We start from the raw sequence: 144,179 nt of genomic DNA on the forward strand, positions 1-144,179 counted from the left end.
GTAGCCGGTTCCATACTGGTTACTACACGATCCAACAAGTATCATGCGAAAAATGGAGATGTGTCCAAGGTTCAAACGACCTCTTGCAAAGTGTACCCAAGCTGACAGCTGCAATCGTAAAATTCAATACTTCCTGTCAAAAATAGGCGTATTTTTGAAGACAATGCGAAACCCTTCACGGAAGCCGAGAGCGCTAAAGCGCTGCTTCCTGGACTCGGGTAGGCGAGCCGGCCCCGGATCGAATCCGCCCGGCGGATTAACGACTAGGGCCGATGTGCCGGCCGGCCTGGATGTGGTTTTTAGGCGGGTTTCCACATCCCGCTAGCTGAATACCGGGCTGGTCCCCATGTTGCGCCTCAGTTACACGGCTCGCAGACATCTGAACACGTTCGCACTATTCCATGGATTACACTGGACGCAGACACTTGGGGTACACTACTTCCGTACCAGGGGTACAGGTTGGCGGCAGGAAGGGCATCCGGCCACCCCTTAAATATTAACATGCCAGATCCGATTAACGATGGCTGACCCTGCGTAACTGAGGGACAAGGCTCAAGCGATAGATAGATAGTATTTGAGGACAATTCGAACTACGCCCTGTTTCAGTCCAGTCATTTCAACAATATACTTGACGTGCATAGCGCGTGGCACTAACCTCAACAGAAATGAAGAAATGTTGTTTAGTGTAAATCTTATGAAACTAGCAGACTACTCAACCCGGTACTTTAAAGCGCCGCACTGTAGGGTCACCACTGCCGTTTCGCATCTGACACTTCCACGTTAATGATAATGCCGCGGTTGACCCAGCGGCCAGTCTCGTGGTCAGTGTGGAGCCTGACGCCGAGGTCGGCACGTGTCGGGGGCCGGAGCTGCGGGGGCGCGGTGGCGACAGCTGCGACACGGGAGCCGCAAAATAAGACACGAACCGCAGATAACTCGTGGGAAGAAGCGGCCCTCGAAATGGAAAAAGCCAGTAGCGTGACGCGTTTAATATTGGAGCCAAGTCTTAATACTGCAAACACACGGATCACTCTAAAAATTTCAGCTGTAGGATTTTTTTCCCAATTCTTCAGACAGAGACAACTACTTAGTTCCTTAGAAATTTAGTTAAATTTAAGCATGTTGTATAATTTATTAGTACGACAGATTTCGGCAGCATATTGTTTTCATCAGGTGCACTCTACACTATATTAACCCGAAGAGTGATAAGATCATTTGCTGTGTGTGCCAATGAGATTATGTACCGAAATAGAGTCCAGTACAAGAAAATACACATTTAACGACTAAATTTCCTAGGAAAATGTAAGTAAATGCAGTAATGAAATAATATAAAAGTGCAAATCACTTAATGTACACCGTAAAATATATGTATCTTTCTGTACAAGTTTGAATTTCGATATTATAACTTCAGTTGTACACGCAGCACATGAACCTAATCACACTTAGGATTAATGGAACTCATACGTAAGTGCAATGCACATGATGATGGCAGCATGCTGACGAAACGCAGAGTGTTAATTAAGTATTAGTAAAAAAGTGACCAAAGCAGCAGAAAGTATTTGACATATGCTAAGAAATTGCTTGGACAGTGTAAATATTTGCCTGATAATGGTGTTCTGAAAAGTGACACTAACTTGAAAAAGACTGCGTTACAAAAGTATTTCAAAACACCCTTCACTAAGAAATTTATGTGGACGTTGCATGTTCTTAAGCGTTTGTTGTAACAATTGTTGAGGAACTGGAGTAATTTTATTCTGCTATACCGAAAGAAGGAGTGGGTGGGGTTCTCTGAGCTACTTCCTATGGTATAGCAAAAACAAAGTGTAAGCAGCAGAGAAATCAGGAAACATGGAATGATATAGCTCAACATGAAATCAATTGTCCACAAAAGCACTGAATGAAGATAGTCATACACTACTGGCCATTAAAATTGCTACACCACGAAGATGACGTGCTACAGACGCGAAAATTAACCGACGGGAATAAGATGCTGTGTTATGCAAAAGATTAGCTTTTCAGAGCATTCACACAAGGTTGGCACCGGTGGCGACACCTACAACATGCTGACATGAGGAAATTTTCCAACCGATTTCTCTTACACAAACAGCAGCTGACCGGCGTTGCCTGGTGAAACGTTGTTGAGATCCCTCGTGTAAAGAGGAGAAATGCGTACCATCACGTTTCCGACTTTGATAAAGGCCGGTTTGTAGTCTATCGCGATTGCGGTTTATCGTATCGCGACATTGCTGCTCGCGTTGGTCGAGATCCAATGACTGTTAGCAGAATATGGATTCGGTGCGTTCAGGAGGGTAATACGGAACGCCGTGCTGGATCCCAACGGCCTCGTACCACTAGCAGTCGAGATGACAGGCATCTTATCGGCATGGCTGTATCGGATCGTGCAGCCACGTCTCGATCCCTGAGTCAACAGATGGGCAAGATAACTTCCATCTGCACGAACAGTTCGACGACGTTTGCAGCAGCATGGACTATCAGCTCGGAGACCACGGCTGCGGTTACCCTTGACAATGCATCACAGACAGTGTTGGTGTACTCAACGACGAACCTGGGTTCACGAATGGCAAAATGTCAATTTTTCGGATAAATCCAGGTTCTGTTTTTCAGCATCATGATGGTGGCATCCTTGTTTGGCGACATCGCGGTGAACGCACTTTGGAAGCGTGTATTCGTCATCGCCATACTATCGTATCACCCGCGTGATGATATGTGGTGGCACTGGTTACACTTCCCGGTCACCTCTTGTTCGCATTGACTGCACTTTGAACAGTGGACGTTACATTTCAGATGTGTTGCGACCCGTGGCTCTACCTTCATTCGATCCCTGCGAAACCCTACATTTCAACAGTATAGTGCACGGCCGCATGTTGCAGGTCCTGTACGGGCCTTTCTGGATACAGAAAATGTTCGGCTGCTGCCCTGGCCACCACATTCTCCAGATCTCTCACTAATTGAAAACGTCCGGACAATGGTGACCGAGCAACGGGCTCGTCACAATACGCCAGTCACTACTCTTGGTGAACTGTGGTATCTTGTTGAAGCTGCGTGGGCAGCTGTACCTGTACACGCCATCCAAGCTCTGTTTGACTCAATGCCCCGGCGTATCAAGGCCGTTATTACGGCCAGAAGTGGTTGTTCTGGGTACTGATCTCTCCGTATCCATGCACCCAAATTTCTTGAAAAGGTAATCACTTGTCAGTTCTAGTATAACATATTTGTCCAATGAATACCCGTTTATTATCTGCATTTTTCCTTGGTGTAGCAATTTTAATGACCGGTAGTGTATCTGTGAACAAAAGATGCAGGTCATCAGATATACTTAATCTTCCTAATTTCCGAAAGGTGGCTGCCACTGTACAACATCACAGACTACTGACCAAGAGCCGATCATATGGAATATGAAGCTATGAACAATAGTAGACTAATAAAATCCAGTACATTTTACCTGAACGCAAATGTGCCACTAAAACGGAAGTAATATCGGAGTGAGAGCGAAAGGCACTTACTGGTATCACAATTTTTTTTTTTTTAATTTATCGAACAGGAACATCAGCACTGTAAGATGGTTCAGTGGCGATGCTATCGTGTGCAGGAATGTAAAATCGTTGAACGATCGCAAAGAACTGCTGAAACACTTTGAGCTGTCCTTGCTCTGCTTGCGTCGAATAAAGTCTGTCTGCGACGAATTAATTAATGATTAAGGACTGTCATTTCTTATATAGTTACTCGTCTGACAACCTGGCTTCACACCTCAGATGAAAATGTTACTATAACAAGGATTCAGAAGACCCCGAACAGTCTTCATAAAACTTAAATCTTGTTCTATTTAAATGCAGGTTTGTAACAGCAGACCCTTTTAGCTAACAAGGAGTAGAACAAAGCGCAATTTGGACGTATAACGTTAAATTACGTACGTGGGAAGAGACAAAAGACGTTTCCATACACCAATGTTTCAACAACACGATGATCTCTAGTGTTAATGTTCCCTTTCATGTGCTTTTGGAATTAACGTATATACCTAGAAATCATTTGTTGAATTCGCAAGCGTTTAAAATAATTCAGTATGGTGTATGAAAAGGTCACTCCAGTAATAATTCTAAATGGCTTGTAAGGCGCCAGAATCCTGATGAAGTCCTAATTAGATATTATAAATTCTTCAATGACCCTAAATGTTGTTAATAATTCAATTTGGTTTACCAGGCGTTAACTCATATGGACAAAATACCATTCATTCATTCCCATCTAACAATCGAATCACTACTAAACTCGTTAAACAAACATTATTAGTTCGTAAAGCTTCATTAACATTCTGTACACATTCAGTACACACTGTAGTGCAAATTATCAGTATAAATAATTCGCGATATTAACTCTCAGAGATTTTGTTATACGGCCTTTCCTATTCTCTGCGTAAAAACGCTTTCTGTCATTTAATTGTCCATCTAAGCTTCTAATAATTTCCAATGAGCTGACAGAACAGTCATTTCAAAGTTAGCTGGCCGATCTTCACGCCACTAGGAATCATCTTACATCTCTTCTCAGCGCTAATAACGCACAAATCAATCAGCAACACGTACAATTCTAATATCGTCAACGTTTTAACGTTAACCGTCAGACATCAGCTACAGAATACAATATTACTTCCTGCCCATTTATTAGCAAGATATTTTTAATAATTAAAAATTGGTCTTGAATTGCCTTCCAAGTCGCTTGCCGGTCGCTGGCCGTCGGCTGGACGCCAATAGCTTCCGGTAAACCGCTGTCGCGTCGTCGGAACAGCACTGAAACGCCTTCCCGAGCTCGATCATGGCTCATGAAACAACCAAAACAAACATTTTCAGTACGTTAACTCATATAAAATCTATAATACGAAATTATGACATATGTTCCTACTGGCCTGAGGAGCTCAGCGTCATCTACCAGTGTTTTTAATGGTATGTTGTAAACACTACGGCTTGGGCAAAATCTCCACTTGTTGTAATGAATGGTAGCTCTCTTCAAATGGGGGTAAATGTGATGTAATACCTACAACAAAGAGATGGAACCCAACAGCGTTTATTACACGGCAACTGGCGGACAGATGGAGTTCGTCACACCTAAGTAAAGATATGAAATGGGACTATTACGCAAAATCAGTTTCATGGAAGACAAATGGTGGGTTTCTGGAAAAATGCAATGGGTCTGCAAAGGTTATTGCTTCCCAGTGGATTATTCCTGTGTTTCTAGTACGTGTGGAATAGGCATTGCATCGGACATGGAATGAATGGGCGCTCTGCTACAATTACTACAGATCGGTTTAGGCTATAAGAAAGTCTCAGAGAAATAGTCGGGGAACTTGAGACTTTTCCCACTAAACATCAATAGTACCTGAAATAAATAAAAAGATCCTTCCACAAAATAGCTACTCTTTTTGAACACCCTACACTTTTCAACTTCAAAATTATATGTTTGAAGAGACTGAAAACTTCAGGTTTTTCCTTGTGTGCAGCAACAACATAAAAGTTGATCGGTCAGCTACATGCGAGGACTTGGAATTCACATAAATCAGAAAAAACTTTGACTGTCTACTTATTCTTGTTAAATATGTTTTATAGTCTTTTTTGTTGGCTAAGATCTAATTGGCAAATAACTGTCACTCTACCTCATTTACAAATATAAAGCTCGCAGGAAACAGTTAATTTAACTGATCAAAAACGTTTTCTCTCTCAAATGGCAGTGCTTTGTGATACAAGCGAGACATTCCGACCCAATCGACTGAAATACAGCACAAGCACGTTTCCTTGCAGGACATCGTGTGAAGTTTGGTCCACGGCAAAGCAAGGGATATTGTGCCGTACTAGTTTCGCAAAGAACTGACAGAAGTCGATAAGGCCCTCAAGATGTAATTCAGACGAGTCTCAACACTGCATATGTTGTAAAATACGTATCATCAGATTCTTGAAAAGGTTTGCGACATTTCAGTCGAATTACAGCACTTTCTTTTCTCAAGGACAGGAAGAGAGCAGGGTGTTTATCCCCTCTCGACATACCTGAAATTCCTCCTTATGAAATGCATCTTGTTCACTGTTACATTATACGTGTTGTAAAGTTTCAATGTTTTCCCGTATGCGCCACGCTCCATTTTTGATAAAAAAAGCTGTCTTTCATTTTTTGTGCTAATAACTGCTCCTGCTCCATCTCAAATTTTAAAATTTTTAGTTTGTGCGGCTCGGTCGCTCAGTAATAAAATGCCAGACTACAATTACAGAGATCTCACGTTCGATCCACATTCACTCTTAGGACATTTATCTGTCACCTATCACTTCTTTCACTTCTGGCAATGTTTGCTGATGTGAAAATGCCAAACTTCACCGCTGTACGGATTCCACTTTAAACTGTAGGTCCCTCTCTTAGTAGCTGGGTGAGTCAGTCCAAAGGTTGGAGGAAGACAACGGCGTGTAATCTCCAATAGGATCATGCCTAGTAAAGCACTTTGTAGTTCAAAACAGTCTTCAGATTGATGACAGATTTACTTGTTTTTAGGTTAGATGTGGTTGTATAGAATTGCATTATATGTTTTCCAGAATATAGTTCAGTTGAAAAGTAACGAATTAGTTCGGCAAATTGTGTTGTAGTGATAGTTTGGACACTGCAAACACTCTCAGCTGCTGGTCTCTATATGGGAGACGTTCTTCGTAGTTCCAATAATATCTCTGTCCCCCTATTACGACCAAAAGTTCTTGATACTTTTTGTAACTTCATGTATCGTATATTAGTTGTTTTTATATAATATTACAGATCCATTAGTAATTTTTGTGCAATTGAAGCTATTAATAAGTGAATTTGCTATAAGTGTTGACGTGTCACAGGCACGCTTGTTGTCATAGGCAATTTGATTGTGTCACTAACGCCGCCTGGGGTATGATTGTTTTCCTTATAACATGTGGTGTTGTTAACTGAATCTTCCGTCGGTTCTTGGTAGATCAACATTATAATAAATGAAAAGCACCAGTTTGCTTTTGTTCTACGGTATTACTTTCATTGTGTTAACCGGTTTTCGGTTTACAAGGCCCTCTTCAGATAATTACTAAGTATTGTCACCAAAGAAGTTACAATGTTTGTAAACAACATTGGAATAGACTTTCTACGTCTAGATTGAAGCAGGGTCATACAGTAAGTAACATCTTTGATAGTGTGTTGGAAATGCATTGAAAAAGTAAAAAATTAAACAGTAGGTAAAAATGGAGTAAACAGAAAAAACTTTAACACAAAATAGGACCAGCCTGCCTACATAAAATTTTCTACTAATAAAAAATAATAAAATGAAATAAAATTAGTGCTTGACAAGGCTACTTCAGGAGGTATAAAACATAGAGAGTGATACACAAACCAATTAAAAGAGGAAACAATTATCAATGTAACTACAGAATACATACGGAAGTTAAGCAATATCAGTAAGACAAACAGATATAAATAAATAAATGTAGCAAAATGGAGGAGTTTGAAGGAACTTACAGTCAAACAGGAAACACATTAACATTATATTCAAAACTTTACTATAAAAAGTTTGCATTAAATAAATGAACCAAGTAAAATATAAACAATATTTGATGACAAACTACAAGAGGTATTAAACATGGGCAGTGACAAGTACCAATTAAAGGGAAGCCTTAACAATTGAAACTACATTGTATATGAAATACATAGGAAACTTCACTAAAAATAACAGAACTTAATGAATACAAGGAACATGTAGGAACAGACAGTGTGGGAAGTAATGAACAATATAGATGATTATATGAAGTTTGGGAGAGGGGATGTGTTGAGCTCTGTCTGATCATTTAGGGTCAGATCTGGACTGTGGGATAGATGTTTGTTAATTTCCAGGGCTTCCAGCAGGTTGAGTTTATGGTGTTTTGTGTTAAAGTTTTTCATGTCTACTCCATTTTTACCTGCTGTTCAGTTTTTTCATACTTTTTCAATGCATTACCACATATAATTTCTCTACTTCGTCTTAAATTGTACTCTTACGCCTCAAATCGGATGATCGGATAGCCAATCACGAGAAATTAAAAATAAAGAAAACCTTTGGTCACCAAGACAATTGTGCAACCGTTATTGCCAACATGGATGCAGATTCACCCAAAGACTTGATCTGCACTGTTTAGAAACCACCATTAAATTTAACGACATGAAATTAAGCAGTTCAATCACGGTATTATACTTGTCTCAAAATTAAATAATCACAAAATGTAAAGCATACGACACTCCGTGGTCCCGGGTACGAACACCGACAACGCTTAATTTTGAATAAAAATCAATAGCAGTGGCACCCGAATACTTCCGTCATAAGAAGTTACCCTCCTTCAGCCAACGGCCTTGTAAAAGAGGACAAACGAGTGGACAAAGGTTCAGGGGGCACTCTTCCCCTTTGGGTGGGACGCTGTCCCTAAAAGGCGGAAGAATCAGCAATGATCAAAGGCTTGAGTTTGCAGAAGGCAATGGAAACCACTGAATCAAGGAGACGTAGTGTATATCCACATGACGTGAGCCCTGCAATTGGAAAAGTGTCGTGATCGTCTCTCCCTTGGAAAACGTTTCCAGATTAGTACCCTATTCGGATCTCTTCAAGGGAACTTCCAAGGGGGAAATGAACATGAAAAAAAGATTGAATAACCAATGAATGGACAGCGTTCTGCTAGTCGGGGCGGGGAATGTCAGAATTTTGAACGTGAGAGGAAAGCAAGGATATCTGAAAAGAGAAATGCTAAGGTTCAATATAAATATAGGAGGGGGGAGGTGCGTAACTGAGCTGTATTTGAAAAAAGACTACGATTTCTGGTCATACGAGTAAAGAACAATGTCAACAGCAGAATAAAATGATATTACGGAACTAGGATTCGTTATGAACAGGTGGGTAGGACAGAGAGTAAGATATTGTGAACATTTAAAAGAAACTTTTTCTCATCAGAAACGACAGCACACCAACTCCGACAACGATACTTCAGGCATATATGTCAAAGTCACAAGCCGAAGATGAAGTGTATGAGGATACTGAATGCGGAATTCAGAACATAAAAGCAGATGAAAATCTAATAGTCATGCGAGATGTGAATGTTGTCGTAAAGGAAGGAGTAGGGGGAAGGGTTACGGAATAAAATATTGGTATTAAGAATGAGAGAGGAGAAAGACTAATTGATTTCTGTAATAAATTTCTGCTAGTAATAGCGCCTACTATGTGCCAGAATCAAAGGAGGAAGTATACTTGTAAAAGGCTGAGAGATACGGGAAGATTTCGTCAGATTACATCATGGTCTGGCAGACATTCCGACATCAGATACTGGATTTTAAGGCTCACTCAAGCGCAGACATAGACTCAGATCACAATATAGTGGTTAAGAGACGAGCCAGGAAGAGTCAGTGCACAAAAAAGAAGGCTAAGGAAGTACCAAAGAACGAAGAGATACGTTTGAAGTTCCTTAAGGCCATAGATATTGCTGTAAGGAATAGATCAGTAGGCAGTTCAGTTGAATGCAAGTCTTTAAAGAGGGACATCTAAGAAATAGAAAAGAAAAACATAGGTAAAAAGAAGGAAACTGCGAAGAAACGATTGGTAACAGAAGATATATTTCAGTTGATCGATGAAAGAATTAAGTACAAAAGTGTTCAAGGAAATCAGGAATACAGAAATGGGGAGAACTTAGAAATGAAATAAACAGAAATTGCAGGAAAACTAAGGTGAAATGGCTGCTTGGAAAATGTGAAGAAATCGAACAAGGAATGATGATCGGAAGGACTTCGGTGAAGCTAAAGGGAAGGCAGATAACGTTAAGATTTCAGTGGAGGTTTCACTGTCAAATCTAGAGAGAAGAGAGGATATATGAAAAGAGTACACACTAGGCCCCTATGAGGGGACGATTTGTCCAATGATGTGGTAGAATAATGAACAGGAGCCGGTATAGAATAGATAGGGGATCTAGTATTAGAATGAGAAGTTGTAATATCTATGGGTGACCTAAAGTCGAATAAGGCAGAAGAGACAGATAACATTCCATCATAATTTCTAAAATCATTGGGCAAGTGGCAACAGAACCTATATGTGTATAATATGTGAGTCGGTCGATACACCATCTGACTTTCGGACACAATTCCGAAGATTGCAAGAGCTGACAAATGTGAGAATTATCGCACAATCAGCTAAACAGCTCATGCATCCAAGTTACTGAGAGGAATAATATACAGAAGAATGGAAAAGAGAATTGTGGATCTTTTATAGGACGTTCAGTTTGGCTTTAGAAAAGTTAAAGGAACAAGAGAACCAGTTCTGACGTGCGACCTGCAATGGAAGCAAGACGCCAGAAAGGTCAACACACGTTTATGGGATTGTCGACCTGGAAAAAGCGTTCGAGGATGAAAAATGCAGCAAGATGTTCGAAATTCTGACAAAAATAGGGGCAAGCTCTAGGGAAAGACGGGGAATATACAAAATGTGCAAGAGCAAAAAGGGAACAATCAGAGTGGAAGACTAAGAACGAAGTGCTCGATCAGAAAAGGTTGTAAGACAGGGATGTAATCTTTTGCCACTGCTGTTCAATTTATAGGTTGAAGAGGTAATGACGGAAATAAAACGTAGGTTCATGAGTGGAATAAGAGCTCAAGGTGAAAGGATGTAAGTGATAAGATTAATTGATGAGTGGTTTCCTCATTGAAAGAAAAGACGAAATAGATGATCTGCTGAATGGAATGGTCTAATGAGTACAGAATATGGACTGAGAGTAAATCGAAGGAAGACAATAGTATTGAGAAATAGCAGAAATGAGGACAGCGAGAAACTTGACATGAGGATTGATGGTCGTGAAGTAAACGAGGTAAAAGAATTTTGCTAGCTGGGCAGCAAAATAACCCTAGACGGAACGAGCAAGGAGGAAATAAAAAGAAGACTATCAAAGGCATTCGTGGCAAAGAGAGATCTACTAGTATCAAACATAATCCTTAAACTGAGGAACAAATTTCTGAGAATGTACGTTGGGAGGACAGCATTGTGTGGTAGTGAAACATGGACACTGGGAAAACCAGACAAGAAAAGAATCGAAATGGTTGAGATGTGGTGCTACAGAAGAATATTGAAGTTTATGTGAAATGATACTGTAACAAGGAGGAGGTTCTCCAAAGCACTGGCGAAGAATGAGGCACTGACAGGAAGAAGGGACAGGATAGTGAGACATCTGTTACGACATCACGAAATAACTACCATGATACTACAGGGAAGTGTAGAGGGCACAAACTGTAGAGGAAGACACAGACTGGAATGCATCCAGCAAATAACTGATGACGTAGTTTGCAAATGCTACACTGAAATGGCACAGGACAGGAATTCGTGTCGGGTTCCAAATAAAATATTATATCAGAAAATACAATAATTGTTAAAATGATTTTAGCATACCTTCAATAATTCGGAGACACTGCAATTAAAATAGAAAAAAATGACCTGTACTCTTTTAGAGTTGGAAATTCAATAATTTAATTGAAGATTTCAAAGTACTATGATTCATTAATACAAAGAAGTGAACGATACAGTTTTACAGTTAGAAATTAAACAGCTTGCTTCAGATAGTTCTAAGAAAAGAAGGGAAAGGAGAAAGGTGGAAGGTGTATATGGAGGTTCTATACAAGGGCGATGTGCTTCAGGCAATCTTATGGAAATGGAAGAGGACGTAGATGAAGATGAAATGGGAGATATGATACTGCGTGAAGAATTTGGCAGAACACTGAAAAATCTCAGTCTAAACAAGGTCCCGGGAGTAGACACCATTCCATTAGAACTACTGATAGCCTTGGGAGAGCCAGCCATGACAAAACTCTACCATCTGGTGAGCAAAGTGTGTGAGACACGCGAAATAACCTCAGACTTCAAGAAGAATATAATAATTCCAATCCCTAAGAAAGCAGGTGTTGACAGGTGTGAAAATTATCGAACTATCAGTTTAATACGTAACGGGTGCAAAATACTAACACGAATTCTTAACACACGAGTGGCAAAACAAGTAGATGCTGACCTCGGGGATCATGAATTTGGATTCCGTAGAAATGTTGGCACACGTGAGGCAATACTGACCCTTATAAGACAGATTAAGGAAAGGCAAATCTACGTTTCTAGCATTTGTAGACATAGAGAAAACTTTTGACAGTGTTGACTGGAATAATCTCAAATTCTGAAGGTGGCAGGGGTAAAATATAAGGAGCTAAAGGATAATTACAATTTGTACAGAAACCAGATGGCAGTTCCAAGAGTCGAAGGGCATGAATAAGAAAGGTATATAAACATAATTTGAAGCAGAACGCCCGCACAGTTTTACTTAAGAATGGAAAATTGAAATTACCTTTATGCTGCATTCACACTACAGGCACAACTGAAAATACTTACGAATTATTTATAGTGCACAAAGGCAACAAACCGATGCAAACAAGAAGCAAAATAAAATTCACGAATTCAGCTACTGCTAAAGGACTCTTAGCAACAGTGGGGTCAACTGAAGAACTTAACACGCAGTTTAAGAATCCTCGCGGCACAGCTGATAAGTCGAAATAGCTTCTCCAGTCTGCACATTACGACGGTCACAAAGCAAGTCCATATTCCTCAACCATTCAAGTTTGCTGCAACTTCTGTAGATACCAAATTTCAGGGGTAATAAATACCAACGCCGTCTGCCACCAGATTCGAGCGTCGTGTTTCTCAGACATGTAACCTGACCGACAGGGTGTGCAGACACTCAGTTCCGGCAGTTGATTGCAGCGGTCATGTTCCACTTAGCTGCCAACAAATTCCGTTGGACGGACATCTTTGCGTTATACGGGGCCACAATTGAGGCTGAGCTGATCGGGAGTGGCGTCAAGTGTACGCAACAGATCGCGTGTGAGCATCAGGGTAATACTTATATGTAACCTATGTCGCTCATAACACTCATTGCAGTATTGTGTAAAAATGTGAAGCAAACAGGGCAAAAATGCTTCTATATTTTTGGTAATAACGCTTCCCCGTTATATATTTCATATGTACTCAATAATAATACGTAGTAAAACATATATAGCCTATGTCTGTTAGATCGTTCATTAAAGTATCATGTAAATAACTGAAGTCAGTAGAGAACTTTTCAAGGTTTTTATTAACGAAGCTTCTACTTTATATAATACACATATAATTATATACTGTATGCAGTATTAAGATATACAGTCTGTGAACGTCCGAATGTTCATTAGAGTACGGTGAAAAAAATCTGAATATGTTGATGAAAACGTTGGAGAACGACTTGTCTTTTTGCAGCAGTAAATTGATGAACAAAAAATTTTGTTGCTAACCGCTTCCTCCTTCTCCCCAAACCATCTGAGGGCAAATTAATTTTATTAACATGTTTGAATATATTATTTACTCCAACAGTCGTTACTGACGTGCCTTTGATTCAAAAGGTTATCTCAAAGTGGACAGTGGAAAGGGGTGTAAAATATACCAGAAATCAATCGAACATCGACCTAACAGATATTCATAAAATGGAAGGCCAGTAAATCTCACTCATATGTGTCTTCATAGATGCGCTAGGTCCCCATAATGCAGGTTTATAAGTTGATGCGCACATAAATCTAATTCTTTGAAGTGCTTTGTAACTGTAGTATGCAGAAACTAAGCTCATTTAGTTAACTGCGGATGATAAAGCACATGTCCTACCAAATTATTGCTAAACATTTACACCAAAATTATTACAGAAATCCTCTGTCAGTGTTGTCTGAGAACAGCTTAATGTGGATTATCATACCTGAAGCTGTGAATAATAATACCAATCGTAAAGTAAACGCCATTCAGAGTGTAGTTCTTAGTTGCTAGTAACGCACGCCCGCTTCCTCGTGTGTGTCTGTCTGTGTGTGTGTATGTGTGTGTGTGTGTGTGTGTGTGTGTGTGTGTGTAGTAGTAGTAGTAGTAGTAGACTAGTGTATTATTTATAGTGAATTAATTCTCATCTGTGATTAAAACGTTTATGTGTGTACAGTGGGCAATTGTATTAGTAGTTTGCAAAATGAACCTGTGATCGTACGATAGGTTGCTGCCATTCTGAATGTCGAATATATTATAATAAAATTTGCAAGTAATTTGTTAATTAAAAATATAATTGAATTTCAGTGAATGGCTAGATGTGCTACATAGAGGAATCCAAACAGATTATGTTGCTGTCATTTATCTTTACAAACGATTTTGTTAGAGCCACAGTTGTTTAACTTCTGTTATCCTTCACGAAACGCTTTGATAAAACAATTATTACATTTCTGTACCTACCACTATCGAGTCGAGCGCTCTTTCGATATTTAATTGAAATCATGGTGCAGCCACTTTGGCTGTAACCAAGCAAACACCTGCTCCAAATTTTTTAGATACTGCAATGAACTCTTGGATGGACATAGACTAAGTACGTTTTAATGTGTAATATATAAATACACGTATAATATGTAATGATGAATAGTTACTGTCAAAAATCTCGAAAAGCTCTTCCCTGATTTACTTAAAATTTTTGCATGAAACTCTAATGACCTTTCGTAGTACATGGGCTATATATTTTCAACATTTTAATATATGTTTAACATAAAAAGGGGAAAAGTTGCTACCAAAAATCTCCATAGGTTCTACACTTACTTAATTCAGATATTTATCTGATAATTATGAACATTGGCTACATATTTTAGTATACTTATGTAATGTATTTATATGTAATATATAAAGGGATGAAATTATGACCAGAAACAGCGAAAAGTTCTCAGTTAATTTACTTACAAATTTTGCACGACAATGTAATGAATATTTTGAAGGACAGAAGCTACATATATTTGCACATAGTATAGTGTATAAATATATATGTATTAAGAAATGTAACAATGTTATCAAAAATTTCTAAAACTTCGTGACCGAATTACATCAAATTTTTAGAAGGTAATAAATAATAAAGGTAATAAATATTCAGAGGCACATAGGCTACATATTTTTTTAAACAACAATATACAGATTTTTGCTTAACTCTTCTAGTACCAAATATCGGCATTAATTCGACGATGAAGTTTCTGAAAATCCACGTTTTTAGCACACTATTCTGTGGCATTTGCACTGAATCACATTACTTTTTTCGTTATTTTCTTTTCTTATATGTAATCTGAATGAGTTACAGATACCGCCAAAGGTAAATTATCGATTTGGTTTGTAGCAAGGATAATGTTTCGACACACCGTTTAACTTCTGTATGAAGCAAAGTAACAAATACGCTCTTCAATTTATTAATTCATGTATCTTTTCCTTCTGTTTTGGGAAGTGGTAGTGTACAGACGTATGCTTGGATCCGTCGTACGAGCAATGTCAAAAACGTGTATTTTAACCGATCATTAAAAGTTTATAAAAAGGTATTAGAAAAGGCACATTTATTCGCACGGCTATAAGGTCAACTACGATCAGTTCCTCATTTCTCTCACCACCGAGATGCTGCATCAAGAGTTCCGGTGCATAAAGGAATAATTTACGCGGTATCCGGAGTACCGTTCCTGCATCTATATTGTCGTAATCAAGACTAAACACAGTGGAATTAATGTGAAGGTAACGGTGCAGGCTTGATAATCACCTAACGAACTTAGTTTAGCATAATTGTACTAAAATTGTTGAGTCCGTGTGACGGATCGACAATTTCGATGCTTGCGGTGATTATTTGGTACTGCACACTACTGGAAGCAAATTATGTTTATTGACCTTGAATGTAATGTTATTAATGTTGATATTGGTATCAACTAAAATTCACCCAAGATTGTGCTCAGATTCATAAATTACCTTCAAAATTTCTTTTCAGCTATTCTTTCCAGTCACCGAATTATTAATCCATTTTGATTTTCACATACCTCTTCGCACCGAATCGAGAACCTTGGGAAAACCGGAACAGAGGAGAATTGAAGCCGCTGAGATGTGGTATTACAGAAGGCTGTTGATAATTAAGAGGACTTGTGTGCTAAGGAATGAGTAGGTTTTCCACAGAATCACTGAGTAAAGGTACGTATGGAAAGAAAGTAACAAGAGACAAGATGACAGTATATGTATTAAGACATCAGAGAATTATCACCACAGTACTAGAGGGGGCAATGGAGGATAAAAAGCGGAAGGAAAAAGGAAGATTGGAATGCATCCAGCAACCTATTGAGGACATTGGATTCAATTGTAACTCTGAGATGAAGAGATTGGCACAGGAGAGAAATTCGTGGTGAGCTGTATCACACCAGTCATAACACTGATTTTTCAAAAAAATTGCTTTTTAATTTCTTTAGACAATTTGTGTTTACAAGAGCAAGGCGCGTGGGCAATTTTATTCAATAGAGTATTTAACCATAGCCATATGTGATTCTGTCAACTGAAACAGTGGCAACTGTCTCAGGAGAACAGAAGCCAATGTCACATGATGAGCCACCAGCTCTATACACAACAGGCGAACACTAACATTTGTGTATTGTGGTGAACTTATATACTTATATATAACAGCTCCAACTACTTTCTGATTTTCTTCTCATACAATATTTGCCACACTGCGTTGATATTGTAGGGACTGTGCTGGCCAGGAAGGAAGCTTTAAAATGTCATTCAGTCATTTCTCCATGCTCAACACCTAAATGATATTGTATACAAAACAGCTAATATTGGTGAGAAATAGTTGCCTCATTCATGGTAGATGGCGTTTGAAGCATATATGTAGATGAAGGTGACTTGATATCTGTGCACACTATAATGGTTTTTTTTTTCAGCGTGGAATGCAGACCATATTGTAACTGCCTTTGGTAGCAAAATATTTTTAGACTTGGACAGGTACTGCATAAAAAAAAATAAAAATAAAAAAAACGGTACTACCAGACGACAAATTTTAAGATGTCTTGAAGAAGATTTAACGACTAGCGGATAAAGGTATGCATCAAACACAAGGCATCACAGAGTTATCTATAGCTTGGAAATCTGATGTAATTTAAGAAGATCAATCCTGTACAGTTATTTCATCGTCTATAATACACAGTAAATTTCATACTATTTTCATGTGGTTCCTGTAACGTTTACCACCCATCTACAGGGAGAATGTAAAGGAACAATTTGCTTTATCTTCTCAGGGAATTCTATTTACGGATGACCTCTCTTGTTTCGGTATCTCACCCAAATTATGTCACCGATAAACAGTTGTTCAGTTACTAATCTATTTCTATCTTCGTATCTCCAATTGTTTTCATATAGTGAGGATTTTCCATAGATTAACACTTCCTGTAATTAATAAAGTAGGTTTCCTAATCGTTTATTAGAACATCACCATTTTTCAACAGTGTGACATGCTCTAGTGGATTATCTTCTGTATGTATCAAGATAAACTTTGCTACAGTGTCTGAGTCTGTTTCAATAACTATGATATTTATCATCATCATCATCATCATCATCATCATCGTTTCAGGGTTCAGTCTGGAGCATAGTCCCCATTATAAAATTCCTCCATGATCCCCTATTCAGTGCTAACATTGGTGCCTCTTCTGATGTTAAGCCTATTACTTCAAAATCATTCTTAACAGAATCCAGGTACCTCTTCCTTGGTCTACCCCGACTCCTCCTACCCTCTACTGCTGAACCCATGAGTCTCTTGGGTAACCTTGCTTCTCCCATGCGTGTAACATGACCCCACCATGTAAGCCTGTTCGCCCTGACTGCTACATCTATAGAGTTCATTCCCAGTTTTTCTCTGATTTCCTCATTGTGGAACATCCTCCTGCCATTGTTCCCATCTACTAGTACCCGCAATCATCCTAGCTACTTTAATATCCGTAAACTCAACCTGAATCCACCCAGATTTCGCTCCCATACAACAAAGTTGGTTGAAAGATTGAACGGTGCACAGATAACTTAGTCTTCTTACTGACTTCCTTCTTGCAGAAGAGAGTAGATCGTAGCTGGGCGCTCGCTACATTAACTTTGCTACATCTCGCTTCCAGTTCTTTAACTATGTTGCCATCCTGTGAGAAAATGCATCCTAAGTACTTGAAACCATCCACCTAACTTTGTTCCTCCTATTTGGCACTCAATTCCACTGACATTAAATTCGTTTTGGAGATGCTAATCTTCATACCATAGTCCTTACATTTCTGATCTAGCTCTGAAATATTACTTTGTAAACTTTCAGTCGAATCTGCCATCACAACTAAGTCATCCACATATGCGAGACTGCTTATTTTGTGTTCACATATCTTAATCTCACCCAGCCAGTCTATTGTTTTCAACATATGATCCATAAATAATATGAACAACAGTGGAGACAGGTTGCAGCCTTGTCTTACCCCTGAAACTACTCTGAATCATGAACTCAATTTAACGTCAACTCTGACTGCGTCTTGACTATCTTTGTAAAGACCTTTAATTGCTTGCAAAAGTTTGTCTCCTATTCAATAATTTCGTAGAACAGACAATAACTTCCTCCTGGGAACCCGGTCATATGCATTTTCTAGATCTATAAAGCATAGTTACAATTCCCTGTTCCACTTGTAACACTTCTCCATTATTTGCCGTAAGCTAAAGATCTGGTTCTGACAACCTCTAACAGGCCTAAACCCACACATTTTCCTCCAATTTGTTCTCAACTAATACTCGCACTTTCCCTTCAACAATACCTGAGAAAATTTTACCCACAACGCTGATTAAAGAGATACCTCTGTAGTTGTTACAATCTTTTCTGTTTCCATGTTCAATTTTTGTGTGATTACTGCTTTCGTCCAGTATGATGGAACCTGTCCCGACTCCCACGCCATTTCAATTATCTTGTGTAACCATTTATGACCTGACATTCCACTGTATTTGATGAGTTCCGACTTAATTTCATCCACCCCTGCCGCTGGATTGCACTAGAATCTATTGACGATTTTCTCCACTTGCTGAGGGAATTAGGTTAGGAAATGAGACACTTAAAGTAGTAGATGAGTTTTGCTATTTGGGAGCAAAATAAACGACGATCGTCAAAGTAGAGAAAATATAAAATCTAGACTGGCCATGGCAAGGAAAGCGTTTCAGAAGAAGAGAAATTTGGTATGATCGAGTACAGATTTAAGTGTCAGGAAGGCGTTTCTGAAAGTATTTGTATGGAGTGTCGCCAGGTATGAAAGTGAAACATGGACGATAAATAGTTTGGACAAGATGAGAATAGAAGCTTTCGAAATGTGGTACTACAGAAGAATGCTGAAGATTACACGGGTAGATCACGTAACTAATGAGGAGGTATTGAATAGAAATGGGGAGAAGAAAAATTTGTTTCACAACTTGACCAGAAGAAGGGATCGGTTGGTTGCCGTGTTCTGAGGCATCAAGGGATCACCGGTGTAGTATTGGAGGGCAGCATGGAGGGTAATATTCCTAGAGGGAGACCAAGAGATGAATAAACTAGGGAGATTCAGAAGGATGTAGGTTGCAGTAGATATTGGGAGATGAAGAAGCTTGCTCAGGATAGAGTAGCGTGGAGAGCTGCATCAAATCAGTGTCTGGACTGAAGACCACAACAACAACACTGGAGAAGTTTGCCTTCAGCCGGCAAATAATTTCTGGTCAATAAGTCTTTGAGCTTCGAGTGGAGCTTGTTTAAGAATTTGTTTGCTAGACATTGTGTCTTAATAGTCAAATTTGATAAATGTTCCTTATTGTCAAACTCATTTGCAATTGGTTTCAAATAAAAGGAATGTGATTTAAAAAAAATAATAATAATAAACTGACCAACCAACGGTAACTGTGTAAGGTCCCGTCCACACCAAATCCGCCCTCCCCAAGTCCCATGTTTCACACTGTTTTCCATATATTCGTTTACTCATGGATTTTCCGGAGAACCTTCTTATGTCTAATATTAAAAGTCCATCAAAATTTCAATATTTTTCTGTAACACCACATAGCTTTGTCACAGTCCATATTTCACTGCCATACAATGCTGTATGCCAAACACACAGCATTGTCCGAAATTTATTCCTCAGGTTGAGGCCTCTGTTGGATACCAGTGGACTTCACTTGGCCAGGAATGCTCTTTCCGCCAGTGCTAGTTTGCTTTTATTGTCGTCCTTGCTCTGATCATCATAGGTTATTTTGCTGCGTACGTAGTAGAATTCCTTAAGTGCATCCACCCCGTGATCACCAATCCTGATGTTATGCTCTCCGCTGCTCACGTTTCTGCTACTTACCATCGAATTCGTAATTCTTCGATTTACTCCAAAACATATTCTACACCCATTAAACTGTTCATTTCATTCAGTACGCCCTGTAATCCTTCTTCACGATTACTGAGGATACAAACGCCATCAGCGAATCATGTCACTGAATTTTAATTCCACTCTTGAACCTTTCTTCTATTTTCGTCATTGCTTCTTCGATCTATAGCCTGGACAATAAAGGAGAAAGAGTACATCTCTGTCTTACACCGTTTTTGATCCGATCACTTCATTCTTCGTCTTCCACTCTTATTGTTCGCTCTTGGCTCTTGTAGAATGAGTCCTGAATATTTCTATTATTTTAGTTATCGCTTCTTCGATGTATAAACTAAACAATAAGGCCGAAAGATTTCATTCCTGTATTACGTACTTCTTAATTCTAGCACATCGTTCTTGCTTCTCCAGTCTTATTATTAACTATTGCTTCTTGTTCACATTATATTTTATCCATCTTTCCCCTACATCTTACCTCCTTCTTTGATCAAAATTTCGACCATCTTGTACCATTTTATATTGTCGAACGGTTTTCCATGTCGACAACTGTTTGAAAATATCTTCATTTTTCTTCCGTCTTATCACCATTGTCAACCGCAACGTCAGAAATGCCTCTCTAGTGCTTTTACCTTTCCTAAAGCCAAACTTATTGTCATCTGTCACATCGGAAAATTTCTTTACACTGCTTCTGTATATTGTTCTTGTCAGGAACTTGGATGTATGAGCTGTTATGCTAATTGACCGATAAGCCTCGCACTTATCAGGTTTTGCAATCTTCAGTACTTTGTGGTCGATGGTTTTTCGGAAGTCAGATGGTACATCACGAGACTCATAGCCTACACACAAACGTGAAATTTCGGAAGTCAGATGGTACATCACGAGACTCATAGCCTACACACAAACGTGAACAGACGTTTTGACGCCACTTCCCTCAACGATTTCAGAAATTCTGATGGAATATTATGTATTATTTATACCTTATTCGATCGTAAGTTTCCATAGATCAGTTAAGTTCTCAGATTAATACTGGATTCGTAGCCATAATATTGGATTCCCTATCTCTTCTATATTTAGCCCTATTTCTTCTTCTATCACTTCAGCAGGCAAGTCTTCACCCTCATAGAGACCTCAAATTATTTCTCTGCCTATTCCCTCTCTCCTATGAATTTAAAAGTGGAATTCCCATTGCACTCTTAATTTTACCCCTCTTGCTTTTAATTTCATCGAAGGTTGTTTTGACTTTTATATATGCTGAGTCAGTCCTTCCGACAGTCATTTTATTCGATTTCTACACATTTCTTATGCAGCCATTTCATTTTAGCTTCCCTCTATTTCCTGTTCGTTTCGTTCCTAAGGCACTTGCAGTTATCTATTCCTGAATTTCCACTAACGTTTTTCGTAAATCAGCTGAAGTATTTCTTGTGTAACCCACTATTTCTTCGCCGTTACCTTCGTTTCTCCTATGTTTTTATTTCTAACATCTGTGATTGCCGTTGTTAGAGAAGTGCATTCCGCTTCAACTGAATGTCCTACTGAGCTATTCCTTATCTCAGCATCTGTTGCCTCGGAGAACTTCAAAGAACTTCAAACGTATTTCTTTTTTAATGAGTACTTCTGTGCGGACTGGTTTTTCCTGACTTTCTTACACTTCAGTTTACTCTTCATCACCACTAAATTTTGATATGAGTCTATATGTACTCCTGGGTACGCTTTGCATTCCAATATTTGATTTCGGAATGTCTGCCTGATAATGATGTAATGTAACTGAAATGTTCCCGTATCTTTTAGCATTCAAATCTGTCTTGATTGTTAGATTTTCATCTCACTTTAAGTACTGGAATAAGGATTCGGTATACTCATAAACTTTACTTGTTTCTTCATCTTCGGCTTGCGACGCCGGAGTGTATACTTGAACTATCGTTGTTGTTGGTTTCCTGCCGATTCTGATGAAAACAACCTTATCGCTATACTTTTCCCAGTAACTCACTCTTTACTCTTCCTTACTATTCATAACGAATCCTTCCCCAGTTATACTGTTTTTCGCTGCTGTTGGTATTACTCTATACTCATCTGACCAGGAATCTATGTCTTTCCATGTCACTTACTGACATCCACTTAATCTAGACTGAGCCTCTGTATTTCCCTTTCCAGATTTCCTTGCGTCCCTACCGCGTTCCAAATTCGGACATTCCACACCCCCATGGTCCACGATGTGGTCATTTGAAGCTACTTAGTAATTGGCCTCCAGCAGCCAGTCTTGATGAATGAACTTCCACAGAGGTTCCAAAATGAGATTTCCGTAAGGAATTATTTAAATACACTAATTTATCAATGACAAAGATGTTTCAAAATTTTTGTAATATATCGGAAAAGTTAGCACAGTAAGAAGCCAATAGCCTTGCGGCAATGGTGACACCAGATCCCTTCAGATCACCGAAGTTAAGCACTGTCGGGCTTGGCTAAAACCTGGAGTGGTGACTGGCCTGTCATCCGAGCGCTATCAGCAAGAGAACTGAGGCTAATTGTGGAAGTAACAGCTCCGGTCACGAAACCTGACACCGGCCGGGAGAGCGGTATGCCGATCAAATGCTCTTCCATATCCGCGTCCAGTGACGCATACTGGCTGAGGTGACACGACGGTCGGTCGGTACTGTCGGGTCTTAAGGCGTGTTCCGACGGAGTTTGGTTTCCGTATAGTAGTAAATCCATCGTATGTTTGCAGTCTCTAGCTGGGAGACGTTATTGATATCAATTTCGTTATCTTTGTTTCACTGAATTAGTAAACGTTTCTTGCATATTTCTGTCTCTAGAGAAATGAAGAAAAGAAAAAGTGTTTCGTGACAGCTTTAAGAGCAATCATAGCGCACTGTATCAATATTTCGTTTTGTTGTGCCTCCGGCTGTAGTGGAACGAGCTCGTGCTAGGCTTACAATGTACACGAATGTAGCTAGAACGTCAGCAACAACGCCAACCGACGTTAGAGCCTTAAGCCATGAAAATTTTATTTGCAGTCAGAAATAGTGTTACTAGCAAATGGAAGCTGAGCGGAAGGTGGCGGTCTCGGGGGCAGGCGGGGCTTGTATATCAGGCCGGACGTTTACGCGCCACCAGGGCACGGCGGGGTCTGGCAGGCGGAGGCGAGCATCCGCCGTCGTAAAGCGCCTGCACGTCACCGTGACGCAACCCGCGCTACAGTCAGCTGGTTCCCAGCGTCTCTCGTGCGCTTTGCGATATACACGACAATCTTTGCAAACTACTTCGGCAAAATTCGGAATTGGGGTTAAAATTAAAGATGAAATGGGATCATTTGTTGATGACATTGCTATCCTCCTTGAACGTGGACAAGAATAACTGCATTATTCAAGAAAAACACGTTTGAAGGTAATTTTTTTTTAAGTTTTCCTGAATATTTCAAAATTACTGCCTCTAGTAAAACCGTATCCTGCTACAAAAATTAGTTACATTAAATTTCCTACAAAAAGGTCGTATTCATTTTTCCTGTAGGACTAATAGTTCGCATGAATTGAACAAGAGAATCCGAAACTCTTGTGTATGGTATCTGGAGGCGTATAAAGCGCAGCGGAGGGGCAGTTGGACCACTCTATATAAGGTTGTCAATTATAAAGTTTGTTTGTATCGCTGTTGATTACTGAATTATCAATTACATATTTTTATAATATGAGGAAACTTTTGAAAATTATTACACATATATGAAAAATATTATAGTTCTCACATGCAGGAGTAACATCTGAAAAAGTTAACTCATTCAATACCTAATTTGTCATTGAGAATTATTTCTCCTTGCTTTTTGTGGTGTGCATAAATTTCTAGCTCCTCCATTTTTCGTGTTTTTTTTTTTTTTTTTTTTTGATGCGATGGAATATCTTTAGATCATCTCAGTTTTAGCAGGGGTTCCCAGTGGTTTTATGTTCGTTGGTAATTCTGATTTGTAAATTAGTTGTTGTTGTTGTTGTTGTGGTCTTCAGTCCTGAGACTGGTTTGATGCAGCTCTCCATGCTACTCTATCCCGTGCAAGCTTCTTCATCTCCCAGTATCTACCGCAACCTACATCCTTCTGAATCTGCTTAGTTTATTCATCTCTTGGTCTCCCTCTACGATTTTTACCCTCCACGCTGCCCTCCAATACTAAATTGGTGATCCCTCGATGTCTCAGAACTTGTCCTACCAACCGATCCCTTCTTCTCGTCAAGTTGTGCCACAAACTTCTCTTCTCCCCAATCCTATTCAATACTTCCTCATTAGTTATATGATCTACCCATCTAATCTTCAGCATTCTTCTGTAGCACCACATTTCAAAAGCTTCTATTCTCTTCTTGTCCAAACTATTTATCGTCCATGTTTCACTTCCATACATGGCTACACTCTATACAAATACTTTCAAAAATGACTTCCTGACACTTAAACCAATACTCGATGTCAACAAACTTCTCTTCTTCAGAAACGCTTTCCTTGCCATTGCCAGTCTAGATTTTATATCTTCTCTACTTCGACCATCCTCAGTTACTTTGCTCCCCAAATAGCAAAACTCCTTTACTACTTTAAGTGTCTCATTTCCTAATCTAATTCCCTCGGCATCACCCGACTTAATTCGACTTCATTCCATTATCCTCGTTTTGATTTTGTTGATGTTCATCTTATATCCTCCTTTCAAGACACTGTCTATTCCGTTCAACTGCTCTTCCAAGTCCTTTGCTGTCTCTGACAGAATTACAATGTCATCGGCGAACCTCAACGTTTTTATTTCTTCTCCATGGATTTTAATACCCACTCCGAATTTTTCTTTTGTTTCCTTCACTGCTTGCTCAATATACAGATTGAATAACATCGGGGAGAGGCTACAACCCTGTCTCACTCCCTTCCCAACCACTGCTTCCCTTTCATGTCCCTCGACTCTTATAACTGCCATCTGGTTTCTGTACAAATTGTAAATAGCCTTTCGCTCCCTGTATTTTACCCCTGCTACCTTCAGAATTTGAAAGAGAGTACTGCAGTCAACACTGTCAAAAGCTTTCTCTAAGTCTACAAATGCTAGAAACGTAGGTTTGCCCTTCCTTAATCTAGCTTCTAAGATAAGTCGTAGGGTCAGTACTGCCTCACGTGTTCCAACTTTTCTACGGAATCCAAACTGATCTTCCCGGAAGTCGGCCTCAACTGGTTTTTCCATTCGTCTGTAAGGAATTCGCGTTAGTATTTTGCAGCTGTGACTTGCTAAACTGAGAGTTCGGTAGTTTTCACATCTGTCAACACCTGCTTTCTTTAGGATTGGAATTATTATATTCTTCTTGAAGTCTGAGGGTATTTTGCCTGTTTGATACATCTTGCTCACCAGATGGTAGAGTTTTGTCAGGACTGGCTCCCCCAAGGCCGTCAGTTCATCTAATGGAATGTTGTCTACTCCGGGGGCCTTGTTTCGACTCAGGTCTTTCAGTGCTCTGTCAAACTCTTCACGCAGTATCGTATCTCCCATTTCATCTTCATCTACATCCTCTTCCATTTCCATAATATTGTCCTGAAGTACATCACCCTTGTATAGACCCTCTATATACTCCTTCCACCTTTCTGGTTTCCCTTCTTTGCTTGGAATTGGGTCCCCATCTGAGCTCTTGATGTTCATGCAAGTGATTCTCTTATCTCCGAAGGTCTCTCTAATCTTTCTATAGACAGCATCTATCTTACCCCTTGTGATACTCGCTTCTACATCCTTACATTTGTCCTCTAGCCATCCCTGCTTAGCAATTTTGCACTTCCTGTCGATCTCATTTTTGAGACGTTTGTATTCCTTTTTGCCTGCTAAATTAGTTGTCTGTGTAACATTTGTGTTCAGTATATCTAATTTGAAAATTGCTGCCAGTTTGTTCCGTGTAGTAGTGTGAGCAAGTTTTACATGTGATTCCTGAATCTGGCAATTCACAGTGGACAAACTGGCAGAAATATAAAAATATAAAACAAAGAATTTATAAAAATCGGATGGAAAAACCCATCTACGTAGGATATCTACTGCTGTACGTCACCAAAGCAAGGAAAGGCAAAATGCCATAAAAGTAAACAACAAACTTACAATTTTGTACAAAACTGAAAAAGGTTAGCTAATGGGCGTGTAAGAAGAAGTTGTGTATCTGAAAACAACAACGTATCCTTTTAACAGAGAAACTTCTTAATCCTTTCACAACAGCTTTTAAGTGTTTCGATTTCAATGAATCTCGCTCCTTCAGTGTCATTTTTTGTGACATGTATGACTGACTATACACAGTATTTTGTATCCGACTGGGTTTTAAACAGTGTCCTATGGTCTATCGTTCGGTATACATGGTGTGTGTGTGTGTGTGTGTGTGTGTGTGTGTGTGTGTGTGTGTGTGTGTGTGTGTGTAGAGATGCATCCATAGCCATCTAGCCACTTCTTATCTTTGACTTGCAGTGCTAGTTACATCTTAACTTATGTATTCTGAATGTCGTTTGTTGGACATTACATATAATACAGATGAAGGACTAAGTTAACGCGTAAGCCGACTACTTTTATGCCAGTGTTGTTTCCAAACATTTTATTTACTTATCTATATTATATTATCATCATGAAGTTTTGAAGCTAATCAATTGCTGTTTCACTTATACGCCCTCCGCTGGTTCCCTAATATCAACTGCCTCTTCTATTCGAACACCGATTCTGAGAACTCCAACCGACTGAGGGCTCCTGTTACGGTTTACAACATAAATTTTAATTATCACGAGGTGTTATGGGAAAATTTTAGTAATTACCGTATGGATGCCAGCTGGTGCCTTACTTAAACGTAAGTTTTGCTAAGGCGTTGAATGCGTTCGTGTTAAACTATTTAATGCTTCTGGAGCTGCATTCAGTAAAACAACGAATACATAAGAAGTAAACAGCCTCTGAAGTCTTAATTTGAGGAAAAATTCTGAAGTTGTACGTCGCGAGCACAATACTGTTCGACATTGAATAATGGATCTTGTGAAAACAGGAAAGAAAATCGTGCTGTCACACGGCTGCTGAAAATAAAGTGGTCTGATAAGCAGATAATCAGGATGAGCTTCTCTCGCTAGGAAATTGAATATATGGAAAGAACTTACTACAAGGAGCGATATGGTTTAAGTACGTGTGTTAATAAACCAACGACAAGTTTCAGTGGAAGTAAGGGGAAGAAAGAATAAGCATAACATGATAAATCATTGTAGACGATGAATAGAGTCACATGAGACGATAACCTGATGGGCCACCTGAAAGTGGTGTAAATACTAACGACCAAAAAATGAGACAGAAGAAAAATAATTGGACTCGTATTTTGAAGGTAAGAATTCCAGTCCCCATGTGGCTGTCTTCATTTTGGTAATGTATGACTTCCGTAATTCGTTTCAGGCAACTACCAGGAAAGCGCACGATCTGTTTCCTTCCCCAGTCCGATCTTGTGATAATTGTTGTCGACGGAACATAAAAATTTGCCTTGTTTCGTTTTTGTTCCAATTATCTATATATTCTAGCGTAAGTTATGGATTTTTCTTACACTAACTTCTGTTTCTCACTTCCAGAATTCCGCAGAAGTGACTAAACTTTACTATTGTTGACTATGTGTTACATTGCAGATGTATGGAGTTAGGTGGCAAAAGTGATACTCACATATACAGATGGCGATAGAATCAGGCAGACAATGGAAAATACGGCAGTGCATAGCAGAGCAGTCATTTGTTCATGTGCTTCACATGTGCTTCACACGGAAATTAGTAGATATTGAAAGCGGAATGGTAGTTTCGAAAACGATAGGGAAGTCAGTATTTTGAGATAAACAGTGTAAAGAGAATACCAAATGTCAGGCATTACCTTTCACCATGGACAACGTCTTCTCCTACCGACAGAGAGCAGCAGCGTGTGGGTAGAACTGTCAATGCTTAAAAAAAAAAAAAAAAAAAAAAAAAAAAAAAAAAAAAAGCAACCCTGCGTAAGATAACCTTAGAAATCAATGTGGGACTTACGACCAACATACCCATTCGGACAAGGGTCTCCAAACGTTTTAGTCCGCGGGCCACATTGACTCCTTCACGAAGTCATAAGGACTAGTGGGATTAAGGACTAGTGGGATTAAAGCACCCTAGCACTCCATGATCACCGTAATGTAAGGCTAAAGGAAAGATGAAATCGCAAAAATTAAGGTTGTGGGGATAGCTAGCACTGAAACGAACTACGATTTTTATTTAATTACATAATTTTGATTGGTGAACATACCTGACCGAAATTCTGGCGTATTTTATTCTGGCGAATTTCACCGACAAAAAGTATGTCACTGCACATTCTTCACGAAAGCGTCCCGCAAAGTTAACGAAATCTCAAAATCATTGTTAGCAACTCTATTACTGCAAGACGGAACAGAGGTAGAGTATGTCAACGCATTGTCATTTCAAGCGGCGCAACAATAAGTTTAGTTATGTAGCCTTGTAGCGAGTAGCAGAGCCAGAGCAATATATTTGATAGTTGTGTTGCGTCATTGTGTCTATGTTGCGAGTGTCTTACGAGTTTTCTAGTGTTTTATGCGCTGTACTAATAGGTGAGACGACGAAGTGTGGGACAATTCAAAGTCTGAATTCGAAGAGACAAGGAAAATCTGAAAATCGAAATACGTATAGCACGACTTGAGTATTTTTTCACTGTACTTTTAGTGGAACTACAGTGTAATTGTGAGTATTTAATTTAGTAATTAAAGTACTTTAAAAATAAATTCATTGCATTTTGTTTAGGCAGACTACTCCCTGGTTTTATTAGTATTAAATAGCACAATTTTATTTTCAGGTTACGATATTTTGTGAAGTTCTGTACAAATATGGAAAAGAAACGAAAGGTTGTCAGAGAATGTAGAATTTTTGAAGAGCATTGGTGATGTCAGTATTTCGTCGTGGAGTCAAGCAACAAACCAATATGTATTATTTGCAATGAAGCAATATCAGTCTTCAAAGAATACAATATCAAACGTCATTATGAGACTATGCACTCTCAGAATTACTCCAAGTTTACAGCATGCGAACGATTAGAAATGTATGAGTCTCTGAAACGCCAGCTAAAAACCCAGCTGCCGCTGTATAAGAAAGTAAATGCTGAACAACATGCAGCAACGTGTGCTAGATTCGTGTGGCTCATTTAGTAGTGAAACAGTGTAAGCCATTTACCGACGGTGAATTAATTCAGAACTGCATTATTGCAACAGCAGAAGAAATGTGTCCAGAAAAAGTTAATTTATTTAAAAACATAAGTTTGTCGGCAAACACTGTGGCTCGAAGAATAGATGACATTGCACAAAATATATCAGCGCAACTGCGTGACAAAAATCAAGACTTAGACTGTTTCTCTTTGGCCGTGGATGAGTCAACAGATGTATCAGATACTGCTCAAGTACTACTTTTTATTCGAGGGATTGACAAAAATTATGAAGTGTATGAAGAGCTCCTTGATATTCACATTATTAATGGGACGACCGCTGGCGAAGATATTTTTAAAGGAGTTGAAAGGACAGTTTATAAAAACAATCTTCCGTGGAAGGTATTAAAATGTATTACAACTGATGGTGGCGAAAACATGTGTGGGTAAAATAAAGGTGTTGTTGCTCTCCTTTCTAAGGCCGTAGAAAATTACGGTGGTTCAAAACCATTAGTAGTGCGTTGTATTATTCACCAACAGTCTTTGTGTAGAAAACATGTGGATATGTCATAAATTTTAAAGCCAGTTATTTGAGTTGTTAATTATATCAGATCCCATGCACTCAGACATCGCCAGTTCTGCGAGTTTCTTGAAGATATTGAGGAAATCGACTTGCCATATAATACTGCAGTGCGCTGGCTTAGCCGCGCTAAAGTTCTGACCCTTTTATTTGAACTCCAAACAGTAACTGTAATTTTTTTGAACGAAAGTAATCGCCCTCTGGCTGAGTTACGGATCGGTGAGTGGTTATGGAAGCTAACATTTTATACAGGCTTAACTAAAGATATGAATGACCTGAATTTAAAATTGCAAGATGAAAACCAGCTTCTGCCTGATTTATACACGCATGTTAAGTCCTTTTGACAAAAGATTGCTTTGTTTCAATCTCAGTTGAACAAAGTATGCTTCACGCATTTTATTACATGCCAAACATTCAGTCAGCAAACTGAGATTCCGTTTCCTGTAACTTTCGCAATTTAAGCTGTGGGTGCTTCAAAAATTAATTTTGAATCACGTTGTTCAGATATCGATGCAAATTCAAATATTATCAAGATATTTCAAATTCCCTTAGACGTCGATATAGAAGCGTTACCCGCAGAACTCCAGTTTCAAATTATTGGTTTGCAATGTAGTGACTTTTTTTAAAGAAAAACATTCAAAGTCAACATTACTGGAATTTTATAAGTGTCTTCCATCCACACAGTTTCCAAATTTACATAAATTTGCCAGTGGCTTTTTTTTCGCTTTTGGCACTACCGATTTGTGTGAAAAAACTTTCTCCAAAATGAAACATGCGAAAAGTATTTACAGATCAAACTTAAGTGATGAGCATTTGAAGTCGCTGATGATTATCTCTACCAGTAAACTTGATCCACAACTGGAGGTAATTATGACAGGAAAGTTACAGCTACATAAAAGTCACTAATTATTACTAAGATGTCAAATTTCTTTACGTGAATACTCTAACACTGTGAGTTTTCAAGATATAAATTAATTGCAGTTATTTTTATACATCAGTTACAACTAAAATATCCAATATCACTATGTACACCAGGTATTGTATTTTCTTTAAATTGCCTTTAGATAAAAATATTTTATACGATTTACTTGCTATGTGTATTTTACAACGTAATCAAAAGAAAGTGAAACCTCACTTAAGAAGCATCTTCCATAATGATTGATTACTAAGGCTAGTCGCCGAAGTGGCGTCCATTTGAAAGACTTGCACCAGACTCGTGAGTAGAATAAAATGCAAAGAATTTTTTCACTTAAAATGTTTTCACCAAACTACTGTGTTAACCGTTCTTTTTTTTTCGGTATCGCAAGGAGAATGGTCTGTCTGTTTATTGTGGATAGCTACAAGTTTATACATGACCTTCTGCTTTGTAAAGATTGGTTGCGATAGGCCTCGAAACTCAATTGTTGGCAGTGTAGGTACCACTTCAAATATTTGGCGGGCCGGATACCGGGGACGTCCGGCCAGCTAACGCGGGCCGGTTCGCCGGTCCTCGCGGGCCGGTTTCAGCAGGAGAGTGCACGAAATTTGGCGTTAATGGGTTATGGCAGCAAATGACTGGCGCGCGTGCCTTTGCTAACAACACGAAGTCGCCTACAGCGCCTCTCTTCTGCTCGCGACCATATCGGGTGGTCCCTAGACGACCAGCAAACCGTGACCTTGTCAGATGAATGCCGATTTCAATTGGTAGGAGCTGATGGTAGCGATCGAGTGTGGTGCAAATACGACGAAGCTATGGGCCTAGATTGTCAACAAGGCACTGTGGAAGATGGTAGTGGCTCCATAATGGTATGAACTGTGTGTACGTGGAGTGGACGGGGTCCTCTGGTTGAAATTTACCGATCATTGACAGGAAATAGAGACCGTTTGCAGCCAAACAGCGATGGACATTTTATGGACGACAACGTGCCATGTCATCAGGCCATGATTGTTCGCGACTGCTTGAAGAACATTTTGGAAAAATCAAGAGCATGATTTTGCCATCTAGATCGCATGTCGGCTATAGAGGAAGCATGGCTCAACATTTCTGCTGGGGACTTTAAACGACTTGTTGAGTTCATGCCATGTCCAGCAGACGGACTACGCAGGGCGAAAGGAGGTCTGACGCGATGTTAGAAAGTATCTCATGACTTTTGTCACCTCAGCATATATTCAATAGATGACGCATTTGTATGAACTGAAAGTCGCACTAAATTTGTAATCCATAAGCACTATACAGCTCACAGTGGAGAGTATTATTGCTATTTACTGCTGCTTTGCCACGCGCCAGAGAACATATACTCCGTATGGTCTTGCTACATATCATTCTTGCGCTGTGACGTAGCAACTGCTAACTACTAAAACTGAAGGATTTAACATCGGAAACTGTTATTGATGGCTGTGTTAGACACGTGTGGATTTTAGAATGAGGACAACACAACCCACAGTCTGTAAAACACCAGGATAGTCTCTGTAGTTTGTATTTGCACTGAGAACGCGGTAAACTCATTTACGGGCAGGCACCAATGAACAATAGGAACGACTTTGTTATTGCCGATATGTTGCAATAATGATAGGAAATGAGTAACAAGATTACATAATTGTTATTTATCAAGAATAGCTGAGGAGATCGCCATGCATGGGTTGGCCAAGTCTCTAGCCGCGGTACAGCAGAAAAAGAACCAGAAAGTGCATTTTAAGTTGCACGAACAAAATTCAAGATTATCCTACACTTAGGGAATCAATCGGGGTATTGCCACAGCGATAGCTATAACTGCTTTGGGGCCGGCAACAACGAATAGGAGTGCATGACACGACAAGCGTCCGCTGTGTCTGGTGGAGGTATCTTTAGGGCGGGCTGCCTCTGATAAAGGGATGGAGATAGTGCCAGGCAAGGGAGCGCCGCCGTCACCGTGGCGGATACGGAGTGCCGGGCGTCTTTCACAGGGGTACACGTTATATCCTGCCAGGCCACGACGCTATTCTAACCACATTTCTATTCTAAACTGCATTGCACAGCTTCAAATCGAATTCCCTGGACAAGCAAGGCGACCATAATTAATTCGAAGACGAGTCATACGGTACGTCATGTTAATAATGTGATGATCTTGGTGGCCCTCAGCCTTAACAGCTGTTAACTCTCGCCCAACTGTTTCACATTAATCCAGCTGGGTTGGTTGACCTGAAACGCAAAATTGTTTTGAGGGGTCGATGATTTAAAGCGTCTGTATATTTTTGAAAAATCGTGGGCATCATATTTGCTCTAGTAATTGTTTCGGGTGCACAATTTTGTGCTGCCTCGGTAGTGATAATATCTCAGTAACGGTCTTCTGGTTGTCTTGGCTCTCTCTGCTTTGGTATCATGCACAAGTATACTTCTCTGTAATATATCACTTTATAAGATCCCACCGAACTCAGGTTCATTTTACATGGTTGTCATGCCCTTATGTGGCTGTCGAAACACATCCCTTGTTCCCGTAAACAGCTTGAGAAACGGAACCGGAAGAACATGTTCCACACACATCAAACAAGGATGAGGATAAATGATTACATTTTTGCCATTTGACTGTTCTTTTGCATGATTTTGGTCACTATTATACTTTGTGCTATATGCTATCCGCATCCCTCTGAAAACTTCTCGGAATGTGTGTACTTTGTATATTATGTGAAGTTTTACTACGCTGTCGATCGCTGCCATTCGTTGTACGGAAGTGACTGCAGTGAGTTAGCGCAGTATTCTTGGAACGAGCGGCGCTTACTACACCGGATATCAGTATGAACTTGAGAGTCTTTCTTCGGAGGACTTTTACTTGAGGCTATGTACAGATTGGAACGGATTGTATCATCTTAATTATTTAAGCTACATTATTGGACGCCATTAAAGGAAAAGTTGTAATTGACCGATGTGGGCCAGCCAGAGTGGCCGAGCGGTTCTAGGCGCTTCAGTCTGGAACGGCGCGACCACTACGGTCGCAGGTTCGAATCGTGCCTCGGGTATGGATGTGTGTGATGTCCTTAGGTTAGTTAGGTTTAAGTGGTTCTATGGGACGGATGACCTCAGAAGTTAAGTCCCATAGTGTTCAGAGCCATTTGAACCATTTTTGACCGATGTGGGATGAATTTCTACTAATAGTGTTAGTGCGTAATACAGTTGTGAACTCTGGAAGTTCAGGAAATATGTAACTCTCCATATGAATCAAGGTACGTTCAGTGACTTCTCGATAATTATTGAATTCTGTTTCGTGTGCCAGAAACTTTCTCGACGTAAGATACAGGGAAGATTGAAAGCCGACATGTTCGTCGAATCCTCCAACGCGGCTCTTGCGATTTACACAAACGTTTAAGAAACGGAGTTACGTGTTAACGTGTAGCATAGCCAGAATGTCCGATCGTCCTCTATGCTGAGCTTCGTCACTACAAATTAGAAAAACTCCCTGATTCTTATGACAGACGCAGCATTTCGCGGCAATCATTCATCGATAAATTATTTCAGCAAAGCTTTCACTTTTCTTCGGTAGATCTATTATGCAGCATTAGTGTTTGCTGGGTTCAACAGCTAGAAACATTCACATTAGTTTGACCTTTAAGAGAAAGTTTGAACACCATGTGCGCAATGAAAACATCAAAATTATTTTGTGCGAAAGGAGATATCTAGTTACAGTTAGCAAACATTATTTATTCAACTTACTCTTTTTCGGGTCTGATAGACTATAAAAATAAGTGCCATCTAGTCCAGAAAGCTTGATAGACATTCAATAAGTAGTTTAACTTGTCAGCGAGCATTCAGTTACGTATTGTTAGACATAGTATAGCTACTTAAATATTTTCAATTCATTCGTTATTATTTTATGGTAATCAGCCGCACTGCATGTTGCAGCACTAACGGAAACAGTCGTATACAACATTTGATCATCAAGCGAGTGTAATGAAAAGGTCTCTTCTATGGTACATCAAGTAAAGTAATAACAACATCAAGTAAAGTAACAACAAACATAGATAGACATATTTCATCAGTGACAGAGTATAAAATCATACTGTGTTCTTAGTATATATGTCCACAATGCTGGTTTTATTTTACGTGAGTTTATAACGTTATCTTCATAAATGTTACAATTGTGTGAACGGTGCAGACTTCAATTGCGCTGAAATTGAACTCCTGTGGGGGTCTCAAACGGATCTTAATGCGTCGGAAAATATTACACATTTCTACAAATTGTACTGACTTTTTGTCTTAATGTCAGCTAGTCTTTCCCAGCATAGCAATTGGTGAATTATCACACTTTCATCAGGTACTGTTGACTGAAATGGATTGATGCTATACGTGACTCGGCTGTTAATCCTTACACAAATTGTTAAGTGATTTAATCGATATTTCAAAAAGTACACCAGTTACTTCATTCACAAAGTTACTTTGGATAAAATAATAAAACAAGAGTAAAGCACTCATATCAATAGGCGATCTGCAAATCCACATGCAGATAACCCTTACAAGCACTAAATATGCGTTCCGTACACTAACGAAGAATGGATGAAAACTTCCTGGTGTGTATCTGGTCTGCATCGTTCGCAGGCTAATGGAACGAAATACATTCCTAAAGACTGCTAACCAAATCTTACTTTTTGCCTCGTTTCTGAAGAACTTGTTTATTGTTCGACTTACGTTTCCTGATTTTGCTACTTTCTTGGTCATATCTTTTCATACTCATATATGATACCACATTCCAGATACTTAAAATGAGTGACTTGTTCAAGTACTGCATTGTTGACCGCTATTGCTGCTCTTCTGTAATCTCTTCCTATAGCAGTCTATGTCTAGTTTTATTTGTGGATATAGTCATACTGTAATCTTCGGCTTGTTAGCTTAAATGCCTTTTTAAAGATCATTATCTTTCTTTGCTAAAACTGTTACACCGTCTGTATTTATTTCACAGTCCTCGGTAGTCTGTTTTAATATATGCATGAAACTTGGCTTTATATATTTATGTAGTCCGTTAAAAATAATTATGTTAATGTTTCGATCGATCAATTTATGCTTGTTTCTACACTGAAGAGCCGAAAAAACTGCTATACCTGCCTGATATAGTGCATAGGCCAAACGAGCACGCAGAAGTGCCGCAACACGACGTGCCATAGACTCGAATAATATGTGAAGTAATGCTGGAGGAAACTGACACCATGAAACGTGCAGGGCTGTCCATTAAGCCGGAGGAGAACGAGAGGGTGAAGACCTCATCTGAACAGCACGTGTAAGGCATCCCAAATACGCTCGTCGAATTTGAAACGAGACTCGTCCGACCATGCAACATGTTTCCAGTCACCAAAGTCCAGTATCTGTGTTGAAGGGAGCAGGCGAGGTCTAAAGCTTTGTGTCGTGCAGTCATCTAGGGTACACGAGTGGGCGTTCGGCTCCGAAAGCCCATGGCGATGATGTTTCGTTGAATGGATGGCACGCTGACACTTGCTGATGGCCCAGCATTGAAATCTGCAGCAATTTGCGGAAGGGTTGTACTTCTGTCACGTTGAACGATTCTCTTCAGTCTTCGTGGGTATCATTCTCGCAAGATCTTTTTCCAGCAGTAGCGACGTCGGATATTTAATATTTTACCTGGTTCCTGATATTGACAGTACACACAAGAAATGGTCGTTCGGGAAAATCCTCACTTCATCGCAACATCGAAGGTGCTATGTCCCATTGCTCGTGCGCCGATTATGACAGCACTTTCAAACTCACTTAAATCTTAATAACCTGCCACTGTATCAGCAGTAGCCGATCTACAGCTGCATCGGACACTTGTTGTCTTATACAAGCGTTGCCGACCTCAGCGCCAGCTTCTGCCAGTTTAGGTATCTCTGTATTTGAATACGCATGCCTATACCAGTTTCTTTGGCGCTTCAGTGTAAAACGGTAATGATGTCATTTATTGTAATTGTAAGGCTCGATCTATCTTTTCCTATCTATTAGCCATCTCTACTCTGATAATATACTCACTTATGTCCGTTACGAACTGTGACTGGTAAAATTCGGAGACGGCAGTCCCATCACCAGTCTTACCTCCAGTGGGCCAGTACCCCATTCAAGGACTCAATTAACCTACTCAAGCTACTCTCGGAAACAGGACACATTACTGGGAAACGCCATGGGCAAGAAATACGAACAACAGAAATTTGTTTGATGGAACTTCGAAAGTTGCCACGTGGAACGTTACGGGAACTTCTCTTAAGAAAGTCGAATAAGGTAAACATTTGAAAGAAATGGAAATAGATTTTTCGTTTTCCGCAGTTACAGGAACAAAGAAGAAAACATCTGGAACTGAATATGTAGACGACTTCTTATGGTCTACAGCGGAGTAAAGCAAGAACGAACAGCAAGTTGCCTTCTACATTCGTAGAATATCGGAATGGACTATGAACATATAAATGAACGCGTTGTACTAGTAGTAATTGGAAGTCCAAGAGGAGTCTTAAGAATAATAGCAATTTAAGCCCCGAAGAAGTAAAAATTAAGGAAACCACGGCCTTTTACAAACAGTGATCTCAGACGGATACAATAAGAATCAGATTCTGTTTATGGGAGGCCTCAATGCTGGAACTGTAAATATAAGAATTCCAAAAACAGTAGGCACATTTGAAGAAAGCTGTGCAATGAAAATGGAAATACATTAATAGATTTTGCTACCTTTAATTATTACCAATAGTTTCCTTAGGAAGAAAGACATACATACAAATTTACCTGGTCAACAAGGTAAACATAGATATATAATAGTTTATATAATAATAAATAAGGGATTTCCTGGATATGGTAGAGGTACCAGAGTTTATGAAGGAGTGGATATTGGATCAGATCACCTCTTGTTGTTGTCAATAACTGACATCTATGCAAAATGGAGAAAACTGAAGAGAAAGAATTAAGGATCAAAAGGAAGACCAAGGTCTTAAATTTCAGTTCTCATGAGACAACAGCGTAAGAGATCTCTGTCAAACGTGGATGACAAAAACATTAGTACATTTAGAAATGGTAGTACATTCGGAAGAAGAATGGAATAAATTAAAAACAACCTATCGAACATAGCTAATGAGGTTCTGGGGATGAAAAAGAAACACAGGAAACGCTGAAGATTAAGGATCTGGTCGCCAGAGATCGAGAAAAGCAATTACAGAAGAAGAAGAAGCCTTCAGGATGCCCTGAACCGCCGATCCTGTCGCAGCAACTCAGCAACGATGTCTGCAGCAGAGGAAAGAAAGGCAATCTGCAAACCAACAGGCTTCACAACAGCCTAACCGTGTACCCAATATCGACGGTCCGCTGCAGATCAAATTATAAGTTCTTTTCCCAGTTACTTGAAAAATCCATCAAGAAAAACATTCAGCTGTAGCAGATTCGACCTAGAAGATAAGGATAGACGCAGCAAAATTCACCAGTCCCTGTTGTAGAAAAGTTTTATCTTATAAATTTTTTGACAGTTCAACAAAGTCACAGAGTTTCTATATGTTGGTTGTGCGGTCTGACACTCCTTGATATTTTTGCCAGAATAAATAGAAACTCTCCTAATTTTCCCTTCAATAATTAATTAATGTCACTAAAGAATCAATCTTGTTCTCATTTAATGAAATATTTCACTTTAAAACGGATCTTCTTGACCACAATCGCCGACAAAGTCTTAAAACAGAATTTTGATACACTTCACAGTATCGATTATTTTCAGAATGTTAATATGTGTAGACTTCTCATTAATAAAACTTTAAACTAGTTACTTATTGAAAGTCGTCCACACTCCTGATAAAATTCTGCCAGGATCTCTTCAGGCAGTCTGAATTTTAATAAAATTTGCAAATTTCACACATAAGTAATATTTACGATGTGTGTCGTAACAACTGTTTAAACTTCCAATTCGAAGTTTATTTAACAGTTGATAACCAATTGACATCCAATACAAACTTTATCATTCCACATTCAACATTGAACTCCTTTTCCTTTTATATATAAAAAAACATAGAACATATTATAATAATGGTCAGAATGTTGTTTCAACGGTTCTTCCAGCCGCCGGCCGTCGACTACGATGCAATAGTGGTTAGCTCTCGTCGTCCGCCTCGTGTGGAGTCCCCACTGTATCATCCTGCTGCCACACTCGACTTGAAAGAAGGAAACAAATTCTTTTTAAATAACAAGTCTCCACTTAACATACTACAAATAAATATATATATTAACATTTCTTACCTGGCGTCGCTCAAGCGGTAAAGAAACGCGATGTTCCCTGATTAGACTTTTGAAACACCACAAGGACATACATGAATAATACCACTAATAAAAATTATAATAAACATAAAGGGAAGAGAAATAGGAATGCCTTATTAGCAATATAGAGTATTATTGACACAGCAGACATAGTTTCGCTCATAAAGCGATGAATTCACTTTGCAGACAATAAAATGATCATATCCATGTTAAAAATATAGGACAAAACAAATCGACGATCCATTATAAAAAATGTCATGCGATAATACTTTAACTCACACATTACCTGAACTAAATATCACAAATGGCCAGGACGATACTGCTATGAAAGACCTGACTGATGATTTAAAGGCACCAAAAAATAGAAATGCAATTTGTTTAGATGGTATTAATATGGAAATAGAAATAGGGAGGGTTATTCCTACGTTTAAGGCTTCTTCGCACATTTAAATAATGTTGGAGGAATACGAAGGTCCAAAGGCCTGGCTGAGAATCAAAACAGTACATCTCTTTAAAAAGGGTGATAGAAATAAATGTAGTAACTAACGAGGTATAAGCCATCTGAATTCAGCTTGGAAATTACATGCCAAAATCCTGAATAAAAGACATAAAAATATCATGGAAAAGTTAATATCTGAAGAACTTTCGGGATTTAGAAGAGGACGATAAACAATTGACAATTTTTTTTACACTGCAACAAGTTACAGAAGAGACACGAGATTTCGGAAGGGAAACATATCTCGCTTTTGTGTATATTGAGAAAGCTTCTGATAACGTGAATAGAGAAATGCTGTGGAATAACATGGTTGAATGAGGTCATCAACCTCACATCATAAATACTATGAAGAGTCTACACCCAAACACCGAAATTGTTACACACATGGGACAAATCCTATGTCAACAAACAAAAAAATATTTCAAGGTTGCTGTATTTCTCCAACACTGTTTAATATATATGTAGATGAAGTTATCAGCAAATGGAGATTTTTGAACATAAATATTCTTTTAGATTCTGACACTAGACTAAATGTAATTTGAAAGGCAGATGACCTGATGCAGAGATTGAAGATGATTTTCAGATGGGAGTAAATAAGTTGTAGCAGATAGCCGTTCAGGGCAGACAACCAATACGTTCTAAAATGGTCTTGAATAATAAAATCTTGGAGTAAGTAAAACATTTCAAACATCTAGCATGCGACATCACTTATAAATATAACCATGGCGTGGATTAAAATTTAAAAAAATTTAGTCCCGTTTATGGAGCTATCGTAAAACGTTTACTGAATAAAGCTACGAAAGAAAGCTAGCTGAAGTTTATTAGAACACAGCAGTACCAGCACTTACTCACGGTAGTGAAGCATGGAGAACAAGACATCAAGAAAGCAGAGCACAAGCTCAAGAAATGAGATTTCTAAGATGAGTGGAATGATGTACAAGGGAAGATCGGAAAAGAAATGAAGATATAAGGAAAGCTTTAAGAGTATATAACCTAAACGAGGAAATTATAGGTAATTAGGTCAAAATGGAAGGAACATGTAGGCCGTATGGATGGAGAAATTTTTCCAGTAAACAATCTAAATTATAAATGCACTGGAAGTAGAAATGTAGGAAGACTACGCAAGAGATAGGTACCGCAACAGATGTTTTGCCTGATGGCGTGAAGAAGAAGAAGACTGGGAGTTTTGCATGTGGAATAGTTAACTTCTCTTGTGAGTTCTGATCGGGGGAACCAGGAAATGCCATAGCAGGAGTTGTGGGGAGAGATCCCTGCTGAGATACTTGTTAAACGACCCTACCGACTGGTGTAGGGGTAGTGCTTCCGATGAATAGGGACGCAGGAACTCCGTGAAGCAGCGTTCTACATCTACATCCATACTCCGCAAGCCACCTGACGGTGTGTGGCGGAGGGTACCTTGAGTACCTCTATCGGTTCTCCCTTCTATTCCAGTCTTGTGTTGTTCGTGGAAAGAAGGATTGTCGGTATGCCTCTGTGTGGGCTCTAAGCTCTCTGATTTTATCCTCATGGTCTCTTCGCGAGATATACGTAGGAGGGAGTAATATACTGCTGGACTCTTCGGTGAAGGTATGTTCTCGAAACTTTAACAAAAGCCCGTACCGAGCTACTGAGCGTCTCTCCTGTAGAGTCTTCCAATGGAGTTTATCTATCATCCTCGTAACGCTTTCGCGATTACTAAATGATCCTGTAACGAAGCGCGCTGCTCTCCGTTGGATCTTCTGTATCTCTTCTATCAACCCTATCTGGTACGGATCCCACACCAGTGAGCAGTATTCAAGCAGTGGCCGAACAAGTGTACTGTAAACTACTTCCTTTGTTTTCGGACTGCATTTCCTTAGGATTCTTCCAATGAATCTCAGTGTGGCATCCGCTCTACCGACGATTAATTTTATATAGTCATTCCATTTTAAATCACTGCTAATGCCTATTCCCAAATAATTTACGGAATTAACTGCTTCCAGTTGCTGACTTGCTATATTGTAGCTAAATGATAAAGGATCTTTCTTTCTATGTATTCGCAGCACATTACGCTTGTCTACATTGAGACTCTATTGCCATTCCCTGCACTATGCGTCAATTCGGTGCAGATTCTCCTGCATTTCAGTACAATTTTCCTTTGTTACAACCTCTCGGTATACTATAACATCATCCGCAAAAAGCCTCAGTGAACTTCCGATGTTATCCACAAGGTCATATATATATATATATATATATATATATATATATATATATATATATATATATATATATATATATATATATATACACACATATAGTGAATAGCAACGGTCCTACGACACTCCCCTGCGGCACACCTGAAATCACTCTTATTGCGGAAGACTTCTCTCCATTGAGAATGACGTGCTGCGTTCTGTTATCTAGGAACGCTTCAATCCACTCACACAATTTGTCTAATGGTCCATATGCTCTTACATTGTTCTGAGAGGCGGCAGTTCCGAGCTGGCCCCGCAGTTTTTCACGGGTCGTAGCTGAAGAGGACGTGAAGCCAGAGTCAGCCTGAAATGCTAGGGGTAATAAGACATGGCCACACGCACTTGAAGCAAATAATTGTCTATCACTGCCAGCCGCTGTGGTCGAGCGGTTCTAGGCGCTTCAGGCCGGCGCCGCGCGTATGCTACCGTCGCAGGCTAGAAATCCTGCTTCGGGCATGGATGTGTGTGATGTCCTTAGGGTAGTTACGTTTAAGTAGTTCTAAGTCTAGGAGACTGATGACCTCAGATGTTTAGTCCCATAGTGATTAGGCCCAGTTGGATCAAAACACACATAGCAGAGGTATCTGTAGTGAACCCAGTCACTTCTGAGAAGGATAGTGGAGCAGGAAACGGCTGGAACTTATCACTTTATCCCGCTCTCCCGAAGGTATCGGCGCTATTCAGCTTTTCTACTGAATTTTCTGAATCCTGGTGCAAGTGACTTGCACCAACAAGATGCCAGCCCCAGTGACTTGAGGACTTATACCACCAAAAGGTGGCGGATGTTCTCATTGGGATTCTTAAAACAAAACTAGAGAGAGAGAGAGAGAGAGAGAGAGAGAGTGAGAGGGAGGGGGGAGGCAGGGAGGGAGGCTAGGAGTTTAAGTTCTGAGTGTTTAGTGCGTGGCAGAAGACGGATTGACGTACTAAAAAAGAAAGCAATAACACTGGCTAGTGATATAAAATGTTGTAGAAACGGTGTCAGTGTGAGATCAACTGGCTGGAGAACTTTATACAATGATACAATGATTCTTCGTTGGGACAAACGACAGCACCTTACGAATTTCCTCATTGGTCCGAGGCTTGTGCACCTTACTTCATTTGAGGTTTGTGGCACACAATCTGCTCAGAGTATGAACGGGAGAGGCGGAGGAAAGAGAAACTCTGGGAAGAGCCTTGATGCAGTGCACACTTCAAGGTTAAGATTAAAGGCGTCAGATAAGAGGTGGACTGCGAATTGTCTGACGAGCAGAAGTGGCAGCCACCTCAGCGTACACGACTTGTATTCCTTCAAAAAGATTACAGTGAGATTTTCTTGTAGCAACAGCTGCTTAGGACGGAGCAAAGTTAGGCATTTTGCAACAATCAAATTCATGTGCAGTTATCAATGATCAGGGGAGTAGTTCTTCGATTGGTATGATTCTACAATCATCGTCTATTCACGTCAAGTAGAACCGGTACCCATGGCTTTTTCCTCTCTTACTTAGAGTCAATGACACCGAGATTCGATTTTGCTAACAGAGCCTATAGTCTTGTCTCGAGGTTGAAACCTTATCAAGCTGATCCTCTGTTGTACTTCTATGACAAATACTTCATATAAAAGAAGGAAGCCTGCTCAACACAAGGACATGTTAACGTTCATGAACTGAAACGACACTCGCAACTACCAACAGTTGACAATGATCGTCAAGCTTCCCCACCTGGAATGTCGTACTATTTTCGTATGGTCGTTGTGTGTGTACATTTACCGCGCACAGTTTTAAGTCGTGACACAGTTTTGGAGTGATATTTGATTTTTACAAGCATAGGTAAAAAGTGTGAGATATGATGTCATTGTGTATCGTTTCTTTTAGTATTTCATTGGATCCATCGACATTTATGTAATTCACCATGTTACATTTTCATCCGTTTATGTAAATTGTATTGATCCTTTTGTGTTGCACATTATTTGCTCTTTTGCAGAAACACTACCTGTATTTATTTTACACTGTACAGTATACTGTATACTGTACCTACGTACGTTTAAGTTCATGAACTATTGTCTTGCGTCGCCTGACATACTTCGGTATAAGTTACGTAGTCATATCTTGATATAAATGTGCTACACTACATTTTTTCCCTTGTTAAATGAATAAAACTTTATATTTTGTGTTATTGAATGTACTAACAATATATTTAGTGCGAGAATTAACATCAGATTTTATTTTTCGTAAGTTGCATCACCATACATTCATTACCGTGCCATATTGCAATTATTATTGTTAGTTATTTAGGATATAAATACGTTAACGCTTGTGTATTTATCACTAGACTAAGGATAACGTAAAATTGTATATTGTTTAGTGCTAAGAATGAATAAGCGTGGATAGCCTTAAGTGCCTAAAAAAAATATTTCTTTGCGAGCAAAAAATACTCAGATAATGTGTTTACTATGAATGAATGTCTTTACTGATTAATTATTAATGTGTGAAGTGAGTGAGTAAATCTAGGAAATCATTGTTAGGCTGAATGAGTGAGTGAGTGAATGAACGTGTAACATTTATAGAACAGTTGTTCATACATTAGAGAAAGGGGCAGTATTAAATCTAATGGTAAATATAAAAACAAAAAAAAAAGTTTCGAATGAGTGGTGTCTGCAAGATGGATATCTATCTTGAAAGGGCTTTTATCAGTGGGATTTACGTATGTCAGTTACGTATGAAACATTATATCAAAACTTAAAGTGGCTTTACTAGCAACGAGGATGAATGAGATTAGTGTTTTCCATAAGTATCTTTCAATGACAATCATGTTTAGTGTTGAGTACGTAACTCTTTTTCCAATGTCCTTAGCAGTACTACTGCCACTTGTGATATAGTGACATTAAGTACCGTAAAAACAATTAATGAGTGACAGAATGGGAGAGAAGTAGATTGATGGTGTCAGACAATAATCCATTAGTGGAACATCACGCGCACAAATTTTTACTACGGGTTTGTTGCGGTTCCTGGACTGACGCATTTCATTTCATTTTGTGAATTCCGTTAATCGCAATTACAGTCGTATTTCTACCAATCAGTTTACTTTTAAGGCTATTTATGTAAATGACGTCAGGGTGAAGCCACCTTTTCCTACCTTCTCTACTCTGTTTAGGAAGTGTTGCACTTGGAATAATAGGTAACATCGCCTGTGAGCCATGCTCTTTGGAGCTAGCAGCAGCCACAACAGAAGGTTTCGGCCGAGATCCCTGCAGAGATACTTTATAGAGGACAGGGGCCAATTTCTGAGGGCCCTTACGACAGCAGAAGGGGTAGCGCCTCCGGTGAGGCTGGCACCGGTACTCAGTGGACCACATGGCTCCGATCGGCTCTCCACCGGCAGACTAGCAAACTTTCTCCATGAACCGTAGGCGGCCAATGCACGCAGTACGCATCCGGCTGCAACACTAAGAATAATGAGATGTAGCGACAATCGCCTGAAGGAAATAAATAACCATATAGCTACCAGAAGTTGGGGAGGAAAACATAGGTACAAAGAAGGTAGCTGCGAAGAAACCATGGGTAACAGAAGAAATACTTCAGTTGATTGATGAAAGGAGGAAGTACAAACATGTTCCGGGAAAATCAGGACTACAGAAATACAAGTCGCTGAGGAATGAAATAAATAGGAAGTGCAGGGAAGCTAAGACGAAATGGCTGCAGGAAAAATGTGAAGACATCGAAAAAGATATGATTGTCGGAAGGACAGACTCAGCATACAGGAAAGTCAAAACAACCTTTGGTGACATTAAAAGCAACGGTGGTAACATTAAGAGTGCAACGGGAATTCCAGTGTTAAATGCAGAGGAGAGAGCAGATAGGTGGTAAGAATACATTGAAAGCCTCTATGAGGGTGAAGATTTGTCTGATGTGATAGAAGAAGAAACAGGAGTCGATTTAGAAGAGATAGGGGATCCAGTATTAGAATCGGAATTTAAAAGAGCTTTGGAGGACTTACGGTCAAATAAAGCAGAAGGGATAGATGACATTCCATCAGAATTTCTAAATTCATTGGGGGAAGTGCCAACAAAACGACTATTCACGTTGGTGTGTAGAATATATGAGTCTGGCGACATACCATCTGACTTTCGGAAAAGCATCATCCACACAATTCCGAAGACAGCAAGAGCTGACATATGCGAGAATTATCGCACAATGAGCTTAACAGCTCACGCATCGAAGCTGCTTACAAGAATAATATACAGAAGAATGGAAAAGAAAATTGAGAATGCGCTAGGTGAAGATCAGTTTGGCTTTAGGAAAAGTAAAGGGACGAGAGAGGCAATTCTGACGTTACGGCTAATAATGGAAGCAAGGCTAAAGAAAAATCAAGACACTTTCATAGGATTTGTCGACCTGGAAAAAGCGTTCGACAATATAAAATGGTGCAAGCTGTTCGAGATTCTGAAAAAAAGTAGGGGTAAGCTATAGGGAGAGACGGGTCATATACAATATGTACAACAATCAAGAGGGAAGAATAAGAGTGGACGATCAAGAACGAAGTGCTCGTATTAAGAAGGGTGTAAAATACAAGGTGAAAGGATATCAATGATACGATTCGCTGATGACATTGCTATCCTGAGTGAAAGTGAAGAAGAAATAAAGGGTGTAAAATACAAGGTGAAAGGATATCAATGATACGATCCGCTGATGACATTGCTATCCTGAGTGAAAGTGAAGAAGAAATAAATGATCTGCTGAACGGAATGAACAGTCTAATGAGTACGCGGTATGGTTTGAGAGTAAATCGGAGAAAGACGAAGGTAATGAGAAGTAGTAGAAATGAGAACAGCGAGAAACTTAACATCAATATTGATGGTCACGAAGTCAATGAAGTTAAGGAATTCTGCTACCTAGGCATTAAAATAACCAATGACGGACGGAGCAAGGAGGACATCAAAAGCAGACTCGCTATGGCAAAAAAGGCATTTCTGGCCAAGAGAAGTCTACTAATATCAAATACCGCCCTTAATTTGAGGACAAAATTTCTGAGGATGTACGTCTGGAGTACAGCATTGTATGGTAGTGAAACATGGACTGTGGGAAAACCGGAACAGAAGAGAATCGAAGCATTTGAGATGTGGTGCTATAGACGAATGTTGAAAATTAGGTGGACTGATAAGGTAAGGAATGAGGAGGTTCTACGAGGAATCGGAGAGGAAAGGAATATGTGGAAAACACTGATAAGGAGAAGGGACAGGATGATAGGACATCTGCTAAGACATGAGGGAATGACTTCCATGGTACTAGAGGGAGCTGTAGATGGCAAAAACTGTAGAGGAAGACAGAGATTGGAATGCGTCAAGCAAATAATTGAGGACGTAGGTTGCAAGTGCTACTCTGAGATGAAGAAGATGAAGAGGTTAGCACAGGAAAGGAATTCCTGGCGGGCCGCATCAATCCAGGCCGTAGACTGATGAAAAAAAAAAAAAAAAAAAAAAAAAAAAAAAAAAATAGCTGCAGGACCAGCTCAGTCAGAGCATGCTTTGCAGAGGACATGCTTACACACTACTTAACCTAAATTATCCTAAGGACAAACACACACATACCCATGCCCGAGGGAGGACTCGAACCTCCGCCGGGAGCAGCCGCACAGTCCATATCTCCTGCCCTCCCGAAGAAAGCCACGCTATACAGCTTTATTTACTGAGTATTCAGTCTGCTGATGAAAGTGACATGCATCGGCAAAGCATCAGCACCAGGCGCTGAGTCTGACTGCGTCTGGCTTTAGCTGCCAGAGATTGTAGTCAAGTGTGAGTGACTTGCGATTGGGCGTGTGTATGTGTGTTGTCTATTTTTTTGACAATGGCCTTGTTGGCAGAAATCTTATTTTGTGAGAATATTTTTGTTGTGCCTGTCTGCGACTCAGCATTTCCTCTGTATAAGAAGCGGCTGTATCTCATTTACTTGTTCTAATTAAATTTTTGTCATATTATTAATAGAGGTCATTATGTGAGATGGGCACCCTCAGAGGATTGTAATACTTGAGCCAAGATTTTAACCCCGTAGTTAGCGAATCCCTTTTCCATGTAATATCCCGTAAATGATTTCGTGCAGCCCAACACTCAAGACTCATTTCCTACGACCGTTGTTTAATATCGTTAAATCTGGTGCACACACATCTTAAATCAGAGTCTGAGTTAATTGCGAAGATCTGCCTTTCTACAGCCTATCCGATCCTGCATCCTAGCTCAGCTTGCGTTTCGATATGTACGTAGCGTGTCCATCATTACAGTTCCAGTTTCAAAATGCCGTAAAATGAGAACCAGTGCTCATAATGACGTCAAAATTGAACAATATGTTACTGGCGCAGGGGGAAACTTCGTGGAAGGAAAAAAAAGAACAAAATTTTTTCGAATAGTTGGCGCTGTAAGTCTCTTAACCTAAATGGGATCGGCTACAGGCTACAGCTATGGTTCGAGTTCCGTATAACACCATCCGTACTGTTCAACGTGCGTAACTCTACAAGTACGGCAGTCACCACTTGTAGCACTGTTTGTCACGTACGCCTATCCACCACGGCTAGGCACTAGTGCCTCGGTTCGGAAAAATCCGTTTTTAATTGTCCTGGGCCAAAAACCACTTAAAAAACAAAATAACATAGGTTTCTAACTGTCATGAGTTTGTCGCAAGACGTTTTCATTATTCTGTCCACACTTTTCTGCACCAAGTTCATATACAGCAAGCTCCACAAAGAGATCGGAGTGTCTCTGGGTAACACTCAGAATGCGTTGTGCAATGCGTGCCTTCAATTCAGCTTCGTTCGTAATTGGAGAACTGAACGCAACATCTTTCAGATAACCCCACAGCCAGAAGTCACTTGAACACTGAACAGGTGGTCTGGACTGCCAGGCTGTGGGGAGATGACAGCTGATAATTGTAGTATTTCTGAAGTACCTTGCTTCACTGGCTGTGCAATGTACAGAGATGTTCCATGTTGGATGGAATTGATCCTAGTCACACATCCACGCTGTTGAAGTGCTGGAAAGACACCGGTGCGCAATAGACTCTCAGTGTTTGCCGGTAACAGTACAGGTAATAACACCGCAGGACCCATCTCCTAGAAAAAATACGTCCCTACGATAAACGATGCCGTCAACCCGCAGCACACAGTCAACTTTGCGGCTGAGGTACGTGCGGATTTTCCGTTGCCCATATTTTGCAGTTCTACCTACTGACATGTCATTAGAGTTGGAAATGCGCTTTTTTTATCCACAGAATGTTCATTGGCCATTCATTTTCCTCTTCCATGCGACAAGAGAGTTACGGAGCTGGCAGGTCAGGAGATCAGCACAAAGCAACTTCTGAACATGGGTGATAATGTACGGTTAGCAACGCAGGATATTTCATAGCCGGCAGTTGTGGCCTAGCGGTTCTAGGAACCACGCTGCTGCCACGGTCGTTGGTTCGACTCCTGCTCAGGCATGGATGTGCGTGATGTGCTTAGGTTGGTTAGGTTTAAGTAGTTCTAATTTCTAGGGGAGTGATGACCTATGATATTAAGTCACATAGTGCTCAGAGCCATTTCAACCATTTTTGATATTTCACAGGATTTTATGCAGCATTCTAGTAAGCATGTTCAACGTTCGGCAATTCCTGTGTAGTGCGTGTTTGCACGCCACTGCTGGACTCCTTATGCAATGCTGTGGCCGCTTCTTCGACAGACGTCGAATCAACTGCTTTCCTCCCTCTGCCACAGTGCGTCTCGAAACAATTTGTCGTTTCGAATTTTGCAATAATTTTCTGCAGATGCTTAGCAGACATCGGACCAATAACTTTTTTCATATCTTCGAGTGTTCGAAGATATTACTACTGGCGCAGTCTTCATTCCCCTAGACGAGCATTTCCTGCAACGTACGAGCTTCACCGAGAGTGTCACGTTGTGCGTCTCGGACGCAACCTGAGAAACCGCCTTCCGCCTCGCATAGGTGTGCATATTCTGAAGCATACAGCACTTTCTGTTGGTCAGATTTAAACTTCCGCTATTATTATTATAAGTAGTAATTTGTTCCATAACATAATAGCAATAATGTGGGTCAATAATATGATTTTCAAATTTGACGTCATTGTGAACAGTGGTTCTATTTTTACAGCGTTTCGAGTCTGAAATTTGAATTATAAACACTCTAAATTTATGTAAAACCGACCTATGAATGTGAACCTTCAGGATGCAACAAGTATCACTGTCGCCTGGCCTAATGAAAGGCTGATCGCTCCCATATTGAATTCCGATGCTGAATTAATAACTTTGTGTGCAATGGACTGGACGCTATTACAGAAGTGGAGCTAGTAAATTAGGCATTGGTGTTGGGCTTCAGAAAATAGTTAATGGGGCACTTCATGACAAAAGAATTCACTCTAAGGCCAAGTTCCCCGCAGATATTAGGTATTAGAATAGAATAGCGAATGGACTATATATATATACTGATAAGCCAAAAGATTACGACAACTATCCAGCGCGACGTTGGATTCGGCCTCATGGCGCTGCGGGTACGTGGCCACATGACGCGGTAAATAAAGTAGTAAGCGGATCAGACGCGGACGGCGGTCACCCTAACGAAGATAAGGGTTGCAAATGGGGAAATCGAATAAGATAAGCTACTCTTCCAAAACACTCCTTCTTCAGGCCACAGGTGGCCCATCTGGACCATCCGACCGCCGTATCATCCTCAGCTGAGGATGCCGGTAGGAGGGGCGTATGGTCAGCACACCGCTCTCCCGGCCGTTATGGTATTTTCCTTGACCGGAGCCGCTACTATTCGGTCGAGTAGCTCCTCAATTGGCATCGCGAGGCTGAGTGCATCCCGAAAAATGGCAACAGTGCACGACGACCCGGAGGGTCACCCATCCAAGTGCCGGCCACGCCCGACAGCGCTTAACCACGGTGATCTGACGCGAACCGGTGTATCCACTACGGCAAGGCCGCTGCCAACTCTTACAAACGATAGATTATTATTATGCAGAGCCTGTGAAAAAATCTCTTGAAAACGGCTAAACTGGTGGAATGTGTACGTGCTACTGTCGTGAGCATCTGTGCAACGAGATAGGACAGTGAAACTACTATGCGCTAAGTAATCGGACGTCCATGACTCTCCACAGAACGTGGAGATCAGAGGCTTGTCTACTCTGTAAAATGGTTCAAATGGCTCTGAGCACTACGGGACTCAACTGCTGTGGTCATAAGTCCCCTAGAACGTAGAACTACTTAAACCTAACTAACCGAAGGACAGCACACAACACCCAGCCATCACGAGTCAGAGAAAATCCCTGGCCCCGCCGGGAATCGAACCCGGGAACCCGGGCGTGGGAAGCGAGAACGCTACCGCACGACCACGAGATACGGGCTACTCTGTAAAGTAAGGCAGACGGTGATCAGTGGCATCTCTTGCGAAAGAGCACAATGCTGATGCAAACACAAGTATTTCGGAGCATACCGTTCGTCGTGCATTGTTGAACATGGAGCTCCACAGCAGACCGTCTCTACATGTTCGCATTTCCCCAACGACATCGTCAGTTACTATTGCAGTGGACACGCGATCACGAGATTCAACAGTCTATCAATGGAAACGTGTCGGCGATTTGGATTAATCACGTTTTTGCTACACTAGGTCAATGGTCATCTCCACAAACGCTGTCATTGAGGTGGAAGACCGCTAAAAACGTGCAGCACACCACGGACGCAGGCTGGTGGGAGCCGTATTGTGCTATGAAGGACATTCTCCTTTGCTTACATGGGATCTGTAGTAGTAATAGAAGATACGCTGGCAGCTGCGAACCACCTGCATCCCTCTATGCTTGATGTCTTCCCCTAAGGCAATGCCGTCTTTCAGCAGCATGACTGACCGTGTTACAGAGCCAGAAACGCGCTACAGTGGTTTGAGAAGCATTATAGTGAACTCAAGTTGTTGTCCAGTGACCAAGTTCGCCTGATGTAGATCCCATAGGACCGATCTGGGTCGCTATCGGTCGTCATCACCTGGCACGGAAATTAGCGGTCCGTTATTTACACGAAATTACATGACCTGTACGTAGACATCCAATGCCACATACCTCCACGAACCTATCAACAAACCGTCAGATCCCTGATGCGCAGGATTCGTGGTGTCTTTTATTGCACAGACGGACAAACAAGTGCTTAAGTAGGTGGTCACAATGTTTTGGCTGGGCCAAGTTCCCTGCGGGTGTTATGTAGGTATTAGAATAAACAATGAATCTATGTACACATTAAAGACGTTTTCAGAATGGTACATCCCTGTCTAGCATCTCTATTAGCATTAAAGTTGCTGCCACCAATTCGTTTGTATCTAACATGGTTCCTGTTTTCTCACATAAGCTCTTAAGTTCTTTATTAAATGGAGTGGATACCTTCTTTTATTCATTGTATTTGACAGGTTTACTATATTAGTTTCATCACACTCTTTTTTCAAGTCGATTAATACTGACTCTCCACATTAAATTCTGCATGTTGTCCAAAGAATTGTTTCATCACAAATTTTGTGTCTTTTGTCAGCTTCCTCCACTGAAACACATATTTTGTCACTTAGTAAATACTGTAATGTAACTTGAATCTGCTAATGTGTCCTTCGACCTATTTTCAATTCAATGGGAATTTCGACCAACAAATCGGTAAATTTTAATGCCTGAATAATTCACAAGGGTCTCGTAAGCCACCTACTCATGGTGCAGAAGGCACCTCTTGAAGTGGTATTTCAAACTGCTGACCCGTACGTTGAAAAGAGGAGACCTCTACGCCGTTGATAAAGAGTTCGCCTGCCGAGATTAGGATGCTATATTTGTTTCAAAGTGTGTATCTACAATCCACATACTGTAGACAAGCTGTAAGTTGCAAAAGGCACGGAAACAGCAGTTATCATTATAAACACTGATTTTAGCAATCGTGACTTCACGGATCTTGCACATGCGCAAGACGAATTTTTCGACATGTCATTCGGCTAATTACACGTGCAAATGATTGTGTACATGTTTCGCCGACTTTTTGATGATAACTGACTAAAGTTACTAGCCGATGACGGTACTAAGTAACCAGTATAAGATAAGCTGCATCATATTGAGTAATATAAGAAAAACACCGCCATTTACTACCTTATAGGTGCCATGGCACCACCTCTTCATTCTCAAAGTAAGGAAGAAGCCAGAAAGCGGAAACTCCAAACACGTTTTTGGAAATTGTATCTCAAGAAACATAGTAATTATGATAAATAAGGAAAATGGTTCAAATGGCTCTGAGCACTATGGGATTTGACATCTGTGGTCATCAGTCCCCTAGAATTACTTAAACCAGCCAACATAAGGACATCACACACATCTATGCCCGAGGCAGGATTCGAACCTGCGACCGTAGTGGTCACGCGGTTCCAGATTGAATCTCCTAGAACCGCACAGCCCTACTGGCCGGCCGAAATAAGTCAGTTTTCCCTTACCGAGCCCCACTATCTACAAATCGAATATTATTTCAATTTCAGCGCAGAGTCTGGAGCTGCATGTCAGATATCAAATCGCCACGCATACAACACTGCATCATGCGACAGCAATTTTCCTGACGAAAATACCGCCTGCTCTTAACGACAGTCAAGGATTTAGCACGGAACGGTTTTCTCCTCAGAGAGCAATGGTTTTCTTGTGGTAAATGCAAAGTGTTATATTTGTTATCGTGTACGGAAGACTACTATGTGTCCAGAATATGCTACCTAATACATTGTTTGAGGTACACCGCAAAATTTGAATTGATGAACAACCGTTCCATTTCATGGTTTACTGATAAACGTGGTGAACATTAATAAAAGTGACGAACTGAAGAGATGGATTCTGACTGGAAGTGGAGGAAAAAAGGTCATATGAACAAAAGTCCGAAAATGCATTGTGACCACGGTAGACGGCGCTGATAACATTTTCTCTGACCATGTGACATGTTGTAAGATTAGTAATTTTCGCCTCAGACATTAATATTCGCTCAATAGTAAACGCCTGATGGCCTAAAGCTATCGAACAATTGTAACGTAAAAGAAATGAACCATCAAATAGCAGCGACAGAATCTATTATTCTTTATCTTTGCCGTTCTTGGGTGGTGCCTGTGAATCTCTCTTTACATGTATCGATCAATGATATAAAAAGAAATTTTGTTGTTTCAAGACAAATGAGGCATTTGGCGCCTCACCTTTTACTGTTTGTATTCCATGAAAGGCGGACGCGGACTTGCTGCGTTCCGCAACGGTATTTTGTATTTCATGTGAAAATATTGAGTGTATATGATAATTGTTATTTTTCCAATCAGAAAACATGTAGTTTCTTGTAACTGATTACGAACAGACACCATCAAAAGGACATTTTGACTGTTATGTATAAAGTATTTAGCCACAATGGTCATCTACTGTAATTTAATATGAAAAGGTACATAGCATTAAAAAAAGTGTGTTAAAGATAAGTGTGCTTATTCTAGTAAATTAACCTTGATGATTTCCATCTCCTCATTTACTCAATTGATAATTACACTCCTGGAAATTGAAATAAGAACACCGTGAATTCATTGTCCCAGGAAGGGGAAACTTTATTGACACATTCCTGGGGTCAGATACATCACAAGATCACACTGAGAGAACCACAGGTACATAGACACAGGCAACAGAGCATGCACAATGTCGGCACTAGTACAGTGTATATCCACCTTTCGCAGCAATGCAGGCTGCTATTCTCCCATGGAGACGATCGTAGAGATGCTGGATGTAGTCCTGTGGAACGGCTTGCCATGCCATTTCCACCTGGCGCCTCAGTTGGACCAGCGTTCGTGCTGGACGTGCAGACCGCATGAGACGACGCTTCATCCAGTCCCAAACATGCTCAATGGGGGACAGATCCGGAGATCTTGCTGGCCAGGGTAGTTGACTTACATCTTCTAGAGCACGTTGGGTGGCACGGGATACATGCGGACGTGCATTGTCCTGTTGGAACAGCAAGTTCCCTTGCCGGTCTAGGAATGGTAGAACGATGGGTTCGATGACGGGTTGGATGTACCGTGCACTATTCAGTGTTCCCTCGACGATCACCAGTGGTGTACGGCCAGTGTAGGAGATCGCTCCCCACACCATGATGCCGGGTGTTGGCCCTGTGTGCCTCGGTCGTATGCAGTCCTGATTGTGGCGCTCACCTGCACGGCGCAAAACACGCATACGACCATCATTGGCACCAAGGCAGAAGCGACTCTCATCGCTGAAGACGACACGTCTCCATTCGTCCCTCCATTCACGCCTGTCGCGACACCACTGGAGGCGGGCTGCACGATGTCGGGGCGTGAGCGGAAGACGGCCTAACGGTGTGCGGGACCGTAGCCCAGCTTCATGGAGACGGTTGCGAATGGTCCTCGTCGATACCCCAGGAGCAACAGTGTCCCTAATTTGCTGGGAAGTGGCGGTGCGGTCCCCTACGGCACTGCGTAGGATCCTACGGTCTTGGCGTGCATCCGTGCGTCGCTGCGGTCCGGTCCCAGGTCGACGGGCACGTGCACCTTCCGCCGACCACTGGCGACAACATCGATGTACTGTGGAGACCTCACGCCCCACGTGTTGAGCAATTCGGCGGTACGTCCACCCGGCCTCCCGCATGCCCACTATACGCCCCCCGCTCAAAGTCCGTCAACTGCACATACGGTTCACGTCCACGCTGTCGCGGCATGCTACCAGTGTTAAAGACTGCGATGGAGCTCCGTATGCCACGGCAAACTGGCTGACACTGACGGCGGCGGTGCACAAATGCTGCGCAGCTAGCGCCATTCGACGGCCAACACCGCGGTTCCTGGTGTGTCCGCTGTGCCGTGCGTGTGATCATTGCTTGTACAGCCCTCTCGCAGTGTCCGGAGCAAGTATGGTGGGTCTGACACACCAGTGTCAATGTGTTCTTTTTTCCATTTCCAGGAGTGTATTTTGTGTTAGTTAATCACCAGAAATTACGATCACGCTGATGGGCTGAACGCAGCATGAGGCAGAAGGAACATTATCTTTTTCCTATTATTTCTGAAACAATTTTTTTTAATTCTGTAGTTTTGCATTTCTCTTAACGTCTATAAATCTTCTGGTCCCTTACTGTTCTTCCGGATATGACTACATCGCGAATATAAAAATGCACAAAAATGATAGTGTTTCTCTTATTCAGGTATTTAATGCTCAACGTATGTTATTATAATAGTGTAATCAATCCCTGATGCTGTTGCCAAATGGCCCACCAAAATATTCATTTTTTCGACATTTTTCAAAGAAAATAAATATAAAATAACAATTCTTTTTCTTTTTGCCGCCCAAGAGCAACGCTACACTTGGCGCCCGAACAGGGACTTGATCAAAAAATCATTCCAGGTATGTGTTTAAAAATTTTTCAGTGCTTGTTCTAATAATTGTTTCATTTTTTCATGTGGATGCAATTCAACCGAGAAAGAGAAGTGGGAAAATCTTTTAATTAATTCAGAAGAACGATTGATGAAATCACAAAAAAAAAAAAACAAAAGAAAACGCGAGTATCCAGTCGTGTCACCATACAGACAGCCATAGTATGTGAAATTTTCATACGCAGTAGCCAAGCTTTCGTAGTGACGCTGCATCTTTCGAGTTGATCAGAACGTAAACCTGTCTTTTCTTGCCTTGAAACAGCTTTATTTCAATTTGTCCATAGTCCATTCCTATCTAGTTAAACTCAGTGAAAGTTTACCATTGTTGTCAGTGCATCAAAAAATTTTTCAATATGGCGCATAATTATGCTCAAAACTGGTAAAATCCTCTGATATTTTATCTGTCTGAAATTAGTTGGAACCATCTTGTCTTCCTGACGTACGTGAACGTCAGTTGTTACCCACAGTTAAAATTTCATCTTAGGGCTCAGTAAGTCATAGCACTAAGTCACAGACAAACGACTGACGGCAGTGACAAACAATATTTGTTGCGTTTTGACGATTGACAAATAATTTATGAACATGGCTGACGGTAAACAGTGAACACAGACAAAAGCAGATGACAGCGGTGATGCGACTGGACCTCACTATACATTACGATCACGCGCGATAGGTACACGAGCGGAGGCAGAAGCAGCCTCGACCGAAGTTTTAGAGGCCTGTCCCGCTTTTGAAAATAATGACTTGGCCGTAATGATCTAAGCAATAATAGAACGCAAGTGTGAAAGTCAAAGACAGAGAGAAGCGCAAAGAAAAGAACGTGAAATGCAGGAAAATTAGATGAAAAGGCCCGCGAAGAAAAGGAGAAGGCCGAAAGACGGCATAATAAAGATCAGGTTCTTACAAATCTGTGCAATTCAGTAAAAGCAGACATAAATTCAGTAAAAGAAGACATAAATTCAGTAAAAGAAGATATAAATTCAGTATAAGCAGACATAAATTCAGTAAAAACAGATCTGCAAACGGAGATAAATGACCTAAATACACGGTTAAATTCGGTAAAGGCCGAACTAAGGGCAGACATAACAGCTGATTTAAATACCCTGTTGGATAATGTCCAAATCCAAATCAGTAGTCAGATCACGACCATGAGGTTAGAAATTGAGTCACAAGGAGAGTCAAAAATAGAGGATATCTCAAAACGGTTAGATGAAAAAATCGAAGCAGCCAAGGGAGAGATAAATTCAAAAGTGATGGAATATCATCAACAAGCTGCGACCTTAAAAGAAGATTATAATGCAATCTCTGATGAGGTCAACGAAGTTAAAACCGCAGTAGACACGATCGAGAATGTTGTTGATGAACTTTCCAAACAGATTGAAACTCTTAATGTAGAGGATCAAATAAAGAATACTGTTAAGGCACATGCTGAAGCATTGTCCGACCACTATCAAGAGTGGAATAAAAACAAGACGGGTTCATAGAAAGCAAGGTCATGAACGAACTCAGGGGAACTGTCAAAAATGTAACCTTTGAAGTATTGGCAGCCCCTGGAAAAACAGGAGACACGCTCATGTCAGAATTAGGCCAGATAAGACGAACGTTAGCTCAAGATTTACCTAAATCGCGTCAACAGATAGTTGATGGAGTTCGTACACTAAAATGTCAAGTTGAAAATTCTCCACATCCCGTGTCAGGAGAGTGGAATAATTCACCACAATGTAATGAACGACAGCAGGTCTATTACCATTCACCACTTGATAACGCTCAAACTCATAGTTCTATAGAAGCACAATTTAACCAGAGTGCCAGCCCACCCACTTTTGTCAGTTTGATGCAGGAGGAAAGCATGATCAAACATCGTGTTTTTCCGACCTTTCACCCACAGAAAAGAGAAATTCATCCTACAGTATTCCTCAGAAATTTTTCAGGAATTTTTCCGAATAGCTGGAGTGACCGCCAGTGAATTCAGTTCGTTACTGGATTTATCGTAGGTGATGCTGCCATGTGGGGAACCGAAATGGTCGACTCTTATGAAACTTACAAACAGTTTGAACAGATGTTTTTAGCTAAAGTCTGGAGTTCTGGTGTGCAGCAGCGCCTGAGAAAAGAGGTTTACAACGCCGAAGTGTTTAACAGTAAGCACGGTAGTCTGAGGAGATACTTTGAAAAGTATTTAGCGAAAATCAAGTTCTGGGATTCGCCGATCACCGCCAAAGATGTTATAATGATTCTAAAAACTAAGGTACCGATTGCGATCAGAGAAAAGTTAGTAAACGTGTCTGAGGACGATACGGACACCTTCCTATCTGTGTTAGACTGATTAGATCTGATTTACGAGGACGCTTGAGTTGATGTTGGCAACGCCCACTTCAGTACAGGCGGCCAGCACAATGCAGAATACGCAGGCAACAATGTTGGCCGAGCGAAAGCGCGTCACGCCGACGGCCAGTACCAACCCCACAACGGTTTCAAAAATAAACACACTACGTACTCCAACAGTAAATACAAAAATATGTATAATAACGGCCAGAGATACAATCCAATATATAATTCGTCACCACCTCAGTACGGAAATGCACTTTATAATAAACAGCCCCAGCAATATGGAAACACGCAACCGATCAACGATAATTATCAAAACGATCAGTCTTACGATTCAAATCGTCAGTGGAAAGGAAATAAATGGCATAATCAAGGTGGAGACCAACGTACACCTTTCAGTAACGGTTACAATCAACACAAGCCACAGCAAAATACCTTTCTGCCACAAAATATACACTTCACGCAACAAGCGAACGGACCTTCGGGAAGACTGAAGCCTAAACGCCCGCATAATACGCAAATTTATTATGCGCAAGCGACTACGCCAGGACAACAAGATCCAATTCCACCCGAGTTCGTACCCAAAACTAACACCAGTTCGAGACGGAAGAAACTTTAAGAAATATAAATCAGCAGGAAAGTAAGCGTCGAGCGGCAAATTAAAAGCAGCACCTTTGAGCCTCCTAGAGGATGCTGCAGGTCTGAATGGGGGCACTCTGTCCCTTAGTCCACACGAAATTAAAGCAAATAGGTATGACAAAGAGACAAACTTACGCGATCATCTAGTAGCAGACACTGAGACGAAAGACAATGATGGCGCATGGGACGAACAAGTTCAAGCTTCCATAAGAGTATCAATTGTCAACATATCAGTAACAGCCATTGCAGATACCGAAGCTAATATAAATGTCTTATCTTTATGTTTATTTAAGCAAATATCCTCTGTATGCAAAGTTTTATCACTTCCAATTCAAGGTTGCACCGTTTCGGGAACAATTGGCCCTCTAACACAACGTGTTAGAGTCTATTTCAGTAACATGCTTTTTTCTTATTGTTAGAAATCTATCAGTGCCATGTATCGTGAGTATGGATTTCTTGAGACAGACGAAAGCTAAAATTGACATCGAGTGTGGAATCTGTAATCTAGTAGCGGGTCAGCAACAAGTAACAGTAAATTTGTTAAGAAGTAAGGTGAAGACAAACTTTGGTGTGTTTCAAATAGCAGTACGGCCACGGACTAAAAGACAACAGTACAGCCAGACAGAAGACATGACAGATCTTGAAAGTGTTAATGACGATGAGTATAAAGACCTAACTCCCGGTCAGAATGAATTATACGGTAAGTTATCCAAACAGCAGAAGAATGAGCTTTAGAATTTGTTAACAGATTACGTTCAAATATTTTCTAAGAAACGTGGACTAATAAAAGGCTATGAATATCGAATGGATGTCCTGCCCCATTCAACCTACTATAGAACAAGCTATTCCATTCCATACGCGAGACGTGAAGCTGCGAATTGCGAGATCAGGAAAATGTTACGCTGGAATGTGATAGAAGTATCTCATTCACCTTACTCGAGTCCCTTATTGTCTGTACTAAAATCCGATGGTAGCGTAGGGCTAGACCTAGATGCAAGATTACTCAATAAAATGATAGTACCCATAAGAACGAGACCTGAGGCTCTTGAAGAGCATCTGCAGAAGTTTCACGGAGTTAAGTATTTGAGCGCTCTTGATTTGAAAATCAGTTACTGGCAAGTAAAACTTGCGCAGGAGTCTAGGAAGTACATTGCGTTTATATTTGCAGGTAGATCTTACCATTTCAATGCTGTACCGTTTGGACTAAATGTGACTTCCGGAATTTTTATTTCAGCCCTTGACTATGTACTAGGTCCTGAACTTTTAGATGAGGTAACAGTCTATGTGGACGAAGTTCTTGTAGCATCAAAAAGTGGGAAGATCATGTGGGCCTTCTGCAAAAGGTATTTCAACGACTCAGAGAGTATGGTGTTACAGCAAATCTTAAGAAATCGAAGTTTGGAAAAAGTGAAATTAAATTTTTAGGACACATTATCACTCCTGAAGGAATTAAACCTGACCCCGAATAACTGTCTGCTATAAAAAACTTTCCAACCCCTGTTACAAAAAGGCAAATGAAAGGATTTATCGGTCTTACGTCATTCTTCAGACGTTTTGTTACCAATCAGGTATTGAACAATCCCGCTCTTCACAACCTTTTAAAAAAAATTCACATTGGAATTGGACGCCGGAATGCCAAGACGGATTTCAGAAAATTAAAGACAGTTTGGTTAACAGTAACATTCTACATCATCCACAGATGGATAAGGAATTTTGCATTACTGCAGACGCTTCCTTTGTGGGTATCGGCGCTTGTCTTTTCCAGATTCAATTGGTAGATGGACACTAGCAAATGCAAGTGATTAGCTTTGCGAGTCGAGTGTTATCTGAGTGTGAAAAGCCTTATTTGGTTACGGAGTTGGAGGTACTCGCCATTGTATGGGCTTTTAGGCGATTTAAGTATTATTTCTATGGAAGAAAAATTAAAGTCTATTCAGACCATCAAGCCTTATCATTTCTCCTTACATGCAAGTTGCAACATCCTCGTCTTACTCGATGGTGCTTATTCCTGCAGGAATATGACTTTGACATTGTATATATAAAAGGTACAGATAAAGTTATAGGAGACGCACTTTCTCGCTCACCTGAGGGCTTACCAGCAACCAGTGAACTGATGGAACAAATGTCTAATTATAAAATTTTGTTAATGAAAGATCCAATTCACGAAAGTATTTTCTTCAGTTATGTAGGCAGATTCAAATTCTTCAAAATACAGATCCAAAATGGAAAAAGGTTAGACAAATTCTTCTCTAAAATCCAGCCCGCAAGTGGTCAAAGTTTTATAAAGTTCATAGCTAAGTGGTATTTCTTAAGACGCAGGGTCATCTGAGAGGTGGTGTGTTTGCATCCCTCGACATTTCATTGAACATCTTCTGTGGTACACTCACATTTCATGGGGTCACTACGGACCACAGAAATGGAAAAGGAAAATCTCGACTTACTGTTATGTTCCGAATCTACATCAGAGAATCCATAAATTATTGAGAAACTGTGTCATCTGTCAAAAGGCAAAATCCTTAAACATTTCCACTTCAGTCCTACTAAATCCAATAATTGCTGAAAGGCCAAACCAGCTTCTTATTATTGATTTGGCAGGTCCACTACCCACCGGTAGGGGAGGCGCTAAATACTTCGTAGCAATCCTGGACAATTTTTCTAAGCACGTAAGACTGTACGTAGTGAACTCTTCTTGTGCAAATCCGATAATTTGTCGCATTGCAACTCATTATTTCCCACGAATCGGGGTTCCTGAATCAATCTTGTCCGATAATGCTTCAAATTTCACATCACGCCCGTGGCGTGTATTTATTGCTCGCCATGGAATCAAACAAATTTTGATATCCTGGTTCCGACCGCAATCGAGTCCGACAGAAAGAATCTTCAAATAATTTAACAGATTTCTAAGGAAGTACATTCCGAATAAGCAGTCTAAGTGGGTAGACTTCGTAACACCTTTCGAACAGATTGTAAACCACCTTCCTCATCTGTCGACCGGATTCACGCCACATGAGTCAATGTTAAGATCAAAAGAAAGGAATTAGTGGATAGGCCCCCTTCCAAAGTTACAAGACAACGAATTGGACCTAGACGCAAAAATCAGGCAAGCTCTCATATCATTGACAACGTATGCTTACCTCCGAAAAAAGGCATTTGGTAAGAAGGTAAACAGAGTTATTGATTTCACAGAAGGAGAAAAGGTATTAGTCAGGACTTACATTAAACCATCCCTCTTGTTAAAGAAGAACCGTAAGTGGCAACACATTTATGAAGGTCCCTTTCTGATAATGAGGAATTCACACAACGGTAGCTATTTGTTATCTAACCCTGCCACGAATAAAATCAGAGGATTGTTCCACCATCATGATTTAAGAAAATTTTATAACGCCAAGTACTAAGTTAATTTAAGCTGTAAGAAGATTGTAAGGTATTGGAGATCAGGATTAACCAATAAGTGACAAGAACTGAACTGAACTGACAACGGACGTTAACCGGTGCTGAAAGGAAAACTTATGTATTAAAACAATGTGTCTGGAAAATAAAGTACAGAATAAGTTGTAGACAAGTATTTATATGAATAATCTTTATGTAAACAGGAGGACATGAACTAGAGGCGATTTCCAATTTTAGTTATAAGTTAGTATGTAAGAAAAATGATGTACTCGAGAGGTACTAATTATCCCCAAGGTACTAAAATGAGGAAAGAGGAAGGAGCGAATAATGCACTTCTCTCGCTAAATACTAAATATAAAAATGATGATTATGTGATTTTAGTATTAGTAAGTAAAATTTAGCCGAGGACAAATTAATGACCTGTTTTGAAAGAAAATACTTAACGTCCAGACAAAGCAGGAAAGTAGTGTGAAAACATTCTATTCCATGAGGTTATTCCCTAATTTCAAATGTGAAGTAAATAAGGCACCACGTTTTAGCGCAAAACAGTCGGTAGATTTAACTTGTAAGTTCCAGCAAAGTGCTGTGCCAGCGATAAAACAACATCTCTTTGAAGTAAACAGATACCTAGAATTAAGCATGAACAGATTGGTAACGCAGTGCAATTGTTCTAAAAAGACCTGACGTTAACCTTAAGTAAAAATGTGATGGAATAAAAAGGAAGTTTATTATGTAACGCAAAGTAAGATGAGTCCAGACTATAAACAAGCTGAGTAAAAGAACATATGAGTAACATGGTTTATAATGGCAAATTCACGGTACTATAGAGCATTAGCAATACTGGAAATTCACAAGCTAGCAGAAAACAGAATAAGAATTTCGCGCAAGCTTCACAGATCGCTACAGCAGCAAACATCAACACTTTAGTGAGAGGCTTATATGTACAAATGATAATTAATACCCAAATGCATAATGTATACACTTGGCTTAGTCTAAGAAATGAACAAAGAGCAGTAAGCAAGCTGCAGCAAGGTACATATTACATACACATGCTTGAAGTGATAGATTTTATTTTAAGTGCGCACTGCAATTTCTATTTTTTTCTCTGTGATTATGTGATTATTGAATCCCTTTCTTAAATGCAAATCTTTTAAAATCCTTGATCCTATCCACTCCCCAGGATCAACTTGTAAAGATGCACGTGTGCTTGGGAAGTGAGGCACTACGTATAAAAATGAGTACGTTCGAGACGCGCAAATTACTTTTGTATTGCGCAATGTAAATTAAATTTTCGACCTCGTTGAGGAGTAATTTAAATTCTGTCGACGATCCGCGAGTAGGCCCGCTTGGCCCACTTTTTTTTCTACTGTTTGTATTTCTACACGAAATCCAGAGGCCAATTTGCTATTTTCAAATCTGTCCTCGAATTTTCTTTAAAGACAAGCACTTACGAGAGAAACTTTGACATAAATGAAGTACCACTCACAAGTCACTAAATAAGATGATCATTAAAAAATGTATTGGAGCTACAAAATGAATAAGCAAGCGTGATAAATATTACTATGAATAAAATTAATTTGTAAAGGTGATTGGAATGAATTTGGTCAAAGAAAAAGGACTTTTAATAGCTTACCTGTGACCGTAGGCATAAATGGTAAAACAAAAGATTAATTAAGAAACAATTGTTCTGATTCAAAGTGGTCAGTTAGATTATTTCTCGATTTAAATGAACTCTTGTAAATATTAGTATGTAAATCAACTTGTAAACACAGTGTGATGTTATGAAGTGAGAATTTCATCGAATACATCATTCACGCAGACGCTCACCACAGCGCAAGTCAAGTTGTAAAGTTCGACGATTTTCAGTGGCAGTATTCCACTGCAGCATGTGTGTGAAAAATTCATTGATGTGTGCAGTGTGTCACAATCAGTGTCATTCGACACAAGTACTTGCAGCGGTAGCTACCACTTACCTGTGAATCCGTAACGGGATAGTGGACAGGAAGTGATGTGAGGCAGTTTCGGTGGCAGAAGCTCCCTCCAGCAATCTAAAATGCACAAAGCCACGATCCGACGAACAAAAGCGACGCACAGCACCTCAAACGCGAAATCAACGCTCTGCAAGTAAGCTCCGGTCACGTGGGCGCGCAGACTGAATTTCAAGACTGCTCGCAATACTGGAGGCGGACAGCCCCCACGTTACGAAATAATGTATACGTTCAACGGCCATCAGCAGTTGCTGTCGCTACATTCTTTAGCAAAAACATTGACACCCAGTACTGAAAACATTTTTGTATGTATCATAAACCTTCTGAGAGATTCTAAGATAGAGAAGTTACCGTAATAAGTACAATGACTGATTATACACAGAGATAAGTCACGAGGTCACCTCTGAACACTGTCGAAATGTAAACGAGAGGTCCCGATGCGAATGAAAATAAGCACACGAAAATACGTCAAAGGATCCGATCCTTCCTATATCCCATCCCAAATGTATATAAAATTAGTTTCGTAAGCTATTCTAATATAAGATAGTTTATCTGTTTCATACGTGAAATAATTCGGAGAGCCACTCTCGAGCCCTGAAAGTGAGAGGTACGGACTTCCTTGTCGAAGCCATCACCAGTGGCCGCTCTATAATCCAAGTCTATCATAAATAGTGTATGTGGGACGAAAATAAAAGTATAATTAATTGCGATAATGGACAAAGCAATCAACTGACAAGACAACGACAATATAATGAATACAGTCAAAGCAAAAAGTTGTGTACCAGTTGTGATAGCCAAACTACTTTTGCAACGATGAAAAATGAAGTGTGACTTTTTCCTTATAAATTTTGTAAATATGAGTACTTATAGCTTTAATTTTAAGGATCATCAAGAAAGACTGAATCCATAGAAAGACTGATAGAAAAACAGAACAAATTCACAATGATCTATCGTCAGTAATTACAAATTGTAACGTTAATTCTTTTATAATGGAATGATTGTGAAATGAAAACTTTTAATAACCTGTATGTTACACCCGAAAATTACAAATATTCCAATGGGCATGAGGATGAAAGTAATATCTTTGGTATTCCTTCCCTCCTCATGGGAGGCAGGGTAATATTAGTAATTTTCGCCTCACAGACATTAATATACGCTCAATAGTAAACGCCTGATGGCCTAAAGTTATCCAACAATCGTAAAGTAAAAGAATTGAACCATCGGATAGCAGCGACAGAATCTATTATTCTTTATCTTTGCCGTTCTTGCGCGGTGCCTGTGAATCTCTATGTACATGTATCGATCAATGATATAAAAAAGAAATTTTGTTGTTTCAAGACAAATGAGGCATTTGACGCCTCACCTTTTACTGTTTGTATTCCATGAAAGGCGGACGCGAACTTGCTGCGTTCCGCAACGGTATTTTGTATTTCATGTGAAAATATTGAGTGAATATGATAATTGTTATTTTTCCAATCAGAAAACATATAGTTTCTTGTATCTGATTACGAACAGACAGCATCAAGAGGGCATTTTGATTGTTATGTATAAAGTAATTAACAACAATGGTCATCTATTGTAATTTAATATGAAAAGGTATGTAGCATTAAAAAAAAGTGTGTTAAAGATAAGTATGCTTATTTTAGTAAATTAATCTTTATGTTTTCCATCTACGCATTTACTCAATTGATAATTATTTTGTGTCAGTTCATCACCAGAAATTACGATCACGTTGATGGGCCGAACGCAGCATGAGGCAGAAGGAATATTATCGTTTTCCAATTATTTCTGAACCATTTTTTTTAAATTGTGTAGTGTTGCATTTCTCTTATTCAGGTATTTAATGCTCAACGTATGTTATCATAATAGTGTAATCAGTCCCTGATTTTGTTGCCAAGTGGTCCACCAAAATATTCACTTTTTCGACATTTAAAAAAAAATAGAATAACAATTCTTTTTCTTTTTGCCCCCCCCCCCCCCCCCAAGAGCAATGCTACAATGTGTTTTTTGTGTGCTGAGGGATGATTGACGCAACCTACTGTAAGCAGAAGAATGATCCGGTGTTCATGTCGGCAGTAAGCCAAGATGTGTGTGTGTGTGTGTGTGTGTGTGTGTGTGTGTGTGTGTGTGTGTGTGGCCTAGCAGAAGAAAACGGCCGAGAGGCAGCACGGCTATATCAAATCAAGTACCCTCACAGACAGCAACTGCATCTCATAATATTTAAGGCTCGTTTCAGGCGTTTTTGTGATCATGGATCCTTTCAGGCAGACGAACGTACAGGAAGGTAGGGGACTGTGTTCTACATGAGATTTGGACGAAGATCCAGGCAAGTGGCCCGCCAGCATGGTTAAGCCAAAGTACGATTATGTGTATCCTGCATGACAACCACTAGTAACCTGTCACCTGCAACGAGTGCAAGGATTATCAGCTGCTGATCTCCCTCTATGGTAAGGATTCTGTCGACGGTTTTTGCACCAGACCATCACAATAATGGGATTTCAGTTATCAGTCCTCTCTACCGAAGAAGCAACATTAACCAGAACAGGGTTCATTAATTTGCGTGATCGTTATATGCATCCTACAGACAGACCTCACGGAATGGTTGAGGCGTCTCATTAGCATCGTTTCAGTATTAATGTGTGGGGAGGGGATTCTTGGCGACGACCTACATGGACTGGTTATTATTCCACACTGACTCGACGGAGGAAAGTACCTGGACTTCCTGCGAAATACTCTGCTGGGCTGCTTGAGAATGTGCCTTTGGCAATTCGATCGTTTATTTTGGATTCTGCATGATGGAGCACCATCGCACTCGCGCATTACAGCTCGCCGATAGCTCAACATCTTCCCCAAAGGGGGGTAGGACGCGGAGACTCTGTAGCATGGCCTGCTAGATCACCGGACTTAAAGCCACAGAATTTTTACCTCTGGGGGCATCTGAAAAGCACTGTGTATGTTGAATCAGTTCCTGATGAGCAGAGTCTTCAACGACGTGTCCATAATGCTACATGAAGAGAGGCTATCCATGAACGCGTGCAAGGCGTTACATGGAGGCTAGTTTGAACATCTTTCGTGATGTGGATGCGATGAAGCCTGTCCAGATTTCCGGGACGATGTGTTGTCGCCGCACACACACCATCCATTTCCGGACACATTTTCATAGAATCCTTTTTCCTCCATTTCCAGTATTGAATCTGTTCTGCAGTTTGTCGATTTTATTAATATTCACCCTGTGTACCAACCGAGGTGGCACAATGATTAGTACACTGGACGCGTATTTTGGAGAATGACGGTTCATATCCACGCCCGGCTGTCCAGATTCAGCTACCACATGTTGGGTGAATACATGAATTTCTGGAGTCTATGTCGCTCTTTTTGAACACTGTCACATCTTCCTTCTCCTTCTTCATCCACTGAAGCGACAAAAGTCATAGGATATCTCCTGATATCATACCGGACCTCCTTTTGCCAGCGTAGTGTAGGGCCTCGGGATATTCTTAATGAGTCGCTGGAAATGCCCTGCATAAATATTGAGCCTTGCTGCCTTTACAGACGTCCATGACTGTGGAAGCGTTGCCGGAGGAGGTTTTAGTGCATGTACTGACTCCTCGAATATATGCGATAAATGTTCGATGAAAGTCATGTCGGGCAATCTGAGAGCCCAAACCATTCGCTCGAACTACCGATGATAATCTTCAAACCAATAGAGAACAATTGTGGCCCGGTGGCATGGTGCATTGTCATCCAAAGAAATTACATCATTGTTTGGCAACAGAAAGTTCATGAACTGCCGCAGATCGTCTCCAAGGAGACCAATATCCAGAGGACCCAGCCCATTCCACACAAAAATACCCCACCAGCTTGCACGTCCCTTGTTAACAAGTTGGATTCATAGCTTCGTGGGCTCTGCGCCACACTCGCAACCTATCATCAGCTCTTACCAAATGTGATCGTGACTCATCTATCCAGGCCACGGCTTTCTCGTCGTCTAGCAACCACCCGATACGGTCACAAGCCCAGGTCAGGCGCTGCAGGCGATGTGGTGATATTGCCAAAGAAACTCTGCGGTCCGTCTGCAGCCATATCCCATTAACGCCAGATTTCGCCGCACTGTTCTAACGGTTAACTTCGTCGTAGTATCCGCTGTGGTCTCTGTGGATATCTCATTCAGCGCTGCTTGTCTGTTAGCATTGGCAACTCTGTGCAAACGCCACTGCTCTCGGTCGTTAAGTGGAGGCCGTCGCTCACGGTGTTGTCCGTGGAGGGAGGTTTGCCTGAAATGTGGTAGTCTCGGCACAGTCTTGACGATATGTATCTCCGATGAATGAATTGCCTAACGATTTCAGAAATGAAATGTCCCACGAGTCTGTGTGCGGCTACTACTCCGCGTTCAGAGTCTGTTAATTCCCGCCAAGTGGCCACAATCACATCGGAAAGTTTTTCAGATGAATGAACTGAGTACAAACGGTGGCTCCGCCAATGTGCTGCCGTTTCGTACCTTGTGTACGCTATACTGTCATCCGTATAAGACCATTTCGCTGTCCCACGACTTTCGCCACCTCAATGTATTTTGCACTGGTGTTTGTGTTACAACGTTCCCAGACGCCCCGATGGCAATCATTACTGAGAGGCTGAGCTCAATGCTAATGTACATTCCAACCTGGAAAAAATAAATGTACTACGTTTTCCTAGATAGTTAAGTTATTCTTCTATTTAACTGTGATCTGTTAATTTATTCTTCACTTCTTAAATTTTTATAAATCTTAATCTAGAAACTTCTCCGATATTCCACAATCATTTTTTTTTATCAAGACGTGCACTGTGTTCATGGATTTAATATCATGTAGACATGTTCGTCCGATCTGTGCAGAGAATGTAACTTACGGACTTGTGGAACTTTGCTACGGCTTCATATCTCCTAAAACAGTTTAACGTTTGCCCTGATTTTCATCAGTCTTTTTATACGTATATTTCGACAGTTTCTGAAATATGCACTGCTTTGGTTTGCTTTAGCAAGGCGCCGATGACAAGACATTTCACTCCAGGCGCTGTTGTCATCTTTGATACAATGTAACATCAGATCAGGCACCTATTGCCTATTTGAATCGGGTAACTATGTTTTCTTTGTAATGATTCCAGATCCTCTACAAGTAGACGGATTGCTTTTGCGTCATTGTTCTCAAATTTCCTTTAAGCGTCGTGCTGGCTCCTTAATAAGGTGCTTCTTGCTAACGCGGGACCGGATTGTATCAACGTCAGAGTGTTCAATCTCCCGCCCAACGTTGACGGCAGTTTACTTAAGCTGGTGAGGGGGGCGGGGGGGGGGGCGTATACGACGCAGACGATGATCCATTCAGTACCGGTTGCAATATTGTAGCGGAAGCCATACAGTGGTGACGGTAGTCGAAGTAACATCCCTTCCAACTACATGTCTTTGGTTACCGCATTTATACAACATATAATGGGCAAATGGGGACAGGCTTGCACTGCAGTGAAAGTGACCGCCTTAGATACAAATGCCCCAGGCGGGTATTTGTAATGAAGTCTTAATTTGAACATCGTCGAAATTTTGCGTTAGCTGATCTCGTTTCTACTGCTCACGAGGTTGGTGGGACGTCTTCCATGTGTGCAATAGCACAGCAGACGGTTGCGCAGTTTATCTGTTCCCTTGATGTCACACACTGAGGTGATTTCGGGACGACCAATTGTTGTTACTGTTGTGCAGGCGACTGGTTGGCATGAAATCGCACCTTTTAACCCAGATGTAACACCTGACCTCTCTCCAATGCGTCGATCTGAATTGCAAGGGTTTCATTCTACAGAATGGAACTCTGCGGGTCCTTATTTGTAATCCAATTTAGTTATCCTTCAAGAACCGCCTACGTCCCCGACTGCTAACTCTGTATTTCGTCTTGGTCGCAAACAACGAATCTCTGGCCTCACAAAGCTCGCCGCATCAATTTATCGTGATAGACCGTTCATTTCTGCCAGTTCATTTCCATGTGTATCACCCTGTTTACTAAAGTCAAGCCGTTGTCTCCCTCTAGTATTTTCATCCACCTTCATTACAAAATTAATTATTTATTGATTCTTCAGAAGAATTCTATCATCGTATCCGTCCCGTTTGTCAAGATGTATCACACACTTCTTTTCCTCCATTTTAGTATCTGTACATCTTTATTACAAGTGCAATCTACACACGTAATCTTCAGTATTCTTCTGTAGTAGTAGCACCATATGTGAGAAATTTCTATTCTGCTCCAGAGAAAACACTTTAGGGGGGACTTTCAACAATTTTTATTTGACGTTGATACATTTCTCTTTTCCCTGAAAAACTTTTCTGGCTATTTGTAATCAGCACTTACATTCTCTGTATTTCTTCTGTAATCAGTTATATAACTGCTCAAATAGGAAAACATAGCTACTGCTTTTGATCCCATTTTTAATGTGATTCTCTCAGCGTCACCTGATTTAACTCGGAACTAATTAACATTGTGAAAGTGCAAAAATGTTCTTCTCACAATCTGTTTTCAAGACGCTGTCCATTCCATTCAACAGATGTTCTGAGTATTTCGTCTTCTATTACTGCTGAATTATAATAACTTCTTAATTGTGACCTTGACACTTTAATTTTTTGTTCAATTTCTCCGTGATTTCGTTACTGCTTATTCTTGGGTAGAATGAATAAAATTGAGTATATGCCACAACTGTTTCCTACTCAAGTACTGCTTCTCTTTCAGGTCCTCTGAGTCACATGCCATTATTCTGGTTTCTGTTCAAGTTATAGAAAACGTGTTGCTCCCCGGATTTTGTCAGTGAGAATTCAAAAAATGTATTAAACTTTACACTGTGAAAATATTTACGAAAAACTACGAGATTTAGCTCTCTCAAGAGTGAAGAGCACTACTCTAAAATGAAGAGATTAGTATAAAAGGAATTGTTTACCGGCCGTGTAGAACCAGTCAGAAGTTGGACAATTAATAAAAAAAGTGGCTGCACCCATGTAATGTCACATAACTGCCTCGATGATTCATTTCAGGCAGCGGAAAAAGCTCCCTTCATCATGCCTATTCAATGATTATTGTGTGTAGACAAAATATCAGCAGTATCTCTTCTTTACATCAGTACTGACACAACAAATATATTCTCATATTGTATATTCAACTGGTAGATGAAAACCTCTGGAACGACAACAGCGGAGCTCATTATAAGGACATAGTACATTGAATGCCTTCTGTAAACCAACCTGCTAGTTGTGGTCACGAATATACTAGGAGAATTCATCATAAGGAGCTCGTCTATGACACTTGTAATCAAACTGTTTTGCTTAAGAGCCAATACTGGCGTTGAAGGGCGACATTTCGGGCAGCTGAGGAAGAAGCTGTGGGTGATGGGGAGGGCGGAGGGGAGGGTGCAGGGAACAACCACTCAATTTTCGCTAAACCATGGTTGTTGATAGAAGCCTACTAATTACGATCTATTGCAATGTATCACACCAAATATTTTTACCCAAAAAAAATACATCCATTTTTCCGAACGTTTACATAGTGACCTAAGAGGGTACTGTAGCATAGGATCCCATATTTGTTTCTCTGGTATCCGGGCACATTTTCTAAGCGTTTTCTCGGCCTGTGTATCAAAGGATATCAGCCAGCTGCACATTTTGTGTTGGGCCAAATATAACACAACAGAGGCAGCATTATGCAGTTTAACTTAATTCAAAACTGGTACAAAGGGACAGAATCGCGCATGATGGCATCTGTTTTTTTTAATACAATATTTATTCAATCCAATAATATCATACATAATAACCCACCACCTTATACATTAGTGGTCGTAACATCTACAATACAATTAAATGATATTAGCAGCATTTTTAAATTCTAGTTTTAATCTACTTACATGCTACAGGAAATGGTTAGTTGTTTAATGGGTAAGAACTAATCTCTACTCTAATTTAACTATTCTAGAAGCCACTTCCTGCAGCATTACTGACGACAGGCCTGCCAGTTATTGAATAAACCTACTTGGTGGCCGTTCCCACCGAGCTAATCCCAGTGGGCATGCCCTGCACCGGGCTGGCCATTAGAAAATCGCTGCAGGTTCTGTTTGGAAATGTCCTGATCTTCTTCCTACTGAGAATTATCTATCTACTAGGTCACTATCGGCGTGCAGTTGTCAAGTTTGGGTGTTTACGCACCTTCCCTCCGTTCCAGGATATCTTTGTTTACAAAAGAGTTTGGAAGTCAATTTTTCCCGTTGTATTGTGTGTGTTTTCTGGGAGAACTAATCCTTGTTGGGATGAGCACCTTGGCCGTTTTACGCGACGAGTAGTGTGGCCACATCTGCCGATAGGCCGCCATGTCGGCGTTACTGATCCACTTAGTAAACTACCAAACTGAATTAAAAAACAAGGAACTAAATTTGTTCGCCGAAAGGCGTTTTTTAAACAATGATGTTGTAAAAAAATTATTACTCCTCATAGAAGTGCGGTAACAAGAAAAATAGGAATGGTTTATTTTACATGAGGCAACTCAAAAAGAAAAAATAACGGAACAAGCTTTCTCTCTCAATTACACTGATAACAATGGCAATGTGTATCAGAACTACTCTGACCACTTCTCGGAAGGCAGCAACGCTGTTCGCGACAAAAAATTGGAAACGGTTACTTTTCCCGTCCTGACGACTTCGCCACACCTTCCCCTGCCGATCTTAGTGTTAACTGGTAACCGACATAAATTAGTAAGTAATAACAGTATCTGCAGTATGAGAAACAATCACAAATGTTTACTAATTGTTGTTAGTGTTATTTTTACCTCGTTGATTGTATTCTATCGCAAAAGCCTTAATTTGATATCATATTTTTTGCTACAGTCATGTAGTACTACATTTGAAGATGACCGCTTCGATAACGTGCATTCACGACTCCACTTTACCTCCGTTTGACATTCATGCCATAGCAGCTGATCGGTGCTCGTTGCGAACGCTCGAAGGTATTCAGCATTGAAAGACAAACAATAAAATATTCCTCCTGCCTCAGTTCTGTCACCCCTGCAGTGACCACACTAAACACCATCTTGTCCCTGACGTAAGGGGTAAACTTTACTTGTCTCACCGCCGAATTCACCAATGTCAACTAAAATTAAGCACCTCTTTAATATTTTTCTCAGAATTTCTTGCATCTCGTTCCATTTGACCAGTCGAACTCTTTGTGCTGCTGGACAAATTCTATGAACGTATCTTGCTTGTTCTTTAGTCTGGCTTCTAATATCAACCGCAACATCAGAATCGCCTCTTTCCTAAACCCAAACTGATCGTCCTCCAAGACATCCTCAATTTTCTTTCCCATTCCTCCGTATATTCAATATATTTTGGATAAATGGCAGCATGCGTCATAAAGACTGAAATCCTTTATTTTACAGACCGATTTCGGTCACTGTTTGATCGTCTCCAGTGCAAATTATTGAAAACTAGTGGCCCATATTATAGTAGCACGTCATTTACTATGAGGTGTGACATGTACTGTGCTGATTACTTCCAACAGATGTATTTTATTTTACTGCTTATAATAATTCTGAAACTATAGAAGAACTTATCGAGTGATGTTAGCAGTTGCCTATCTAACGTACAGTTCGTACCTGGACAGTATGCGGATCTGCCACTGCTAAGGTCACAAGATAGGTTCTTCTGTTATTTCAAAATTATTGTATGCAGTAAAAGTGAAGATATCTGCTGGGAGTAATCATCACAGCACATGTTACACCTCACAGGAAATGTTGTCTTATTATGAAATGGGCCTATATGTTTCGAATAATTTGCACTGAGCATGGTCACACAGTGGCCGAAATCGATCTGTAAGACAAAAGATTTCAATATTTGCGACAGGTGCTCCCTTTTATCCTAAATATATTGACGATAACACGGTCGTGTTGCACACGGTACCCAATGCAATTAGACATCGTCTGTATATTATTCTCGGCAGCAACTTGGTTGCATGAGCGGTTTAGCTAACTCTGCGATAGTTCTTGTACTCATTGGCTCTTGCAATCTTCCAAATTTAGTGGATGAGGATTTTCCGAAAGTTCGAAGTTTAATCACTAGATTCATACATTTACGTTCAAGCCTTTATCGCCTTCTACAACTTTTACCCCATGTATCTCCTTCTATTAGCAAACTGTTAGTTCTTTAATGCTTCAAGAAGTGTCCTATCAACCAGTCCTTTCCTTTAATCAGGTTGTATCATATTTTTTTCTCTTTTCCTCAATTGGATTCATTAGTTATTCGATATACCTATCTACTCGTCAGCATTCTTCTACAGTACCAAATTTCGAAAGGATCTATACTCTTCTTGTCCGAATGACCTACCGTTGACTTTTCACGGCCGCAATTTTACTCGTTACGTAAATACCATTAGACAAGACTTCTTTATACTTAAATTTTTATTGTAAACAAATTAGATGAGGTTGAAAAAATCAGCCAGTCAGTTGCAAAACAATGGTTTAAAAGCCCTTGACCTAAGTTTCGAGATTTCCAAAATTTTCTTCTTCAGAAGGAATGGGCCTTCTTACATTACATGGTGATACATTACAACAGGTGTAATACTTTCTTTTTTGTCATCAGTCTACTGACTGGTTTGATGCGGCCCGCCACGAAATCCTTTCCTGTACTAACCTCTTCATCTCGGAGTAGCACTTGCAACCTACGTCCTCAATTATTTGCTTGACGTATTCCAATCTCTGTCTTCCTCTACAGTTTTTGCCCTCTACAGCTCCCTCTAGTACCATGGAAGTCATTCCGTCATGTCTTAGCAGGTGTCCTAACATCCTGTCCCTTCTCCTTATCAGTGTTTTCCACATATTCCTTTCCTCTCCGATTCTGCGTAGAACCTTCTCATTCCTTACCTTATCAGTCCACCTAATTTTCAACATTCGTCTATAGCATCACGTCTCTAATGCTTCGATTCTCTTTTGTTCCGGTTTTCCCACAGTTCATGTTTCACTGCCATACAATCCTGTACTCGAGACGTACATCCTCAGAAATTTCTTCCTCAAATTAAGGCCGGTATTTGATATTAATAGACTTCTCTTGGCCAGAAATGCCTTTTTTGCCATAGCGAGTCTGCTTTTGATGTCCTCCTTGCTCCGTCCGTCATTGGTTATTTTACTGCCTGATGTTAAGTTTCTCGCTGTTCTCATTTCTACTACTTCTCATTACCTTCGTCTTTCACCGATTTACTCTCAACCCTTACTGTGTACTCATTAGACTGTTCATTCCGTTTAGCAGATCATTTAATTCTTCTTCACTTTCACTCAGGATAGCAATGTCATCATCAGCGAATCGTATCATTGATATCCTTTCCCCTTGAATTTTAATTCCACTCCTGAACCTTTCTTTTATTTCCATCATTGCTTCCTCGATGTACAAATTGGAGAGTAGGGGCGAAAGGCTACAGCCTGGTCTTATACCCTTCTTACTATGAGCACTTCGTTCTTGATCGTCCACTCTTATTATTCCCTCTTGGTTGTTGTACATATTGTATATGACCCGTCTCTCCCTATAGCTCATCCCTACTTTTTTCAGAATCTCGAACAGCTTGCACCATTTTATATTGTCGAACGCTTTTTCCAGGTCGACAAATCCTATGAAAGTGTCTTGATTTTTCTTTGCCTTGCTTCCATTAATAGCTGTAACGTCAGAATTGCCTCTCTCGTCCCTTTACTTTTCCTAAAGCCAAACTGATCTTCACCTAGCGCATTCTCAATTTTCTTTTCCATTCTTCTGTACATTATTCTTGTAAGCAGCTTCGATGCATGAGCTGTTAAGCTCATTGTGCGATAATTATCGCACTTGTCAGCTCTTGCCGTCTTCGGAATTGTGTGTATGATGCTTTTCCGAAAGTCAGATGGTATGTCGCCAGACTCATATATTTTACACACCAACGTGAATAGTCGTTTTGTTGCCACTTCCCCCAATGATTTTAGAAATTCTGAAGGAATGTTATCTATCCCTTCTGCCTTATTTGACCGTAAGTCCTCCAAAGCTCTTTTAAATTCCGATTCTAATACTGGATCCGCTATCTCTTCTAAATCGACTCCTGTTTCTTCTTCTATCACATCAGACAAATCTTCACCCTCATAGAGGCTTTCAGTGTATTCTTTCCACCTATCTGCTCTCTCCTCTGCATTTAACAGTGGAATTCCCGTTGCAATCTTAATGTTACCACCGTTGCTTTTAATGTCACCAAAGGTTGTCTTGACTGTCCTGTATGCTGAGTCTGTCCTTCCGACAATCATATCTTTTTCAAGGTCTTCACATTTTTCCTGCAGCCATTTCGTCTTAGCTTCCCTGCACATCCTATTTATTTCGTTCCTCAGCGACTTGTATTTCTGTATTCCTGATTTTCCCGGAACATGTTTGTACTTCCTCCTTTCATCAATCAACTGAAGTATTTCTTCTGTTACCCATGGTTTCTTCGCAGCTACCTTCTTTGTACCTATGTTTTCCTTCCCAACTTCTGTGATGGCCCTATTTAGAGATGTCCATTCCTCTTCATCTGTACTGCCAACTGCGCTATTCCTTATTGCTGTATCTATAGCGTTAGAGAACTTCAAACGTATCTCGTCATTCCTTAGTACTTCTGTATCCCACTTCTTTGCGTATTGATTCTTACTGACTAATGTCTTGAACTTCAGCCTACTCTTCATCACGTATCTCCCGGCCTTTTCCAAGTATACCTCCTCCTCTTGTGATTCTTGAACAGGGTATTCGCCATTACTAGCTGAAACTTGTTACAGAACTCAAATAGTCTTTCTCCTCTTTCATTCCTTGACCCAAGCCCATATTCTCCTGTAACCTTTTCTTCTACTCCTTCCCCTACAACTGCATTCCAGTCGCCCATGACTATTAGATTTTCGTTGCCCTTTACATAATGCGTTACCCTTTCAATATCGTCATACACATCTCTTCATCGTCATACACATCTCTTCATCTTCAGCTTGCGACGTAGGCATGTATACCTGAACTATCGTTGTCGGTGTTGGTCTGCTGTCGATTCTGATTAGAACAACCCGGTCACTGAACTGTTCACAGTAATACACCCTCTGCCCTATTTTCCTATTCATAACGAATCATACACCTGTTATACCATTTTCTGCTGCTGTTGATATTATCCGATACTCATCTGACCAGAAATCCTTGTCTTCCTTCTACATCACTTCACTGACCCCTACAATATTTAGATTGAGCCTTTGCATTTCCCTTTTCAGATTTTCTAGTTTCCCTACCACATTCAAGCTTCTGACATTCCACGCCCCGACTCGTAGAACGTTATCCTTTCGTTGATTACTCAATCTTTTTCTCATGGTAACCTCCCCCTTGGCAGTCCCCTCCCGGAGATCCGAATGGGGGACTATTCCGGAATCTTTTGCCAATGGAGAGATCATCATGACACTTCATCAAATACAGGCCACATGTCCTGTCTATACACGTTACGTGTCTTTAACGCAGTGGTTTCCATTGCCTTCTGCATCCTCATGTCGTTTATCATTGCTGATTCTTCCGCCTTTAGGGGCAATTTCCCACCCCTAAGACAAGAGAGTGCCCTGAACCTCTATCCGCTCCTCCGCCCTGTTTGACAAGGCCGTTGCCGGAATGAGGCTGACTTCTTATGCCGGAAGTCTTCGGCCGCCAATGCTGATTATTTATTAAAATTTAGGCAGTGGCGGGGATCGAACCCGGGACCGAAGACTTTTTTTTTTTTTTCGTTGTAGATCGTTGTGTTTGGTCGTTGCGGACGTCACAGTGACATCCGTTCAAGTTAGTTTGTTGATTGTGCCACTCACTTTTTTTATTACAAAGGCCAACCGGCTCTCTGACCGAACACGCTGAGCTACCGTGCCGGCCTCCCTACACCACGGGCCAGGTGTAATATACCACGGTGATATGTAATACGCCCCACTCCGTCTGAAGAAGATATTTTTAGAAATGTAGAAACTTAGGTCAATAGCTAATAAGCTTATGTTTAGCAACTAGTTTGCCGATTTTTTCAACCTCTTTTGATTTGTACAGTTGCTGATTCGCAGCCATGTTTAATATTTTGTACACAAATTAGTCTTTTCCATAAACGCTTTTTTTCTACTACCTCTTTGCATTCTATACTTTTCCTACTTTGGTCATCATCAGTTATTTTGCTGCCGAAAGAGTACTAATTTTATATCAATTTTAGTGTCTTATTTTGCAATCTAATTCCGTCTGAAACGTCTGATTCAATTCGACTGCAGTCCATTAGCCTTGTTTTACTGTTGTAGGCGGTCGTAATCTCGTTCCAAAACACTATCCATTTCCATTATTTTATCCATCCTCTTCAGCTGTAGTAGTATACCGTGAAATAATAAGCAACCAGTTATACAAAAGAAATTTAATTTCTTTATCGGTTTCGGTCACTTAGTGCCCTTCTTCAGAAGGTTATACCTATCGCATTATTTGCGAGTGTTATCAATAAAGTGCACAGAGTAAAATTCCATGGTCATGTGGTTCACAGTGTCGGTACATTATATTAATTTTGTACAGACACTATGAATCACATGACAACGGAATGTTACTGTATGCACCTTATTGTTGACACTCGCAAATAATGTGATACGTATAACCTCTTATTATTTCATTACACTATCAAATGGATCAAATGGTTCAAATGCCTCTGAGCACTATGGGACTTAACTTCTGAGGTCATCAGTCCCCTAGAACTTAGAACTACTTAAACCTAACTAACCTAAGGACATCACACACATCCATGCCCAAGGCAGGATTTGAACCTGCTACCGTAGCGGTCGCGCGGTTCCAGAATGAAGCGCCTAGAACCGCTCGGCCACAACGGCCGGCATTACACTATCCATGCCGTTCAACTTCTCTTCCGAGTCCTCAGCGGCCTCTTACAGCATTACACGTCATCGGCAAACTGCAAAGCTTTCATTTTATCTACCTGAACATTAATTTCAATTTCGAATTTGTTTGTTTCTTTCACCCCATTCCCTTTGTGCAAATTGAATAAAAGAGGGATTTGGCTACCAACCTGTCTCACTCCCTTGTCAAATATGACTTCCAGTTCTTTGCTTTCGACTCTTTTAACAGATATTTACTATCAAAAACAGTTTTGACCACAATTTATTTGTTACGGTGACCGGTTTTGACCACTTCTGTGGCCCTCTTCAGACCAATCAGTAAGAACCTCCTTCTGCTGGAGAATCACTACTACGTAGACCAGTCCACGGTGCAAAGAGTTTTCTCTAAGTGTACAAATCCCACAGACATAGCCGGCCGTTGTGGCCGAGCTGTTGTAGGCGCTTCTGTCTGGAACCACGTGACCGCTACGGTCGCAGGTTTGAATCCTGCCTCGGGCATGGAGGTTTGTGGTGTCCTTAAGTTAGTTAGGTTTAAGAAGTTCTTAGTTATAGGGGACTGATGGCCTCAGAAGTTAAGTCCCAAAATGCTCAGAGCCATTTTTGAACCACAGACGTAGGTTTGCCTTCCTTTAGCTTATCTTGTAAGTCGCAAGATCAGTATTACCTCATTCGTTCCTACACTATCTGGAACAAAGACTATTGTTCCCCTAGTTTTTCCATTCAGTAGATAGCTAAATTGGATATAAGCAATTATTTGGTGATGCGCAAATGTGTGCATTGAGTAACAGTGCAGAAGATACCGTCGCAAGTGCACCGCGACTACTCGACATCAACGATTTCTTCCTAATTTATAGTATAAGTAGAGCTTGGCCAGAACTGAAACTGACGGAAGGGGGAGCTCTAGGCGGCCAAGGGCTTAGAAAAAATAGCCATTTCGGAACGTGTCAGACGCAGAAGGAGCCATTTATATCAGCGTAATGTCGAGACAACTTTGGCGCAGTCGAAAAGGTACAAAATGCAGTTCAAGGGTCGTAGGGATTACTTCCTCAGCGTAATTTTTTCATTTTTACGTTATTTTGTAAATAAGGCTAAAGATTCGATTTAATAATATTTTCATAGAAGACATAAAAGGAGACGAGAGCTAGCAATCGAATGATGTCCGTAGCGGTAGCCAGCGTTGTCCCCGTGTAAAAGGTCCATGACTAAGGAATTTATTGCTAGCGCACTCGAGCAGATGTAACTTCGATGGATTGCTCATGCGCAGCCTGTGATATGTATGCTACAATAGAATCGGAGACCAGAGGGCAGTGTCGGCAGCAGTAGTGTTAGTATCTCGCAGTCGGCCGGTTGGATCAGGTCGCTCTTAGAGAGTAGCTGTCAAGTTGTATGGCTCACACAGGGAACTTGTGTCTTGTATGGAACTGCGGGTGGCCGTTCGTGAAGAGCGATGGCGGTGCCTGAGGGATGTGGTATAAGGTAAAAACCAAAAATTACTATTATAGCTGCGCACATATGTGATTTGTAACAACTGATTTTGTACTACTGTTATATCAAGTCCCATGTATATCTTTTTAAAAAATCTTTTAATAATAATCTTTCTTATAAAAATAACTTTTGACAATCATTCATCTGAATTTAAAGATTTTACTAATTTCTTCTATCCATGGTCATCCTGATTATCGTATAGAAAAATCAGCATTACACTGGCCGGTGCCAGAAACATTTCTTATAGGAGCAGATATGTACGCGTTATCCGGCGACTTCATTGAGGCAAGAATTTTCAATTTATTGAGAATGATTTTTCAGGGCCATGACGCAGCATTGCTGATGTCCAGATTTACCACTTTAGGTTCACAGCCAGTTAATTATTGAAAGGTTATATATGAGTCACATTTTTCATTGGGAAGTTAGTCACATTTTTATTGCTTGGTTACGGAAATAAACTGTTTGGGGTTACACCCGACTACCGATTGGTCGATTTTACGTGCTATGGGAATCGATATCGCGCAGCTGCGGAGGGCCGCTAGAAGTTAAAACGAATGTAACGGAATAAGAAGTTACGTACGCCCTAATCAGAATCCCCCCTTCGAAAGTTATTTACATAGTCCTCGTAGCCTTTGTAAGTGTAGTCCTTACTTAGAAATTTGTTTCTAATCCCAATTTTTCCTTTGCCTATCCTTTTCATACATATTCGTGAAAATATAATAAATAAAATGTAATGAGTATTGTTTCGATTTACTTACAATGTAAGCAGCATAGAACTGAAAACAAAGAAAAGTCTCCACAAATGGATTCGACTCCACAGCCATCGCATTTTCGCTACTTACACTGCGCGAACCGCTGCCCGCAGTCTGTGCTCACATAAATGGCTCATGCGTCTCCCGATCCGCTTAAAAACTGCCATTATTTTCTAAACGCCTGGCCATCTGGAGCTCCCAGTTCTATCACTTTCATTTCCGGCCAAATATACCATATCTTTGGACGAAATTGGTGATGATGAGAAGCTGCGTTCCCCTTTTCGGTGCACATTTTAAGACAACTTGTGCGTGATATGAAATACCCGTCTCCATATAAAGCGCCAAGCTGACTGAACGACAATGCTCACGAAAAAGCGATCTGTACACTTGCGTAGTTTGATCGTCGAAGTGAAGTAGATTTGTGTTTGAGAATGAAGTGTGAGCAGCACAGCCTTGCGAAGGATACTATATCAGATTTTACAAGAACTGTCGATTATAGATCTTATAATTAGAGGAATGCTAGCATCCCTGCCTCGTAAGCAAAGAGACCTGGGTTCAAGTCTTGGATGAGGCACAAATTTTAATTCATTTGTTCAGCTTCCATTACTAATTGCCTAATCTAACATCGGCTACAAAAACTTCAAAATATCTTCAAACAACAGTGCCACAAAGGAAGGAGTAGTCTAATATCTGAAGCATGTGGTAGGTGATATAGATCACAACGTAAAATAAGTTCTCATATCATTTCCTGAAGTGCAGTGTACAAAAGTACTAAACTCCAGCTGGTCCGCTTACAGACAACTTACTCGTATCACATGAAAGAGCTGTCTCGGTCGAAAATGTGGTACCGGTAGCATACCGTTCCCACTAACTGAGGCAAAGTCTTGCAGACAGTACGAACGATGTTTTTGCCGCCATGGGCATCGGTGTTGCGCGAGATGGTGTAAGGATTATAAGCTATTTGTCTAATGGACGTAACATTTTAGATGATCTCCTAGAAATGCACATGTTTACGCAGTTTGAATAAACTGAAACGAGTTTTAATCTAAAAAAAATCGTTCAAATGGCTCTGAGCACTATGGGACTTAACATCTGAGGTCATCTGGCCCCTACAACTTAGAACTACTTAAACCTAACTAACCTAAGGACATCACACACATCCATGCCCGAGTCAGGATTCGACCCTGCGACCGTAGCGGACTCGCGGTTCTAGACTGAAGCGCCTAGAACCGCTCGGCCACACCGGCCGGCTTTTAATCTCATTTAGGTGCACAGACTCGTGGAGAGGGGTGCCAGATATGTGCGACTGCCTGCGTATTACGTGGTCTGTGTGAGACCGAGAGCTTATACAACCAAGTGGTTACAAAAGGAAGGAGGAAAATTTTGAAAATAAAATGAGCACATTAGCACCAGATTTAACTTGCTCGCTTAGGAAACTCTTCCTCCAACAAAATGCGTATACATACATTCCTTCCCTATATTCAATATTGAAATGCAAAGTGAGCACAAAACAAATATGTCGCGTTACAGGATAACAAAACAACTGTGTAAAGGAATCGACAGAGGCAGGTATTTTAGTATTTAGCATGATCATGCATCGTCGCATCGTCGACGTGGACGATATGACTCAAACACAACCACAAAGAAAAAAAAGTAAAGAAAACAAGTTCCGATATCAGTTGGAATCCCAAGTAATGGCAAGAGTTTTACCATGCTTAACTGCAACGTCGGAAAACAGACTCGTCGTACAAGATCGCAGCAGATTACGTTTTCAATGTTTTGCTTAACTCAGCAACATCTACCGGCCTTACCTACAGGTTAGCAATAACATGATCTGGAAACAGCAAGACCAACACAGATGTTGTGTAGCTCACGAGGAACCTGGACATCTCTAAACTGGGGCTACACCACACGCAGTTTAGAAGAAATTCACGCCACATGCCATCCAGTTCTCGCGGCAGACCAAACAGCGTCCTGCTAGAAACACGAGGGTTATCCAAAAATTAAATTTCGATCGGTCGCGAAATGAAAACCACAGTGAAAATCAGAAATGTTTGTTGGCAAGGGTTACGTCTTCTGTATACCTCTCTGCACAGTCACAGCTCCGGCTTAGACATTTGTCGTAGTTTTGTGACAAGTTTTCGATACCCTCATCATACAAGGCAGCGAGCTGTGCTTTCCACCAAGTCTCTATGTTCAAAAATGGTTCAAATGGCTCTGAGCACTATGGGACTTAAAATCTGAGTTCATCAGTCCCCTAGAACTTAGAACTATTTAAACCTATCTAATTTAACGACATCAAACACATCCATGCTCGGGGCAGGATTCGAACCTGCGACCGTAGCGATCACGCGGTTCCAGGCTGAAGCGCCTAGAATCGCTCGTCGACACCGGCTGGCCTGTGTAGTGTCCCTTTTGCAATATTCACCATTATCGAGTTGGAACATAAATAAAAATGACTGTATGTGACTCAAAATGAACTGCAAGCATCGATTTATCGGCGAAAGGTAATAACACTAAATGTAAAAATATACAATGTACATCGACAGATGCAGAAAAGACATTATTTTTATTGTATGAGTTTATAATGTGTAAGTAATTAATAGAAGTATTATTATCTTTGTAATAGTATAAAACACAATGCAATGGTCATTCTTCTGTCTAGTCTGTTTTGTCCTGTTCGTTCTGGTGTTAGCTGGAATAAGGTACGCGAGCTATTGTGCTGCGCTAGCATTTGTTTCTGTCGTAACGTAATTGCAAATATTTAATGGTGTAAACTGTGTCCTAGTAAGAATATATTAATATAAAGTGATCTCCGTGTGTTATTTCAAGAACCTACGCCACATTTATCTTATGAAAAGAATATTTAATGAAAATTACTTAGCATGTTTCCAGCTGCTGCGGAGCGCGTGACAGTGATCTCTAACTGTAACAGCAATTACGCGGTACATTTAAAAATATTTTTTCACAGCACGATGTCTGATAGCCGGAGCGGAAGAAATTATGTTAAAATATTCAGTGAGATTAATTGAAGGAACACAGTGAAATAATTTTATTAATACTTTTCTATTATCCGTGATAGTAATAATTTCAGAACAGTGAACTGGAGCTGAGTAATACTACCTATTGCATTTACAGTAATTTGTAGGGAGCCTGGCGCTCGATAAAACCAGATATAATACGTAATTGGCAACCTACGAAATGCATTGTTTGGCTTATTACATCTCTTTCGTATTTTTTTGAAAGCTAAATGTAAAAACTAACTTCACTAAAAATCAGTAACAGATCACGATAAATCAAAGGACAAACATATTTACTAGGAGAGTGCTTCCTCTAAATAAATAGTTTCATTATTTTTTTAAGAGATATAATACCTGTCTCTACGTTGTTCTGCAGCTTTTCGTCTGTGCCAAATCTTTGTCTTCGCAACCAGCGGCTCATGAAAATCAGAGGAAGCCATATCAGAGCTGTATGGTGGGAGCTGAAACACTTCCCATCAAGAACACTGCAGGAGCGCCTTCAATATCCCTGCAGTGTGCGGCCGAGAATTGTCGTGAAGAAGGAAATCCATCACACTTACGTTAGGCATGGTTGCATGAAATCAGGCGAAATTTCCCGGCAGGCATCCTTACTTGAAGGGAGAAATTATTTTCTAGGCATCTTTACGCGCTCACACTGCGCTCAGAACTGCAAGTGCGTCGTAATGTGATCAATGGGCATACTAGAGACACTGCCAAACAAGCTTGTTTACAGCTGCACTGGAGTTTCACTATCGTCTCCATTTCGTTACTTTCTTGACACCCCTCATAACAGGCGTCAAGTGAGCTCAAAGAGCCACCTCAGGCTCAAATTCAAATGGCTCTGAGCACTATGGGACTTAAAATCTGAGATTATCAGTCCCCCAGAAGTTAGAACTACTTAAACCTAACTAACCTAAGGACATCACACACATCCATACCCGAGGCAGGATTCGAACGTGCGACCGTAGCGGTCGCGCGGTTCCAGACGGAAGCGCCTAGAACACAGCAAAGAGAGCACAGTACGTTGGTCTGAATGGAGAGACGTCTACAGACGTTAAAGTAACCTCTGGCGTACCACAGGGGAGTGTTATGGGGCCATTGCTTTTCACAGTATATATAAATGGCCTAGTAGATAGTGTCGGAAGTTCCATGCGGATTTTCGCGGATGATCCTGTAGTATACAGAGAAGATGCAGCATTAGAAAACTGTAGCGAAATGCAGGAAGATCTGCAGCAGATAGGCATTTGGTGCAGGGAGTGGCAACTGACCCTTAACATAGACAAATGTAATGTATTGCGAATACATAGAAAGAAGGATCCTTTATTGTATGATTATATGATAGCAGAACAAACACTGGTAACAGTTACTTCTGTAAAATATCTGGGAGTATGCGTGCGGAACGATTTGAAGTGGAATGATCATATACAATTAATTGTTGATAAGGCGGGTACCAGATTGTGATTCATTGGGAGAGTCCTTAGAAAATGTAATCCATCAACAAAGGAGATGGCTTACAAAACACTCGTTCGACCTATACTTGAGTATTGCTCATCTGTGTGGGATCCATACCAGATCGGGTTGACGGAGGAGATAGAGAAGATCCAAAGAAGAGCGGCGCGTTTCGTCAGAGCATTATGTGGTAAGCGTGGTAGTGTTACGGAGATGTTTAGCAAACTCAAGTGGCAGACTCTGCATCGCGGTGTAGCTTGCTGTCCATGTTTCGAGAGTAAGCGTTTCTGGATGAGGTATCGAATATATTGCTTCCGCCTACTTATACATACCGAGGAGATCATGAATGAAAAATTAGAGAGATTCGAGCGCGCAGGGAGGCTTTCCGGCAGTCGTTATTCCCGACTGGAACAGGAAAGGGAGGTTATGACAGTGGCACGTAAAGTGCCCTCCGCCACACACCGTTGGGTGGCTTGCGGAGTATAATGTAGATGTACATGTAGAACCGCTCGGCCACACCGGCCGGCTTACCTTAGGCAATATACAATCAACACCGGCGTCTCAGTACGCCTGTCAGGATTACATCATGTCTACTTATCGATGAAACGAGTCAGGCGAAAGCAGACGCGTTTCAATACAGGATCCCGAGTGTGGGGTCTGTAGCGAGTAGAAACGGCTGCAGCAGCGGCAGCAGCAGTAGCGGTGCTGAGCCAACACAGCGCGTCCGCTCCCCAGCCTGCAGTTAATCAGGCTCATCGTCTTGCCACGAAATATTTGCCGAGCGAAACGGTTTCAAATATTAACTAAGCGCCAGCTGCGATAAAGTGCAAACACGAGTGGAGTCGCGGCGCTTGCCGCTGGAGGCCGAAGCCGCGCGCTGTTTGAACAGCGCCTCGGCCCGGCTGCGGTCTGGGCGTGGCGGCTGCTCGGAGCTCAGCGCAGAGCGGCACAGCGCGGCCCAACTTGGTCGTGAGTCTAGTCGGCAGCTGTTCTCCAGCTACAGCGGCAGCTGGGGGCAAGGCGGCGAGGGCGGTGCGGGCTCCCTGCCGCGCTCTGGATACGGGTGGAGCTCCCTGAGAGAGGGGGGGGGGGGGTCATTGTCTTACCAGGCAGACGTTCCGCTTCCAAAGTTAGCAGCCAAATATAACCCGAGTCTGGTGTGTTCCCATGCCCGTCTCATACTGTTGTAGTTCAGCGCGAATATAATCGGACTGTCGCGAAGCCAATGTGGTGGCCCACAATTTTTAGAGAAAAGTCATATTTAAGAACCACCAACACTTACTATTGAAAGAAGCCTCAGGAAGTTGGACAGAACTCACCAAGTTTTTGTGAACTTAACAAAACTAACGGTACTGTTACAGGACTGTTATTGTACGCTACTGGCCATTAAAATTGCTACACCAAGAAGAAATGCAGATGATAAACGGGTATTCATTGGACATGTGATTACATTTTCACGCAATTAGGGTTCATAGGTCCCGAGAAATCAGTATCCAGAACTACCACCTCTTGCCGTAATAACGGCCTAGATACGTCTGGGCATTGAGTCAAACAGAGCTTGGATGGCGTGTGCAGGTACAGCTGCCCATGCAGCTTCAACACGATACCACAGTTCATCAAGAGTAGTGAGTTGAGTATTGTGACGAGCCAGTTGCTCGGCCACCATTGGCCAGACGTTTTCAATTGGTGAGAGATCTGGAGAATGTGCTGGCCAGGGCAGCAGTTGAACATTTTCTGTATCCAGAAAGGCCTGTACAGGACCTGCAACATGCGTTCGTGCATTATCCTGCTGAAATCTAGGATTTCGCAGGGATCGAATGAAGGGTGGAGGCACGGGTCGTAACACATCTGAAATGTAACGTTAACTGTTCAAAGTGCCGTCAGTGCGAACAAGAGGCGACCGAGACGTGTAACCAATGGCACCCCATACCATCACGCCGGGTGATACGCCAGTATGGCGATGACGAATACACGCTTCCAACGTGCGTTCACCGCGATGTCGCCAAACGCGGATGCGACCATATGATGTGTAAACAGAACCTGGATTCATCCGAAAAAATGACGTTTTGCCGTTCGTGCACCCATGGTCATCGTTGAGTAAACCATCGCATGCGCCCTTGTCTGTAATGCAAACGTCGTCGAACTGTTCGTGCAGATGGTGGTTATCTTTGCAAACGTCTCCGTCTGTTGACTCAGGGATCGAGACGTGGCTGCACGATCCGTTACAGCCATGCGGATAAGATGCCTGTCATCTCGACTGCTAGTGATACGAGGCCGTTGGGATCCAGCACGGCGTTCCGTATTACCCTCCTGAACCCACCGATTCCACATCCTGCTAACAGTCATTGGATCTCGACCAACGCGAGGAGTAATGTCGCGGTACGATAAACCGCAATCGCGATAGGCTGTAATCTGACCTTCATCAAAGTCGGAAATGTGATGGTACCCATATCTCCTCCTTACACGAGGCATCACAGCAACGTTTCACCAGGCAACGCCGGTCAACTGCTGTTTGTGTATGAGAAATCGGTTGGAAACTTTCCTCATGTCAACACGTTGTTGGTGTCACCACCACCCGCGCCTACCTTGTGTGAATATTCTGGAAAGCTAATCATTTGCATATCACAGCATCTTCTTCGTGTCGGTTAAATTTCGCGTCTGCAGCACATCATCTTCGTAGTGTAGCAATTTTAATGGACAGTAGTGTATGTGATTCATATTAATGATACAGTGCGTAGCGTTGGAGGCTCCGTGAGAATGCTGTTGTCTTTAGAAAGATAGCAACGCCAGAAGTCTATCGTGAAGTCGAAAACGGTATTCGGAGGCTCAGTGGGTGGTGCGGTACTGGCAGTTGACTATGGCAGTGAATAAATGTAACGTGTTGCGAATAAACAGGGGAATAAGTCCTCTGATGTTCAATTGACCTGTTGAGGACATGTAACTGGAGACTGTGACTACCGTATCACACGTCCGAAACAACCACCAGGAACTACTTACAGGGAAAGTCCACATAATTTCACGGAAATGTAGTTCATTCGCTGAGAAAGTAGGTTACGAAACATTACATCGACCTATTATTGAGTATTGTTCATTAGTTTCAGACCCTTAGGAATTTGGTTTAATAGAGACGAGCTTGGAAGTGCGGCGCGTTTTGTGGAAGTATGGTTTAATTGGTGCGAGACGGTTACAGAAGTGCTCAACATGTTTCAATGGCAGATTCTAGATGAGAGGAGTTCTGCATCATGGAGAGGGTTACTGTTAAAATTACGAAAGCGTGCGCCACAATACGAATAGAGTTACATTTTACTTTCTCCTATGTACGTTTCGCAACAGGAAAACGTCATAAAAGTCGGATAAACATCTCACACGGAACTTTTACAACATTCGTGGATGGTTCAGGGAAGGCATAATGTTGATTTTCGGAGTATAGATTTCCGTTTCAATTTAATCGCCCCCAGTTACTATCATCATATCACCTTAACGTACCAAGAAATTATTTACGTTATTCCGTACTTCTCTTCTAAAAGTCAAATAAAATCCACACTACATATTCGAGTACGCTGAGCGTTCTCCAAACTTGACTTTGAAAATTGAATATATTTAGTTTCTCGCAGTTCATTTAGCTATATTAATGCAGTTTGCTGTTGACTATATAAATGCACTTCATGGTTAGGGGAACATTCCGTAACGTCGGACAGTGGAAGAATATTTGCTCGCGAAAGGCAAAGGTCCCGAGTACGAGTCTCGGTCCAGTGCACAGCCCTGATCTGCCAGGAAGCCCAGTATCAGCGCACACTCCACTGCAGACGGAAAATTTTATTCTGGAAACATACCCCAGTCATGGACTGTGCGGCTGGTCCCGGTGTAGGCTCGAGTCCTACCCCGGGCGTGGGTGTGTGTGTTTGTCCTTAGGATAATTTAGGTTAAGTAGGGTGTAAGCTTAGGGACTGATGATCTTACCAGTTAATCCCATAAGATTTCACACACATTTGAACATTTGAACAAAGATGTTTTAAGCATTTTGACTTGTAAAACAAAGCTCTTTTCCTTCACGAATCTTTAGGCACATCGTCATACCTTAACTGTCGACTCCCAAGTATTCGTAACATTGGTTCTTCTATTGAGGTACAAGCAAAATCTGATAAGCGTTCTTGGGCCATACTGTTCCTCAAACAAGCGTTTTTCTCCTTTAGAGACAAGTAAAACTCCTTACAACTGAAGCACTTTTTGTAGGAATTTTAGCAATTAGACAGAATATTTTGAAGACTTCTAGAAGCATTTGGTCCATTTCATTCTCAGTTAGTATTTTTTTCCCCAATTTTACATAGGGTGGACATGTGTAGGTCGAATTGTATCCTGCTGTCAAACGTAAAAACTATATCGCTTTTTCTCATGAAACTACAAGAAAGTGAACTCCGTCAATTTTCGTAGAAAGAGAACATTATTTTACCATCGTCACTTTTGTGTTCTCCTTTTTAATAAATGCTCGATTATAAGTGATACATTGACATTAAGTACATGTTCTGCGCTGCAGAACGGCGTTGTGTGGGATGGTCCAGTGTGTGTGGTTCCCCAACACAGATGCAGTGCTGCTAAATTAGCGTTGGTGAAGGGACGTTGCCTTATGGCAGACTGTGTGCAGCCAGCGACCGCGAGAGGATGGTTGTTGGCTGCAGAAAAACCACATGGCGCTCGGCGATAGCAGTTGACCATTTCACTAAGCGTGTCCCCCCCCCCCCCCCCTGTAGGCGGATACAGTGAGGGAGAGGGGGATGGGCGTGATGGTGGGAGGTAAGAGGGCCTCGAATTTCGGCAGTTTGTAATTGTATATCGAGGAGAATGCATGTTCTACTACCATCCCCTCTGCAATCTTTTGGGATAGCGATTTTCCCAGTAGATGTGTTGCATTATGGCCCATTAATCCACGAGAGCTGTTCTTTTTCACGACGATTTCGATGTGTAATTAGAACAGTGATGCATTTTTTTCATCCGTTGTGGTAGCATGTATTGGCTTCAATTACCTGGGATGTAGGGTTATTGTCGAGGAGGCATCTTTAGCGAACTCTGACGTCAAACAGTCCTGAACTGGATGCTTACAGGCAATACTTTTATCAAACACCTCTCTGTCCATGATCTCGTCAGTTGAATATATAGCCCACCAAATAAAAAGGCCATCCCGGCCTTTTCCCTGCCAGGAGAAGGGTAGAGTTTGAGTGAGCCTGGCACAAGTTTCAGGTGTTATTACGAAATTTTTTCCCAGTTGGATAACACCAGTTGCTTGGAATCCTCATTTTTTGAGCTTTATTGCAGTCAGTTGTGTATAATTATTCATACAGTTGTGTAATTATGACCAATCTGTATGATTAAATAAGTGATTTTTACCGATCAGCAGAGCCCTAGGACAAAGAAATTCCTACCAAAATTCGAAATTCCAGCGAAAATTCGAAATTCACACCAAAATTTGAAACGCCCAACAAAACTCGAAATTCCCAACAAAATTCGAAGTTCCTGACAATAGGATAGGTGGGGAGGGATGGAGAGAGGGAAGGGGACTGGGATCCAAGTGCCGGCTGAGAAAAGCATTAATTAGCTTCTCAATTTGATAAAAAAATTGTTCTTATACCACCTTTACTCTACCACTATCACTGACTGCAAATGTTTATGTTCGGCTACTTGGGGGCCATTTTCAGACATTCATGGATTTCACGCTCCAAAACAACAACGGAATTTTTATGGATGGCAATGCGCCGTGCCACTGGTCAAAAATTGTTCACGATTGGTTTGAAACAACGCCGCCAAAAGAAGGTCGTACACAATTTTAGGAGGCATCCCACGGCTTTCGTCAACTGGGTGTAAACATCCATGTGTAGTTTAGTTGAGAATCTTGAGGGTATGTGTTTTAGTGTTTATGTCTATACTGTGGTGTAATTTTTATGTCTGTTCCTGTGGTTTTCTATTGGACGGTGATTATACAACAAAGAAACGTGCATAAGAAGTTTAATTTTATGTAGACTAATGCAACGAAAGACTGTCTTACTGATAGGTACCCTCAAAGAACTCTATTTAAACAGAATGCTTCCAGATATTGTATTTATCATTTCGAGGTTGAATTCAATATATGTCCGTTGCATTATTAGTTTGTATCAATTGTTTAACCAGTCTAAAAAGATAATAGGTATAGAAACCATGATTACATGGGAAGCGAAATGAGAAACTGTTCGTATATTAAGAAACTGAAATTCAGTTGGCTCTCGATACTTCCGTGTAATTGCAAATTCATTTAAAGAGTATGCAAAAGAGCCTTTTGTTTAGCATGGCTTACGATTAGACAACTATTTTTTAAGCTTGAAGGGAGAAATTTCACATATACTGCTTAGGAAAGGTGTAAAGGCACGATTCCACAGGCTATTCCTACGGGTCACAACATCGCAACTTTTATTTACAAAATTGCAGTTTTCATTTAAAAAATGGCTCAAATGGCTCTGAGCACTATGGGACTCAACTGCTGTGGTCATAAGTCCCCTAGAACTTAGAACTACTTAAACCTAACTAACCTAAGGACAGCACACAACACCCAGCCATCACGAGGCAGAGAAAATCCCTGACCCCGCCGGGAATCGAACCCGGGAACCCGGGCGTGGGAAGCGATAACGCTACCGCACGACCACGAGATGCGGGCAGTTTTCATTTAAGCAAAATACAATTTTGAAAGGAAAGCACCGTAGGGGATATATAACGTACTCTTTATTTTGAGAGGCAAGTAATTTTTTAAATCTTACATTTATTAAAAGTCGGCAGATAGCCAAATTCAGTTCGTTGAATTAAGCAGAGCTGCAGAATAAGATGGCTGTGAGCAGAAAGCCGGTTTCCATGGAGGCAGAGGTAACAACCAGACCACACGGCGCAGAACCAACAACACAATACAAAGCAGACTTGGAAGAAATACCACCAACTCTGCCAGGTACAGCCAGTCCGGTACATGCAAACTTACTTGCAACTGCTGTTAATGTATATATGTGGGCCAAACATGCAGGAATTTCAGAACCAGGCACGTATACAGAACACTTCAGAGCACTGAAAAGCAATAGCTCACACTCAACATTTGCAGTCCACCTGACAGCACACAGTCACCACCCAACATACATTGAAACTGACTTGTTGTTGTTGTGTTCTTCAGTCCTGAGACTGGTTTGATGCAGCTCTCCATGCTACCCAATCCTGTGCAAGCTTCTTCATCTCCCAGCACCTACTGGAGCCTACATCTTTCTGAATCTGCTTAGTGTATTCATCTCTTGGTTTCCCTCTACGATTTTTACCCTCCACGCTGCCCTCCAATACTAAATTGGTGATCCCTCGATGTCTCAGAACATATCCTACCAACCGATCCCTTCTTCTAGTCAAGTTGTGCCACAAGCTCCTCTTCTTCCAAATTCTATTCAATAACTCCTCATTAGTTATGTGATCTACCCATCTAATCTTCAGCCTTCTTCTGTAGCACCATGTTTCGAAAGCTTCTATTCTCTTCTTGTCTAACCTATTTATCGTCCACGTTTCACTTCCATACATGGCTACACTCCATACAAATACTTTCAGAAACGACTTCCTGGCATTTAAATCTATAGTCGATGTTAACAAATTTTTCTTCTTCAGAAACGCTTTCCTTGCCATTGTCGGTCTACGTTTTATATCCTCTCTACTTCGACCATCATCAGTTATTTTGCTCCCCAAATAGCAAAACTCCTTTACTACTTTAAGTGTCTCATTTCCTAATCTAATTCCCTCAGCATCACCCGACTTAATTCGACTATATTCCATTGTCCTCGTTTTGCTATTGTTGATGTTTATCTTATACCCTCCTTTCAAGGCACTGTCCATTCCGTTCAACAGCTCTTCCCAGTCCTTTGCTGCCTCTGACAGAATTACAATGTCATCGGCGAACCTCATAGTTTTTATTTCTTCTCCATGGATTTTAATACCTACTCCGAACTTTTCTTTTGTTTCCTTTATTGCTTGTTCAATACACAGATTGAATAACATCGGGGATAGGCTACAACCCTGCCTCACTCCCTTCCCAACCACTGATTCCCTTTCATACCCCTCGACTCTTATAACTGCCATCTGGTTTCTGTACAAATTGTAAATAGCCTTTCGCTCCCTGTATTTTACCCCTGCCACCTCCATAATTTGAAAGAGAGTATTCCAATCAACGTTATCAAAAGCTTTCTCTAAGTCTACAAATGCTAGAAACGTAGGTTTGCCTTTGCTTAATCTTTCTTCTAAGATAAGTCGTAGGGTCAGTATTGCCTCACGTGTTCCAACATTTCTACGGAATCCTAACTGATCTTCCCCAAGGTCGGCTTCTATCAGTTTTTCCATTCATCTGTAAAGAATTCGCGTTAGTATTTTGCAGCTGTGACTTATTAAACTGATAGTTCGGTAATTTTCACATATGTCAACACCTGCTTTCTTTGGGATTGGGTTTATTATATTCTTCTTGAAGTCTGAGGGTATTTCGCCTGTCTCATACATCTTGCTCACCAGATGGTAGAGTTCTGTCAGGACTGGCTCTCCCAAGGCTGTCAGTATTTCTAATGGAATGGTGTCTACTCTGGGGGCCTTGTTTCGACTCAGGTCTTTCAGTGCTGTGTCAAACTCGTCATGCAATATCATGTCTCCCATTTCATCTTCATCTACATCCTCTTCCATATCCACATCCTTACACATCCTTAAAACTAGTAGCAGCTTTTACCAAAAATTAACTTTATAGAAAACTATCACATCCAAAAACAATAGCCCAAGGAAAGAAAGTTCTCAATGAATACACATCACTGTGCAATTAAACCCTCTTTGCCACAATAGAAGAACGATACAAATAACACCCACACCAAAACTACTCATGGAAAAATATTCTCTCTCTTTCTCTCTCTCCCTCTCTCTCTCTCTCTCTCTCTCTCTCTCTCTCTGCCCGAGTTCTGAACAAACACACACACACACACTAACGTACCCACCCACCCACCCACACACACACACACACACACACACACACACACACACACACAAACCAGACAACACAGACGCCCAATACACTTCAGACTTACGCGCCTCATCCAGCCAAACACGCTTCGAAACAAATGAAAACTACGCAGTCACAATAACACGTAATGGCGGCGAAAGCTCTGCCTATGTTGTGGAAAATCGGAGGAAGTGCAGTGTCAAGCAATCATAGATAACGAAATCAGCCTATTCACTACGCCAACAATATATGAGAAAACATCACAATATCAAAACCGTAATTTACACACAAAAATGTTATGTGTACTCGTTTCCGTTTGCAAATGCATAATAAACAGAAAAATAAAAATTACGTTTTGCTGTTTGCAGATGAGAAGTTCTAGATTGTGTAGCAGAGCAGCTACTAAAAAAAATGTCCAACAGCATCATGTAATGTATATGAACTAATGAAGACATTAACTCTTTCTTCCAATTAAGCAATAAATTGACATAATACAGTAAACGACACAGTGCATTAGGTCGTTTAAACATATTTCAGTTATGAACTATGAACAAATGATGTATAATATTTTACGACAATTGTTCATTCACTATTGTAAATATTATGTACCAAAAGTTTCGCTATATGTTAATATGTAACAACAATTTTACAATTAGAAAATAAAAATATGTCACTGAAGATAGCACAAAAAGTGCTGAAACATGCTGGATGAAACAAAACAGAGAAAAGGTGTCTTGATTAAGGCGGAATTCCTCGTCCCATTGACGGACATTTAACCTCCCCACAGAAATTTTAATAAATAATAATAATAATAATATGAATATGATTCTATTTTTAGTGTAACCTCAGAACAGAATTTCATTCACATTTAACCTCCACACAAAATTTGTTTCCCATTTAATGTACCCACAAAATTCTTTCCTCATTTAATGTAAGCTCGAAACAAAAAATTCGTAAACCTCGTAATAAAGAATAAATTCAGTAACCTGGTAAATTTTGGACGACAGCAGTGTTGCGTCATGGCCCTGTAAGATCATTCTGAATAAAAAAGCAAAAATTCTTACTTCAATAAAGTCGCCAATTATCTGCTCTTACAATAACTTTTTCCGGCACAGCTCTGTGCAATGCTGGCCGATAGATTTGTCATTTATGAGAGGAAGCAACTGATTTTCCTTTTGCAACAATCGGAATGATCATGGATTGGAGAATTAGTAAATTCTTTAAATTGAAATGAATGCTTGTTGGAAATTACTTTATATGACAAAGATTATTATTAGGACATTTTTTAAAAATTTACATGGGAGTTCACATAACATTACTAGATATGCGGGAGGCTGCTTTTTACCTTATACAATAATACTCAGGCTCCGGCATCGCTGCACCGCGACCGGCCCAGCCAACACGATACACCAGACTGCTCACTAGCAACAACTTACTGCTACTGCTACACAGTTCGTACTGCAGTCAACACTGCTCTTTGGTCTCAGATTCTCTTATAGCTTACATATCGCAGGCAGCGCAGACCTCTTACAACATAACAAGAAGAACTGCAACACCACAAGACGATTAGGCTTGAGCAATATATGGTACATCACCTGCACCATTTTCTACAGAATCACAACTGAACTGAGAAACATGTATGGAGATTCAAATACTTGAGGGGACCTTCCCAATGACGGAATCAGATTCCCTGTTTCCTCCAGGCATTAGGCATGGTATTGTGTTAAGTTTTTGTTGTTCCCATACCCTCGACCAACTGCTGTAGACTCTACATATCTGTCTCGGTTAAACGAGTAAAAGGACAGAGAAGGCGAAAGTATGCAATCCGCAAACAACGACAACCAGTGAACCATTACAGTGTTCAAATCAGCCTTCGGGTTGAGAACAAGTTTACTTGTGAGTGCAATACACACTATATACATTGATCTCACTACTAAACAGTCACTGTATTGATTTCTTAGCCCTTGTTTGAAACTGAAAGGCTGCCTCTCACATTTATAACTAAAATCGTATAACTTATCAGAAATAAAAGTTACTTGGGAGAAAACTGAAGGCTTAGAAGAATGTGTTGCTGATATATCAACTCAGCTCAGCTAACAGCGCACACACTACGGCAGTGGCGTCAAACTGCAGGCAGCGGACCACAGGCGGGCCGAATGAAGTATTCTTTACGGCCTGCGATTCGCAGTCATGTGTTGTATTCAGAATTTAAATAGGCTGCTGTCATTGTATAAAAAAGGGCGGATATATTCTGGGCATAGTTAGGGATTCAAAAGGACAAAATCCGAACGATGGTGACTGTTTTTGGACGTAAAATCGGAACGGTGCACATAAAATTTATGCTCTTGGTTGAGGGTTAACTTCAGTCCGATTAAAATCTTATGCGAAAAGAATTAACCGACCCGCACAGTTTGTCTGGGCACACAATTTGCTCTTCGTTGTTCAAATTTTGGTTAATACATTGTAACACAGCAACATTATGACAGAGATTAGAAAAGCTGTGCAAACGTCCGCTATTCCCAAGAAAACAAAAACTTTTTACTCCATCTTCTAGCTGCAGTAGGAACCGATCATTAAGTGTGCTCCCAAGTCCCCTCCCAAACCGCTCAGAAATAAGGAAAAATACTTTCAGAGTCATTAATGCAGTACGATGTGAATTTTAATTGACGTTGATGAATTCGGCTATGAGGTAAGTAAACGTGGCCGACTATCTTAGGGGTAGAGGGATAAGTAGTGCGTCTTCTCTGAGTTATGAGGATTTGATATGGAAAAATTTTATTGTTTACCTTCCAGTATTGACTACCCACGAGCGTGTGCGACTCATATTGATCACCTGCTATGACATGAGTTCTGGTAATGAAGTAACATAAATTCTTCAGTGCGTATTATAGAGACGGTCACTTTTAAATGTGGTACCTGTTTGTATCAAGAAATACGATATTAAATTAGGACCGTTGTAATACAACGCAGTGAATTGAAGAACAAAAGACATTCAAAACATTTAGTAAACACTTGGGATCGTGCCATACATTAAAGGGACAAAGACTAGTTTTTAACTTTCCTTAGACATCGAGTTTGGAGCACAAGCTCAGATTAAGGAAGGATAGGTGAGGACATCGGTCCTGGCCTTTCCAAAGGAACCATCCCTGCATTTGCCTGAAGCTACTTAGGGAAATAATGGAAAACATATCGATGACCGGGCGGGGATTTGAACCGTAGGCCTCCGGAATTCGAAACCAATATGCTAACCACTGGTGTATCATATTGCTTAATGCATTTAAAGATAAGTTGAATCACAGTTATTGATCAATCAGTCACCCTCTCAAACAGACAACACAATAATACTTCACCAGGCGGTTATAGGGTCACAGCTTTGGGGTTTCTGTTGGTGGAAGGAATCTGAAACGAGGACAATTGACATGAAGTGTTACGAATGTGGCGACTTCTAGTGATCATTACTTGGCAGTCGACGGTCAACATATCTCACCCTTACTATAGCTAATCCATTGGGGGCGCTTAATAAACTGATTTATGCGTGTTATCAATTAATAATAATAATTATTATTTAAAAAAAAATTGAAAGAATAAATATTACAACAGTAATAATAAAACGGTTCATATTCTTTTCACGTACGCGGCTCTAGGTGTCACCCCGCAACGTCTGTACTTGCTCTTGTGCAAAAAAGTTTGACGACCATTGCTCTAGGGATTCAACTGCTCCCATGTGGAATGTACGTTGTTGTATGAAGCATGCCTACTTTCTTCAAGAGAATTATAAATTCTTGGAAAAGGCAACAATAAAGATGTGTTCCACGAACGAGATCGACGTTGCTGCCCTTCCTGAATGATCGTCCTCAAAACTTTTAGCACAGTCGCAACATCAGCTGTAGATCCTGTCTTCATACCACGGACGTCGCAGAAATATTTCCAGGACGGGACAAAAGTATGAAATTGCCGCTTTTATGTAAGTGTATGACAAAGGGTACACAAAACTTATTGAACCTCGAAAGTTTGATCGTTAACAAATTAGTATTTTCAAGACAGATAACTCTGATATGTTAATGGTAAGCATATTCAATTGTATATGCATAGTACATCTTTTATATTACTGGTATGCCCTCTTTCTGATGCAGCGATCTAAAAGTTTATCTTCACATCAATAAATCATTCATCTCTGACGAGTTAGGAAACAGAAATTCAAAAAGATTACAAAAAAATTATTCTTGGCCGCATACTGAAATCTCAAAGGAAAATAAGAAATCTGTAACAGAAGAAAGTCTGTGTGATTGGGAAACTCTTATTTACTATCAAATATAAACATCATTCTTACTTCTCGAAATGGAGGAACAGGCTAAACTTCGAAAAAAAAAGTTAGTCTCTTTGATGTCATCTAGATGACATAGAAAACTTTCTTTGCTTAAAACACATCTTACCACGTTAATGGGTTTATTTCATCACTATCATGGTTTGTATTTTTTTATATTGGTTTCATACGTCTGAGCAAAATGTCTTTTGAAAAATACATTTTGTCCGGGTGGCGTAAACTGTAGCCCATTACCTATAAACGATTAATAAACGAGAGAAATCTTCCTAAAGCACCATAAGATTTGCCCGTACCATAGACTTTTAACAGCCTAGTACTGAGCCAAGGCATTTCTAGTCTCTCCAAATTGTCGCAGTGGGGTGAAGAATTCGTATCTCTGGTCATTGGAAGCTGTGTTACACTCCATAGAACTAAGAAAGTTCCAGTTCCAGGAAACAGTACCTTTCCGACCTCGAAATTTCACGCTTTTGTATTGCCTCTTTTCTAGCTCCGAAGATGAGATATTCTGTTACTTCCGCAGCGTTTGGGATCACAGATTAAGTACGGACGACTGTGTTCTTTAGAGTCTACCGCCACATCTCTGCCTCGTAATCTAAATTTGGAATTTGATAGCCATACTACGTCCTCTTTCTCCACAGACAAGCGGCAAACTACTGTTAAAATTCAGTTGTGCGGGAATGGCTGGTGACATTCTCGCGGAACTTGAGGACGGGTGACGGGCTTGCATACTGCTGCAGTGCTGATGTTTTACTGGAATCCGCACTTAAAGGAATTAGATCGTTCTCTTTCTGCATATCGTAAAGGGCAGTACTATGAGGAAACAGAGGTGGAATTGGTGAAACTGCTTGAGCAATGGTCTGTAAGGGTCTAAACTCACCTTAACTGCACAACAGAGCCAAAAATGTCACCATACCGAGGAATCAGTGAACGGCATTAAGACCAGGAGTATGCCAAGAGAGATAGTACCTGTTGAAGTCACAGTACTTCTCGTTCCGCCAGGCAGTGCTAATCTGCAGTTTAGTAGCGTCATAGACGTCTAGTTGAGACACTTATGTTATGAATAAAAAGGCTATACCCGAATTAGAAGGGGAGGGGATAGGGAGGCAAGTGTCCCCTCCTGCATGCCTTGCGGTCGCCTATGGCTCTTACAATTACTTTTAGTCGGAGTTGACTTCAGGGTACCATATCCTACGGGGTACAGTCGAAGTCCACCTAGCCGGCCGGAGTGGCCTTGCTGTTCTAGGCGCTACAGTCTGCAACCGCGAAGTCGCTACGGTTGCGGGTTCGAATCTTGCCTCGGGCATGGATGCGTGTGATGTCCTTAGGTTAGTTAGGTTTAAGTAGTTCTAAGTTCTAGGGGACTGATGAAAGAAGTTGAGTCCCATAGTGCTCAGAGCCATTTGAACCATTTGAAGTCCACCTTCTGTTTCGCTGGCTCCGTTCCTTCTTCAGTGTTGTGCTGCATAAGGCTGCAGAGTAGAAGATATAATCTTGCGAGATGTCTCTGCTCATTCACAGTAACTGATGATCTAGCCACTGCATAGAGGTGCTGTGTCAACAGAGGACCACTGCCTAATATTTTTCCGACATCGAAGAAAAGTCAGTTCTATACCAAGATTATATGGTAAGATGCTTAAAACCAGACCAGAGAGAGAAATCGAGGAAGCATAAGGACAAAGTGCTTTCCATGGAGGTAGATATAGTACCAATATCTCCTGTATTAGACAAATGACTGACGAGATAACGGCACGTAACTTGGAGAAAAACAAGATTTTTGCACACTTGGATAAAGCCTATGACAGTGTAACACTTTTTAAGGTGTGGGAATTGACGAATAAGCAGAACATTCATAAATATTGTGAACAAGCCTTAAGAAAGCAGTTTTCAGGTATTACTTGTATTAAAGTTGGGAAATTTCTCCCACAGAAATTTATGGTTATCAAAGGACTGCGATGAGGATGCTGTTTAGAGCCTACCCTTTCTGAAAACCTGGAAAAGGAAGTGCAAAAACATGGGAATTGGACTAGATGATGACACTGACGATCAGATCATTTTTGGCGAGGAAGAACAAGATATACACTCCTGGAAATTGAAATAAGAACACCGTGAATTCATTGTCCCAGGAAGGGGAAACTTTATTGACACATTCCTGGGGTCAGATACATCACATGATCACACTGACAGAACCACAGGCACATAGACACAGGCAACAGAGCATGCACAATGTCAGCACTAGTACAGTGTATATCCACCTTTCGCAGCAATGCAGGCTGCTATTCTCCCATGGAGACGATCGTAGAGATGCTGGATGTAGTCCTGTGGAACGGCTTGCCATGCCATTTCCACCTGGCGCCTCAGTTGGACCAGCGTTCGTGCTGGACGTGCAGACCGCGTGAGATGACGCTTCATCCAGTCCCAAACATGCTCAATGGGGGACAGATCCGGAGATCTTGCTGGCCAGGGTAGTTGACTTACACCTTCTAGAGCACGTTGGGTGGCACGGGATACATGCGGACGTGCATTGTCCTGTTGGAACAGCAAGTTCCCTTGCCGGTCTAGGAATGGTAGAACGATGGGTTCGATGACGGGTTGGATGTACCGTGCACTATTCAGTGTCCCCTCGACGATCACCAGTGGTGTACGGCCAGTGTAGGAGATCGCTCCCCACACCATGATGCCGGGTGTTGGCCCTGTGTGCCTCGGTCGTATGCAGTCCTGATTGTGGCGCTCACCTGCACGGCGCCAAACATGCATACGACCATCATTGGCACCAAGGCAGAAGCGACTCTCGTCGCTGAAGACGACACGTCTCCATTCGTCCCTCCATTCACGCCTGTCGCGACACCACTGGAGGCGGGCTGCATGATGTTGGGGCGTGATCGGAAGACGGCCTAACGGTGTGCGAGACCGTAGCCCAGCTTCATGGAGACGGTTGCGAATGGTCCTCACCGATACCCCAGGAGCAACAGTGTCCCTAATTTGCTGGGAAGTGGCTGTGCGGTCCCCTACGGCACTGCGTAGGATCTTACGGTCTTGGCGTGCATCCGTGCGTCGCTGCGGTCCGGTCCCAGGTCGACGGGCACGTGCACCTTCCGCCGACCACTGGCGACATCATCGATGTACTGTGGAGACCTCACGCCCCACGTGTTGAGCAATTCGGCGGTACGTCCATCCGGCCTCCCGCATGCCCACTATACGCCCTCGCTCAAAGTCCGTCAACTGCACATACGGTTCACGTCCACGCTGTCGTGGCATGCTACCAGTGTTATAGACTGCGATGGAGCTCCGTATGCCACGGCAAACTGGCTGACACTGACGGCGGCGGTGCACAAATGCTGCGCAGCTAGCGCCATTCGACGGCCAACACCGCGGTTCCTGGTGTGTCCGCTGTGCCGTGCGTGTGATCATTGCTTGTACTGCCCTCTCGCAGTATCCGGAGCAAGTATGGTGGGTCTGACACACCGGTGTCAATGTGTTCTTTTCTCCGTTTCCAGGAGTGTATATTACACGTTAAGAAAGCTTAAAGACGTGTATGAGCCGTGATGTGAAAAAATAAACTTCACGAAGACTGAACGTCGGGTTGTCGGAGTTACAGGAAGGGATAATGTGTGGGCGATACATCTATAGAAAAGTGTAGTCGACCATATAAATATTTAGAGGGATTGGAAAGGGATTGGAGCGTCGAGGTAGCAAAGCACAGAAGAGGAACGGTGAAGGTGGTAATTAAGCGGCTACACTCCTTTATTCGAAACAAAAATACGTCAAAAATTTGAAAAGGAAGCTGTACAGCATTATGTGTATGGTTCTGAACTGTCTGAAATCTCCAGGGTCAGTGAGGAAAAGTTAAAGAAAATGGAAGTGGAGTTTGGGAGATGAAGTTTGGAAACAACAGGAAGAGATAAAATAAGAAATGTCGTGCTGCGGGAAGGATGTTGTACACACAACTAGAAACAAACGTATACCGTCGTACAGACGTCTTAGAAGAATGCCAGAAGAAAGATGGCCTAAAATATGGCTGTAGAGATCTCCACTATAGAGAAAATTTGGTAGACCCTGGTTACAATGGAACGATGAAATGAGGGGCGCGATGAATGCAGAGCGAAACAAGAAAAACACTGCTAAGATAGGAGATGGAAACCGTCTGCGAAAAATGCCGAATGGTGTATAAAACTCGCACAAAGTTTGTTTTCTCCTGGGAGAACATCTCACTGAGCTTCTTAGCGAAATGCTGTAATGTAACCACCGCTGCCTTGAGGATTGCAATTGTTTATTTTACCTGTTCGGTTGAAAATACAAATTAATGATAATTTCAGTATTTTGATGAATTTGGTTAACCATTCAACAGTTTTTCCTTTTTTGTATTGTGTTCCCAATACCATAAATTTGATTTTGTTGGTTTACCTTCAGTGACTTGTACCCACCTTTCATTGAAATAGCTGACAGGACAAGAGAGTCAAACCAAAAGACTGGCAAAACTACGTTACACAAATTAGACTCTACCTGTTGCCCGCATGTGTTGCCATCACATAACTAGCGCCTATCATGTAGCCAGTAAATGATATTATACGAGATAAAATGAGAACGTGTCAAAAAGTAACACAGTTGTACGAAAGGTAACCGCAAAGAAATTGCGGACGACAGAAGCTATGCTTCAGTTGGTCGAAAGACATTTCCATAAGAATCGTGTGGAGGAAAAATAATTCGAAGTTGTTCGCCTGCATTCTTATATTACCACGGGAAACTCACATGAAAAGATACCAAAAACTTCTCAATTTTTATGCCACGGAAGAAACCTAAATTTTTTTTGAAATGACCACATATAAAACGAATCTAGAAGTGGGTACGGCATGAAGTGTATAGAAAATCTGAATTACAGTCAGGATCAAGTTGGTATGCCGTTCTATAAGACACTGTACAATTCTTGACTGTGGACTGAAACGGAAGTGAGAGAGGAAATGATACATGGACAAGCGAAGATCGAAGATCCAGGTTGTATTCAGACTGTCACTTGATAAGATATTATAATTTAGTGCTGCTGAGGTTCAACGATTGTTGTCGCATGACATTAAGTACTACAGGTATGAAACTTGACTGGCGTTAGGGAAGATTAGCGCTTTCGCCCTGCCAAACTGTCGTGGTTTCCTACATTATTTCAGACGAATGCCACGGAGGTTCCTTCAGGAAAGCTATAGCCAAAATTCTTTTCGACCAGTGATTAATTGAAATGGTCCTCCATCTAGCACAACAATGCGTCCTCCCTTCTTATTCGTCCTTCCCTCTACGTTTCTGTAACTCAGCTAAATTGAGACACTGCTTAAGCCGTGAAGATTAACTCAAGACATAGTTCTCTGTTAACAGTTCTAACTTTCCCAACAACAAGTAATCGTCACTAGGTGCTTTACCCGATTGTAGAGATAAACTACACGTCAGCAGTGTATTTCTCAGGCTTGTAGTGGGTCACTTTCAAAATTAATAGGTAGTTAGTTTTGATCAAACACACAATGAAAGAAAAACTTTGAGTGGGTTTACTACATTTCAGTCGAAACATATCTCATTCTTAGAGTCTACATGTCTGTGCACGTCGGAAGCTTTACTGGTAGAATAGTTTCATCATTTTCAATTGGCTGCTTCAAACCAGCTAAATACAAATGCTGCTGTTGTTGTCTTTAGTCCAGAGACTGGTGCGATGCATCTCTCCATGCTACTCTATCCTCTGCAAACTCTTCATCTCCGAATAATTACTGCAACTTACAACCCTCTGAAACGGCTAAGCGTATTCATCTTGGTCTCCCTCTATGAGTTTTATCCTCCACACCTCCCTTCAGTACTACTTTGGCGACCCTTTGGTGCCTCAGAACGTGTCCTACCAATCGATCCCTCCTTCTTGTCAAGTTGTGCCACAAATTCCTCTTCTCCCCAGTTCTACCAAATACCTCCTCATTAGTTACGTGATCTACCCATCCATTCTTCAGCATTCTTCTGTAGCACCACATTTCGAAAGCTTCTATTCTCTTCTTGCAAAAAACTTTATATTGTCCATGTTTCACTTCCATACATGACGACCCATCATACAAATACTTTCAGAAGAGACACCATGACACAAATCTGTTCTCGATCTTAACAAATTTCTCTTCTTTAAAAACGCTTTCGTGCCATAGCCAGTCTACATTTTGTACCCTCTCTACTCTGACCATCATCAGTTATTTTGCTCCATAAGTAACAAAACTCATTTACTACTTTAAGTGTCTCATTTCCTAATCTAATACCCACAGCATCTCCTGATTTAATTCGACTACGTTACATTATCCTCGTTTTGCTTTTGTTGACGTTCATTTTATATCCTCCTTTCAAGACACTGTCCGTCCCTTTTTCAGGTCTTCCAGGTCCTTTGCCGTATCTGACAGAATTATAATGTCGTCAGCAAACCTCAAAGTTTTTATTTCTTCCCCATGGATTTTAATTCCTACTTCAATTTTTGTTTTTGTTTCCTGTACTGCTTGCTCGATATACAGATCGAATAACATATTGAATAGGCTACAACCGTGTCTCACTCCCTTCTCAACCACTGCTTCCCTTTCATACCCCTCGACTCTAATGACTGCCATCTGGTTTCTGTACACTGTGTACAGCCTTTCGCTCATTGTATTTTACACCAGCCACTTTCATAATCTGAAAGTATTCCAGTCAACATTGTAAAAAGCTTTCTCCAAGTCTACAAATGCCAGAAACGTAGGTTTACCTTTCGTTAACCTATCTTATGAGTCGTAGAGTCAGCATTGTCTCGCGTGTTCCAACATTTCTACGGAATCCAAACTGATCTTCCAAGAGGTCAGCTTCTACCAGTTTTTCCATTCGTCTGCAAAGAATTCGTGTTAGTATTTTGCAACCGTGACTTGTTAAACTGACAGTTCGGTAATTTTCACACTTGTCAGCAACAGATTTCTTTGGGATTGGAATTATTATATCCTTCTTGAAGTCTGAGAGCATTTCGCTTGTCTCATACATCTTGCCCTTCAGATGGTAGAGTTTTGCCGGTGCTGGCTCTCCCAAGGCTATCAGTAGTTCTAATCAATTGTTTTCTCCTCTCGGGGACTTGTTTCAGCTTAGATCTTTCAGTGATCTGTCAAATTCTTCACGCAGTGTCATATCTCCCATTTCATTCTCATCTACATCCTCTTCCATTTCCGTAAGATTGCCCTCAAGTGCATAGCCCTTGTATAGACCGTCTATATATTCCTTCCACCTTCCTGCTTTCCATTCTTTGCTTGGTACGGGTTTTCCATGTGAGCTGTTGATATTCATACATGTGGTTCTCTTTCCTCCAAAGGTCTCAGTATTTTTCCTGTAGGCAGTATCTTTCTCAACCCTAGCGATACATGCTTCTACATCCTTACATTTGTCCTCTTGCCATCCCTCTTAGCTGTTTTGCACTTCCTGTCGATCTCATTTTTGAGACGTTTGTATTCCTTTTCGACTGTTTCATTTGTTGTATTATTATATTTTCTACGTTCATCAATTAAATTCAATATCTCTCCTGATACCCAAGGATTTCTACTATCACCCTTCATTTTATCTACTTAATCCTCTGCTGGCTTCACTATTTCATCTCTCAAAGCTACACATTGTTCTTCTACTGTACTTCTTCTCCTGTTCTTGTCAATGGTTCCCTAATAATCTCTCTGAAACTCTCTGTAACCTCCAGGCCCCTTCTCCTTAAATTCTTACCTTCTTGGAGTTTCTTCACTTTAAGTCTACAGTTCATAATTAATAAACTGTGGTCAGAGTCCACATCTGTCCCTGGAAACTTCTTACAGTTCGATGTGTGGTTCCTAAATCTCTGTCTCACCACTGTATAATCTATGTGAAACCTTCCAGTGTCTCTAGGCCTCTTCCATGTATACAACCTTCTTTCATGATTCTTAAACCAAGCGTTGGCTGTGATTAAGTTATACTCTGTACAAAATTCTACCAGGCGGCTTCCCCTTTCATTCCATACCCCCAGTCCCTATTCACCTGCTACTTTCGCTTTTCTTCATTTTCCTAATTGCATTCCAGTCCTCCATGGCTACTAAATTTTCATCTCCCTGAACTCTGAATATTTCTTTTATCTCATCATATATTTCTTCAATCTCTTCATCATCTGCGCAGCTAGTTAGCATATAAACATGTGCTATTGTGGTAGGCGTGAGCTTTGTGCCTATCTTGGCTACAATAATGCGTTCACTATGCTGTTCGTCGTAGCTTATTTCGTAGTAGCTTATCCGCATTCCTATTTTCCTTATTAATTGTTAAACCTACTCCGGTATTACCGTTATTTAACCTATCCTCACAAATAGTGAGCGAATAAGTATCAAATATACATGCGGTATGTATTACAATATCATGTTAACTGAGTCTCTAAGCCCCTCTTTGTAGAAAAACTTCATAGTTGTAAATGGAAAGCACAATATTATGAATGTTCTGTAGTGTTAATCTATTTCGTTAATTGCTTTTCTGCTTACAAAGTCATCAACAGGCTTTAACGCATGTCATCGTCAAAGAGGATACAGTACAATATTCTGAAACAGCATTGGAAAAGAACAGTAGTTAAGTATAAAGGAAACATAGCATAAAATCATTAACACTACACTCGGAAACAAGTACCTGTTTAACAATTTAAATTAAATACTAAAAAATTGCTTCGAGAGGTATTACAGAAACAGAGTAAAGATATAACTGACTATTGTCACAACCCAGTATATATGAACTACACAGAAAATTATATCAAAATACATCAACACAGGAGCCGGCCGGTGTGGCCGAGCGGTTCTGGGCGCTTCAGTCTGGAACCGCGCGATCGCTATGGTCGCAGGTTCGAATCCTGCCTCCGGCTTGGATGTCTGTGATGTCCTCAGGTTAGTTAGGTTTAAGTTGTTCTAAGTTCTAGGGGACTGATGACCTCCGATGTTAAGTCCCATAGTGCTCAGAGCCAAATAAATACAGGAGGACTATCATAAAAATTAGCGTGCTAAGCATTAGAAAACTGCCGGGAATAGCTGAGGATTAAAACAGGAATCGTAGTGAACCGTGACTGGACATCAAACATTAAATTCGGGCTTCCAACACATTAAGCTTTTGCCCTTTGTTTGCTATGTGGAAGACATTAGCCGACCGCTGTGGCCGAGCGATTCTAGGCGTTTCAGTCCGGAACCGTGCTGCTGCTGCAGTCGCAGGTTCTAATCCTGCCTCGGGCATGGATGTGTGTGATGTCCTTAGGTTGGTTAGGTTCTAGTAGTTTTCTAAGTCTAGGGGGGCGATGACCTCAGATTTGAACCATTTGGAGGACATTATACTGTAGCTGATATCTGCGGATGTAACTCAGTACATGCTCGGCAAATGCAGTGGTATAATTCTGCAACTTCAGATGTGTCCCTGTACAGTGAATTAGTTGCTATGTCTTTGACTTATTGACCAATATAGCACTTACTGCAATCAGGACAAGTAGTTTTATGTACCACACGGCTCAAGTGTGGTACACACTTGTGTGTACCACTCTTGAGCCATGCCATGATAGACAGTCGTATGATAGACAGTCGCATCACGTCTTTAAATTTCATCTTTACCAAAGAAACCGGAAGTGTAGTCTCTGTGCGAGGACGTGTGGTGGCCTTGAGTGAATGGCTAGTGGGGCTTTGAGGCAGGGGGCCGGGCAGGGGTTGCGACTGTCGAGTTGCTGGATCTAGTTTTGAGGCTCCGATAGTGGCGTGTAGAGAGTCCGTTGCTCGTGTTAGACGTTTATGTGTTGCGAGGCGAAGTTCGTCTATGCGGCTCTGGTTATTCGCGTCTTGTGTGCCTGAACACCGCCCCAAAGTTTATTATATGGTAAGCGCGTTCATAACTAGTGTGCTAGAATATGCTGTCGCCAGCGCAAAGATGAAGCTTGATGATCGAAGAGTAGGCGCTGGATCAAGTTCACCTCTCACGAGAGAGATCAGAGACAGGTCCACAAGCAATACGCCGCAAACGCCCTTTCGACGGCATGTATTTAGGCCGCCACCACTGACCGTAGGGTCTCACTCGTTTAATCATCCAGTCTGACGTCAGTCAGTTTACTCGCAGAGTGAGTTTACTTTTTCACAGGCTACGACAGTACATAGCGACCTGATTATCGAATACAGCAGAACTAGTTTTCCTCAACAGTAATTGTAGTTTACATCGGTCTGCAAGGGGACTATTACTGATGAGCTTGTACCATAACACCCCGACTCTATTCAAGTTAAGTAAAGTCTCCAGTTCACGTGAATAAAGAGCCGTATTAATCCGCTTGTGCATTTGTATTGTATTAAGAGGATATCTTCCACATATAAAACATCCTCTGCCTTTCTTGATTGCGGTACTTGACATACTGCTTAGTGATTTGTAAGTTGCTTAACGTTACCAAAATGTTTGGAGAACTTATGATATTGGTTTGCCGTTCTAGTCATTACCACTTGTAGTGAAATTAGTGCCAATTTGTTTTGGTTCTTACCGGCAGGAAATCTCATTTGTTGATTTATTTTTTGCTCAAGACGCTGAGTGTTAAAAGTGCTACTCTTCTCAGCTCCTCATTTAAATGTCTGCAAAGTTCAGCCTAATTACTGTGTATGTCTTGGCCTTTTAAGACATTTTTTAAAGTAAACGTTTCAATGCTTATAATTTGCACTGCAATGTGTTCCTTGCAAAGTGTCATTTTTCACGTGAAGAGGTATTTTGGAAATCTGGGTTTCATTGCGACACTTTAAATTTCCCTTTGCCCGTGATACGATGAGACAACACCGGCGTGTAATTTAACTTGTTATCACGAAGGAACACCTTAGTCCTTGTGTGATCACGCATGGGGAGCTAATGCTAATATTTTGGGTTTATTGTTTACTGTGCTCTGCTTTGGTGGTGTTTGCTTAAGTTGGGTTTCGTAGCCTCTGTACTGACGGCACCCTTATTCACTGAAATCTTAACACTGTTTTAATGTAGTCTTACCTGTGTTTAATATTACTTGCCTGTGTTTAATATTACTTGCTGTGTGTCCGGAAATCTTATTACTCTCCAGGTTGCTTTTGTTGTAAGGGGACCCGATGTTTTTTTCGGGTTGACGCTGATCCTCCTGATTCTTCCACAGCTACAAAATTTAAGCCACACTTTACAGTTGTGCGGCAACAGGTAGTTGGTTTCTGTTATTTAGTATTATCTCCCACTGAAGAACCTTAGGAATAAAAGTACGCTTCATAAAATATATAAATCACGACAGTTTTGGTTAATTTTATGAACTGAAATTATTTTCAAGGTCTCTGAATTCACCATCTGAATCCTGTCTTTTCATAATTAACGTAATCTGCTTTAATTGTAATAGTTCTTAGTTTAATAAATTATGCCAATCTAATCTAATCTAATCTACCAATGATGTTCGATCCCTGATGGCTCAGTCCTTCTTTCCAGAGCAACGAAAACGCAAGATGTCCGTTACGGCATTATTGGCTGGTAACTGGAACAGTGTCGCATTTGTACTGCTGTAACGCAGTGAGGGAGTAAACTCCGATGGAGAGTTGGTGACACGTGGAGGAACGGGAAATCGCGTTCTCGCCCTGTCGCGCACGCAGCGGCAAGAAAAGCCCGGCGCAGATAAGCGACAGTAATGCAGGTCCACATATTGTGCCCCGCAGCGCCACACTACACGACACTTCTGATACCACGTTTCCCGTGCGCCTCGCCTCTCGCATAAAACAAAGCGGCCGACACAGCGGGCTGTGGCTAGCGTGCCGCGAACAACACGGCCAGGACGATTGTCTCTTATCGGCCGGTGGGTCGTTGTTCCCTCTATCAGCCCCTGCAGCCCACACGAGACAACCACCGATGTACCGGCAATACCGTGTTTTCCGTTGCGCATGGTTCTCCTCTCTTGGACAACACAATGAAACAAAGGGAGGATAAGATTTATATACAGCAAGATATACCCTTTCATGCTGAACTCAGGAACGGTATAATTTGCAGTATGTTATTACACTTTTATAATGTATCTTGCTGCTGACTATAGGTGTAGGAACAATACAAAATCATCTGTGGTGGTGTACCCACGGAACGTGCTGATATAAATGGGCTGGGGTTTCTCTGTACAAAAGACACAAATGCCAAAGGATTCTTACACACAAAGTCAGGGCAGATATAGATCCCATCAACATTACTGTCTGTCTTGACCGCTATTTGTAGTGCAATTTTTTAAAATATACACTCTAACGTGTCTCGGCCACAGCCATCTTCAGAATCAGCCAGATAAACGGAACAAACTGGAACTAATGTTGCCACCAGAAACGCAATAATAGATTATATAGAACAATACCAAGTTATACCATACTTGAAAACTAGACACGCAGTATCTCGTCAATTCACGGGTACACGGGTTATGACTAGTCCTGCTTTGTGAGTTACTCTACGTTATACAGCAATCTCTGTCCGTTAGGAGGTGTTAAATCTAACTGGAATTCATATTAATCCCTACAAAGTAGGCATACAGTCATCTCGCGAAGATGCCAAATTCAACAGCTGTTTCTATATTAACACGTCAATTTTCACGTTATACATATTTTAATAATAACGTCGCTATGTTTTATATCCTCTGCATACGAAAAGAAAACGTTTGCATTATAGCTTTACATTATTTAAAATAGCGATAAAGTTACATTAACCTCGGCCTATATGATTTAAAAGCCGTGAGTTACAAAAGTTTTAATTCCACACTTGCCCGTTTTATCTTTATACATTAGTTTTATGAAATTAATGTATGCTGTATTTAGTAAAATGACAGAAGGCTCTTTTTAAGACATGTTTATGTTTAGTTTGAAGGCGTCGCTTTGAATTTTAGTTGTAACCCAACAGGTGTCAATTAGTTATTTTTGTAAGTTATCTTGTGAAATGACTGTATGCTAAATCTGTAAACGGTACCTTGAATTGTTACTTAAGGTTAGCTGCCTCACTGAACTGTACCAGTCATCACAAAAGTATACATCCCAATTGACAAGATGCATTGTGACCAGAGTCTGAATCGGACATGTTGTAATTTTGTTCTATACAATGTGTTATTGTGCGAGAGTTGGAACTTTAAAAGTGGTAACTATTTATTTACAGCTCGTCTAAAATAGATACGTGTTTCAAAGTGTTACTGACCTTCAAAGTAGTCACGAGCGTTGTGTATACCCCGTTGCCAGAGATGTGGAAGCCGTAGAATACTCCTAGCATTGGCAGCTATGTTGACAGTTTGAGCGGCGTGATCTATTGCCCGACGAATTTGTAGCAGTCCTGAAGCGAATGCCGTGAAGTGTTTCCTTCAGTTTAGAGGCTGAGTTGAACTCACGAGGGCTTAAGTCAGGGGAGTGCAGTAGGTGGTATAGCACTTAGCAGCCCCATCAGTCAAACAAATCAGTAACAGCTTGCACTGTACGTGCTTGAGCATTGTCCTGCAAAATGATGGTCAGGTCCTGTAGAACGCGTCATCACCTCTGTCTTTATACTGGTCATTTTTGGAACACGACCTACGACCTGCTTAGAGACAGAAGAGATGACTCTTTCTGCAGGACCTGACCATCATTTTGCAGGACAATGCTCAAGCACGTACAGTGCAAGCTGTTACTGATTTGTTTGACCGATGGGCTGCAAGTGCTATACCACCTACTGCACTCCCCTGACTTAAGCCCTCCTGAGTTCAACTCGATTTCTGAACTGAAGGAACGACTTCACGGCATTCGCTTCAGAACTGCTACAAATTCGTCGAGCAACTGACTACACCGCTCGAACTGTCAACACAACTGGCACTGCTAAGAGTATCCTACGGCTTCCACATCTCTGGCAACGGGCTATACACAATGATGGTCGCTACCTTGAAACTCGTTTCTATTTAGTACGAGCTGTAAATAAATAGTTGCCACTATTAAAGTTCGAACCCTCGTATTTTAAGCAGAATCATCACTTCTCATTTGTTCAGTTCAACTGACAGATTCTGATGATGGCTGTACTGGTAACGCGTTAAGCCACATATTTTTAAAAAAGAAAGTATAAGGAGCGATCAATACGGACAATTGTATTGAAGTAGTGATTATGATCGCGAACTCGTAGAATGAGTAAATGTTATTTATAGACCTGACATGATTAATTACTTTCAGATGGATGATTCTTCTTTATGTCACCAACTTAAACTACGCAACTATGTGTTAGTATCAAGTAAAATAAAGCAACATTCATTAATTTTTACTGTGTATGAATTCCTATTTTTAGACGCGAGGACTAGCGTAAGAAGTAAATCTTTCCGGACGAGGAATATATGACCGATATCGCTGGGGTAACGGCTACCATCATGATACAATCCGGAGAGTCTCACAGGTCTACAAAATATATACAGGTACAAAATCAATGGATATTTTCAACCAGGTGGAACTTCATTAACATTTAATTTCAGAAAGAAAAAGACAAATACACCTTGATCCACCTCTGGCAATTATGTAAGCCGATATTCGGGATGATCTTGAGTGACAGAGTTGTTGAATGTCCTCCTAAGGGATATCATTCCAAATTTTGTAAAATTGGCGCTATATATCGTAAATATTCCCAGATGCTGCGAGGGCCTTCGCCAAACGGTAGATTTTGGCAACCATTAAGACAAGTAGTAGAAACCCTCGCCTTGTGCAGCCGGGCATTACCTTGTTGAAATATAGGCCACGAACACAACAAAACGGGGCGTAGAATATCGTATACATACCGTCTCCAGACATATCTTCAGCCTGAAACCTTTTCTTCCGATAAGTCTCTCTGCCTACCGCACAATTAGTTTCATTTTGACACCCTCGTTGGTATATTGCGGTTGTTATTCCATCCAGTTCTTTATTTCCAATATTTTAATCGAAAGCAGTTAATCTTTTCATCTGTTGAAGAGTAATACTTTATATATTTTTAAGTTAGTTGGCCATTGTGGTGTAGAAAGGTCTTCAGTGATGGGTCCTGCTTCCAACTAAGACCTGGTGGCCAGTGAAGACTTTTCTGAGGTCGCCCCGGACAATGGTAGGGTACCAAACTAGCTGTCGCCAACCATAGCGCCCGACAGCCGCGGGCCATAGCGCAAGATGCCGAATCACATCGTAGTATCATCCCTATGGTTCTCATCCATGGCACCCTTGCAGCACAGTCGGTAGCCTGATGATATTCTACGCCCCGTTTTGTTATCCTTATATGAAGCCACCACGGACTTACGTTTGAGCAAGATAATGCCTGCCCGCACACAGTGAGAATTTCTACTGCTAGTCTTCGTGGCTGCCAAACCATAACATGGCCAGCAAGGTCATCAGATCTCTCTCCAATCGTGAGCGCTTGCAGCAGTATGGGCAGGGACTTCTTCCAGCTCGTGATTTTGACGATCTAATGTGCCAGTTGGATACAATTTGGCATAATATCACTCAGGAAGTCATCCATAAACTCCGTCAGTCAATGCCAAGCCGAAAATATGCCTGCACAAGGATCAGAGATGGACCAGTATGTTGCTGACTTGCTCAGTTTGTGAAGCTCTCTCTCTTGAATAAACAATCCAATTTTTCAGAAATTCTAGTCATTGTTTATCTGTACATGCATGTCACATCTACCGATTTCGGCCCCGATCAGATACTTCCCTCTTGGTGCGTCCGGGTTTTGTTTATTGCTTAGAGTGTATTTGGAAATGGGTGGTTGGTGGCGGGGGGGGGGGGGGGGGAGAGGTGACATCCACAGTTACAAATTTTCATCTGACGTCTAAAATTAACCAGAAATAATTTTCACTCTCCAGTGGAATGTGCGCTGATATGGAACTTTCTGGCAGATTAAAACTGTGTGCAGAACCGAGTCTCGAACTCGAGACCTTTTGCCTTTCACGGGCAAGTGGTCTACCATCAAAAGCTACCCAAGCACGACTCATGGCCCATACTCACAACTTTACTTCCGCCAGTACCTCGTATCCTACCTTCCAAACTTCACAGATACCGAGACTCGTCCCTGCACAAAGTTTTAATCTGTCAGGAAGTTTCATCTAAAATTAAGTGTATGTGTATACTCTACAAACCATGTCATAGTTTGTAGCGGAGAGTACTTTTGCAACTAAAGGCATTAAGCATTTTTCAGTTCAATTCGCGAATGATACTCGGACGGACTGTAGATAAGCCTCTGTATGGTTTCCAATTGCGCTGATTTCAGACGAGTGCTCATAGCACTGGACGCATGTGGAAATGAGGAATATGCTGACAGACTTTTCTCGGGTGTGTGCGGTCGGAATTTCAGCAGTAAACCTGTGCATTATGCTCAACGCTTTTCTTCTACTGTGTTCCACTGGAGTTTCTGAGCATATCTGTAACGCCCTCGCGCTGAAAACTGCTGTGTGTTTCTTCGTTGGATGTTCTCTATCCAGCATATTAAACGTACGTTACACGGATCCTAGATTGCAAAGAAATAGTGCGCATTGATCGAGCAAGAGTTTTGTAGTCGACCTGACGACTGGATTAACTTTTTTTTTTTTTTTTCTTCCGATAAGCCTCTATGTCCATCCGACGATGACTTTTATTTCATTTCACTTTAACACGCTGGTTGGTATACTGTGGTTTTTATTCTGACCAGTAATTTATTGCTGTAGTGTAATCGAAAGTAATGGTTTTTATTCTGACCAGTAATTTATTGCTGTAGTGTAATCGAAAGTAATCCACCTCCTCAGCTGTTCAAGGGCTGTGCTTTGTATCTTTTACGTTCGGTGTCCTCTACCAGTTCATGGAAACGATCATTTTTTTCTGCATGTACTGGTGCGTCTCGATACAGTCATTTGACTTTGCAAACTTCTTATAGACCACAGCATTGTCCTCCAACAACCTCACGGAATTTAAGACCTTTCCCACTAATGATTTACATTTTTGTATATTGCGATCAGTAACGGCCCATTGAAACTCGTTTAATCCACTTACGAAATTACTGTTACATCTGGCGATTTAGCGCCGTTAAGGGTAATCGGAGAACTCTCTGAGCTTCCCGTTATGGCCACCAGACGATGCCGTCATATCTAGGTACGATGTTTCCACATCCTGTGCATCGCCATCTGCCAACAGCAAACCGTCTGAAGGAACAAAGCCATAGAGCACTGCATCCCCTTTAGTAGAATTCGTCCGCAAAACTCGGTTTTGCTAACGGAAGCAGGCGGCCAGTCCTCCCCCAAATGGTTCAAATGGCTCTGAGCACTACGGGACTTAACATTTGAGGTCATCAGTCCCCTAGACTTAGAACTACTTAAACCTAACTAATCTAAGAACATCACACACACATCCATGGCCGAGGCAGGATTCGAACCTGCGACCGTACCAGCAGCGCGGTTCCAGACTGAAGCGCCTAGAACCGCTCGGCCACATCGGCCGGCAGCCCTCCCCCCCCCACCCCCCCCCCCCCCCCCCCCCCCCCCCCCCGGCAGCCTCCCCCCCCCCCCCCCCCCCCCCCACTCTCTTCCTCTTCACTCAGTGAGTAATTCAAGACTTCCCTGTTTATGTTGAAGAAAATTATTTTTTGAATGTCTTACATCGTTACCCTGAAATACAGACCATTTCAGGAGATATAACAAACGGATATCCTCTTTGTATCTGTCGAATGTATTTTCTTTAGGGTGTCACAATGTCAAATATTCGAAAATCAAATTGACTTCCGATAAGATTTTTTCTAAAAAGAAGGGTAGTTCTGAAATCTAATTTCAAAGCAACAAAAAGTACATTTGCTCTATAAATGGTAATGTGCTAGAGCAAAAAGTTTCACTGGATTTCAGATTTCTGCATTATGCAGAAGGCTATTTACTGACAGGCGACGAATAAAAGTTTTTGTTCCAGTAAAGGAATAATGTTTGAGATAAATACATTTATTCGTTATTCACGTAAGATGAATAAAATATTTGAACGGTTTTGTTATTTATCATTCGAATAAATTTTGCACAGCTCTGGCGGTAAGGGAAGCGCAGGGCGCATGCGCACACAGCAAATGTGCATCCCGTGTGGCCGATTTGCAGTCCGTCGTTTGTGTCTTTAAACGAGGTAGCATCGGTCTTCTTCGGCAGGTTTCGCCAAGCTATGCGAAGTGGTACTCGTGCTGTCTCTTGCGCAACGTAGCGGCGTGTGGGCCACTCGTATGGGCCACTTGCCTGCGATCAACTTTTAGCAAGGGCGTATAATAATCACCGGCAAATCCTCTGCCAAACCCCAGGCTACAGCAAAATGGGATGTTTCACCGAATATCTTACAGTAGCCCTGACCTTGTATGCTGATGGTGACCTGCACGGATTGTGTACATACCGTTGACTTTAAATACATTAACAAAAAAAGGAATCCCTGATATAACATTACAAATAAAGTTAAATAATTTATCCTACAGCTCATATATTTACGCTATATTGTTTCTCAGACAGTCAATGAACATTTTTAACCTTGACATTACAGAACAGAAAATCTGTGACTTTATTCGGAAGGGGCATTTAATCTGGTTATCCATGGCATCTGGCACTATTACTGATAGGTAAAATAATTTAACACAATCACAAATATTATAGGCGAATCCAGTCTACATGTAAACATAAAAGTCGGCTAAAAAAACGTAAACTCAGACAACAAAACTCATGCTCACCAGCTGATCCAGTTTGTAAGTCAACGTTGCTGCAGTTTTCGGCCAGTGAGAAACAGGTGATACATTATGGGAGGCCCAACCGCGTGGTGTAAAATGGTGGATACAAAGTTTCACCCTTCAGAGCTATAAAGATTTACTATGTGGAAAATTATTGCGCGGCAACCTGCATTAAATGGTTGTGAGTGAGGCTGGGTGGTACTGTTATCATTACTAGGACAGCTCTGATGACTGGCTGAAAGATAACTTTAATTACGTGATGAGCTTCGTTGGTACAATGTACAATATTGCAGACGATTAACCACACTTGCAATGCAGCAGTATCAGTTTAGCACTTGATTAGGAAACGAGATCAAACAGTGGGTAATGTTTCTACGTGATTTGTCTTCAATAAAAAGTATTCGTTAAACTGCTTTAATCATGGAAATAAGTATGCATACTCGGGAAGTTACCATATGTCAGTATTGAACAGTGGTAGAACTAGATTTTAATCAAACTGATACGATGAATTAGTTCTCTTTATCAATCAATGAAGGATTAAATACGTTTGTGTAGCAAGCATCAATTAAGGAAAATGAGAAATGGTATTTGTTAATCACACAACGGCAGTTACACAGGTTACTTTAGATTTATTACGAAAGAAAAACTCGTCAGTTTTAAATGGAAAATAAGTAGTACGCAATTTGTGCCTGTGAGAGGTTCCTTTTCATATCAGCCAGACACGGAAGTGTCTTTGGTGGGTGCGTTTTGGCTCATAGGTAGACTGTAAGATACGGCACCGGTATCCTGCGATTTTGAATTGGTACTGGATGAATGCTTTTCGTCAATTCGTCCATTTGCCATCATTTCCCGACTACTGTTATCTTGCTTCGGGTTATACGAAATTCTAATACCGTAGCATTTTAAACGTAAGTCGTGTACACACTTGAACACAAGTCACATACTTCGTTACTTACAGTTTGGTCTATACTGGCACTGTAATAAACACGAACGTGTAACTGATTACGTGGCTTCATGATGCCGTTTATAGTTCACTCATACTCGTGCTGTACACAATAATATCGCTAACGTATTATTTCAACTGCAAGTAAAGTTTGTTATCAATAACACTCGCGAAATCATCTTTGGATATTCCGACAAACCCTGATGTTCATCAGTGTTCATCGAATTTATATCATTAGTCATTGACCTGCTGCTAAGCTGTCAGTTCATTTTGCTCAGCAGTTTCCCCATTTTAGCAGGATTGTATCACATATTAAACCACGAACAGCCACTAGTGCCCCGAACGCTGACGCTCGAAAGACTAACTCACTTGACTATCGATAGTCCACCTCCAATCACCATTGCCACTCACTACAAACAAAACTTTCTATGCTTCGAAATTCGCTGTTTACATACAACGACGCAGTTAATAATAAACTGTGTTACTATTCTTTAGTGGTTACTAGGCCTGTGATTGCTGAAAAGAAAGACTATTATTTAAATACATACATCAAAAAAAGTTTTGCATCACCTCGGTTCCGAGATTTCCGGAACTTTTACATAAAATTGGAATAGAGATCGACATAAAATTCATTTCCGCCCTTTTTATTGCTCATAAAAACCACACACTGCGTTTAGTACCACCATACAGCGAGACCTTCAGAGATGGAGGTCCTGATTGCTGTACACACCGCTACCTCTAATACCCAGTAGCACGTCCTCTTGTATTGATGCATGCAGTATTTGTCGTGGCACACTATCGAGAAGTTCATTAAGGCACTGTTGGTCCAGATTGTCCCACTCCTCAGCGGGGTTCAGCGTAGACCCCTCAGAGAGGTAGGTGGGTCACTTCGTCCATAAACAGCCCTTTTCAATCTGTCCAAGGCATGTCTGGAGAATACGCTGGACACTCTAGTTGAGCGATGTCGTTATCCTGAATGAAGTCATTCACAAGATGTGCACGACGGGGGTGCTAATTGTCGTCCATGAGAAAGAATGCCTCGCCAATATGCTGCCGATATGGATGCACTGTCGGTCAGAGGACAGCATTCACGTATCTTACAGCCGTTACGGCACCTTCCGTACGTCGGCCAACATAATGCCACCCCAAAACATCACGGAATATCCACCTTGCTGCACTCACTGGACATTGTGTCTAAGTCGTTCAGCCTGCCCGGGTTATATCCAAACAAGTCTCCGACGATTGTCTTGTTGAAGGCATATGCGACACTCATCGGTGAAGAGAACGTGATGCCAATCCGGAGCGGTCCATTCTTCATGTTGCTAGGCCATATGTACCGCGCTGCATGGTGTCGTGGTTGAAAAATGGACCTCGCCATGGACGTTAGGAGTGAAGTTGCGCATCATCCAGCGTATTGCGCACAGTTTTAGTCGTAACACGATGTCCTGTGGCCGCACGAAAAGCATTATTCAACATGGTGGCGTTGCTGTCAGGGTTCCTCCGAGCCATAATCCGCAGCTAGCTGTCACACATTGCATTAGTAGCACTTGGGCGGCCTAAACGAGGCATCGATAGTTCCTGTCTCTCTGTATCTCCTCCATGTCCGAACAACATCGCTTTGATTCATTCCGAGATATCTCGACACTTCCCTTGTTGAGAGCCCTTCCTGGCAGAAAGTAAAATGCGGACGCGATCGATCCGCTGTATGGAGCGTCTAGGCATGGTTGAACTACAGACAACACGAGCCTTGTGTTATATTGCTAGAGAAGGCCGAAATGCACGCTATAAGCTCACTCAGGATGGCTTGAGGTCTGAAACAGGATACGTAATGAATGCTATAAAGAAAAGTACGTAGTTTCTGGAATACTTAACTTTAATCCATCATTTGTATACATCGTTCTTGATGAGGCATGCTTCATACGATAACTATCAATTGCTATGGCGCCTTGCTAGGTCGTAGCCATTGACTTAGCTGAAGGCTATTCTAACTATCTTCTCTGCAAATAAACGAGGCTTCGTCAGTGTTGCATCGCTAGCTAAGTCGTCCGTACAACTGGGGCGAGTGCTAGTAAGTCTCTCGAGACCTGCCGTGTGGTGGCGCTCGGTCTGCGATCACTGACAGTGGCGACACGCGGGTCCGACATGTACTAATGGACCGCGGCCGATTTTAAGCTACCACCTAGCAAGTGTGGTGTCTGGCGGTGACACCACACCTTGTACTTCCTTCCTGGTGGAATGGCTGGAATTGATCGGCTCTCGACCCCATCTGTCTAATAGGCGCTGCTCATGCATGGTTGTTTACATCTGTGGGCGGGTTTAGTGACATCTATGAACAGTCAAAGGGACTGTGTTTGTGGTACAATATCCACAGTGAGCGTCTATCTGCAGGAGTTCTGGGAACCGGGGTGATGCAAAACATCTTTTGGTGTTTGTATGTTGACGGAAACACTCGCAAAACAGAAAATTAATCAAGGTAGGGTAATGGAATTTCGAGATAACGTTTATCTAGGTATCATATTCCAGTGATTAACAATTCAAGATTACAGGCTAATGTAAGGGCGAGATAAGACATTAGAGATGTAAACTGCTGGTATATTAAAAGACGGTGTAACCGCCAGGATACTGAAAGCAGGCATGCATTCATTGTGTTGTGCAGGTGACGGATACCAGTTTGTGGGGTAGTGTTCTATTCCTATTGCAATTGTTCGGTTAATACAGGCACGGTTATTGCTGGGTGTGAGTTGTCGGATGATGTCCCATATGTACTCGATTGACGACAGATCTGGTGATCGAGCAGGCCTAGGTAACATGTCAACACTCTGTAGGTCATGTTAGGTTATAATAGCGGCATGTGGTCCAGCGTTACCTTGTTGGAATGCTGTTCATGAATGGTAACACAACAACAGGTCAGAGCACCAGGCTGACGTTCAAATTTGTCAAATTAGCAGTCAGTGAGGGTGGGATGACTTCGAGGGAGCTCCTGCTGTCAGACGAAATCGCATTCCAGAACACAGCTCTATGTGCAGGTCCATTGTGTATAACATGGAGACATGTTGGTTGCTGGCGCTTAACTGGTGTTATAAGGCGACATTTTGAACCACTTTTTGCTGTCATCTTTAGGTCATACACAAGCCAAAAAAAAAAAAAAAAAAAAAAAAAATACGCCGTTTTAGAGGCTACCAATTGACTCAAGGTTACGGTTGCAACAGTACATACGGGGTTCATGAAATGATTACATTTACCGATCATAGTACAATCGCTTCTAAGGTACCAGGTACTGACCCAAGTTGAAACAACGCAGTGTTGTCTCCACGGGCGGAAATTCAGGCACTGACTGTGTCACCCACTCGATCGTACAGATGGCGAATACTGTCCTGGGATACGTTATTCTATGCCTGCTCGCCCTGTTCAGGTAGGTCTGTAAGAGTTGTCGGTTACGTGTCGCACGAGCCACCCATCGTCCCATCATATCCCACACGTGCTCGATTGGAGACAAGTCCGCAGAGCGTGCTGGCGAGGGAAGTTGATGTACGTTCTGCAAACCACCTTGAGGTACACGGGCAATGTGTGGGCGCATTATTCTGTTGCAACAACACATCACCTTCCTGTTGCACCAACGGCAAAAGAACGTGTGTAAAGACGATCTGCACGTACCGAGCGATAGTTAGCGTCCCCTTGCAGGGACACTGAAGGTGAACGACGGTTGTAGCATGTCACACTTTAGCCCATAAAACAGGGGCTGGTGTCGTTGAGTCTTGAACGAGTGCACTCTACGGCACAGCGCTTCTCAGGTCTACGTCGTATGCGCCTCTGTCGCTAAGACCACGGCGCACCATTCCATCTTGAAACTGATCCTCCGTCGACATCCCTTGAGCCGGGCACGTCGATGCTGTGGCGTGCGTGGAAGACAATCTAGAGGAGTACCGGAACATAGTCCCACTGTCTGTAACTAGTTCGCAACGTTTCGTGTTAACACGTCTGGGCTCAGACGCCCTCTTACCTGTGATGTGGTAGCTGTACGATCTGCCATTACTGCCCTTACAGCGATTCTGGCTGTCGTCTGTGCTGTGTGGACGTTCAGAACCTCGTCTATGTGTATGAGGATGTTCACGTGACCACTGATACCAGCATCTTTGCGCATTTGACGCAGGACGTCCAAGCGCGTAGCACTTCTCCGAACGGACCACCCCACCACTCGGAGGCCCACAATTTGACTCCTTCCAAACTCGAACATTTGGCTGTAGTAAGCTCCTGAGCGTCTCCGTGTCTTAATCCCAACATTCTCTAAGTCTTCTGGCGGTGAGCCATTTCCTGCTAAAGGGTAGACAGAGAATCCGCTATGTTAGCTGTGCCACAACGCTATCTGTTGGATGACGACACTGAAACCATCCCACGTGGCATACGCCGTCATCAGATCGAAATCGATGTCGTCTTTCCAGATGTAATTTTTTTTTTTTACCGGCAGTGTAATCATTACTGCAATAACACGTCAGTTCACTAATTGTACGTGGTTTACTAGTTTGTATACGAGCTATGTTACTTTCCCCATCCGGATATGACTTCTAATTTCTAAGACTCAGTCTCCCAATGGATCTAGGCTCATATAACCACATATTGTCCTGCCGTCTTGCCCCAACACAGTAATGCGTAAATTGTTGTCTCTCAGATATAAAGTAACAAATCCGTCATTCCCTGTGCAGTTTGATGAAGCGAACTTCGGTCAAAAATTCCATGCTTATGACGTTAATTTGTAAGTATTGTAATGACTGCGACATGTCAGGGTTAATACTGGTCATTCTCTTCCCACTGGCTCTGAACTTTCACGTGCTGGGAGACACGCGATGGTCACAGAGAAGAGAATCCGTCACTTTACACGTCATTAGCAGAGCTTTAGTGGCGAGACGGATTTATACTAAACAGCATACAATGCTCGTATAGAATTACAATGTGCGATTGAACAGCATAGAATTTCTCGCAAGCGTGACACTTGTGAGTTGTAATGGGCAGAAGGGAACAGTTAGACGTCAGTGTTGCTCCACTGCCATTTAACTAGGCGCGTGTAACCAGTGGCCAAGGCAACAGAAATCTGCTGCTGCAGTGTGGTGCAAGAAGCAGTAGAGAGGCCCTGCCGACGTGATGGGAGGCTCCGCCCTGGCATTAAAGCAGGACTGTAGTCTGATGAAAAATACTTGATAAGTTGATGTTTCACGCGATGGAGCAGGTTTCCTCCAATCAGACCGACCAACGTCATGCCCGAACCATTCTCCGTCGCCAAAGTGCCACAACATTCGGTCATTTCACTCCCAGTGGCTTAGCTGTGTTTGGATCCTGAGTCTTGGCTGTGGGCCTTTTACTTCATATTTCATGACACATGGCAATCACACCACACAACACAAGCATGCACAACGATGCGAACGAAATACGTACGTTACATACACAGCACTAAGTAAACACGATTGAAGACGAGAATGGTTCACCATAGTCGTAATTATAATGACCTCATGAATGGTAATGGCGTAACGCAGTGGTTACTGTATAAGCCTCATGTGTAGATTGAGTTATGCGTTGAATTAAACCTTGTTTAGTCTCCCGCTGTTACCACGATTATGCTGTTATCCTCTCTCTCTGCGAGCAGCAACAGTGGTGTGTATCGATATTCGGACCTTGTACTATCTTTGGCCTAGCATTTATAGTTTCCAGTGTGTTGTGTGCGACGAGTTGGTCGGTTGGCGTGGGGCAGCAAGGAAATCTCCGTGGTGCGTGGTTTGGCCGGGGCTGCTGGCGGCGTCTACGCACAGTCGGAGTGTGTGGTGCTGTTCCCGTTGCTATGAGATCCATGGCTCACCGATCCTGATCCTGGACACGAAAGTGAGTTTTGACTTATGCTACAAGCAAGTCACGACTGTTCACATTGTGACGTTTGGATTTAGTTGTCGGCTGTTGGGACATACCTGCGAGCAACAATGTGTGTTTTCAAGTTGGCAAATTTTTGCCATCCTCCAGTGGAGTTTAACTGTACTTGGTTATTTTTACTTGAAGTGCTCCAGCGGAATCTTCTGCCTTGTGGCCGTTAACGTTTCGGTTACCTGCCCTGGCCATTGACGTAAATTCAGGTAGTGTATTTTACTCATCGTGTTGTCGCTGTCCAGAATGGTGTGTAGTTTGACAGCTCAATGTATAATTGGATGTGGGCACCAATACTTTCTACGTTGTTCCATTGAACTACCTGTTGTTCAAAATGGTTCAAATGGCTCTAAGCAGTATGCGACTTAACCTCAGAGGTCATTAGTCCTCTAGACGTAGACCTACTTAAACCTAACTAACCTAAGGAAATCACACACATCCATGCCGGATGCAGGATTCGAACCTGCGACCGTAGCAGCAGCGCGCTTCCGGACTGAAGCGCCTAGAACTGCTCTGCCACCGTGGCCAGCCAACTCCCTGTTGTATTCTGGTCGGGTGGAGTGAAGTTATCTTGCGGGTGGGTCCGTTGACTGTCTGTCAGTTGGGTCGTCTTTGGAACGAGAATGGTTGGGCCGACTGCCTGTCTCACCTAAGTGTCAGTGTTTGAATTCCAGACCGAACGTCGGAGCGCCGTTGGGTGTACTGTCTTTTCTTATTTGTTCTTATTGAATGTATTTGTATGGCTTCTAGCCGATTTTTAAATTAAGGTTGTTTTGCCCCTAAGGCATAAGATTGTTAGGGCCTTCAGCCTAATTTAAAGAACTGTTTTAGGTAAGGCCTTTCGCTTTTTTAAAAAATTAATTTTGTTGAGTCTTAAGGGGTGGGCCTTCAGGCGATTTTGAATTCAAGTTGTTTTGCTCTTAAGGTGTGAGATTGTTTGCCCTTCAGCCTAATTGAAAGAACTGATTTAATATAAGGCCATCTGTCTTTTATATTTCTGATTTTGGTTTGAGTTTTAAGTTATTGGCTTTCAGCCGATTTTAAATTAAAATGGTCTTGCCCTCAAAGCATGAGATTGTATGGCGTATTCAGCCGGTTATTAAGTTCCAAAAATTAATGCTGTGTTTTTTTAAAAAAATCCTTGGCTCATGTAATGTTTGGTCAAGTAAATAAGGCTGTTTGTTCGAGTGTAACTGAAAGCCGCTTATGTTGGCCCCTTTCCACAATTTAAACTACCTGTCCTGTCCTGCACGTTTAGCAGGGCGTCTCATAGATGATTGTAGGCATGGATCTTGACAATCGGAACTACTTTTTTTTTAATTTCTAAATCTAGGCAAAAGGTTGGTTATTATTTTCATTCACTTAATTGGTTTAGATGTAATTTTCTAAATTGCAATATTTTGCTGTGTCATTTTCAGCATCATACCGACTCTTTTATCTGCTCCTATTTTTCTTCCTATCATTCGCTTTTCGTTAGGCATCTGCCTGTGTCGCTTGTAATCTGCAACCAAGTGCCAACCAGGATTGCCCATCGATTGTTTATACGGTAGCTAATGTAGCCAGTGTGGGGAAAGTTTCAGGTAAACAATGACAGTGATAAATACGTTTGCTTTAGCACTGGAACTAAGTTTTTTCTGTCTTGAGTTTGCTTGTAGAGGTTAGCTTTAATCGCCATGAACAAAGCGACTTTAGTTCTCGGATACGTCGCACATCACTAGATTGTTGTTATTTTAGGACGGGCTAAACAACGCGTCGCCCGACACAGGTCACGTAAAATCAGCTGTTGACAGAGCATCTCCCATTTCATGCATACCTCACGGCATCCGCTTCCAACAGAGCCCCCGTTGCACATTAACAGCATTGGTGAAGTGATCCGTAGTGTTTGTGTCACCTACATTTGAGCGGTGGGCGGCAGCCGATGTGGCAACATTGTAGCGGCAAGTGACAGTCGTCAACCGTCAGGTAATTTTAATCAGCCTATAGCTACCACATGTCCAGTAATGTCAACTGTCAAATAATTTTAATCAGCCTATAGTTACCACATGTCCAGCCTTCTGACACTCCTTGAGGCAATGGAATACAGTCGACAAAGCGAAGTGTGTTTAAGCTGCACATCGGCACCATACCGTGTGACCGACTCACTACAGAGTTTAGTGTCGCTGTGTGCTTGACTCCTCCCTACGACAGGAGCACCACTACACTCGTCAAGGTGCGGACTGAACAACGTCGTCGCCACTGCCAGCTGCCTGGCGTGGCAACGCTGTGTGATGGACATGTATAAAGCCCATACTCTCAACTCAGCACACCACTGACGAGGCCCAGACTGATCCTTTGAGGCACACAACAGGGAGACAACATTTCCACCGCTGTAATACGGTTTCTTTCTTTCGTTCTTTCGGCATTTGTCCCACTTCAAGGCAGGGTCGGCTGTGTTACTACCGATTTGTCAGTGTAAGTTGCAGAGGGTGACTGGATGTCCTTCCTGCCACCACCGTGAACCCCCGGGATCTAAGTAGTGTACTCCAGCTGACTGCCATGAAATAGTGCGAACGTTTTCAAATGTCGGTGAGTCGTAACTGAGGCGTAAAGTGGGGACCAGCCCAGTATTCACCTAGCGGGATGTGGAAAACCGCCTAAAAACCGCATCCAGGCTGGCCAGCATACCGGCCCTCGGCGTTAATCCCATGGACGGGTTCGACCTGGGGCCGGCACGCCTACCCGAGTCCAGGTAGCAGAGCATTAGCACTCTCGGCTACCCTTGCGCGTGCTGTAATACGGTATACACCATGAATAAATGAACTATTGTTCACATTGCATCTACGGTCATCCACCTGTCTCTACATATCTGATATCCTACCAACCTTCCTGCCCTACGTTCGCGCCCTGAATCAGGTTAAATACTTACACGGTTCAACATGTTATGCCTCAGCACAATATTAATCATTTGTAGTGACCTTCGGAAATGAAGCAGTTCAGGATCATTAATACTGTCATCCAACTTCTCCACAAGTTCGATGACACCAACATTATGAGATTGTAATTTTGCTGTAATATACTGCTTTGTATCAGTGTAGATTGTGTGGGGTAGACAACGTTATTGTCATATGTCAGTATTACCAGGGATCGGCGGCTGATTCAAAGATTTATATAGCACTACTAAATACTATAAATATGTAACAGAATTAAAAGGATTTATATTAATTGTTTCTCCTTTGAACATTTCAAGAATAAATACCTGTTATTAAACAATTCACGAAGTAATAGGTATTCAATCCAGTAGTATTTTATTTGAAAGTAAGTATTTCATTTTAAATATCGCAGTAAATGCAGAATATCATTAAATAGTGTATATCATCTAAAATTATTCAAAAAGAGTCATTTCTGCAGTAGTAACTTCATTTATAAATCGATAGCTACAGGAAATTTTCTTCATTTGTTCTTACAGCTTGTTACATAGTGGTTTACAGAATGTGTCTTCTTACTCGTTATCTCTTCTGTCGCTTCTTGTGCTACAGCGAAATTGCTGATGGTATTGGGCGTAGAAGCAAGGGAAACACATGTGAGTAGATTATCTCGCACATTTAATGAAAGCTACTGCATGGCAGGGGCACAGCGGTAGAGAAAAACACATTTCGTTTAAATTCAAAAAGATCTACTTCCGTCGATCAACTTCGATGTGAATCTATGAAAGTAGGTGCACCACACTCATGCATAATTAAAGAATGTGTTTTGATGGAACCTTCCCTCGGAACAGCAAGTCGAGTGCATTCGGATTTTTTTTCTTCAAACATCACAGATTTGGCAAAGTAGACTACATTTAGCTGGGACACATTTTATAATGCATCTGCATACTTTTCTGTCACATATAAGGATCTGACCGTAAACTGCCTGACTGGTCTGTCCTCCCAAGGAATCGACAATATAAAATGATTTTTTGTTCCACCTGCTGAAGAATAAATGATTTTAAAAGTTCTTCGTGCAGAACTTTCGTAAGCTTTACTTGTTCCATGCAGGTTAAATTACATTTTTTTTTAATTTTTGAGCCAACTCGTCAACTCTTGTTTGAACAGTCCGACCAAGTTTTCCGTATAGTAGTTCTTGCATACATAGAAAAACGCGAAGGAATGAATAATCTTGTTCAAATGGGCTTTTGCTCCTTCTTCCGATCGAGATCTAATGTCCGTTGGTTAGTGATGGCGGCCGGTTAGATCAGTGTTAATTACATAATCGAGGTGAAATATAGGAATGGATACTTCACATGAAACTTCCTGGCAGATTAAAACTGTGTGCCGGACCGAGACTCAAACTAAGGAACTTTGCCTTTCGCGGGCAAGTGCTCTACCAACTGAGCTACCCAAGCACGACTCAGGCCCCGTCCTCACGGCTTTATTTCTGCCAGTACCTAGTCTCCTACCTTCCAAACTTAGCAGAAGCTCTCCTGCACAGTTCGCAGGAGAGCTTTTGTTAAGTTTGGAAGTTATGAGACGAGGTACTGGCAGAAGTAAAGCTGCCGGCACGGTAGCTCTGCGTGTTCGATCAGAGGGCTGCGTGCTCTCTGTAACAAAAAAACTGAGTCAAAGAATCAACGATCAACTTGAACGGATGTCTTGTGATGTCCGCCCAGATCATAGGTTGGTAGAGCAGTTGCCCGCGAAACGCAAAGGTCCCGAGTTCGAGTTTCGGTCCGGCACACTGTTTTAATCTGCCTGGAAGTTTCATATCAGCGCACACTCCGCTGCAGAGTGAAAATTTCATTCTGGATACTTTACACTTTTGAACATGGCTGTTATTCAGCAAGCGTAGGCCTGTACTAGTTTCAATACAAGATTAAACAGCGCCGGCCGTGGTGGCCGTGCGGGTCCAGGCGCTGCAGTCCGGAACCGCGGGACTGCTACGGTCACAGGTTCGAATCCTGCCTCGGGCATGTCTGTGTGTGATGTCCTTGGGTTAGTTAGGTTTAAGTAGGTCTAAGTTCTAGGGGACTGATGACCTAAGATGTTAAGTCCCATAGTGCTCTGAGCCATTTGAACCATTTTTTGAACCATTAAACAGCCAACCGGTTGTACATAACCGTTAGGTCATCAGTCCCCTAGAACGTAGAGCTACTTAAACCTAACTAACCTAAGGACATCACACACATCCATGCCAGAGGCAGGATTCGAACCTGCGACCATAGCAGTCACGCGGTTCCGGACTGCAGCGCCTAGAACCGCGTGGCCACCACGGTCGGCCTAAGGAAGACACCTACGTAATAATTCTGACCACATGTACGACGTTCTATTGGACTACCCCTTATAAAATTTGGAAAGACAAACTTAGACTTCTGTTAATAAATTCTTCATTTGTGTGGTCATGTTGTCTGTTGATGCTGTGTAATTGCTAAAAGTATTTTAAATCTGTCTTTACAACTATTAAAACTGCGTATTTACTCAGCCATACGAGTTTCTTTTTAAATATATGAAATATTAGAGCCCAGGCACTGGTCTGGAATAATTCGTATTTGTAGTTTTATTGTGGTTCTACACCTAAATACATTTGGTCTTAGAAGCTACTGGTTGATTGGTTTGGAGAGGGGATCAAACTACGTGGCCATCAGCCCCTCCGACCTTGGAATAACTAAAACCGAGAAAACCTCGCACTATAAGAGGGAACTACAATGACCAGAATATTACAAACTATTGACAGAGAAGGAAGAAATAAGGTGGGTGAAGAGAGGAGGGAAAGAAAGTAACTAATGACAGGGGCATGAAGGAAGAAACACAGATAGACGAGATAGACACTCAAGATAAAACATACCCCATAAGGAAAGGAGTGGGAAGGCAGAGGGCGTTGGTGAGCCACCAAGCTCACTTGAAGCCAGTCCAATTGAGGCGAAGGGGGGAGCAAGAGGTTGGAGGCCCCACCCTTAAATAAAGCGATAAAAACCTCCATCACGAAGAAATCCTAAAACTAGATCAGCCAGTGAGGCATTGTCAGATAACGCCAGCGGTATCGAGTCATGAAAGCTAAAAGTCCGTCGCAGAGTGGCTAAGTTTGGAGAGTCCAGTAAGAGGTGAACCACAATCAACAGTGATCCACAACGACAGAGAAGAGGGTCCTCACGATGGAGGAGATACCGTGAGTCAGCCAAGTACAGGGGATACGGAGCCAGCAAAGGACCATAGAAGCCTTAGGAGAGGCCGGTAAGGAGGACCGCCACATAGTAGTAGAATCCTTTATCGCCCTGAGCTTGTTCGGTGAACAAAGAGTGTGCCATTCTGCATTACAAAGTCCCAAAACCTGACGATGTAATGCTGAGCGAAGGTTTATTTCTGGAATGCCAATAGCAAGAGATGGCCTGTTAGTAGCCAACGTAGCCACTCAATCGGCAAGTTCATTGCCAGGGATTCCAACATGGCCTGGTGTCCAAATGAAATCCACTGAGCATCCACATTGGTCAAGGAGAGAAAGGGAGTCCTGGATAGCTATGACCGACGGGTGGCGAGAGAAGCACTGGCCGATAGCTTGCAAACCGCTCAAGGAGTCACTACTGATAGTGAAGGACAGTCCTGAGCAGAAGCGGACTTGGTCAAGTGGGCGCAAGATGGTTACCAATTCTGCAGTAAAAACAGTACAGCCATCTGGAAAGGAACTGTTCCGTGTGTCTCGCGTAGGTGTAAGCAAAACCAGTGTGACCAGCAACCATGGAGCCATCAGTGTAAATCACTTCTGAGTCCTGCAATGAACTGAGGAGACAGTAGAATTGATGGTGAAAGTCCTCCAGAGGGACCAAATTCTTTTAATTGATGGAGAGATCAGGACAGAACTGTGGCCGAGAGACGCACCAAGGAGGGGTACAAGTGTGAGTAGAGAAAAGAAGCGGTAGAGGGAAGTGCTGGAACTTTGAAAAGAGCGACTGAATGCGGGCAGCCATGGTAATCCCAAATCGTGCCCACCACCGTGGGAGGTTCATCTAAGTGTGTGGATAAAGTAGGATACTTTGGAATGCAGAAAATGCGAAGCGCGTAAGATATAAGCTGTTGTTGGCGCAAAACTTGCAGTCGTGGAATCCCCACCTCTGTGAGGAGGCTAATCATGGGGCTAGTCTGGAAGGTACCAATCGCAAGTCGTACCCAACAATGGTGGATGGGGTCTAGTATCTGCAATGTCGAAGGTACCGCAGAGTCATAGAGAGGACTCTCGTACTCTAAACAAGACTGGGTCAGCGCTTTATACAATTGCAGTACAATAGAGTGGTCTGAACCCCAGGTGGTATTGCACAGACATCTAAGGACACTGAGATGTAACCAGCACGTCCTCTTCAGGTGGTGAAGATGAGGGAACCATGCCAACCGGGCATCGAAGACCTGACCCAAGAAGCGATGGTTGTCCACAACCTTGAGGGATTGGCCATTGAGGAACAGGTCCAGATGAGGATGGACTGTACAGCGACGGCAGAAATGCGTGACACGCGACTTGGCCACTGAAACTGAAAGCCATGTGAGAGATCCCAAGGCTATGCCCAGTAGATTGCCCACTGTAGACAGCGTTCTGCAGCGCCCCTGATGGAGGAAGCAACATAGATACAAAAATCGTCAGCATACAAAGAGCGGGACACTGTCGGCCCAGCAGCTGCCAGCAGTCCATTTATGGCTACGAGAAAGAGAGATACTCTCAGCACAGAACCCTGGGGAACCCCATTTTCTTTACGATGGGAAGCGCTGTAGGAGGAACCAACTTGAACCCAGAAAGAGTAACAGGAAAGAAAGTTATGGACAAAAACGGGCAGAGCGCCATGGAGGCCTATTCGTGAAGGGTGGTGAGGATGCGGTGCCGCCAGGTGATGTTGTAGGCTTTATGCAGGTCAAAGAAGGCTGCAATGAGGTGACGCCGATGGGCAAAAGCCGACTGGATAGCAGATTCCAGTTGGACCAAGTTATCCACCATAGAGCAGCCACAGCGAAAACCACCTTGAGTCAATGACAAAAGGTATCAGGATTCAAGGATCCAAAACAGCCGGCGACCCACCAGGCATCCAAGGAACTTGCAGAGGCTGTTGGTAAGGTTAATTTGATGGTAGATATCCAACTGAAGAGGTGGCTTCCCAGGCTTCAACACTGAAATAACAATGCTTTCCTGCCACTAGGTAGGAAATACCCCTTCACTCCATAGACGGTTTAAAAGGGTCAGTATACGACGGTGGCCAGTCACTGTTAAGTGTTGGAGCATTTGGTTATGTATCCGATCTGGTCCAGGAGCCGTGTCGGGACAAAGGGCGAGGGCGCTGGCGAATTCCCACTCGCTAAATGGGGTATTATAAGGCTCCAAGCAGCGAGAAATGAAAGACAAAGGCAGTCGTTCTGAGCGCACTTTCGGGAGGAGGAACGTGGGCAGATACTGAGTCGATGCAGAGGCTTGAGCAATGTGTTGAGCGAAATGCTCTGTGTCAAAGTCCGGATGGGTAAGGACAACATCATGCACAGATACTCCTGCAACGCCAGTGGAAAGACGATGGCCTAAAATTCGCCTGAGTGTCGCCCAGACTTGTGGAGTGGTGGATGTGCGGTCCTAAGGCAGCTAGCCGAGGGGTCTAAGGCGCTGCAGTCATGGGCGGTGCGGCTGGTCTCTGCGGATGTTCGAGTCCTCCCTCGGGCATGGGTGTGTGTGTTCGTCCTTAGGACAGTTTAGGTTAAGTAGTGTGTAAGCTTAGGGACTGATGACCTTAGCAGTTAAGTCCCATAAGATTTCACACACATTTGAACATTTGAAATATGATTAGGTAGTGGGCTCGGCGCGGAATCCTTTAAAGACCCGAAGGAGAGCAGTAGAAGGCTTTCACCTGAAGTGTTGAAGAACACGGCTGTGGTCTTTTATGGCGTCGGCAATTTCCGGAGTCCACCAAGGGACCATCTTCGGATGGGGGGAACCCAAGGAAAAAGGGATGGCTGAAACAGCTGTGGAAAGAATGGCGGCAGTAAAAGTCTGTGTAGACTCATCAATACTGCTGTGTGGTAGCAGCAGAGGAGAAGTTACCCCAATCAGCTTTAGAGAAGGCCCACCTGGGAGGGTAATGGAGCGAGATAGACTGAAGGAAGGTCAAAATAATCGAGTAATGATTGCTGTCACATGTCATCGTGGACACCCCATTGAATGGAGGGAACAAGGCTGGGACAGCAGAGTGAGAGGTCAATGGCAGAGAAAGTGCCATGTGCCACACTAAAGTGTGTGGGAGCGCTGGTGTTTAGTAGACAGAGGTCAAGCCTTACCAGAACAGCTTCAGCTGTCCTGCCCAGGCCAGTAGCCGTGAGACAACCTGAAAGAGGGTTGTGGCCATTAAAGTCCATAGAAGCAGGAAGGGCGAAGGGAGTTGTTGAAGAAATGTGATTAGGGCAAGAGATGTTGATAGCCCGTCACACAGGAGGTAGAGAGTAGAGATTGTGATTGGAGTGGCCAGATGGGCCCTGATAGCTATTGCTTCCAGAGTCGTATGAAGGGGAACCCATTTACTAACAATGTCCTTGCAGACCAAGATGCAAACACCAACAGAGCCCCATAAGGGGCCATTTCGGTTCGAAGAGAAAGAAAGGGACACACAAAGGGTGGGTGAGTAAGAAGAATATAACGAGAAAATTCCCAACTAGCAATAGGACTGACACTCATAAAAGAAAAATATGTTTACTTTCATATACATAGTCATTATTATCATTATTATTATTATTTTTATTATTCTTGATTGTTATGATTATTTTTGATTGTTATAATTATCATTGTACTACTTTTATAATCTCTATTTTTTTTCTTTAACATTAATACTGTATAACATGTTATATGTCCTAATTTTCTGTAGACACTGAAATTTGTTGAATCTGAGTAAGCCTGGTTAGGTGTAAGAGAGGGCCTGAAGGCCCTAATCTTGCCAGGTAAAATAAATGCATAAATAAATAAATAAATTGACAAAATGGGTCTCCTTAAGAGCAATGCAAGCAGCAGAGTCGGAGGAAAGAAGAAGCTGCAACTCCGAGAGATGAATCAAATATCCATTACAATTCCACTGGAGGATGCTGAAGCTGGAGTCCAAATGGGATGCGAATGGACCGGATCCAGTCACGCCGCCGAGTCATCATCCGTCACTGATAAGGTAATCATATAGGTTGGGTCAAACTCTGTTGGTTCATTGCCTGGAGGAGTGGGAGACAGAACCTCAGGTGGTATCAGAGGGGCCTTGCCCTTGTTCTTGTGTTTCTGCTGCTTCTCTTGTGAAGGAAGAGAAGGGCAGACTGCAGCGAGGTCAGGAACGAAATTACACCTGGGAATCTTGGTGCGAGGTCAGGAACGAAATTACACCTGGCAATCTTGGAGCCTGCCGGCCGCGCATCAAGCAGCCGATGTTTAGCGGAGTGGTGAGAAGACTCGCAGGAGGGAGCTCCAGTACCGGCGGCTGCCAAAGAAGGAGAACACTTCCCTGGTGGGGGAGGGGGAGCAGCACCCGAACGTACTGATGGGGAGGGAGAGTGGGAGTAGGAGGATGAGGTTGAGGAGTAAGGTGTGGGGCGAATGGGGCGAGGCTGGGAAGAGGAGGGGGTAGGAGTGGGGATGGATCTAACTGAACAAAAGAAGGAGTTGTAGTCACGGCATGGAGCCGGTCACACTTTCGACAAGCCCTGGTGTAGGTAAGTCGATCTGAGGTCTTGTACTCTTGAATCCGCCGTTCTTTCACATACACTGGGCATGCTGGCGAGTGTGGAGGATGTTACGCATTACAATTTATGCACACTGGCAGGAGAGCACAGGCACTCCTCTCATGGAGGGGACGCCCACAGTCACTGAAGAGGGAATCATTGGTGCAGCGGGAAGACAGGTGTCCAAACCATAAGCATTAGAAGCATCTCATCGGTGGTGGAATGTAAGGTTTTAAATCACACCAATACACCATCACCTTGACCTTCTGTGGGAGGGTATCCCCCTCGAAGGAGCCTGTACCTGGCAGATAAATCGAACTCCTCACCACTCGAGGTTTGCATGGAGCTCCTCGTCAGTTTGGAGAAGAAGATCCCAGTGTGCCTTGTACCGAGTTCAAGGAATGGTGGGGTGTGACGGAGTCTGGGATATCACCGAGATGATCACAAGCACCCGGGGCTTCCGATTGGGCAGCAGAAGCAAAGAAACATACCGAATTTTAGTCATGGATTCCACTTTGCCATACTATTGTGCAATCGTCTGCACGAAATACAAAGGCTTGGTCATGGTAAAACTGTCGCCATCTGCCCTGCTACAAACCAGGTACTGAGGAAGAGGTTTCAACCCAAGCCGGCGAACTTGACCCTCTTCCCACGGGGCGGCCAGGGAGGGGATGGCCGAAGGATCAGAAGGGGTGTAATGTCTCCTATCACTCTTAGAGACGGCCACAGAATGGCAAGAATATTGAAGCTTTTGTCGCTTCATTTGCAAGGCGTCCGCCCTAGTACCACCCAGTCCAAACAGGGGCTCACCCCATGTGCGCCACCTAGCCACAGCAAGGGTTGTTTGGCACGGCGGCCATTACTGGGAGTTCTGATGCCCCAAAGGGATGAGCATCGACTCCTTGGCATATTCGAGGGGTTAACACCTCAGGTACTAGCAGTGTGATCTCTGTGTTGTCGGGGGGGGGGGGGGGGAGACAGCCATGTGGGCACTTAACACCCCCACCACACGGACTGGCTACTGTGCTGGTGACCTAGCAGGAAGACCTAGCAGGAAGAGGGTCTGGGTGCAGGGGAAAACGGAGGGGAGGGGGAGAGGAGCCTGCACCATGGAAACTAGGTTGGGAGTTCATCCCAAAATGGCTGACACTGAATGGAAAACGTTGGAAATGGAGGTCAAACCCCAAGGGGACCAAAAGCGCCGAAAAGGAGATGGAAACAGCACACTAAACAATAGTACATACGAAAACAAAGCCGGGAGGATAGCCAGGTCGATGTAAAGAAGTCTACCAAGAGGGAAAGAAAGGGGCAGGGAGAAAGGAGTAAGGACAGGGAAGGAGAGGAACGGGGACGGTAATGCAGTGTGGAAAAAGGAAGGAGACTGCAATAGCTCAGGGCCCCATGCGCGCCACACACGTACCCACAAAAGGGACTGTCGACCCCTGGGGAGGGGGGGGGGGTAGATGCTACAGAAGTGTGAGTTTAATTTACTTCGTTTTCGTCCGACTCTTCCGAATAAAGGCGCATTTGATGAAATGAACTCCTTTTGAATCTAGAACCAAAACCAAATTTATTAATACTTTTGACTCTAGACCACTGACCATGTTTCAAATGTGTGAAAGGTAACTTTCATTTTAGGATAAAGACATTTGTAGTAGCTGGAAGAAAAATCAAACCAGTTAATTATAGTTCTGTTACGAAGAATCAGAATAAAGTCAACCGAACGATATGGCTCAGAAACTGACAGAAAGTAGTCTGGAGAGACGGAATCATTGGGCAGCACCGACAAAGTGACAATACTTTAGCTGGGTGCCTGGTTGTTTGCTTTACAAACAGCTGGAAGCTACGATGCTCCATGCGGAAGTAAAAGTAGACAAAACGGGCGATTAACTGATAGTACAGCTCCGTCGAGAATGGTAACGTCTGTTTCGGGTATGGGACTGCTTTGAGTCTACACTAGATTAGTCACGGTCGACAGAAATGGTACCTACTGTGGTAATTAGCATCCCTGACGCTGGCTGGAAGTTGGATATGGGGTGTGTGTTCTTGCGCTTCAGCTAGCTAAACACACAGTTCTAAACTTTGTTTAGTTACAAAGGACCCGTAGTGAGCAGTGCTGTGCTGTTTACATTCGCTTGTACACAGCATCCTGCACTTTACACAGGGAGGCACCGCCGTGGAGTATCGTCACGTTTTCCGTTGCGCTCTGCGATTTTCGCACTCAGACAACAGCTTCCGCTAGTGTCTCACGGTGCTTATTAGTGCCAAGTATCTTGAAACCTTCTGTCAAAGCTATTTGTTATCACAATACTCATCTATCAGATAAGCAAAGAAATCGTATTTACAGTTTCTCTACAAAACCTGGGACGAAAGTTTATCTACAACCTGAATAAAAGGTAAATCGTGTTTCAAGGAAATGGACATGAAAGGATACCAGTAACTTAGAACGGAGTGAAACTAGATCACTCCATATCCCCCAAGTTATTCGATGTGTATGTTCAGCAAGCATTAAACAAAACTGCGGACAAATCTTAGAACTGGACAGTGAACTTAGTTCAGTCAGAGACGGCAAGTGGTAGAGAGCAAAAGCTTGGCATGAGGAATGATAGGGAAAGAAATCGGCAGTGCCTTTTCAAATAAACCAATCCAGCATTCACGTTAAGTCCTTTAGGCAAATCAAGGCAAGTCTAAATCTGTATGAACTGATGGCAGTCTGAAATCCCGTCATCCAGAATTGAATTCTGTATCTTTGAGAACCTATGGGAATGGAGGCGTTACATGAGACTCTCTTAAAGCAATCATCCACACAATTTCGCAGACAGCAAGAGCAGATAAATTCGAGAATTATCGCACAAATATCCTAACAGCTCATGCTCCCAAGTTCCTGACAAGAATAATACACAGAAAAATGGGGGAAAAAACCGGCTGGAGTTCCCGAGCGGTTCTAGGCGCTTCAGCCTGGAACCACGCGACCGCTACGGTCGTAGGTTCGAATCCTGCCTCGGGCATGGATGTGTGTGATGTCCTTAGGTTAGTTAGTTTAAGTAGTTCTAAGTTCTAGGGGACTGATGACCTCAGATGTTAAGTCCCATAGTGCTCAGAGTCATTTGAACCATTTGGAAAAAAAAGACTGACGATATCTTTTTGAAAAGTAAAAGCACTATAGAAGAATTTCTGACGCTTCGCTTGATAATGGCAGCGAGGCTTACGAAAAAGTAAAACATCTTCGTAGTATATGTAGAACGTGAAAAAACGTTGGACAATGTAAAGTGGCGGCAGATGTTTTAAAGTCTCGGGACAATAGAGAGAGATAACGTACAACACGTGCAAGATGTAGAGGGAAGAGTAAAGAATGGAAGATTAAGAAGGATTTGCTTGGATTAATAACGGTGTAAAATAGCTATGCACTCTTTCTTCCTTACTGCTCTATTTGCACATCGAAAAAGCTCTGACCGAAATAGAAGATAGATTCAGAAGTCGGAAAAAAATTCAGGATGAAAGGATATCAGTACTAATATTCGCTTATGACATGGTTTTCTTCAGTGAAGGTGAGGAAAATTTTACTGCGGATTTTGAGTGGAATGAACAGTCTGCTCGACACAGGATATCAACTGAGAGTAAAATGTTGGAAGACGAAAGTAATAAGTTGTAGCACAAGTGAGATTATTAGTGAAGAATTTACCATCAAACTCGGGGTACTCGTAGGATTCCTGCTATCTTGGAAAACAAATACCGTAAGGCGGACGATGCAAGGAGAACGTAACAAGCAGACTAGCGCAGAGTGCTTTCGTGGCCAGAAGATGTATACTACGAGTAGCATCAAACATTTCCATCCGTTTCTACATGAAATTTCTGCTAACGTATGTCTGGTCCACAACATTATATGCAGGTGAATCACAGACTGCTAAAAAGCGTTTAAGATGGATGTAATGGAAAGGCGTTGGAAATCAGTTAGACTTGGAAGATTATAAGATTGTACTTTCGCTGGCTCTCTTTTTGCTTTGTTTTACTATTACTCGCGTAACAAATACATGAGATAAAATATGTTGCTACGAAAAGAGCCCCGAAATACCTTTTAGTGATGCTGTGCTGTGACATTCTTTGGATCATTAATTTTCAACAAAACAAAATAAATTATGTTCTTATTGTTCTGAATCTAGCTTTCTATTAAAGGAACATTTTTTCGTTACTGTAACTCGCCATAAAGTTCAACATATCTTCCTGACTTTACAGTTATTGAGAATGTTACTGAAAATTATTTCGTTATCAATACTGATGTTACAGTACGTAATGTTTGTTCAATATCAAAAATTTGCAGTGGATTTTTGTTAACAGTAAAACACCAATAAGTACCACGACTAACACGAGAACATGAGACTATTATCAGAGAGAAAGATGTTTTTACTATAAGGTTTGCCAGACCAGAACTACGCACAGCAAGATTTCCTTTATGTTATGAAGGTAAATTATCTTTTTGCATTGTTAATAACATATTATCAGCAGCCCGCGTCAACCTGTAAAACACGTCCTAAAATCTGCTGCTCTGCTCTGCAATTCCGAAAGCTGAAAGAAATAATTTTAGTTCACTATTACCTGCCCGCTTCTTTGCGGTATGATTGGTTTCATTGAACGCAGTTTGAATGTGCCGCGGCAGCGGTTCGTTCGTTGGTAGCGCATCTCTGCCCCACGAATAATATTTAAATAACTGAAAATGTCTTAAAGGGACGGGATAAAATACCAGGCAGGCTTATTACAAATCATAATGCAAGTTTTCACTAAGTAACTCTATTCAAAACATTTAAACAGATTAAGTTATTACACACCTTTCCTAATCAATGTTTAATGGCGTCCCTCTCACAATCTTGACAAAAGAATGCTACGCAAGCGTATAATATAACGTCACAGGCTCTTGCTACTCACGTAACTACAAGAAGACGACAGAGAAATTAATGTTCGGTCATTATTATTTATAGTAGTCACATATTCTCATCTTTGTTTGATATTTAATGAGTCTCATCTGTGACGGTTTCAGTACTCTCCGACACAGATATTATTTACAAAAATCAGTATATAATTATATACAACAACAAAACATGACACATAATGCTTTCTCTTTATTACATAAAGTTCCACAATCGTTGTCCACGCTATTACAATCATCCAGTTCAATTATTCTTTTCTCCTTTTCTTTTTTACCACATATAATATGTCTTTTGCTAAGAGACGTTACACTACGTAGAATGGGCAGGAGATGGAATGTATGAAAAACACTGGGAATAAGAAGGCACAGAATGTTAGCTCAAGTGTTTAGGCATTAGGGAATAAGTCCGATAGTATTAAAGAGTAACGGAAAGTCTCTTGAAAATGGATTATAAGATTAACAACTATAAGCGTAAAACAAGAGTAATGGAGTGTAGTAAAATTATGTCGCGTGATGCAGAGCGATGATTACTACATGACCCGTTGAAAGTATGAGATGCAGCAGTGATGTACTGTCTCTCTGTCCAAACCCATTTCCGACGGATCACATTAAGTAATTGATTAAGTGGAGAAACACATATTATAAGATTGGCGGAGACGGCATCTAAGTGCGATGGTTACATCACGAGTTACTTGACGCTTAATTGCAGTTCGTCAGTACTTGGGGAAGAGTGCGGCAGAAACCCTCGAAGATTTTACGCTGGCGAGACAGCGGCTTCCGCTGGAGACTCAAGTTATCGCGGTGGCCGTGGTAATGACCCGTGGAAAGGCGAAGTTGAGTTGTCTCGAGGGCACTGGAAGCTTGCCGCAGGAGTACTTACGTGCGAACAAACAGTACGGCGTAGTTCTCGTGAGAAGACAGCAACTGATGGATGGGCTCATCCATCGGCCCTTGACGGTGGAAGGGATAAATTAATCCTTTTTCTGATAGAGAGATCATAAAATTATTGTAAGAAGGGTTCCTAGTGAGCTTACACGTGGTGTACACGCGTGTAACGTCGAAGTAAGATGTTTATGTATATTCGAAAAAGTGATGCGTATGACGTCACATTCGAATAGAAAGTTTTTAATAGAAGTAGTATTCCTATGCTCTCGACAGAACGCGTCCGGTATTGGTCAGGTACAGACCCGTAACCTGGCTTCATCCCGAAAGTAACTTTTGCTGGTTTCCTCTGATGGTTGCGAAATATAAATATAAACTGTCACTTAAAATGTGTCATCGATTGGTGCTTAAAAGTTATAGTATTGACTGTTTACAAAGTCATTACTTTACTTCTGACACTGGCTTTGGCTAGTTTGTGAGCGCTTATAGTATTCCTGTGTGTATACACTGTATGAAGCATTCACGACCGTATGATATAGCTGCTGGTAAACCTTTCGGTATGTGAGGTCGCGGTTCAATAAACTTGAGCCGTGGCTGGCTGCTGTTATGTGCTGGATTAAACCATCATTGTGATTCTGTACTTAGTCTCCAGCGGTTATCACGATTATGCTGTTATCCTCTCCTTCCGAGGGTGGCAGCAGCGGTGTGTATCGATATTGGAACCTTGGACTATCTTTGACATAGTGCTTATAGTTTCCGGCTGGGCGGTGTACGACAAGTCGGTCGGTTGGCGTGGAGCAGCGACGAATTCTCCGCTGGAAGTAGTTTGGCCTGAGCGGCTGGCAGTCTCTACGCGGTGTCGGAGTGAGTGGGGCTGTTCCCATTGCTACTAGATCCGTGGCTCACCGACCCTGGACACGAAAGTTGAGTTTTGATTTAATCTACCAGCAAGTCAAGACTGTTCACATTGTGTCGTTAGGAGTTCGTTGTCGGCTGTTGGGATATTCCCGGGAGAAACAACGTGGTTTTCAAGTTGGAAAATTATAGCCTTTCTCCGGTGGAGTTTCACTGTATTTGGTTATTTGAATTGAAGTGCACCAGCGGAATCTTGAGCTTTGTGGCCGTTAACGTTCCGGTTACCTGCCCTGGCCGTTGACGTAAATTTCAGGCAGTGTAATTTCCTCATTGTGTTGTTGTTGTCCAGCACGGTGTGTATTTTTACAGCTCCATTTATGATTGTTCGTGGGCGCCAATATCTTCTATGTTATTCCGTTGAACTCCCTGTTGTGCCCTGGTAGGGTGAAGTGGAAATTATCTTGTCGGTGGGTCCGTTGACTGTCGGTCAGTTGGGCTGTCGTCGGATCGTGAACGTATGGCTTCTAGCCAAATTTTTTCCTTAATTAAGGTTGTTTTGCCCTTAAGGCCTAAGATTCTTTAGCCCTTCAGCCTAATTTACAAAACTGTTTCACGTAAGGCCTTTGGAATTTAAAAAAAATTTAATTTGGTTGAATTTTAAGTGTTGACCCTTCAGCCGATTTTGAGTTTGAGTTATTTTGCTCTTAAGACCTTTAGCCTAAATTAAAGAACTGTTTTACGTAAGGCCTTTGGCATTAAAAAAATTGATGTTATGGAGTTTAAAGTGTTAGGCCACAGCCGATTTGAATTTAACTTGTTTGCTCTTGAAGTGTCTGATTCTTTGAGCCTTCAGCTCAACTAAAGAACTGTTTTAAGATAAGGCTTTGCCTTTTAAATTTCAGATTGTGCTTGTGTTTTAAGTTATTGGCCCTCAGCCGTTTTTAAATTAAAGTGGCTTTCAGCCGGTAATTAAGTCCCAAAGATTAATGTGTTTTTAAAAAATGTTGTTGGGCTCTTGTAATGTTTGATCAAATAATAAAGTTGTATGTTAGACTGTAACTGACAGCCACTTATTTTGGCCACTTTCCACAATTTAAACTACCTGTTCTGTCCTGCGGGTAAAGCTGGGCGTCTCTAAACTCTTCATCTGTTTCTGACGTTTCGTCCAGGACTGCGCTGGACATCCTCAGAGGAGCTCCTCCGCTGAGTCTTGCTTTTGAGGAAGTCCAGCGCAGTCCTGGACGAAACTTGAGGGACCGCGAACTCACATCGCGAAAGGTTTACCAGCAGCTATGCATACACAGTGCCAACCGTCTTGCCGCAGTGGTAACACCGGTTCCCGTCAGACCCCGAAGTTAAACACCAAGCTTGGTTAGAGGTTAGATTGGTCACCGAATCTGCCAAGAGCAATTACAAAGCGGAGTGCTCTCAGCCCTTGTAAGGGCAGTTGCGTAGCTACTTAACTGATAAGTAGCGGTTGCAGTCACGAAAACTGACGATGGCCAGAAAAGCAGTGTGCTGACCACATGCCACTCCATATCCGCTTCCAGTGACGCCTGTCTATCACACAGTCGTACCGGTGAGCCTTCCGTGGCCTGTTCGGACGGATTTGGTTTTTAGTGTATGTACGAGGGCAGTTCAATAAGTAATGCAACACATTTTTTTCCTGAAACAGGGGTTGTTTTATTCAGCATTGAAATACACCAGGTTATTCCCCAATCTTTTAG

The sequence above is a fragment of the Schistocerca piceifrons genome, chromosome 6 (assembly GCF_021461385.2).
Source record: "Schistocerca piceifrons isolate TAMUIC-IGC-003096 chromosome 6, iqSchPice1.1, whole genome shotgun sequence".
NCBI lineage: Eukaryota > Metazoa > Arthropoda > Insecta > Orthoptera > Acrididae > Schistocerca > Schistocerca piceifrons.